Source organism: Pan paniscus, chromosome 20, assembly GCF_029289425.2.
Source record: "Pan paniscus chromosome 20, NHGRI_mPanPan1-v2.0_pri, whole genome shotgun sequence".
Taxonomy (NCBI): domain Eukaryota; kingdom Metazoa; phylum Chordata; class Mammalia; order Primates; family Hominidae; genus Pan; species Pan paniscus.
Genome location: NC_073269.2, coordinates 12511865 through 12642791, shown reverse-complemented (window position 1 = coordinate 12642791; position 130927 = coordinate 12511865). Strand labels below are relative to the sequence as shown.

The window sequence follows — 130927 nt, the reverse complement described above, 5'->3', positions numbered from 1 at the left end:
CCATGTGCTTTTCGCAGCCTTCCTGTGTTGGATGAAAGAGAATAAGAATTCAGCTGACAGGAGGCCTCTATCCTGTCCCTCCACCCCACCCTCCACCTCAATCCCCTCCCATCTTCCCCAGACCTACCTCACCTACTAGGACCTGAGGCAGCTCCTTAGCAGAGACCCCTGGGGTTTAGCAGACTCTGGGGGTCAGGGGTTCCTGTCCCCAAACTTCGCAAGACAGCCCTGAAGTCACAAGTGCTTTCTTTTGAGTGGCATTGGCAATTGGCATGTAACGATGGCAGTAGAATCTGAATCTCGGATCCCAGGCAGGGTTCACATTTCCAAACCTTTTTGATTTCCCCTGACCTCTAATGGCTGGATCCTATTTTTCTACAACCTTTCAGTGACATCGTTCAGGTTTCTTTCTTGGCCATTTAAAAAAACAAAATTTTTTTTCTCACTTGTAAGTCACCGCCAGTACCTAAGTTAGGCTAACGGAGACTTTGACAGGACTGGATTTTTCTTCCACCAGAAGAGAAGGCTTTTCCGTTGGTTTGGGGCCACCTCTTTGACCATGACCATGTGATGTTCCGTTTACAGTGACTTGCTTTGGGGGAGGGGAGGCTCTCTTAACCGATTCCCATGTTGTACAGTAGATGGTTAGACCTTTTGTATATTAGTGTGTTTTAAGTTATTGATTTGTTTTATATAAAATAATTTATTTTTCAGGTGCCATTTTTCATTTTAACTTTGTTTTTACATGGGTTTGTTTTCAATAAAGTCTGACACTGGTGTCCAAAAGTCAACAATAAAATGAATCCCATTGTGTTCTTTTGAAGATGCCTATGTAACTTTTAAGCTTTTTAAATTATTTTCAGAAAAAAAAAAAAGAAAAGCCCTTATCAGTTTTCCATCAGCCCATTGCCTTTTTATTTTTTTTTTAATCCTTGTGAATAAATGTTCTTTAGTGTTTTAGGAGGAAAAAGCAAACCTAGATTTTGATAACCCAGAAGACTTCAGATTAATAAAGAAGCTTTGAAAGAAGACCATTTTTCAAAATTTTAGTGAAGTGTGAATATTTTTTGTCAATGGCTTTCTCAAAGAGAATGAAACTTTTGCACCATTTTCAGAGTTTTTATAGAGATGCCAAATTGATATATTTACATGTAATGGAAACATGAAAAAGTTTTATTAAACAATTGTTCATAGCTGTGTAGACATTTTAATTCAGTTTCCAAAGCTCTCAAAAAAGCGTATTTTTGAAGTACGGAGTGATACGGTTTGGGGCGTGGCTTACAGTTCCAACGACTCAATTGTCCGGATACTCAGTTCTTTCTACAGGTATCAGGTTCGTGTTAAACGCTGTATGTTAACTATGACTGGAATTCTGTGATATTTTGGTAATAAATGAAGTGGGATCATTGCGATGTGCTGGTGTAGGGGTGATGGTGTATGACTTGTGAGCAGCCCACAGCCCAGTAATAGAGTGCCAGGGGATGGAGACCTCTTCCCTCCGAGGTAAGCCTGTGCCAGGTCCCGGGAGCCCACGAGGGGACACCCAGTTCGGGTGTGCCCTGTGCTGGCTGACCCACGGCCCTTCAGCTCCCACCCAGATGCCCCTCTTCTCCAGGTTCACAGGTCAGTGGGCCCACCGAGTGGCCCCTGGGTATGGCCCCCCTCCATCTGCTTCCCACACCAGTGCTCCCCCAACAGTGACCCGGGGATCCTGCCTCTTCCCTCGTCTGTATGTGGAACCATAGTCACTTCCGAGCCCTGGGGCCATCCTGAGCGTCCCCTCCGTGAGACTGATCTCCTTTGGGATGGGAATGGTTAGGGGTCTCAAGGTCAGAGAGTCCAGGTTCAAATCCTGGCTCTGACACCACTCCCCAGTGTGCCACCCAGGGGAAAGTCCCTGGCTCTCTGCGTCTCCACTCTACCCTCTGTGAAATGGGTCCACGCTGCCCACCCCCTCCAGATCCTCAGGAAAATGAGATCAAGTAGGGATGGTGACAGTTGCTACCAAGAATCAGCCAAGGACTGGATGGTCACGCTCAGCACCCAGAGAGCTGAGCTAACATGGGCCCGCAGCCCGGTCTCTCGGAAAGCATTTACGGAGCCCATTTTCAAGTTGCTAGTTTCTCTATTGCTTGTGTGTCTTGTGGGTCTGTGTTCATCATCTTCTCTTCCAGACGTGACTAAATGATCCCTCAGCTTCCAGGAAAAACCCATGTTGTCTGACACCACCTGGGGCCAGAGGGCCAGGGCTGTGCTCCAGCCAGAGCCCTGACAGCGCTCGGGGCCATCCCTCAGGTGTTCAGACCCCAGGGGCCGACAGCTGGGGCTCCTGCGGCCTCTGGGCAGCTCCACTGGCTCAGGCTAATGGATCTCCTGACCGCCCCACCTGTGAACCCAGGAGAAAGGGTCCGGGCGTCTGCGCCTCCCAAACTTAAGAATGCATCTGCCTCCCATGGGGGAGCATCATTTCAAAGCAGATTCGGCTTCTGCAGGTCCGGTGTGGGCCTGGGAATCTGCATTTCTTTCTTTTTTTTTTTTTAAGACAGAGTCTCGCTCTGTTGCCCAGGCTGGAGTGCACTGCCGCGATCTCAGCTCACTACAACCTCCGCCTTCTGGGCTCAAGCAATTCTGCTTCAGCCACCCGAGCAACTGGGATTACAGGCCCACGCCACCTGGCTAATTTTTGTATTTTTAGTAGAGACGGGGTTTCACCATGTTGGCCAGGCTGGCCTCAAACTCCTGACCTCAGGTGATCTGCCCTCCTCAGCCTCCCAAAGTGCTGGGAGTACAGGTGTGAGCCACGGCGCCTGGCCTGAGAACCTGTATTTCTCCCTGGTGACGCCAGTGTCAGACTCACCGTGAGAAGGAAGAAGTTTAGAAGAGTCCCCTGTGTGGGACGAACCTTAATGAAACCTGACAGCCCCCATCTCCACCTCTGCTCCAGGGATGGCTTCCATCCCTGCCTCACCCCAGAATTCAGAGCCCAAGAGGCCCAGCGAGGCGCCTGTGCATGGCAGGCGACAGTTGCGTTCCACCAGACCTCTCCAGACCCCTGCCTCTATGGGGGCTAGTTTCATTGCTCCCTTCAAGGTCAAGGGTCTGAGGCATGCATCCTTTTGTCCTTGGGTTTTGCGTGTGTGTGTTTCAACCTCAGTAATTTCTTAGCACAATTTAAAAGGATTTCTGGAAGAGAAGGAGAAACAGATGCCTGCGTTGTCTGGAGAACCACGGTTTGTGTTTAGTCATACGAGAGCCAAGCTGTGACATGAGAGTGTTTTTATCGGGGTTGGGGAGAGCGCAGCGAATCTCACCCTCTGCTGTCCCTGATCCTCTGCCACAACAACTTCAGGAAGCCTTTTTTTTTTTTTTTTTTTTTTTGAGATGGAGTCTTGCCCTGTCGCCCAGGCTGGACTTCAGTGGCGCGATCTCGACTCACTGCAACCTCCACCTCCCCAGTTCAAGCAATTCTCCTGCCTCAGCCTCCCGAGTAGCTGGGATTACAGGCGCACACCACCACGCCTGGCTAATTGTTTGTATTTTTAGTAGAGATGGGGTTCACCATGTTGGCCAGGCTGGTCCCGAACTCCTGATCTCAGGTGATTGTCCCACCTCGGCCTCCCAAAGTGCTGGGATCACAGGTGTGAGCCACCCACCTCGCCTGGCCAGGAAACCATCTTGACGTCCCACAGCAGCCCTGTGGACAAGGGAGCGTTGGTCCCAGGTTAAGGGCTTAAACATGTTCTACTCCACCCAGAAGGGCCCACCCACTGGGCAGCAGGGAGAACAGACTGGGCACGCCTGCCCCACACAGTAGGGGTGCTGAATGCCGGGACGCTCTGGGCAGCAGGGGCACGGCCCTTAAGGGAGTGGCGTTGGAACAGGAAGGACGCAATAGTGAATGTTAGCTTTTTGTGTTACACAGTACTTTACCATTCATGCACCTATTTCACAGATGACACAGCAGAACTTGGCGGATTGGAAAACACACGCTGTGCTGGTGATTATTTTCTTAGTTTGGCGTAGAGCATCCTGGCTTTCGGCCGCCCCCTTAGTTTTGTGCCTCTGAACTATCTGTTTCAGGGTTTAGACATGGATGGGAAGTTGAGGGTGGGCAGGAGGCTGAGTACTGCCTGCATGACCTGCAGGGGTAGACAGGGCTCAGGGGCTCAGGATCAGACACCAGGGGGCCTGGACACCCCCCATGCTCTCACCACAGGCCTTGCGGCCACCCCCAACCAAGCAAGGAAATCCACCCCCCTGAGCTCCTCCAAGGAGAAGAGACGGCTCCCGATCCCCGCCTCACCCCAGAATTCAGAGCCCGAGAGGCCCAGCCCCGAGCCAGGGCCCTGTGTGTTGTGGGGGACGTTCGAGTTCCACCAGTCCCCTCTGGACCCCCGCCTCTGGGGGGGGGGGGCTATTTCCATTGCTCCCTTCAAGGTCAAGGGTCTGAGGCATGCATCCTTTTGTCCTTGGGTTTTGCGTGTGTGTGTTTCAACCTCAGTAATTTCTTAGCACAATTTAAAAGGATTTCTGGAAGAGAAGGAGAAACAGATGCCTGCGTTGTCCGGAGAACCACGGTTTGTGTTTAGTAATAGCCGAGTTCTGACATGAGAGTGTTTTCGCTGGGGGGCAAGGGGCAGGGAGAGCGCGGGTTCCCTCCCACCTCAGGGGGCGAGGGGCGGGGAGAGCGCGGTTTCCCTCCCACCTCAGTGTCCTCAGAGCCTGAGGAGTTCTCAGCAACCTGTCCTGAGAACTGGTATGAGGAGGGAGGATCGCCTGAGTTCAGGAGTTCAAAACCAGCCTGGGCAACATCATGAGAGCCTATCTCTACAAAAAATGTAAAAATGAGGCCGGGCACAATGGTTCACACCTGTAATCCCAGCACTTTGGGAGGCTGAGGTGGGCAGATCACCCGAGGTCAGGAGTTCGAGACCAGCCTGCCCAACATGGTGAAACCCCGTCTCTACTAAAAATACAAAAATTAGCTGGGCGTGGTGGTGTGTGCCTGTAGTCCCAGCTACTTGGGAGGCTGAGGCAGGAGAATCGCTTAAACCTGGGAAGTGGAGGGTGCAGTGAGCCCAGATCATGTCACTGCACTCCAGCCTGGGTGACAGAGCAAGACGCTATTAAAAAATTAAAAAAAAAAAAAAAAAAAAAAGAAAGCCGGGCACAGTGGCTCACGCCTGTAATCCCAGCACTTTGGGAGGCTGAGATGGGCAGATCACCTGAGGTCAGGAGTTGAGGCCAGCCTGGCCAACATAGTGAAACCCCGTCTCTACTAAAAATACAAAAATTAGCCGAGCGTGGTGGCGGGCGCCTGAAACCCCAGCTACCTGGGAGGCTGAGGCAGGAGAATCACTTGAACTCGGGAGGCAGAGGTTGCAGTGAGTCGAGTTCACGCCATTGCATTCCAGCCTGGGCAACAAGAACGAGACTCTCTCTCAAAGAAAAAAAAAAAAAAGGCCGGGAGTGGTGACATGCACCTGTATTCCCAGCTACTTGGGAGGCTGAGGTAACAGGATCACTTGAGCCCAGGAGTTCAAGGCTGCAATGAGCTAGAAAAGAAAAAAAAGAGAGGAAAGGAAAAATGTGCAGGGCCTGTTGGTCGAAGATGACTAAGAATTTCAAAATTGTTACTGGGCGTGGTGGCTCATGCCTGTAATCCAAGCACTTTGGGAGGCCAAGGCAGGTGGATCATGAGGTCAGGAGTTCAAGACCAGCCTGACCAACATGGTGAAACCTGGTCTCTACTAAAAATACAAAGATTTAGCTGGGCGTGGTGGTGTGCGCCTGTAATCCCAGCTACTTGGGAGGCTGGTGGCATGCGCCTGTAATCCCAGTACTCGAGAGGCTGAGGCAGGAGAATCACTTGAACCTGAGAGGCAGAGGTTGCAGTGAGCCAAGATCGCACCACTGCACTCCAGCCTGGGTGACAGAGCAAAATTCCGTCTCAAAAAAAAAAAAAAAAAAGAGAAAAAGAATTTCAAAATGGCAAAAGAAAGCATTAACCCAAGCCAGGGGCCCTTGAGCACCTGCCAACCTCCCCTGCACTCCCTCCGCCTCCAGGGCAGCCTCCTCCCCCCAGGGTCCCTCCTGGTAGCTGCTGAAGGCCCTGGCTGGGGAAGTCTCTCCCAAATACCTGATGCAATTGAGTCTCCGCTCAGAATTTTTCAGTTCATCTTAGGACTTCTTGTAGACCGTGGCCTTTCACCTTCATTGCAAGGATGGCATTTTGTCTGTTTGGTTTTCTTACGGTGAGGGATGGTGGGGGAAGAGGAAGAGGAGGACAGGGAGGAGGGGGAGGAGAGGAAGGAGGGGAGGGGGAGGAGAGAAGGAGGAGGAGAGGAAGGAGGGGAGGGGGAGGAGAGAAGGAGGAGGAGGGGGAAGCAGGAGAGGGAGGAGGGGGATGAGAGGAAGGAGGGGGAGGAGGAGAGGAGGGGGAGGGGGAGGAGGAGGGGGAAGGAGGAGAGGGAGGAGGGGGATGAGAGGAAGGGGGGGAGGAGGGGGAGGAGGAGGAAGGAGGAGAGGGAGGGGGAGGAGGAGGAAGGAGGAGAGGGAGGAAGAGGAGGAGAAGGAGGAGGAGGAGAGGAGGGGGAGGAGGAGGAGGAGAGGAGGGGGAGGAGGAGAGGAGGGGGAAGGAGGTGAGGGAGGAAGAATAGGAGAGAGAGGAGGAGGAGAGGGAGGAAGGGGAGGAGGAGAGAGAGAAGGGGGAGGAGGAGAAGGAGAGGGAGGAGGAGGTGGAGGAGGAGAGGTAGGAGGAATGGAATGGCAGCCGGCCGAGGGCCCGTGGAGTGAGTGGGGCATGGGTAAGGAGAGGAAATTGCAGCTGAGAGAGCCAGCGCATGGAGGGAGGAGAGGAAGCAGGCCTGGGCCAGGCCACTGAATCAGGCTCCTTTCCAGTTGATGGAACCCAGGATAAGAGACTGGGGGAAGGGTGCACCTAGGAAGGGGCAGTTGACAAGGGGAGGTATGACAGGACAGGCCCCAGTGCCAGTTTCTATCAAGTCAAGCCTCATGGAGACAGGCCTGCGGGTCCTCAGCGAAAGCCACGGATCCCCCAACCCACAGCCCATGGCCGGCCACTGGCCAGCGTCAAAGAGCTGGGGATGTCGAGACCGTGGAAATAGCCTGTAATGGACCTGGGACCTCTCAGGAGAGATGCCCGAACTGCCCCGGTAGGGCCAAGGGCCTCCGGAAAGTCGGGAATCCAGGCAGGAGGAAATGATGCCTTGGCCACAGCCAGTTTTGAATTTTTTTAGAGACAGTGTCTCACACTGTGTCACCCAGGCTAGAGTGGACATCATCATAGCTCACTGCAGCCTTGACTTCCCGGGCTCAAGCGATCCTCCTACCTCAGCCTCCTGAGTACATGGGACTACAGGTATATGCCACCACACCCTGCTATTTATTTTATTTTATTATATTATTGTATTTTATTTTAATTGTTTTTTTTTTTCTTTTTTTGACACGCAGTCTCACTCTGTTGCCCAGGCTGGAATACAGTGTCACAAACTCGGCTCACTGCAACCTCCGCCACCTGGGTTCAAGCAATTCTCTGCCTCAGCCTCCTGAGGAGCTGGGACTACAGGCACCCACCACCACGCCCAGCTAATTTTTGTATTTTTAGTAGAGACGGGGTTTCACCATCTTGGCCAGGCTGGTCTTGAACTCCTGACCTCGTGATCCACCTGCCTCGGCCTCCCAAAGTGCTGGGATTACAGGCGTGAGTCACCGTGCCGGGCTTCTATTTTAATTTTTGAGACAGGGTCTCCCTCTGTCGCCTAGGCTGGAGTGCGGTGGTGCAATCACAGCTCACTGTAGCCTCGAACGCCTGGGCTCAATCACTCCTCCCACTTCAGCTTCCTGAGTAGCTGGGACCACAGGCATGTGCCACCATGCCCAGGTGACAGATTATCTTTCACATGCTAGCTGCGTGGCCCTGGGCATCCCCCTTCCTCTCTGGAAGCCTTGGGTGCTGCATCGCTTTGGTATAAGAGAGCTAATGATAGCCCCTGCCTCCCAGGCTTACCGGGTTGGTGTTAAATAAGATACGGCCTCCGATGGCCAGGAACACACTTTGGCACAGAGGAGACAGGCACTAGTGCCAGCAGCTATAATTATACCTCGAGAAGGAGAACCGGAGATGGAGGAGTCCGCTGGGTAGAAGGTACAGAAGTGGAAAGGAAGCCAGACAGAAGGCAGACAGATGGCAAAGGCCTGCACGCAACAGCCAATGCGAGTGGGTGGGGGCTGGGAGCCAGAGGGAAGAGGCTGAGGGGCACCTGCATTGGTTTGCTCAGCCTGCAGGTAACAGAGCACCCAGACCGCGTGGCTTAAGTAGTAGAAATGCATTGCCTCACAGTCCTGGAGGCTGGAAGTTTGAGATCAAGGTGACAGCAGGGTCTCTTTCTTCTGAGGCCTCTCTCCTTGGCTTGCAGATGGCCGTCTTCTCGTGTCTTCCCACAGTCATCCCTCTGTGTGTATCTGTGTCCTAATCTCCACTTCCTTTTTTGCAGAGGGGACAAAGTCTCACTCTGTCACCCAAGCTGGAGTGCAGTGGCGTGATCTTGGCTCACTGCAACCTACATATCCCAGGTTCAAGTGATTCTCCTGCCTCAGCCTCCAGAATAGCTGGGACTACAGGCGTCCACCACCACGCCCGGCTAATTTTTGTACTTTTAGTAGAGATGGGGTTTCACTATGTTGGCCAGGCTGGTCTTGTACTCCTGACCTTGTGATCCGCCCACCTCAGCCTCCCAAAGTGCTGGGATTACAAGTTTGAGCCACCGCACCCGGCTGATCTCTGCTTCGTTTGTTCATTTGTTTGTTTTGTTTGTTTTTGAGATGGAGTTTTCCTCTTGTTACCCAGGCTGGAGTGCAATGGCACGATCTCAGCTCACTGCAACCTCCGCCTCCTGGGTTCAAGCAATTCTCCTGCCTCAGCCTCCTGAGTAGCTGGGATTACAGGCGTGAGCCACCACGCCCAGCTAATTTTGTATTTTTAGTAGAGACAGGGTTTCTCCGTGTTGCTCAGGCTGGTCTCGAACTCCCAACCTCAGTGATACACCCGCCTCAGCCTCCCAAAGTGCTGGGATTGCAGACGTGAGCCACCGCACCCGGCCCAATCTCTGCTTCTTATAAGGACACCGGTTTTGCTGGATTAGGGCTCATACCCTAATAACCTCATTGTAATGTATTTATTTATTTATTTATACTTTTATTTTACTTATTTATTTTTATTTGAGACAGAGTCTCACTCTGTTACCCAGGCTGGAGTGCAGTGGTGCGATCTTGGCTCACTGCAAGCTCCGCCTCCCGGGTTCATGCCATTCTGCTGCCTCAGCCTCCCGAGTAGCTGGGACTACAGGTGCCCGCCACTACGCCCAGCTAATTTTTTGTGTTTTTAGTAGAGACGGGGTTTCACCGTGTTAGCCACGATGGTCTTGATCTCCTGACCTCGTGATCCACCCGCCTCAGCCTCCCAAAGTGCTGGGATTACAGGCGTGAGCCACTGTGCCTGGCCTCTATTTTTGTTTTTTGAGACGGAGTCTCTCTCTGTTGCTGAGGCTGAAGTGCAGTGGTGCGATCTAAGCTTACTGCAACCTCCGCTTTCCAGGTTCAAGTGATTCTCCTGACTCAGCCTCCTGAGTAGCTGGGACTACGGACACCCGCCACCACACCCGGCTAATTTTTGTATTTTTAGTAGAGACACGTTTTAACCATGTTGGCCAGGCTGGCCTTGAACTCCTAACGTCAAGCGATCCACCCACCTTAGCCTCCCAAAGTGCTGGGATTACAGGTGAGAGCCACCACACCCGGCCCCATTGTACTTTAGTTACCTGGAGTGCAATGGTGCAGTCATTGCAGCCTCTCACTCCTGGGCTCAAGCAATCCTCCCACCTCAGCCTCCTGAGTAGCTGGGACCAACAGGCACTCTCTACCACACCTGGCTAATTTTTTTGTGTTTTTTTTTTTGTAGAGACGGAGTTTCACCGTGTTGCCCAGGCTATTCTCGAACTCCTGGATTCAAGCAATCCTCCCAAAGTACTGGGATTACGGGTGTGAGCCACCGTGCCCTGCCTATTTTTAATTTTAGTCGGTACGTAGTAGGTGTATATACTTATGGTCTACAGGACATATGTTGATACAGGCATACGATCCATAATAATCACATCACAGTAGCCGGGCACAGTTGCTCAGGCCTGTAATCCCAGCACTTTGAGAGGCCGAGGTGGGTGGATCACCCGAGGTCAGGAGTTCAAGACCAGCCTGACCAACATGGGGAAACCCCATCTCTACTAAAAATACAAAAATTAGCCAGGTGTGGTGGTGGTTGCCTATAATCCCAGTTACTCGGGAGGCTGAGGCAGGAGAATCGCTGGAACCCGGGAGAAGGAGGTTGCAGTAAGCCGAGATCGCGCCACTGCACTCCAGCCTGGGCAACAGAATGAGGCTCCGTGTCAACGACAACAAAAACAAAAATTTTGCTAAGAGAGTAGATCTCACATTAAGTGTGCTTTGGTTTTTTGTTTTTGTTTAAGACAGGGGTCTCCATCCTCTGGGCCATAGACTGGTACCTGTCTGTGGCCTGTTAGGAACTGGGCCGCAGAGCAGGAGGTGAGCAGGCAGGCAGCAAAGCTTCATCTGTATTTACAGCCGCTCCCCATCACTGGAGACTCCTGTAAGATCAGCAGCGGCATTAGATTCTCATAGGAGTGCAAACTGTTAGGAATAACGCTTAAAATTTTAAGGAAATTGAACACTTGAACGAAGCATTTTTAGCAAAGTAATTTATTTTTGTGCAGGGGGGTGTTTTTTTGGCCAGTTGTTATGAGTATACTTGAACAAAGGGGCACGAGAGCCTTTATTTTTGATGCAAGTTTTGTTTTTGTACCCTTTTTTATTGGCTGGGGTCGGGTTGTATAATTTAAACTAATTTTGGTTGGCTAAACATTTGATCTTTTTTTTTTATTTTTATCTGAGACGGAGTCTTGCTCTGCCGCCCAGGCTGGAGTGCAGTGGCGCAATCTTGGCTCACTGCAAGCTCCGCCTCCCGGGTTCACGCCATTCTCCTGCCTCAGCCTCCCGAGTAGCTGGGACCACAGGCGCCTGCCACCACGCCTGGCTAATTTTTGTATTTTTAGTAGAGACGGGGTTTCACCGTGTTAGCCAGGATGGTCTTGATCTCCTGACCTCGTGATCCGCCCGCCTCGGCCTCCCAAAGTGCTGGGATTACAGGCGTGAGCCACCGTGCCTAGCCAATATTTTTAAAATTTTTTCGAGATGGAGTCTCACTCTGTCACCCAGGCTGGAGAGCAGTGGCAGGATCCTGGGTCACTGCAACCTCCACCTCCTGGGCTCAAGTGATTCTTCTGCCTCAGCCTCCTGAGTGGCTGGGTTACAGACGTGCGCCACCATGCCCGGCTAATTTTTGTTTTTGTTTTTTTGTTTTGTTTTGTTTTGTTTGTAGAGACGCAGTTTCACCATGTTGGCTAGACTGGTCTCGAACTCCTGACCACAGATGATCTGCCCACCTCGGCCTCCCAAAGTGCAGAGATTACAGGTGTGAGCCACCGCGCCCAGCCCCGTATACTATTCTTGCAATTTTTTTTTGTAGCTTTGAAATTTTGCAAAATAAAAAGTTGGGGAAAACAAAGCACTCTCGCTCCTTCCCATATGTTCTTCCAGCTGCCATCATTTCACCTTCTGTGCACAGTGAATATTCCTGGGAAGAGTCTGTGTTCTGTGTCCCAGTATTCTCAACCACTGCTGTGCTGGTGAAATGTTTAATAACTGGCTCACCAGAGAAACAAACCAACCAAAGAGCTCCTGACTTGGAATGTCTGCCAATTCCTGTGGTGTAAATACTCCCACCACTTGTGGCTGATCTGCTTGTAGGTGATTTCAAGCTACAAAGATGGCATCATCAAACAGAACTGGTACACAATGCAGTGACTCACATAATATAGTATTTCCAGCACGCAGACATCATATATGTAAATAACCCCAAGATAAGCCAGGTGCAGTGGCTCATGCCTGTAACCCCAGCACTTTGGGAGGCCGAGGTGGGAGGATCGAGTGAGCCCAGGGGTTTGAGACCAGCCTAGGCAACATAGCAAGACTCTGTCTCTACAAAAAGATTATTTATTTATTTATTTGAGACAGAGTCTCGCTCTGTCACTCAGGCTAGAATGCAGTGGTGCAATCTTGGCTTACTGCAACCTCTGCCTCCCAGGTTCAAGCAATTCTCCTGCCTCAGCCTCCCTCCTGAGTAGCTGGGATTACAGGCATGCACCACCACATCTGGCTAGTTTTTGTATTTTTAATAGAGACGGGGTTTCACCATATTGGCTGGGCTGGTCTCAAACTCCTGGCCTAAAGTGATCCACCCACCTCGGCCTCCCAAAGTGCTGGGATTATAGGTGTGAGCCACTGCACCCAGCCTGTCTCTACAAAAAATTTTAAAAAGTAGCCAGGCTCTTTGGCTTGTGCTGGTCATCCCAGCACTTTGGGAGGTCAAGGTGGGAGGATCGCTTGAGCCCAGGAGTTCGAGATCAGCCCGTGCAACGTAGAGAGACCCTGTCTCTACAAAAAAATACAAAAATCAGCTGGGCGTGATGGTGCATGTCTGTAGTCCCAGCTACTCGGGAGGCTGAGGTGGGAGGATCACTTGAGCCTGGAAGTTTGAGGCTACAGTGAGCCGTGCTGGTGCCACTGCACTCCTACCTGGGCGATAGAGTGAGACTGTCTCAAAACAAAAACAAAAACCCTCAAGAGCACAGATAGTAGTAACATGTAGCAGCATAATTAGGAAGTGATGAATTTTGCATATTTATTACTTTTGTTCTAATATAATATATTGGATCTTAAGTTTATACAATTAATTGTTTACACATCGGCCATGTTTAACAAGAGGCTTTGAATTCTTGAAGATGTGCCGGCTGGCTCTTGCGAGTCAGTGCAAGCTGGCCCCAGCATGCCTCTGTAAAACCATCTCCACTCACTGAAATCTGGCTCCCAGGCCCACCACTCACCTAAAACCCCTCTTGCTTATCTCACCAATGACCTCCATATTGCAAAATGCAATGGCGGTGGCTACATTTCTGTCCTTGCCTTGCCTGAACTGTGCAGCACTCGCCTCTGCTGTTTCCATCTGCCTTCTCCAAGTTCCTCCAGATTGTCTTCCTTTTTTTTTTTTTTTTTTGATGGAGTCTTGCTCTGTCGCCCAGGCTGGAGTGCAGTGGTGCGATCTCAGCTCACTGTAACCTCCACCTCCCGGGTCCAAGCGATTCTCCTGCCTCAGCTTCCCAAGTAGTTGGGACTACAGGCACATGCCACCACGCCCGGCTAATTTTTTGTATTTTTAGTAGAGATGGGGGTTCACCATGTTAGCCAGGATGGTCTTGATCCCCTGACCTCATGATTTGCCCATCTCGGCCTCCCACAGTGCTGGGCGCAGTGGCACACGCCTGTAATCCCAGCACTTTGGGAGGCCAAGGCAGGTGGATCACGAGGTCAGGACTCGAGACTAGCACGGCCAAGATGGTGAAACCCCGTCTCTACTAAAAATACAAAAATTATCCGGGCATGGTGGCGGGCGCCTGTAGCCCCAGCTACTCGGGAGGCTGAGGCAGGAGAATGCCATGAACCCGGGAGGTGGAGCTTGCAGTGAGCCGAGATCACGCCACTGCACTCCAGCCTGGGTGACAGAGTGAGACTCAGTCTCAAAACAACGACAACAACAAAAAATTGTTTTTCAGAGATGGAGGTCTCGAGGGGGCATGGTGGCTCATGCCTGTAATCCCAGCATTTTGGGAGGCTGAGGTGGGAGGATCACCTGAGGTTCAGGAGTTCGAGACCAGCCTGACCAATATGGAGAAACCCCGTCTCTACTAAAAACACAAAATTAGCTGGGCGTGGTGGCACATGCCTGTAATCCCAGCTACTTGGGAGGCTGAGGCAGGAGAATCACTTGAACCTGGGAAGCAGAGGCTGCGGTGAGCCAAGATCGCACCATTGCACTCCAGCCTGCGCAACAAGAGTAAAACTCCATCTCAAAAAAAAAAAGGCCGGGTGTGGTGGCTCACGCCTGTAATCCCAGCACTTTGGGAGGCCGAGGCAAGCGGATCACGAGGTCAGGAAATCGAGTCCATCCTGGCTAACATGGTGAAACCCTGTCTCTACTAAAAATACAAAAAATTAGCTGGGTGTGGTGGCGGGCACGTGTAGTCCCAGCTACTCGGGAGGCTAAGGCAGGAGAATGGTGTGAACCTGGGAGGCGGAGCTTGCAGTGAGCCAAGATCGTGCCACTGCACTCCAGCCTGGGCGACAGAGTGAGACTCTGTCTCAAAACAACAAAAAAAGAGATGGAGGTCTCATGCTGTCACCCAGGGTGGAGTGCAGTGGGTGATCATAGCTCACTGCAGCCTCTAACTAATGGGCTTAAGAGATCCTCCCACCTCAGCCTCCTAAGTAGCTGGAATTCCAGGCGAGAGACACCATGCTTGGCTTATTTTTTTATTTTTGTAGAGATGGGGTCTCGTTATGTTGCCCAGACTGGTCTGTAACTCCTGGGCTCAAATGATGCTCCTGCCTCAGGCTCCTGAGTTGCTGGGATAATAGGACTGAGCCACGGATCCTGGCTTAAAGGAGTCTTCTATCTCCACTTTATCTTTGGGTCTTTGACATGCTTATATGACACACTGCCTCTGAGTGTCCAATGCTGTAGTTTTCTTTCTTTCCTTTCTCTCTCTCTTTCTTTCTTCTTCTTCTTTTTTTTTTTTTTTTTTTGACACAAGGTCTCTCTCTGTTGCCGAGGTAGTGTAGTGTAGTGTAGTGTAGTGTAGTGTAGTGTAGTGGCACGATCACGGCTCACTACAGCCTTAACTTCCCGGGCCTCAACGATCCTCCCATCTCAGCCTCCTGAGTAGCTGGGACTACAAGCACGTGCTACCATGCCAAGCTAATGTTTTGTATTTGTTGTAAAGAAGAGGTCTTCACTATGTTGCCCAGGCTGGTCTCAAACTCTTGGGCTGGAGAGATCCTTCCGCCTCAGTGTCCCAAAGTGCTGGGATTATAGGCATGAGCCACCGCGCCCGGCCAAACTCCGTACTTTCAACCACAACTAAGAATCCGTATTTCTAGCCCAGACCTTATTCTCAGCAACACACCTGTGTACACCAACCGCTTAACTAGTTTGCTCCTCTTGGCATCAAGACATCTCGAACAAAGCCAGAGTGGAAGCCCTCATCTCTTACCCCACCTCGAGGGGGAGCTCCTGAGATGGAGAACACAAGTCTATCCAGCGCAGAAGCCAGGAATGCATGCTCTCCGGGGCCAAGCTGCCTCCCTTTGAAATAATAAGTCCCATAAACTCATATCACAGGTTAATAATGCAAAAAGACCGGGTGCGGTAGCTCACGCCTGTAATCCCAGTGACTCAGAGGCTGAGGCAGGAGGATCGCTTGAGCTTGGGAATTGGAGGCTGCAGTGAGCTAGATTACGACACTGCACTCTAGCCTGGGTGACAGAGCAAGCCTCTGGCTCTTAAAAAAAAAAAGGATCCAATAAGACAAACAGCAACAGCAACATACATTAGCTCTCCCAGGGGACCAACCCTCCTCCTCATACCCGGATTGCATGGCCATGTTAAAATACCGCCACTTGGTGGCGGCATTCTTCGAATGGAAAATAGCATCTGGGGTGCTGAAATGACAAAGGCCTGGGCTTCTTCAGCTCAGAGTGTCAATTCACACTGAATCGAAGTAGGACTGGACCACAGTCAGCCCGCTCTCAGCTTCCTCTTCTTATTCGGGGTCAAAACCAACAGGCGTCTTCCCAAAGCGCCGCACAAGAGTGGGCTCCTTTGCTTTCTCGGAGCGACTCACGTGCTGGTCTCTCAGCCATTGTCAATCAATCAGTCATTGCAGGGACAGCCATAGGCAATTACTCTGGAGCTGGTCCGCCGGTCAATCAGAATCCAATCGAATCCGTCCTTGTGGTCGGTGGATCCACGTGCCTGTACCACCTGCCACCAGCGCCCGGCGTGTTCTGTAGCCGAATCACCGCAGGTGGCGGAATCCACGCCCCTGGGCTCCGCCCCCTCTTAGTCGCGCCCAATCACAGATCTGACCCTCCCAGGAGTGCCCTCCCCCGGGCCACATCCAGTCACGGGCCCCGTCCTTCCAAAACACTGCCCTATCAGAGGTCAAGCTCTCTAGGAATTCCCTACCCTTTTAATGCCCCGCCCTATGACGGACCCAATCGGAGGGCTCTCCCTCCCCGAAACCCCGCTCCTGGACCGGCTTTTCTCAGGCTTGCGCGGCTCTAGGCCGAAGCGGCGGATGACGCAACCGGGCCGCGCCGCGAGAAGGTCACACGATTCTCCAACATGGCGGCGGCGGCCCTGCGGAGTGGCTGGTGCCGCTGTCCACGGGTGAGCGGCGGTGCGGCGCTGGCAGGGCGAGCTTAGGGGTCTTCTGGGCCTTCGGCCACCAAGGCTTTCTTCTCAGACCCTTGGCCTTCGCGACCCTTGCTTGGGCTCCGTAGAAAGCTTGGGGTTAGATCTTTGGGTAGCAGAGGCCAGGACAGGGGGCACAGAGCTTGGCCTGAGGGCGGGGACCGAGCTTACCGGGCAGGGGGCGGCGATGCGCGGAGCCTGGGAGGGAGCTGATCACCCTTCGCCCTCTGATCAGACTCCACGTATACAGGAGAGTGAATGGTAGCCGGGGCGGCGGCGTCCCGTGGAAAAAAGTAGAGGGGAAGGCAAAAAAACGTGAAATTCACAGCTCGCGGTTAAATGCCAAGTTCTCTACCGAGAGCATTTCTTGTCTCGTTTCTTCTAACGTTCATTGTGGATGTGCGAGAGGTGGTTCGCGCCCTGGCAGGCTCTTGGGTCCACAGGGCAGTGGCAGTCAAGACGTGTAAGGCGCACTCAGAAAGTAGTACTTCATATTGCTCGTGCTCTTCGTTTTTTCTTTTTTCTTTTCTTTTCTTTTTTTTTTTTTTTGAGACAGAGTTTCGCTCTTGTCGCCCAGTCTGGAGTGCAATGGCGCGATCTCGGCTCACTGCAACTTCTGCCTCCTTCTGCCTCCGGGTTCAAGCGATTCTCCTGCCTCAGCCTCAGGTGGATCACCTGAGGTCAGGAGTTCGAGATCCACTGGCCAACATGGTGAAATCCCATCTCTACTAAAACCCCATCTGTACTAAAAATACAAAAAAATTAGCCGGGCATAGTGGCGCGCTCCTGTAATCCCAACTACTTGGGAGGCTGAGGCAGGAGAATCACTTGAACCCGGCAGGTGGAGGTTGTAGTGAGCCGAGATCCTGCCACTTTACTCTAGCCTGGGCGACAGAGGGAGACTCCGTCTCAAAAAAAAAAAAAAAAAGTTATCCTCAAGTAAATACAGGAGATAGTAGGCACCTGTGTAAGTTTGGGATGTTGCATAGAGTTCTCAGAGGTAGGAGGCAGAGAACAGAGAGAAAAACGGCCCAGGAAATGTGGAAATGGTGGAGAAGTTGTACCTGGTCTTTTGACATCAACACGCCAGGTTCTGTGCTGGGTGACAGGGTGCCGAGTTGAACAGGACCTGCACAGAGCTTTTTTTTTTTTTCCCCCAATTTTTTATGGAGGCAGGGTCTAGCTATGTTGCCCAGGCTGGTCTCAAACTCCTGAGCTCAAACGATCCTTCCGCCTCAGCCTCCCAAAGTATCGGGATTACAGGCATGAGCCACCAACCAGCTCAGTACCTGCACAGAACTTAAGGCAAGATCTCGGCTCACTGCACCCTCCACCTCCCGGGTTTAAGCAATACTCCTGCCTCAGCCTCCCGAGTAGCTGGGACTACATGTGTGTGCCACCACGCCCGGCTAATTTTTGTATTTTTGGTAGAGACGGGATTTCACCATGTTGGCCAGGCTGATCTCGAACTCCTGACCGGGTGATCCTCCCACCTCAGCCTCCCAACGTGTTGGGATTACAGGCGTGAGCCACCGCGCCCAGCCAGCAAGTGCCTTTTACATGAGATCAGCCCAGTCTTTGCCCAGAGCGACTCCCCTAAATTACTCTGTTTATAGCCCAACCCTTGAGGGGGACATTGTAGGTTTATTCCAGAGTTGTCCCTGGGGCAACACATTATCGATGTTTGTGTCTGAAAAATCCAGTTCTCTCATCTTTGGAGGCTGGCAGAAATGGGGTGGGCTCGCAAGAGAAGACTGCTTGCCACTAGCATAGAAGCTTAGAGTGCCTACTTTCAGACTAAGGGATTAAATTGTATATTTAGCCTTCTTCCCCCCATGGGTTGGCATTTCCTGGGACCTGTCCGTTTTCCCCCAGTTTCAGGGGCACGAGGATAGATGTAGGCCCTGGAGGTACAGACACAGCATTTTCTCTTTCCACCAGCTTCTACTTGCTTCTCAGACTTTGGGAAGATTACAGAGTGCCTGGCATGCATCAGGCATAAGATACAAATTGGCCAGTGAGGCCAGGCGCAGTGGCTCATGCCTGTAATCCCAGCACTTTGGAAAACCGGGGGAGGGGTGGATCACCTGAGGTCAGGAGTTCGAGACCAGCCTGGCCAACATGGCAAAACCCCTTCTCTCCTAAAAATACAAATATTAGCCGGATGTGATGGCGCATACCTGTAATTCCAGCTACTCGGGAGACTGAGGCAGGAGAATCGCTTGAACCCAGGAGGCAGAGGTTGCAGGGAGCTGAGATCGCAGCACTGCACTCCAGCCTGAGACTCCGTCTCAAAAAAAAAAAAAATGGCCAGTGAGTTGCAGGTGACCCTGCTGTTTTGTGTGCGGTCTGCTTACTTCTCAGTCAACCTCTTGTTAGAATGGATCTTTCTCTTCTCTCCCCCCAATTAGAGATGCCTCGGCAGTGGAATCCAATTTCTTTCCAGCCACAACCTACCGCATGGGTCGACCTATCAGATGCGCCGGCCGGGCGGAGAGCTGCCACTGGTGAGTGACTCAGGATGCTCGGGCCAGCAGACACAGGGGAGGCCCGAAAATTCAGATCCCATTGGCAGGAGGGAGGGGTGGGGCTGTAGAGGTGGCTCGTACCATCTCGGTGGTGGGCCTTCTGTGTCCGGGGCTTTCAGAATGACAGATCCCAGTGTGCCTGGCCTTCTCGGTCCCAGAAACACTTGACCTGCCTCTTGCTTGATGTCGTAAGGGGATAAGGTGCTGTCAGAATAGCCCTTTATGTTGGCTCTAATGCTTGGAAGAGACCCCTGTATTGAACTGAATTCTACTTCCCTGTGACCTCTGCCCGTGGGTACCTCACCAAGCATAGCTATTTCCTTTTCTAGAAGATAGTCCTTTGATCATTGGTACAGAGTCACCTTGTCACAACCAGACCTCAGTTTCTCCTGGTCATTCCTCTTCAACTGTGCTTCTGTTGGTGTCTCAGCATCGTGAGGACAGAAGCCCAAAACCTGACTCCCTTCTCCAGACCTGTACATTCGGGCAGCGCGTACATTCTGTCTCCCTCTCTCTTTGCGCCCAGAGCCTCAGCTCAGCTGCCTCCTTGCAGGCAGCTACCTACCTCTCCAGTCCTGTCCTGGGGCCATCATGGGTGTGGGACAGGACCTGTGACTCTTTCCCTTTCTTGTCTAGTCCCCTGCCACACACTCACTCCCATGGTTTGTAGCCCAAGAGTCTCTGGTAGGGCTGCGATAAGGTTGTGTGATCCTGGATGATTTTACTTAGAACCTGGGTTTCCCCTGGAGAAAGGCTGGCCAGGGTGGCATCTGAATGGGACTGCAGCCTGCTGACAGGAGGCCTGGCCACCTGTCCTGGGGAGCAGCACTGGGCTTTTTTTTTTTTTTTTTAAGATAGGGTCTCACTCTGTGGCCCAGGCTGGGGTGCAGTGGCACTATCACGGCTCACTGCAGCCTTGAACTCCTGGGCTTAAGCGATCCTCCCACCTCAGCCTTCTGAGTAGCTGGGACCACAGGTGTGTGACTCCACGGGGCCTGAGCACCAGGCTGGATGCAGCTTTCTCTTGTAGCCTGACAGGAGCCAGGGAGGGGGATCCCACCTGGAGCTGGTATACCCAACACAGCTGTGGAAAAGTTGACCACAGGCGGCCCCTTCCGCCTGATTGGATTATTGTATGATCATTCATTAAACTGTTTCTCTGTTGTTTTTTTGAAACAGAGTCTCACTCTGTCGCCCAGGCTGGAGTGCAGGGGCGAGATACCGCTCACTGCAACCTCCACCTCCCAAGTTCAAGCAGTTCTCCTGCCTCTGCCTCAGTAGCTGGGACTACAGGCACGCACCACCACACCTGGCTAATTTTTGTATTTTTAGTAGAGACAAGGTTTCACCATGTTGGCCAGGCTTGTCTCGGACTCCTGGCCTCAAGTGATCCGCCCACCTCGGTCTCCCAAAGTGCTAGGATTACAGATATGAGCCACTGTGCCCAGCCTGCTTTTTTTTTTTTTTTTTTTTTTTTTGAGATGGAGTCTCATTCCATCACCCAGGCTGGAGTGCAGTGGCACGATCTTGGCTCACTGCAACCTCCGGCTCCTGGGTTCAAGTGATTCTCCTGCCTCAGCCTCCTGAGTAGCTGGCATTACAGGCACCCACAACCACGCCCAGCTAATTTTTGTATTTTTAGTAGAGACGGGGTTTCACTATGTTGGTCAGGCTGGTCTGGAACTCCTGACCTCAAGTGATCCACCCACCTTGGCCTCCCAAAGTGCTGAGATTACAGGCAGGAGCCACCACGCCCGGCCTTGTTTTGCTTTCACAAGGCTTTATCTTTTGAGCAGTTTTAGGTTTACAGAAAAATCCAACAGAATGTCCAAAGAGTTGCCATGCCCCTCCTCTCCCATCTGGCACACAGTTTTCTATTCTTCACGTCCTGCATTAGTGTGGAGCATCTGTTACAATTGACAGGATGTTGATACATTATTATTAATAAATGCATGGTTTACCTTCCGGTTCCCTTTTGGTGGTGTACATTCTCTGTGATTACAGTATCATAAGAGTAGTTTCACTGCCCTAACATTTTTCTGTGTTCCCCCTACTCATCTCACCCTCTTCCTACCAACCCCTGGCAACCACTGATCTTTTACTGTCCCCTTAGTTTTGCCTTTTCCAGAATGTTCTATAGTTGGAATCCGACAGTATGTAGCCTTTTCAGATTGGCTTCTTTCACTTAGTACAATATACATTTAAGGTTCCTCTGTGTCTTTTCACAGCTTGAGAGCATATTTCTTGTTTGTTTTTTAAATTATTTTATTTTATTTTATTTGAGATGGAGTCTCGCTCTGTCACCCAGACTGGAGTGCTGTGGCATAATCTTGGCTCACTGCAGCCTCTTCCTCCTGGGTTCAAGCAATTCTTGTGCCTCAGCCTTCTGAGGAGCTGGGACTAAAGGCACACACCACCATGCCCAGCTAACTTTTGCATTTTTAGTAGAGATGAGGTTTCACCATTTTGGCCAGGCTGGTCTCGAACTCCTGACCTCAGGTGATCTGCCCGCCTCAGCCTCCCAAAGTACTGGGATTACAGGCGTGAACCACCGCGCCCGGCCTGTTTTTTAAATAGGGTGCTGTGTTGCCCAGGTTGGTCTTAAAACTCATGACCTCAAGCAATCCTCCCTCCTCAGCCTCCTAAAGTGGCTGAGAGCTCATTTTTTTTTCAGCACTGAATAATATTCTGTTGTCTGGATATACCACACTTTTATCACCTGCTGTTTCTTTGTTTTTTATTATTATTATAAAAGAGATAGCTAATCATCATTAAATGTATATCAACAGAAAAGAGAACATTTAAAAAAATCCCTGAGTCCCTCTGTGGGGCATTTCATTCTATGTTCTACTATGTTCTTTAAATTTTTTTTCTTGTACATTCTTTCTAGTCCAAATCATATTCTTCTGGAAACAGAAAAGGCTTTTTGTCCGGCTTGCTAGATAATGTCAAACAAGAATTAGCCAAAAACAAAGAAATGAAAGAAAGTATAAAAAAATTCCGTGATGAGGCCAGAAGGCTAGAAGAATCAGATGTGCTCCAGGAGGCCAGAAGGAAATACGTGAGTTTCTTTGCTGCTTTTTTTTCCCCCACCCAGGCTGGAGTGTAGTGGTGCGATCTTGGCTCACTGCAACCTCCACCTCCCAGGTTCAAGTGATTCCCCTGCCTCAGCCTCCCGAGTAGCTGGGCTTACAGGCACGCGCCACCACGCCCAGCTAATTTTTGTATTTTTAGTAGCGAAGAGGTTTCACCATGTTGGCCAGGCTGGTCTCGAACTCCTGATCTCAAGTGATCTGCCCGCCTCAGCCTTCCAAAGTGCTGGGATTACAGGCGTGAGCCACCGCATTGGGCCCCTTTGCTTCCTACCTTTCTTGGTTGACATGTTTGTTTCCAGGGCCAGGGTTTCTCCAGGCCAGGGAGAGCCAGAGGAGCTCAGGGCTGGACGGTTGGGGGCAGGGTGTCTCGTGAGGAAGTGAGGTCACTGCTCTGATGCACTAATGGGAGGGAGCCAGGGGACAGGTGCGGGTCTCCAGGCCTCTGGGTTCTGCCATGAGACCATGCAGCGTTCTGTGCAGCTTGAAGCATGGTCCGAGACCAGCAGCAGTGGCTGCTCCTGGGAGTGGATGAGCAATGCAGAGGCTCACACCCTCCCAAACTGCCAGGCCAGCGCCCGCATCTTCACAGGCCCCCAGGCAACGCATGCACACCAGCTATGGGATGCAGCGCTCCTGAGAGCTCCCAGCTGTAGCCCTCTGAGTGGAGCCTGGTGGAAACTGGGTGATGGTGCTGGTATTTTATTTTATTTTATTTTATTTTATTTTATTTTATTTTATTTTATTTTATTTTATGAGATGGAGTCTTGCTCTGTCATCCAGGCTGGAGTGCAGTGGGGTGACCTTGGCTCACTGCAACCTCCAGCTCCTGATTCTCCTGCCTCAGCCTCCTGGATAGCTGGGATTACAGGCGCCCGCCACCACACCCAGATGATTTGTTGTTGTTGTTGTTGTTGTGTTTTGAAGCAGAGTCTTACTCCATTGCCCAGGCTGGAGTGCAGTGGTACGATTTTGGCTCAACACAACCTCTGCCTCCTAGGCTCAAGCGATTCTCCTGCCTCAGCCTCCCGAGTAGCTGGGATTACAGACACACACCACTACTGCCCAGCTAATTTTTGTATTTTTAGTAAAGACAGGGTTTCACCATGTTGGCCAGGCTGGCCTTGAACTCCTGACCTCAAATGATCCACCTGCCTTGGCCTTCCAAAGTGCTGAGATTACAGGCGTGAGCCAGTGCGCCCAGCCCTATATATCTTTTTATAGAGACGGGGTTTCACCATGTTGGTCAGGCTGGTCTCAAACTCCTGGCCTCAAGTGATCTGCCCGTCTCAGCTTCCCAAAGTGCTGGGATTACAGGTGTGAGCCACTGCTCCCAGCCTGTCATTATTAATTGTCACTTCTCTTCTTAAGCAGCTGCCAAGCCCTGGCTTCTGGGAATGGCTCTGCATTCCTTTATTTGTAAGGGCCCTGCGAGGCAGTTACAGTGTCCCCATTTTACCAATGAGCAGCTGAGCCTCAGAGATGCAGGCACCTGCCACGGGTCCCTTGGATTTTGGTTTGGTTTGGTTTCATTTGTGTTTTTTTGTTTGTTTGTTTTTTGTTTTTCTCTTTTGAGATGGAGTCTTGCTCTGTCAGCCAGGCCGGAGTGCAATGGTGCGATCTCGGCTCACTGCAACCTCCGCCTCCCTGGGTTCAAGCGATTCTCCTGCCTCAGCCTTCCAAATAGCTGGAATTATAGGCGCCCACCACCACGCCAGGCTAATTTTTGTATTTTTAGTGGAGACGGGGTTTCATCACTTTGGCCAGGCTGGTGTTAAACTCCTGACCTCAGGTGATCCATCCGCCTTGGCCTCCCAGAGTGCTGGGATTACAGGCATGAGCCACCGTGCCCAGCCTAGTTTGGTTTTTTGAGACAGGGTCTTGCTCTGTCACCCTGGCTGGAGTGCAGTGGTGTGATCACAGCTCACTGCAGTTTTGACCTTCCCATGTTCAGGTGATTCTCCCACCTCAGCCTCCTGAGTAGCTGTGACTAAAGGCATGGGATACCATGCCTGGCTAATTTTTTTATATTTCTAGAGACAGGGTCTCGCCATGTTGCCTGTGCTGGTCTCGAACTCTCTGGGCTCAAGCGATCCTCCCATCTCAGCTTCCCAAAGAGCTGGGACTACAGCTCACATGCCCAGCCCCTCTTTATCATTAATGCAGGGGTCATCTGAAGACACAGCAGGCTGAGTTTGGCGTGGGATGGATGGAGCGGGAGACATAAGACCAAGCTATGGTGGCTGGAGGCTGGATGAGGGGCACAGTGATGACAGGCAAGGCCACTCCTACTACCCGGTGAAAGGTGAAGGCTGGGCCTCCTGTTCTCAGGAGGTAGCTGCCAAGCGGGGACCCGAGTCTGCTGGCCTTCTGAGCAGGGAGCTCACCGCTGCTGAGAACCTCAATCCAAGCCATGTGGGCAGCCGGGGGCCCTGGAGGCAGCGCATGCTGGCAGGTGCGGGGAGGGAGGGGCTGCGGAGAAGATGCTTCTTGGACCTTTGGCTGTAAGAGAAATGTCACTGCCGTGTCAGAACATACAGACTTAAAGACACAATGGTTGGCCAGGCACAGTGGCTCACACCTATAATCCCAGCACTTTGGGAGGCCGAGGCGGGTGGATCACTTGAGGTCAGAAGTTTGAGACCAGCCTGGCCAACGTGGTAAAACCCTGTCTCTACTGAAAATACAAAAATTAGCCAGGCATGGTGGTGGGCCCTGTAGTCCCAGCTACTTGGGAGGCTGGGGCAGGAAAATCGCTTGAACCTGGGAGGAGGAAGTTGCAGTGAGCCGAGAGCGTGCCACTGCACTCCAGCCTGGGCAACGGAGACATTGTCTCAAAAAACAAACAAAAAAAAAGGACACAACGCTCTTTACCTAGAAAACCATCGAGTCAGAAACCGTGCGGACGAGCGAGGTGCTACGGAAGAAGCTTGGGGAGCTGACGGGCACCGTGAAGGAGGTAACAGTTCCACGCCCGCCTGGAGCCGCTGGGGCCATCAAAGTCCCCTGGCCGCTGGAGGCTGGAGGAAGAGTCGGCTCCTGGGTGGGGGTGGCTTGGCAGCAGTGGGTGGCATGGCGTGCTGCCACCCTCGGGAAGGTTTCAGGAGTTCCCGGCACATGCAGGGTGAGGTCAGACTGGCAATCTTGCATGACCGTTGACCCAGGGAGTCGGCAGCAGTAAGTGCTGCTAGCCAGGACTCGAGGAGAACATGAAAATGTTTTTCCTGCCTAAAAATAGGAGGGGAGGGGCCGCTTCCACCCCCTCCCGAGGGTAGAGGCGGGAGGCAGGATTCCTGGGGTGCTGCGGCTCTCCTCGGTTGTCTGTTCTGTCCAGCTTTGCGCAGCATGGGGCGCCCTCACCGCCGTTCTTTCCCCGGGGTCCCCTCCTTGGGAATCCTTGCTGCCAGGCAGTTCCCGGGTCTCCAGAGGACTCCTGCCCATTTTGGAAAGGGGCCAGCAGACCCAGCGTCTCACCCAGAGCCCAGGGCCAGCATCCCGGAAGCCGTGGCGGTGTGCTCGTGGCTCTGGGGGTGCCGGTGTGCTCGTGGCTCTGGGGGTGCCGCGTACCACAGGAGCACAGAAGGCCTCTGCCGGCCTCGGGGAACCAGATCCGCCCTTCTCTCCGGCAGGAATTCATTCCTCCTGCCCCGCCCCCCGGCCGCCGGGGCCGGTGCCAACGCCCCCTCTCTGTGTCTGTCTCAGTAGAGCCTTCACGAAGTCAGTAAAAGTGATCTCGGCCGGAAAATCAAGGAGGGCGTGGAGGAAGCAGCCAAGACGGCCAAGCAGTCGGCCGAGTCGGTATCCAAAGGCGGGGAGAAGCTGGGCAGGACAGCGGCCTTCAGAGCCCTCTCCCAGGTGAGCCCAGTCCTGGGCTAGGGCGTGCAGCCTGGGGCGGCCGAACCCAGACACCCACCCCAGCCCCGCTGTGCCTCCCTCGCAGGGGGTGGAGTCCGTGAAGAAGGAAATTGACGACAGCGTCCTGGGACAGACCGGGCCCTACCGGAGGCCCCAGCGACTCCGGAAGAGAACGGAGTTTGCGGGAGATACGTTCAAGGAGGAGAAAGTGTTTGAGCCAAACGAGTAGGTACCAGCCCGTGGCCCTCGCTGCCCCCATTTTGGGCAGCTTTCACTGCTGTCTATTTCGGGAGCCCACCAATGGTTCCCTCCTGAGTCCGTTTCTTGAGTTTGCCTTCTGCCCAAGGTTCCCGGCTCCCTCGAATTTGAGGGTGAGAGGTGAGGGCGGGGTCCTCAGAGCTCCTAGGTTTGAGGTCTCAGCTGCCTGCTGTCCTCTGCTGCCCCCTGCCTGCAGCCGCAGGAGGGCACAGGGTGGCCCCGGCGCCGCCGCTCACCCCAGGGCCCACCCTCTTCCCCAGGGAGGCCCTGGGGGTCGTGCTGCACAAGGACTCCAAGTGGTACCAGCAGTGGAAGGACTTCAAGGAGAACAACATGGTGTTTAACCGTGAGTGAAGGTGTCTTGGAGGGCAGGTGACTGTGTCCCGGGCAGTTGGTAGACCGCAAGGTGATCCCCATGCATTGGGCACAAGACAGCCCCGTTTTGCAGAGGAGGAGATCGGGGTCAGAGTGGGCCGGTCGCTTCTTTGCGGTCACATGATGGTGCGGCTGTAGATTCTGCCGCCAGAAGCCAGGTGCTCCCTCATAAGCACAGTCAGGGCCCCGAAACGAGCCGCAGGCCCCTGTCCCTTGTCCTGTGAGGACTGCTAGAGGCCTGTGTTTCCTTTGTAGTGAAAGCAACAGCCAGCGGGGTGGCAGCCCATAACTTATACAGCCCCATTAGGGCCGCAGCTGAGGGGCCTCTGCGCCTGGCCAGGTAGGTGGGCAGGCAGTGGTCCCCAAGCACAGATGAGGATGCAGGTCCACAGCCGTCCCCTCCCTGACCCCACCTGTGTCAGGGTGGATCCCGCAGGGGTCACAGGGAGCCCCTGGAAGCTGTGAGGGAGCGTTGTGTTTCTGGAAGGGGCCCCTTCTCCAGCACCTGCCCCATCTTCCACAGGGTTCTTCGAGATGAAGATGAAGTATGACGAAAGCGACAACGCGTTCATCCGGGCATCCCGGGCCCTTACGGACAAGGTCACTGACTTGCTGGGTGAGTGAGTCATCCCTGGACCTCGCCAGGCTGGTGGTGGGGCGGGGTCCCCGGCCTTCCCCCCGAACTCCCGGCTGTGCTCCCTGCAGGGGGCCTGTTCTCCAAGACAGAGATGTCAGAGGTGCTCACGGAGATCCTCCGGGTGGACCCGGCCTTTGACAAGGACCGGTTTCTGAAACAGTGCGAGAACGACATCATCCCCAATGTCCTGGAGGTGGGTGCCACACCCCCAGGACCCCTCCCAGGCGGCAGGTCCTGGCTCCACCACCTCCCCCGCCCCAGCCGGCACCCTGGGTGCTGCCAGGGAACTCTGCTGCCAAGGCTGTTTTCTGAGGAGGCTGGTTGCACACGGGCTCCTGCCCGGCTGCAGCTGCCCCATGAGCTGTGCCCGAAGCCCTTCCTGGGCCTTACCGGCACCTCTGGTACCTCCAGGTGCTGTTTCCCTCACTCCTCCTGCCTGAGGCTCTTGTTCCTTTGAGGTTGCTGGGAGCAGCTGCTGGAGGCTAGGGATTGTCTCAGGTGCCTGGAGCCCCTCACCCCTTGGGAGAAGTGGGCATCTGTCTTCAGACATCAGAGCTGGCCCGAGGCCACGTCTGACCCAGAGCTGCAGCCGAGGGGGTTCCCTCACGGTGCTGTCCCTGGCAACCAGACCCTCGTTGGGCTTATAGATGAGGGTATCTTGCTCAAGGTCATGCTGCAGCCTGCCCCCTACAAGCCTCTCCCTGAGGTTGGTGGCCTCTTGTCTTCCCTGCTGCCTCTGCCTCTCTGCAGCCCCCAGGATGCAGGAGGAGCCTGGACACCTTCAGCCCAGTCGGGCCAGGCCTCTGGAAGGCCCTTCATGGGACTCTCCATCCTTGGCCCCGCTGGCCTCCGCCCAACGTCCTCTTCCTCCTCCAGTTTCCCGTATCCTTCCCGCCACTTCGGGCAGGGCTAGGAGGTGGTGCGGATGGGCGCCATGCCCCAAAACAGCAGCCTGAGCACCGCAGTGCCTTCCGGGATGGGTGATGGGTGCCAAGTGTTCTGGCCACCCGCCCCCTGCCGCTCACAGCTTTCACCACCAGCATCCGGCTCCTTCCCGCTCTTCTCCCCGCTCCAGGCACCTCCCTCCCCCTCATCGGATCCGGCCCAGGCTCCAGGATCCTGTGGAAGCAGCTCCCAGCCCAGGCATGCCCCCTGCAGCCCACCCCTCCCTCTCGCTGCCCCCAGCAGTTAGGAGGCAGCCGGTCCCATGGTGGGCCTTGCAGTCCGAAATGTGGTCCCCTGGGGGGACAGAGGACATGGGCTCACTGCGGGAGCCGGAGTTGGGTCCTCATCTCCCTGGCTTGGATTCCTGACCAGGCTGAAAGCTGGGTCCCCAGCCACCTTTCTCTTCCTCCACCAGGTTCCAGGGGGGTCCCCCTGTGGGGTGCCTCCTGGGTGGTCGCCCGCAGGCTGCCCTCCGCCTGTGCCCAGGCCAGAGCCAGGCACTGACACCAGCAGGGACGGGCCTGGGGAGGGACACCCAGTGCCACAGCTCCACCCGCGCCCCACAGGTGGCAGCCGGGGGTGTCTGAGGAAACTCCCCACCCCGCACCACTGGAGAATGTTCCCAGGACCTCGCCTGCTGCCTGAAAAGCCCACTCTCGTTCTGGTGCTTATTTTCCCTTCCTTTTTAGGCCATGATTTCTGGAGAGCTTGACATTCTCAAAGACTGGTGCTATGAAGCTGTGAGTACTTCCTTTCTTTTTCTTTTCTTTTTTTTTAAGGCCTAAAAAATCACCATGGAGAAGTTCCACTTCGGTGGCTCCGTTGGGGTAGCTCCCAACAGTCAGGACCTGGGCTCCTGGTGGGGGAATCCTCATGTCTCACCCTCCGAGAGCCTGACATCCCCCCCTGCCCCTTTCCATTCCTCAGCATGTGACACATCTGGGCTCTCAGGCTGGACACCGGGTCACCCGCCAGTCCTTTGCTCCCAGACTGTAAACTTTGTTAGGGAGAATCCTTCTCTGGGCTGGTATCTAAGAGATGGCTGGTTGGGGGTGTCCCCTGGGCCCGTGAGAGATCACAAAGCTGCCAATTTTACTGGGCCTTGTTTTTCCTTCCAATCTTAAAATAATTTTGGTTAGGTCTGGGCACGGTGGCCTATGCCTTCAATCCCAGCAGCCCAAGGCGGGAGATTGCTTGAGCCCAGGCATTCAAGACTAGCCTGGGAAACATAGCAAGATCCCGTCTCTACAAAAAAATTTAAAATGAGCCAAGTGGCAGGGTGCGGTGGCTCATGCCTGTAATCCCAGCACTTTGGGATGCCAAGGCAGGCGATTGCCCGAGCTCAAGAGTTCGAGACCAGCCTGGGCAACATGGTGAAACCCCATCTCTACTAAAATAAAAAGTTAGCCAGGCATGCTGGTGCATGTCTGTAATCCCAGCTACTGGGGAGGCTGAGGCAGTAGAATTGCTTAAATCCGGGAGGCGGAGGTTACAATGAGCTGAGGTCGCGCCACTGCACTTCAGCCTGGGCAACAGAGCAAGATTCTGTCTCCAAAAAAAAAAAAAAAAAAAATGAGCCAAGCGTGGAGGCAGGCACCTGTTATCGCAGCTATTAGGGAGGCTGAGGTGGGAGGATCACTTGAGCTCAGGAGGTCAAGGCTGCAGTGAGTCATCGCACCACAGCACTCCAGCCTGGGTGACAGATCAAGACACTGTCACTAAGGAAATAATAGGTCGGGCACGGTGGCTCATGCTTGTAATCCCAGCACTTTGGGAGGCTGAGGTGGGCATATCACCTGAGGTCAGGAGTTCGAGACCAGTCTGGCCAACATGGTGAAACCCCGTCTCTACTAAAAATACAAAAATTAGCCAGGCCTGGTGGTGGGCGCCTGTAATCCCAGCTACTCGGGAGGCTGAGGCAGGAGAATCGCTTGAACCCAGGAGGCAGAGGTTGCAGTGAGCCAAGATTGCACCACTGCACTCCAGCCTGGCAACAGAGCGAGACTGTCTTAAAAAAAAAGAAATAATAATTTAGGGAAGGAGAGTCCCAGGAGAGGTGATTGCAGCCATGAAGTAAAATGTGTCTGGGGGCCGACTGCCCTATTTCAGGTGGCTGCAGTGGCCTGGGGTGCAGGCTGGGGCCGGGGATCAGGGAGAGTGTGGGTCTCCCACATGACGGGGGGCGCTGGGAGTCAAGTGGGGTTTGAAGGTGTCACCCACCCCACTTCCCAGGCCAGAGCAGAGTCCCTGTGCTCACCTCCCACGGGTCGTGAGAATGAAGTGTGATCACAGAAACCAGGGCAGTGCTGGCCCCGGGCCAGAGGGAACCCACAGAGGTAACCCTGGTAACCAAACAGCCCCTGGAAGAGTTGGGGGAGCTTTCATCGGTGACCCGGGGCTGCCACCTATGGGGCACGGATGGGGTTGCGGCACTGGGTGCCCCTCCCCAGGCCCTGGGAGCCTCTAGCTGTCCTCATGACATGATCCTGAAACATAGATCCAAACAAAACATCGATAGTCTTCCCACGCCAGGAAGGAGCTGTGTCCTGATGAGGCCTCAACTGCTTCTCAGAGTCAAGGCTTGGGGTTCGGGGGCCACCAGCAGCACCGCGTACCTGGGGTCTGGTCTAGCTGTCTGCCCCATCCCCGGCAGCCTCCCTGTCCCTGCCCGAGTCCATCCCTGTGGGGCTCCCAGCTCTCATCTTCTCAGGCCACCTCATCTCACCCTATTCGCTCCCCGACCTGTGTGTTTCTTTCCCCCGGCTTCTTCGTATTAAGCGATCCAGAATCGTTCTTGGCTAATTCTATTCTGCACCCAGCTCATAAACAACTTGGAAAAAGCAGAGGAGAAGATGTCAGATTTTCTTTTTAAATACTCCCCTGCATGGTGACTAATCCAGCAGGCATTTATGAGTTTCGATGTGGATTTTTTTTTTTTTTTTTGGTTTTTTGTTTTGTTTTTACCTTGGGACCATTACGCCACAGCTGACTCGCTTTGCCAGGGAGCTGCTGGTGCCCTGGAAACACAGCTGAAGTTCCAGCCACGTCCACAGAAGTGTTTTTAAAATGTCACCTTTAAGAAACCGAACAAGTAGGATTGGCTCTGTTTTTTTTTTTCTCTCCCCTCCGCGGATCAGTCATTTCCATAAAAAGTAGATGCTATCAGAACATCTTTTCTCTCATGGTTTCATGCCAAGCCCAGAGAAACCTCCAGCGAAAACGTGTCTCGGGGGCTGCTTCCTGTGCCTGGCACAGGCGCAGGGGGTTGAGGGTGACACTGGGGGCTGGTCAGTGACAGAGGCAGCCTCAGGCTGAGGACAGATCCTAGAAGAGGCGTTTGATCTCAGGCCAAGATTCAGAGTGCGGTGAATATGGAAGTATTAAAGATCAGCCAAGGGGCCGCCAGCTTAGCCCTGGGAGTAGATTTGGGATTTTGTTCCAAGAGAATCACCCACTTTGCTGATTAATCCTGTTTTCATTGGGTCATCTGGATAGAGTGTTGTTCCCAGGAGAGGGAAGCGTGTGATCTGGGCCAGTAAGTGGGTGGCACCTGCCTCCCCACTTGGACCTGGGCTCTTGGCCTCTGCCATTGCTGGCTGGCGGCAGGGCACCTGGGTGCCAGGGTGTGTGGGCAGCAGCTCTGTGTGGCGTGGTGCCCGCCCTGGGTGGCATCACGCAGGCGTGTCGGCCTCTCATTGCAGACTTACAGCCAGCTGGCCCACCCCATCCAGCAGGCCAAGGCACTGGGTCTCCAGTTCCATTCTCGCATCCTAGATATTGACAACGTCGACGTAAGCACCTCGCAGTGGGGGCCCGGGCCACCATCAGGGGTGGGAACTATGGCCCAGACAAGGCCCAGGAGGTGGCCTTGCCAGGGGCTGGGGGCCATGGGCTGATCCAAGAGGTCTTGGGCTTGTCCAAGGGGAGGGTCTCGAGGGAGGCCTGGTCCTGGCCTGAGAGGCAAGGCCCACGGGGAGGGACCGGTGCTGGGCCTGGTGCTGGAGCCTTTTCCCAGCAGGGCCTAGGCGCAGGGGTTTCACCTCCAGGGGAGCAGCCGGGCTGTCCTCTGAGGCACATCCCCCCTCTCGGCCCCTCTGCAGCTGGCCATGGGCAAGATGATGGAGCAGGGGCCGGTGCTGATCATCACCTTCCAGGCACAGCTGGTGATGGTGGTCAGGAACCCCAAAGGCGAGGTGGTGGAGGGCGACCCGGTGAGTGAGGGAGTGGGATGGGGCAGGCACATGACACCGCCTGTCCCCAAGATCTGTGTGTGGCCACCTGGCAGAGACCCCAGCTCAGAGCCCTGAAGCTCTGGGACTGGGTGGGGATGTGGAGAAACCTCTGGGCCAGAGTTTGGGGTTGAGGGAGGTCGGAGACCAGCAGACCTGTCTGTTTTTACCAAGGCTGAGTGGTTCCTGAGTCTAGGCAATTGTGCTGGCCTCTGCTCCCAGCCCCTGGGGAAGTTGCCGGTGGCTCCTGCCCCACAGAGCCTGGCCCCCCCCAGAGCTGCCTGGGTCACCTCAACCCTCTCAACAGTGCCCTTCCCAACCCACCCTGCAGGACAAGGTGCTGCGGATGCTGTACGTGTGGGCGCTCTGCCGAGACCAGGACGAGCTCAACCCCTACGTGGCCTGGCGGCTCCTGGACATCTCGGCCTCCAGCACCGAGCAGATTCTCTGAGTGTGGTGCCGGAGCCAGGGAGCCCCGGCCTGGGTCATCAGGCACAGAGGCACCGCAACACCACCTGCGGCAACTCCAGACCTCTGGGAACAAGACTGCGGGCTCTGTCCCCAGCTCTGCCAGGACGGCTGCAAGACCAGCTGGCCCGGGAGGGGACAACGGGCTGTTGTGGGTGCGCGGCAGCTGGAGACACTCCCCCCAGGGCCAACCCCTGCCCTGTTGCTCTGCCCTGCAGGGGTCCCGGCGCCTGGTCACCTGGGGTGCACACAGGTCACACAGTGCCAAGAGGCCCCAGGGCCCAGGGACTCCCCCCACAGCAGGGTGGGACCCGGGACCCGCGGCTCAGTGACCCGCTAGCCACGTCAGCCAAGCCACTTTAGGTCCATTTTTTTATTTTAACAGTGCTCTTCCATCTTGTGCATAAGCCTGAGATTTGGAAAGAATAAAACACCGAATTGCAGAAGAGCAGCTACGGAGTCTGAAGTGTGTTCTCTGGCGCGGGAGTGGCCGAGGCGATGGTGGGGGTGGGAGCGGGCGGCTGCTCTGGGAGGCGGTCAAGGTCGAGTGAGGAACTGCAGCCGCAGTGGGTGGACGCCTTGCCCAGGGCTGGACCCTGAGTTGGAAGACGAGGCCAGTGACAGACAAAACTAGGGGGACTTACTCATCCCAGTGACCTGCCTGAGCTCTCTGAGAATTGAGGTCCCCAGGGCCGGGGGAGCTTGAGTGCCCATATGAGTGTTTTAGGGACACTGAGGTCCCCCCACAAACAGTCTCGAGTGGGGTCTATCGCGGAGGAGAATGCAGGCACAGGGCAGGCTGGGGGGCCCGAAGTGCCAGGGGAGGTGGGAGTGGCAGCTGCCCACTCCCCGGCGAGGTCGTGGGTGCTCGCGGGTCCTCGGGGCTGGGGTTCCGTCCTCCCGCAGGCCCGGGCGGGGTCGCTGGCTCGCGCGCCGCTCCCTGCGCAGCCTCCGCCCCCTGCAGCCCCGCCCCCCGCGGCGGCCCCGCCCCCGTCGCCATAGGAACAGCCGCGGCGGCCCGGCTCGCGCGCTGGTTGCCTGCCTCGGTCTCCGCCGCTCCAGGGGCGGGTGGGGTGGGCTGAGCCGGAGCCCGGGCCGCCGCCGCCGCCGCCGGGGAGAGGCCGAACGCGGAGCCGGCGCGGGTCCCGGAGAGAGCGCGGCCGCCGGGCGGTCGGTCCCCGTCCGGGTCGAAGCCAGGGTGAGGGGCGCGCCGGGGCGGGGGCGGTGGGGGAGGGGGTCCCAGGCCGCCGAGAACAAAGGGAGCGGGGGCAGGGGCCGTGGGGACCGTCCCCACGCCGCGCGCCCGGGCCGCGGCCGCGCTTTCGCACCTGTTGTGTGCGGCCCAGGCCGGGCGCGGCTCCGTTTCCCGGCTCTCAGCGCCCCCACCTGCGCGCACGGCCAGAGTTGGGTCCCCGCGTGGTGGTGGCGGCGATCCGGCGGGCCGGGCATGGGCGTAGCCCGGGGACCGAGGCGCGGGCGGGGGATGGGGTCGGGCACGTTAAGGGGGGCGGCGGCGGCGGCGGCAGGAGGGGGCGAAGCGGAGGAGGCGCGGGAGGGAGGGCGCAGCCTCATCCCCGGCGCCCGGGGCGGGTCCCCTCCTCCGCAGGGCGCGCGGCGATGTGAGCCATGAGCGCGACGTGGACGCTGTCGCCGGAGCCCCTGCCGCCGTCGACGGGGCCCCCGGTGGGCGCGGGCCTGGACGCGGAGCAGCGCACGGTGTTCGCCTTCGTGCTCTGCCTGCTCGTGGTGCTGGTGCTGTTGATGGTGCGCTGCGTGCGCATCCTGCTCGACCCCTACAGCCGCATGCCCGCCTCGTCCTGGACCGACCACAAGGAGGCGCTCGAGCGCGGGCAGTTCGACTACGCGTTGGTGTGAGGGGCGCGGCGCCCCCTAGCCGGCCCTGCGCGGGGTCTCAGAGGGCCGGCCCGGCGGGGGGCGCCGCGGGGCCAGGACTGCGCTCAGGATCCCACCCCGGAGCCCCCAGCCCGGGGGAGAGGGGGAGGGAGTTGGGAGAAGCCCAGCCCCTCCCCCTCGAGACCCCTCCCATGTCCCTTCCTGGCCTGGCCGGAGCCCCACCTCGTGCCTTTATCCGCCCCGTCCCTTCCTCTCTGCGCATCTCACCCGCCCGGCTGGCCCCCACCCCCGACTCTGAATCCCGGGCGGGAGGAGGACCCCCGCACCGCCCCCTCCCCAGCGTGTAAGTGGCTCTGCTATTGTGCGTCCCTGTAAGTGGGGACCCCCTTGTCCCGCCTCCCTCCCCTGTTGTCTGGCCGTCGTCAACCCCACCTTGACTGAGTGTTGAGCCCGTCCTTGGGCTCTGGCCCTGCGGGGCAGGCTCTCCCGGGCCCACGGGGCGGACGCTGCATACCAATTTGCCCTGCACCGCCTGTCCCGGAGACGGAGCCCGAAGGCCTGCCATGGCGGCTGTGTCGAGGATGCGTGGCGCCTGCCGTGGCGGGACAGCGTGGGCAGGCTCATTTCTGCCCCCAACCCGGGCCCCAGGACAGGTCAGCGCGCCCTGCCCCGGTGCCCACCGCTGCCCCCCATCCGCCCTCCTGCCACTTGCCCCTGACCCCCCTGCCATGCCTCCCGCAGCCCTCCCATGCCGTTCCACTCCTCCCTGCCTCTGAGCCGAACATGATAATAAAAGCTATTATTGAGCGCTTACTGCATGCCAAGCAGCGTGCTGAGTTGGCACCTCCTGTTTATAGCCTATCTCCTCTTCGGGATCGTGAGAATGAGCCAGGCCCTGTTAGCATCCCTATTCTACAGGCCAGGAGACCGAGGGCCAGGCAGCTCCAGTGACTGACTTGCCCACAGTCACATGGCTAGAGTCTGGTAGGGCTGGAAGTGGAACCCAGGTCTGGCTTTTGCATGTTTTTAAAGCTTCCCAGGGCTGCAAAGACACCAAGATCACAAGCACCTTTCACCAGCTTTGGGGGGGGGGGCGCTGATGTGTAACCCCCAGCTGCCTCCCCTCCACACACAATTCTGTTGATCTGGGGAGGCGCTGGGGGTGGTGAGAGAGACTCAGCCCTGTGGGGAACTGGGAGGCGCACCCTCTGCCAGCCCTGGAGGGAGGCTCCGACGACCGACCGTACCTGCAGCCTAAGCCTCCTCCCCCTGCCCACCACCATTGGCATCGTTTGTGGGTCTGGTGCGGTGGGGCGGTGACCACGGACGGAGTGGGCTGGCTGTGCTCCAAGGCCCTCCCAAGAGATGTGCACCCCAGGGGAGCCGTGTGCAGTGTGTGGGGGGAGGAATGAGCGTTTCTATAAAAGGCAGGCTGGGTGAATGCACAGGCTCCGAGAACGGAGAATTTACCGACTTGGATTACTAGCTGGGCGTGGGACGCGGTGCCGTGGGAGGACATCTGCTTCCCTCTCTCGGACCCGACTCTCAGTCCACACCCACAGGGCAGGTGAAGCTGCTGGAGGGGGCCTCAAGCGGGGGCCCAGCACCCCCAGGGGTTTGAGGTCAGCCCTGACTCCAGCACCCCTCCCTCCCCGCCTTCTAGGGATCCTTGAGGTCCCAAAGCCACCCCAGGGGACACACTCCACTCCCACTAGCCTCCTGCCACTCGGGGCAGCCCACCCCTATCTTCCTCTAACCGCCCAGCCTGGGGCTCAACTCCTTCCACCGGGTCACCCCCACTCTCTGCTGCCTTCTCCCCTCCACCTGTGCGATGTGATTTTGCCCTACTCTGAAACCCATCCCTGACGCCTGTCCCCAAGGTGCCCTGCCGGCTCTCCCCATCCACGCTTGTCAGCTTCACAGTCACCAAGGGGCTCCTCACCCCAGGCCTCATCAGACCAGTCAGGTGGCAGCTCTCCTCCCTGGCACACACCCCCAGCCCTGTGACCCCCGAGCTCTGACACTTCAGGGCCCCCACTTCCATCTTTAAGTCACAGGCGAAAGAGAATGATAACTTTATTCATGGTCACAGAATACCCCCGGGAAGGGGAAGGACCTGGCAGCAGGGAGTAACCACGACTGGTCAGTTGAAGAAGGTGAGGATGCTGGCCCCGAGGTGTACAGGAACGGGGAAAATGTGCGAGGGCCTTTACGGTGGGCAGTGCCAGCTATGGCCCCCCAGCAGACAACAAGGCACCGTGGGACTAGGGAACTGGGGGAGGCCAGCCCTGTCCGCCTGTCCTTGACATCAGGAGGCTTGTGAGTGGAGTCCTGCAACCCCCACCCAAACCCTGTACAACGGGGGTTCCATTTCTGAGACCCCCAAAGTATGGGGCATCTTAGAGGCCCGCCCCACAGCTGAGCATCATCTCAAGGACCTTCCCCCATGACGGGATCCTCAGAAAGAGCCAGGGCCAGCCAAGCAGAACCGAGGGGCAGGGCGGGGGGCCTGGTGTGGCCTCCTGCCCGCCATGCCCCTCACCTGGCAGGGGTAGCTGCCCGACCCAGAAGCTCCAGGGGCACCAGGAACGGGTTCAGGGGACAGATCCCAGCTGCTTGCCAAGGCGATTTCAGTTCGCTGTGCTCGGCCTTCTCGGTGGCTGGGGGGGTCTCCTCTGGTGCCTTGGAGCCAGCCCCATCCCCTTCTGCCGCAGGCCCCAGGCTCCCTCCAGCGGGAATGGGCTGGGGGGCTGCCAGGCGTAGGTATGTCTCCGTCATATGCTCAACCAGGGCTGTGCAGGGCAGGAGTGGCAGCTCCTCTGGAAGTGACATGAGCAGGTCGAGGACCACAGCGGACTCTAGTGATGGATAGAGGAGAGGGGTAAGGGGACACCCCTGCCTGCCGCCAGGGACCCCTGATCCCTCTGCTCCTGCCCCCTCCCTCACCCTTCTCACCAGCTGCTGAGAGCTCGGGGCTGCGGCCACTTCGGGACACAGAGGACAAGTACTTGTAGATCTTCTCAAAGTCCACAGCAAAGTCTTCTTCAGTGGAGGGACCAGCCGACGACTCAGAAGGTTTCTCAGGGGCAGGGTCAGGAGTCTTGGGTGCGGAGCTAGGTGCAGCAGGGGCAGAGCTAGGTATTTCAGGGGCGGGGTCTTCCTGTCCTCCAGGGGCGCTCAGGAGCAAAGGCTTTCCACGGGCCTGCGTGGGCTTGGGGGGCTTGGAGTGCAGGAGGGTGACCGGTTCCGTGGCCGCGATGGTGAGCACCTGGCAGGCAGAACAATCAGGGAGGAAGGGGAGCTGGGAAGTCTCCTCACCGTCTACACATTCCCCCATCCTCCCTGCCACCCTAAGATGCTCCTCAGACAAGAGATGGCCTCAGAGCCAGGAACACTGAGGCTCGAGGTGTCCAGTGACTGACGGAGTCCACAGAGCTGGCAAAAGGGCCCAGGACCCAGGTTCACATGGTTCGGCCCATGTGACCCTGTCCTCTGGGACACCCTGACCTGCCTGGGGGAATGGCGGTACCTGCGAGAAGGCCACTGCCAGGGCTTCTTCCAGTGGCCCTGTTATCTTCTCAGCCAGATCCGTCCAGACCTGAGTGAAGCCAGAGATACAGGGTCAGCCCAGGGATCAGCCTACAAGGGCCCCCCAAGCCCTGCTCCTCCTGGGGATCCCCTAATCAGGTTATCCCCCGCAACTCCCACCTACCCACCAGGGACCTGCCCTGGACAGCCTCACCCTGTTCATCTGCCTCACCTCGATGGGGGCTGGGGGCTGTGCCTCCCGGCGCCTTGGTCCCTGAAGGCCACCCGGATGCACTTTCTGAATGGCCTCCCGGGCTACGCGGCCCTTGAGCTGCTGGAGGAAGACCCGGATCTAGAAAGGAAAGAGGCGGCGGAATGAGGCTTCTATGAGCTCAGGGCTGCAGCAGAGAAGCCAAAGCCCAATCCCTTGTATGCTCTGGGCCCCGCTACTGCGCCTTAGTCTCCTGCTGGCCCGGTGTTAGGAGTCCCAGTGACTGCCAAGGCTCCTACCCCACCCAGAGCGTGACCAGCTACCTAAGGAAGTTGTAAGGCCCAGGCCAGTTCCGGCTCCTTCACGCAGCCAGGGCCCAACCCTATGCTGACTACTACCCCGTTCAACTCCCTTCTTCGTCCCCTCTTCTCTATTCCCTCTCACTTCAAGTTCGTATCCTGTCCAACGGCATGCGTTGCTTTTCGCCCGGACTCGGCAGCATCTTACTCCCAGTTCATTCCGCCCGTTTAGCCCTCGCCCCACCCACGCATTACCCCGAGGCTCGCCCCGCCTTTAAAGCTTGCCCTCATCCCGCCCACGCCCCTCCCACGCCTTACTCCCAAAAGGGCCCCGCCCTTAAGTCTTGCTATTAACCCGCCCACGCCCCGCCCCCAGGCTCGTCCTGCCCCTCAAACTCACCCACCCACTCTCCAAACCTCAGCGGCACGCACGCCCCGCCCCGGCATCGCCCCGCCCCTCCGCTTCACTTATGCCCCGCCCACATCTAGCTCCCAAGCTCGCCCCGCCCCTAGGTCTTCTCTTCCCGTCCACGCCCCGCCCCTCACCCCGCCCAGGCTCACCCACTAACGCCCCGCCACTCAGCCCCCACGCCACGCCCCCGCTGGCTTACATTCCTGGCCCCGCCCACTCTCCGCCCCACCCCAGCCCCGCCTCCAGCCTGGCTCCGGTCCCGAGAACCGCATCTCACCTCAGCCTCGCTCCGGCCCCGCAGCTCCCGGGCCAGCTCGGCGGCGTCCGGCTCCGGCTGGCCCTGCCGCGCCTGCAGGAGTCGCACTAGCTGCCGCTTCTCGCGAGCGCTCCAGGTCGCGGGACCGGTCACCTCGCCCAGATAGCGCGCCGGGGCCGCTCGCCGCCTGGGAGGTGGCTTCATGCCGCTCAGAAAGAGGCAGGCGCTGTAAGGTCGCGTCTCCGATGGGCGGAGCTACGGGGGCCGCCGAGGTCAGAAAACACCGCGCGGAGGCGGACGCGCGTGGGGGCGTGGCTTCGCTTTTGGAGGCCCGGGGAACCGCCCCAATGGAAGTGAAGGGGAGATCGGCACCGGAACTGGGCGGGGCGAAGGAGACCCTCAGCCTGCACTTTATCTCATTCATGAAGTGGAGACGACACCTTGGATCCCATGCCCTCCCTCTGTTGCTGGACTAACTCATGAAGCTACTACTGTGTGCTTTGCTTCTCGCAGAGGGGTGGGTTCTGGCCGAAAGGTCAAGTCCGAAGATCCAGTCGGTCAAGAGCCTGGGCTCTGGGGTCAGACAGGCCTGGGGACTTTGAGCAAGTGATTTAGCCTTGCCGAGCCTCAGTTTCCTCCTCTGTAGACTGGGGCTGATAGTCCCACTCTTGTCTGTGTAAGGTGGAGTGGAGCTCGGGCAGGAGGGATTTAAGGAGCTCTAGACTAGACTGACAATCTAAGAGGAGGGCGAAGTCCAGACCAGGACGGAACTGGAGCAGAAGCAGAAGGTCGAAGCGGAGCTAGGGCAGGGTCCGGGCGGGGGTAATGGAGAGCGGAGAAGGCCTGGCTTGAGAAAGATCGCAGGAGGCAGATGGGCAGGTGTCCGGGTAAGGAGAGGAGGGAGGGGGAGGGTTTATTTTAAACTTACGCTTGTGGGGTTGGGTGCCGCTTTTTTTTTTTTAAGACAGATTTTTGCTCTTGTTGCCCAGGCTGCAGTGCAATGGCTCACTGCAACCTCCGCCTCCTGGGTTCAAGCGATTCTCCTGCCTCAGCCTCCCCAGCAGCTGGGATTATAAGCACGCGCCACTACGCCCTGCTAATTCTTTTTTTGTTACTTTTTTTAGTAGGGACAGGGTTTCACCATGTCGGCCACGCTGGTCTGGAACTCCTGACCTCAAGTGATCCACCCACCTCGGCCTCCCAATGTGCTGGGATTACAGGCGGGAGCCACCGCGCCCGGCCGGGTGTCGCTTTCTGTTTGAGACAAAACGCCCTACAGTCTCCCATGGCCTGGGAGTGCACACGGGTATATGGGCATATGGGCCCCGTCCCCAGGCTCCACCCCTCTAAGTCACGATTTCTCAGGAATACCCCCCAAGTCCTGCTCCCAGCTTTCTCCCCAAGCCTCCCCACCTATCCCCCACCCCGCACGTTGCGCGCTCACTGACTGCACCAGAACTTAGCCGGTCAGTCCAGAGGTTTATTTTGAGCACAGGTGGGAGGGACAGGGGGAGGAGAGAAGCGCAGGGGTCGTGGCCCCATCAGGTCCGAGGTCCAGGGAGGCGGGTCCGGTCCTCTTGGTCCTGGTCCCGAATTGGTAGCTGGGTGTATCTCCCGACCACGTTGGGGGCGCACCATCCCTGGGAGGGGTGGCTGAGGCTCAGCGAGGGAGGGGACGCTACGCGGGCCACCTCCCTTCCCAGCAGACCACTAGCCTCTTCCATCGGTCTGCATGCCGGGGTGAGAGTGGGAGCCGGGTCTGAATGCTGAGTTCTCCTCGCCTAATGCCTCTCCTCACCTAATGCCCCTGGCTCGACCCAAAGCCCGCGCCTGCCGCGGGTGACCCACTGCCTGAGTTCGAATCCAAGCTCCACCCAGTATTGTGACTTTTGACAAGTTACTTAATTCAGAGAATGCCTCATCATTCTCGTCTCTAAAATGGGGATTATAATAGTGTCCGCCTGGAGGTTAAGGGGATTAAGCTAGTTCATAGGCGTAAAACATTTACAACAGTGCCTGGAGGCTGGGCGCAGTGGCTCACGCCTGTAATCTCAGCACTTTGGGAGACCGAAGCGGTAGGATCACCTGAGGTCGGGTGTGCGAGACCAGCCTGACCAACATGGAGAAACCCCGTCTCTACTAAAAATACAAAATCAGCCGGGTATGGTGGCGCATGCCTGTAATCCCAGCTACTCAGGAGGCTGAGGCAGGAGAATCGCTTGAACCCGGGAGGCAGAGGTTGCGGTGAGCCGAGATCGCGCCGAGCCGAGATCGCGCCATTGCACTCCTGCCTGGGCAACAAGAGCGAAACTCCGTCTCAAAAAACAAAACAAAACAAAACAAAAAAAACCCACAATGCCTGGCACGAACTAAGCGCTAGGAAGCGTCACTGTCAGATCTCCTACCTCACCCAGCTCCCTCCACCTCCATACCTACCTTCCTCACTGGGACCTCCTGGGCTGGGGACCGCTGGGCGAGGCTCTCGCGGGCGGGCCAGGGGCGTGGGGCGCTGTAAGGGAGAGGCGAGCTGCAGAAGGGCTGCTGCGCGCCACGCCAGGCTAAGGGCGGCCCCTGGGGGCTGCTGCGGGCATCGCGGAGGCAGGCCTAGCTAGGGTTGATCAGGCCCCGCAGGCGGGATCGCGGCCGCCCCGGGTCCCGACGCGCGGGATTAGACTGGGGGCCCGGCTTGGCGGAGGTCGTCGGTACCTGAGTGCGCACAGACGAGGCCCAGCCCGGCGGCCAGCGCGGCGCCCAGCACGAAGGCTGCCAACACCAGCGCCACCACCGGCGCGGGTTCCAGGGCCGCGGGGGCCGGCGCGGGAGGCTCAGGGCGCACGGCGCGGCCGGGGACACTCTTGGGCGGCCCTGTGGGAAGTGCCACGCTGAGACTGGGTCCAGCTCCCAGGCGTCCTTCCCACCCGCTCTGCCGCCCCACGGCCCCATGCGGAGGAGGACTGCGTGCTCACTGGGGGGCGGCCGCGGCACGGTGACCACGATAGGCTGCGTCAGCGTGTGCAGGTGGGGGCCGTCAGCAGCCAGGCCCTCGGCGCTGCCACTGCCAGTGTCGGCGCACGCCTCGTCCTGAGGCAGACACTGGGGGAGAGGAAGGTGGGGAAGAGACGGGGACATCAGGGCACCGGGATCGTGGCTCTGGTCCCCAGGGCCCCCAAGAGAGACCTGAGTCCAGCTCTCCACCACAGCCAAGATGGGACCCCTGGAAATCCGGCCCCTTAGGGTGCCCTGAGCCCAGCCCCTACGCATACAAGTGGCTAGCCGCCCAGCCCCTAAGGACCCCAAATCCCAGCCCCACAAGATCGCATGGTCCGTGTCTCCCAGCACCTAGCATGTGAGGCCCAGCACCAGGTTCCCAGAAATGTGTCCCCTTAGTGGCCTTCTGCATCCAACCCCCAGCCCTGAAGGATTCCAGAGCTGTCCATGGGGGAACCCAGTGTCCACACTGTCCCCAAAGAAACTCTGTCGGCAGAGATGGACCCTTGCGCCCCACCTCCCCCAACCCCCAGATCCTCAGACCCCGAGAGTATCCTCTTTCCACTGCCAGAGTCGCTCGTGCCCAGCCCCCGAAGGGCCCCGGCGCCCGGATTCCAGGCTCTGCGCCCGCGCACCCGCGATGGCGGCGGCGGCGTCAGAGGCGCAGGCGCCCGGCGGACTCCCCGGAGGCGGCGGCAGCGGCTCAGCTGGCAGTGCAGGAACTGCACCGAGGCGTTGAAGACCGGGCGCAGGCGGAAGCTGAAACGCGCGGGGCGGGTGGCACCCGGGCTCGGCGGCGGCGGTGGCGGGAAGGCGACAGAGGTGTCGGCGGGGCAGCCCTCACGCAGCAGAGCCAGGGCGGGCCCCGGGGCCGGGCGTGAGGACGGCGTCACTGAGCAGCGGTGCAGGGCCAGGCCCCAGCGCGGGGAGGGACGGGCCAAGGCCGCCTGGGGGACGGAGGCGCCATCAGGGATCGCCCGTCCCCACCGGCCCCCATCCGCCCCTGGTGTCCCCGGGGTCCCCACCTGCACGAACACGCGGCTGTCGGCCGGGACCTCAAGCGGCCCCGCGCGGCGAGGAAAGACGTCCTCTGTGTCGGACAGCTTCAGGCTGAAGAGGGGTCTGCGCAGCCAGGGGCCGGGCGCCGCGGGGAACGGGGGAGCTGGCGGGGCGGGGAAGGGCGGCCCAAAGGAGAGAAAACGCGCGCTGCCCTTTAGGCCTCCGGGAAAAGTGACCCGACCACCTCGCCCCCGCCTCCGCCTTTGGAAAAGGGATGCGGTTGCGGCGGCCGATTCACCCATGATGGGCTCCGCGCCACGTTCCCCCCTGACGGTGATGTGCCCCCTGGCGACCCCTGGGACCCGCACAGCCCAGCAACTGAGCCGGTTGCAGAGCCATGCGCCCCTAGAGAAGCCTCCGAAGCTGGCGAAGGCCTCCCTGGGGCGGAAGAGAAGCGGTGAGGAGCACCCGATGGTGGGGTCCGGCTGGGTGAAGTCAGAGCTCCCCCACCTTCCCCAGGGCTGCTCTTGGGGACGCAGCAGGACCGGCGGCTCCCCTTTCCAAGGGGAGATAGGTGCTGTCACCAACGAGGAAGGGAAGTGAAGAGGATACCCTCCCAAGAGGCTCTCCTGGGCACAGCCAAAGCCCAGCCAGGCCACCAAGATCTGAGACGCTTCCACTTGTCCAGGCTGAGGCAGCCGTGGGATCCCCTCCCCTCTCCGTGCCCCTAAACACACGCTGATGTCTGCCTTCAGGAGGTGCTGAGCGGGGTCCTGGTAAAACGGCTAATCTCCAAATACGAAAGATTGCCTGCACATCCATTTTTCTTGTTTTCTGAGACAGGGTCTTCCTCTGTCGCCCAGGCTGGAGTGCAGTGGTGCGAATACAGCTCACTGCAGCCTCCACCTTCTGGGCTCCAGCCATCCTCCTGCTTCAGCCTCTCGAGTAGCTATGACCACAGCCACTCGCCACCACGGCCATACGGGGTCTATGTTGCCCAGGCTGGTCTGGAACTCCTGGCTTCAAGCGATCCTCTCACCTCAGCCTAAGTGCTGGGATTACAGGCATGAGCCCCCTTGTCCATCCCCACACCACACCCACTTCTGAAGAGCACCTGGGTAGACTGGCCCCCTCCCACAACTCTGGCCCTCTCCGTGGCTGCAGGGAGCTTTGCCGAAGTGGGGATGTGAGCCACCCTTGGGATGGGGGACCGAGACCCCACCCCACTCCCCTGCCCTGTCCCCACCCCCGTGAGGACCACCACCAAAGGTCTAGTTGAAAGAGAGTGACATCGGTGGGGCGCGGTGGCTCACACCTGTAATCCCAGCACTTTGAGAGGTTCGAGGCGGGCGGATCGCCTGAGGTCAGGAGTTCGAGACCAGCCTGGCCAACATGGGGAAACGCTGTCTCTACTAAAAATACAACAATTAGCCAGGCGTGGTGGTGCGTGCCTGTAGTCCCAGCTACTTAGGAGGCTGAGGCAGGAGAATCGCTTGAACCCGGGAGGCGGAGGTTGCGGTGAGCGGAGATTGCGCCACTGCACTCCAGCCTGCGTGGCAGAGCAAGACTCCATCTCAAAAAAAATAAAGAGGGTGACACAGGGATAGAAGCATGACAGACCCGTCACCTCCCTGCCCATACATACCAGGTGGCCCGCTGGGTAAGGTGGTGATCCCTGGGAGCAGGGCCAGCAGCAGCACGGTGCCCAGCATGCTGGACCAGCTGAGGTCGGAGTGTTTGGGGCCAGAGCAGACACCAGCTGGGCTGCACCCAGGTCCCGCACGTGGGCAGGCGGCCCTGTCCTTGGCAAGGAGGGAGGCAGGGAGCGGGGGTGGCAGACTGAGGGGCTGACACCAGAGCCAATGCCCAAGGCCTGAGGGGATTAAGGGATCCTCTGCTGCCCGACCTGTGACCAATGGGGGCAGGGGGTCCCTTACACCAGCTGCTTGATACCCATCGGCAAGTCACTACAAACACCTCCCGTCTAGCTCCCAAACCTGCCTCAGTCTCCCCTCAATGCAGAGACCTCCCCCCGCAACCACCCCCTTCCCATCTCGCCCTGCCAGGCCCATGACACACCACAGACTCGGTGGAAGAAAAGGAAGGGGTTTATTCTCAAGCGTCTAAGGGTTTACAAACGAGGGCATTTTGTTTTAAAAAGGGGCAGGGCGACACTGGCGGCCTGAGGAGGGGTCCATTGGCTGGTGGGCTGGCCCGAGCCACCCTCAGGCCCCTGCCCACCCGGTCCGCCCTCTGCCTGGTCCAGAGGGATGGCTGGTGACGAGGGGGGAGGTCTTGGGAGAGGCTGGGAGGCAGGAGAGACTCCCCCAGGGCTCCCCACTTAACACTGAAGGGGGTGGGGCTGGGCGGACACACACTCATAAAACAGAAAATAAAGTTAAATAAAAATAAAACCAGGCAGCCCGGCCTCGGGCCTGTGCTGGCCCTGGGACCAGCCATGCAACCTTCCGGCAATCGCAGAGGCCCCCATGGCTGGATGCAGGGGAGGAAAGGGCCAGGCCTGTTGGCACCCCCACCCGGCAGACCCCTGGCCCCTGACAAAGGGGCCAAGGGGCAAGAGAAGGTGGCTTTCCTCCCTGGGGGCAGAGAGTAGATGACATCTATGACTTTTTAAACATGCGGCGTTTTGTGAATATCATGATAATAACAAGAGTCAACAGGCTAAGTGAGAGGAGAGGGATGCTACGCCTACGCTGCCCCCACCACGGCCAGCCGGCTTCTGTGCCTTTGGTGTTGGTTTTTCTTTGTGATTTTACGGGGTTTTGTGTTTTTTTTTCTTGTTTTTTGTTTTGTTATTTTTTCTTGTCCACTTGATTTGCATGCAACACCCACAAAAAGGAAACACACCCCCTCCTGCTCTGGCCACCCCAGCAGGCTCCGGGGGGCACCTGGCCTGGGTCCCCGGTGCACTCACCCAGTCCTTCCCAGTCCTGGACCTCAACGTGGACTGGGCCAGGTGTGGGTGAGTGGAGGGACGGCCGGGGGCACGATGGGAGTGACCGCCTCGCACCCCCACCCTCAGCCCGGCCCCCACCCCTGCTGGAGCTTGTCACACGTCCTCAAACCCCCACATCCACTCCCTCTGCCCTCCATCCCTGACTCCCTCCGGACCCCTCCCTTGGCCCTGCTCCGTCACCGATTCCCTCCGGTCACCTGCTCTGCACCATGCCCCAAGACCACCTTCCCTGAAGGCCATCCTGTGCGGCCAGGGCCCCGCAGACCCCTCCGCATCCCCTGAGGTCTTCAACTCACCCCAAGCTGTGGCCCCCGGAGACCCCAGAGCAGCGGCCCCAGCCCAGCTCCCCAGTGCCCGAGGGCGGTTGGGGCCCCACCACAAGCAGCTAATCGTGACTTTGGTAAAAGTTTCTGAAGGTACCGACAACCCCACGAGAACAAGCTCTCCTCCGCCCCCACCCCAAACACCCCACCAAGTACAATAAAATACAATAAACTCCAAAAAGGACCCCCTGAGATCAAAGAGAGAGAGAGAGAGAGAGAGAGCGCGAGCGCGCAGCCCCGTCCAGCCGCAGTGGCAATGCCCACACTGCCTGGCTGGGGGCCACTGACTCATTGCGCCATGGGAGACCTATGCAGACCCAGGGGACCCATCAGGAGGTGGCTGGGCCCAGGCTCAGGCCAGAAGAGAGAGAGAGGCAGGGAGGGTGACGGGAGAGCTAGACAAGGACAGAGAGGTAGAGCAGGGGACAGAGAGCGACGGAAGAGGAACGGGCGCGTGGGAGTGGCGAAGGACACAGCACGCTGGGAGCGTGCATGGTGGCTGCGGGACTCCGGGGCTCTCTCCTGGCCCCTGGGGGCCGCCCCGGCCCAGAGGCTGCGGCTGAATGAACAGCGACTCTGCTCGCGGCCTGCTGTCTTCCGTTCACAGTGTCTGTCGGGGGACGCACACGGCCGGCTGACCCCGGGGTGGGAAGGGCAGGTGCTTGGTAGGCCCGGGGCGGGGGGGGGTGGGTGGGCACCCCCCACTCTCTGTCCTCAGCCCTAGGTGGCCGTCCAGGTCCCAGGTCTCCCCTGGCAGGCAGCTGGGTGGCCAAGTGGGGAGGGGGGCCTGTGGCCATGCCCCTGGCCCCCTGTGGGGCTGGCCGCCGCCAAGCAGCTACCTGAAGAAGGGCAGGTGGGGCTGGCTCAGGACGCCGCTAGTCCGCGGTGACTCAGTCTTCGCCATGACATCCTTGAACCAGGACGCCACGTCCACCTCCAGCGTCTCGTAGCGCTTGATGAAGCTGTGTTCCTGTGGGCCCGAGGGGGTGGGGCTTAGGAGGAGACGGTCTTCCCTCCTGGCCTCGCGCCTCCGCAGGGACAGGACGGGGACTGGGAGGGCTCAGGTACTCACAAGTAGCTTATTATACTTTGGTCTCTTCCTGTGATCTTTAGTAAGGCTAGAGCAAGAGAAGGGAAGACAGATGTGAGAACGAGGGAGGAGGGGATGCCGGCCCCACCCCTGTGCTCAGGCCCTCCCCAAGGGGCCAGGGGTCCCCAAGATGTGTGTGGGGGAAGGAGCTGTGGATGTCCTCAGGACCCCGGCTGACAGCGGGGAGCAACTGTGAGTCCCGGAGCCTCCTGGCCTAGGGCCAGGTGGCAAGGGCCTGGCTTGGGGGGCCAGAGCTGGCTGAGGTCCCTCAGAAAGGTGGGTGGGGCTCCCCTGAGAGAATCGAACATGGCCCTCCCGAACTTGTAGCTGTGCTTGTTGCAGAAGCGTGCTCACAATCTCCAATAGCCACCATGCCAAATGCCACAGGGCTGGCTGTCCCCTCAGGCTAGGTCCAAACCCAGCTCATGGCTCCCCGGGCACCAGCTCCAGCTCCTGTCGCAGCCGCCAGCCACGAGCCCGCCCACAGTCGCATCTGCCCATCCCAGGGTGCGGCCTCCATTCCCCTCCTGCCGTTGCCTCCCCAGCTGCCCAGAGCAGTGGGCTGTCCCTGACCTCCCAAGTGGAGGGAGGTTCTCACCAGTCTTTGACGAAGGACTGGAAGTCCCCCGAGAAGCCCATGTGTCCGGGCAGAAGCGGGGGCTCTTCCTGTAGGACTTTGGTGAGGACCTCAAAGTCCGTCTTGCAGTTCTTGTAGGGAAACTGTCCTGTTGCCAGCTCCACCTGGGAGGGAGACGGGCAGGGCTGGACCGGCCGGGACAGGTTTATGTTCTCCTCCCTGCGAGTCCCCCAGAAGCCCTCACTCCTGGCTGGAGAACAGGGGAGGACCCCAACTCACCAACGAGATGCCCAGGCTCCATACGTCGGCCCGGATGTCATAGTCCGGCTTGGTGGGGTCTGGGGGGTCAATGCGCTCGGGCTGCAGGGGGAGGAGGGGAAGATGTATCTCCAAGGCTGGGGCCGGCCTCCCAGCCCCCACCCCCTCCCCCGCTGGGGGGCCCCCACTCACTGCCATGTAGGCGGCACAGCCGGCGCTCCGCGTCTTGGCTTTGGAGTCCACCAGGCGGCCGCTGATGCCGAAGTCGCAGAGCTTGATCTGGCCCCGCTCGTCCAGCAGGATGTTGGAGGGCTTGACGTCACGGTGGATGACACCGTGCTTCTCCTTCAGGTAGTACAGCGCCTTCACAATCTGCAGGCACGCAGAGGGGGGTGCATGTGGCAGGGGGCACAGACCCAAGGCCACCTGCCCGGTGCACGCTCCACCTGGCCACTCACCGCCTCTGTCATCTTGCCCAGTGCACACCCCGCCTGGTCACTCACCGCCTCTGTCATCTTGCCCAGTGCACGCCCCGCCTGGTCACTCACCGCCACTGTCATCTTGCCCAGAATGCGCTCGGGAATGGGGCCCTGCATCCGCTTCTTGAGCTTTTCAGCGCAGGTGCCCATGAGCTCCATGGCGATGAAGACGTCTGTCTGCAGGGAGAGGGGGCACCCGGGGGAGCTGTGTCTTCTGGCCCACCCCCCAAAGGCTCTGCTCCCTAGGAAGGGGCAGGGGTGAGGGAGGAGGAGACGCTGCAGGGCGCGGCCAGGGACTCACGTTGGTGATGAACGTCCCAAAGCACTGCACGATGTAGGGGCAGTCGTGGCTCTTGAGCACCACATCCAGGTCCATGAGGATGCGCTTGTTCTCCTCCTTGTTCCCCGAGCGCCGCATTTGCTGCACAGGCAGGGACAGGAGGGAGCCTTAGCACCGGCCTGGGGTGTGGGGCGCAGCCGGGGTAGCCGCCAAGGCTCACCTTAACGGCAATGACGTGGCCGGTCTTCCGGAAGCGCATCTTCCAAACCTGGCCGCAGGTGCCGCTGCCCATCTCGCCCAAGTTCTCCAGGTCGTTGATTTCTGCCTGGTAGCGCTGGGAGGAGAGGGAGGGTTGGAGGGTCCCTGGGGCCTCTGCCACCGCCCCCTGCCCCCCACTGGCGCCCCCAGGATGGGTCCAGCCTGGCTGGGCCTCCTCCCTCTCCCCGCCACAGTGAAGGTGGTACCTGGCCCCCGATGGTCAGGTAGCCCGTCTGCTTCATGATCTCCTGCAGCTTCTGGTCAATCTCAATGCTGGGGACATGGAGCAGGTGCCGGTGGAGGTGGGTCCTGACCTTAGGTTGGCCACCCCAGCCCCCCATACCGGGGTTCCCACCGGTTTAACCACCCTCCTCCCAGGGCTGGCACGGTGGCCCCTCAATGCTGCTTCCCACCCAACCCTGCTGGGCCCCTGGCTCACCTCTCCATGCTGCGGGGTGTGAACAGGGTTGACGGGAGCCCCAGCATGTGGCGGGGCCGGGCGGGGGGCGTGGGGTGCTGCGGGGAGCTCTCTGAGGATGGCGAGCGGCTGCCCCCATCGTTGGCCAGCGGGAGCTGCAGGGCTAGGGGGGTGAGAACCAGTGGCAGGGAGGGGGGTCAGCGCCCAGCTGGTGCCAGCTCCACATCTGGCACTCCAGGGAGGGGTCGGGACCCTCACCTTCCCCTCCTGGGTTTCCCGAGCTAGGCTGGCACAGCCCCCTGCCCTGCTGGGCTGGAGGAGCTGGGGTCTCCCTCCCCCCCCAAACTGTTCTCAGGGTCCCTTGTCTCATCCCCTGACCTGGAAAGAGATGGAGGAGGCTAGCAGGGGAGAGGGAGCCCCAAGTCTACGCTGACAGAGAAACGAGATGGGGACCTGAGGCGTCCCTCGGCCAGGGGGCCTCCCTGACAGGTGTGTGCACTTCCTCCCACTTCTGCCCAGGAAGCAGGCCCAGGGCCACAGCACCCACAGGATGGATAGGCGAGGGCGGAGTGCCTGCCAGGACTGGCCCAGGCTGTGGCTCTGCTGGTAGCACTGAAGTTGGCTCCCAGACAAGAGCGAGCAGGGCCACGCTGGGGAGGCAGCGGGCACGAGACCCAGGCTTCAGGCTGCCTTGCCCTATCTTCTGTTCCGGGGTCAGGGAGGGCCCCCCTCAGGCCAGTGGGCTGACATGAGGGCCTCCCGGCCTGGCCTGCAGAGCTGGGGCCCATGGGGGCAGGACAGGACCTCAGGGGGCCTGCATCCTCTGGGAGGAGAGCTCGGGGGCACAGCTCCTGCAGGGGCTGGCGGGACCAGGTGGGGCCAATGCTGGGCCAGGCGGGGGTTGGCTCATCCAGCAGCCTGCATGCGGGCAGCTCGGGCATGCTACAGCGGGTGGGCAGGCGGCGGGCAGGCAGCAGGCACCCTGGGGTGGGCAGGCGGCATTAGGGGTGGGAGGGCAGGAGACAGACAGACAGACAGGAGCCAAGACTAGGGCCCAGGTGCCCAGAGGAGGCGCTGCAGAGACAGGCCAGAGAGGGGCCTGGGACAGGAGGGCAGCTTCCCGGAGGAGCTAGGGTCTCCCTGGCTGGGCTGGCAACAGGGTGCAGGAACAGAGGCTGGGATGCTAACGTGGCCTCCAGAGGAGCCAATCCTGACACCTCACATCCTAGCGGCCCTGACATCGGCTACACACACCTACCAAGGTGCCCCTCCCACAGGAGCTGGGGCCTGCCGCTCTCCAAAGCCCTCAGCAGACAAGCCCCTCTCCCCCTCTCTTCCTCCTGCCTCGTCCACCTTTTCTCCCCACAGTTCTGCAGGCTCCTGGTGACTGGTGCCCAGAGACTAATACGAACAGACAAACCCGCTCCATGCTGGCAGCTAAACCCCGTCCCTCCCCTGTGTGCCCGGGACCCTGATCTCAGCCAGTAGGAGGGGCAGGAAGACACCTCAGTCCCAATGCAGGAGGCCCAGCATTGCCCCTATCTGGTCCTGCCAGCCCCTGCAGGAGCTGTGCCCCCTAGCTCCCCTCCTGGAGGACCAGGCAGGAGCAGGGGAAGGGCTCTGGGGACCTTGGGACACAGCCAGGCCCAGCGTTCATGACTGGCCTAGAGGCCTCACCTCCCGTGCCCCTCCCGCTGTCCTGGCCACTGCCGCCTCTGCAGCACCACGTCACCTCCCACTGTTTTTTTTTTTTTTTGAGATAGGTTCTCGCTCTGTCACCCAGGCTGGAGTGCAGTGGCGTGATCTCAACTCACTGCAACATCCCCCTCCCAGCTTCAAGTGATTCTCCTGCCTCAGCCTCCTGAGTAGCTGGGATTATAGGTACACGCCACCACACCCAGCTAATTTTTGTCTTTTGAGTAGAGATGGGGTCTCGCTATGTTGGCCAGGCTTCTCCCTCTGCTTCTTCAGGTCCCTGCGCCTCTGCTCTGTCCATGGCCCGAGCCACAGCCCCAATCCCCTTCTGGCTCCCGAGGGCCTGTGATCCCCCCAACCCAGCCCCCAACCCCTGTGCACCTGGCATCTCTTGAGACACTGCCTAGTTCCCGCCCTCAGAGAGTATCCGAGTCCCGCTCACACCCTGCACTCAGCGGTTGAGGACCACAGCCCTCGAGGAGTCCTGTGGGCCCCCTCCCTGACAGAGCCCACCAGGCCTTCCGAGGGTGGCCCCGGAGCCTGGGGAGGAGGCTGCCGGACCACAGACTGGAGCATGGGGGGATGGAAGGGAGGGCTCAGGTAGGCACTGGGGGAAGGAGGTACACAAAGGCCCTGAGAACAGAGGCCACAGAGGTGGTGATGGCCACATGGCAGCTCAGGAGGGTGGAGTGAGCGCAAGAGAGTGAGGATGAGAAAGAGAATGGATGAGAGAGAGTGAGAGGCTGGAGGGCACGTGTCTGCCGACAGGAGCCACAGGTGCGCCGGCTGCCATGTCAACATGCACGCACACGCTGTGCAAGTGCACGCACGCACAACACACACCCGGGGCATGCCGTGGACCCAACACCCATGCAGCCGGGACAGAGTCCCCCTTGCCCTCGGACACACATACTCACAACCACTCACAGGGCCAGGCACCCCATCTACTCTCTCTCCCAACACAGGCGTGGGGCACAGCCTGCATACCCAACACAGGCTGGCACTGCGCTCAGAGCCCTGGCGGCCCTGTCTTCTCTCCCCCCAACTCCTTCAAGACGCTTTTTAAATTTTTTTTTTTTTTTTTGAGACGGAGTCTTGCTCTGTTACCCAGGCTGGAATGCAGTGGCGCGACGTCAGCTCACTGCAACCTCCACCTAATCTTTTATGTTTTTTTTTTTTTTTGAGATGGAGTTTTGCTCTTGTTGCCCAGGCTGAAGTGCAATGGTGCGATCTCAGCTCACTGCAATCTCCGCCTCCCGGGTTCAAGCGGTTCTCCTGCCTCAGCCTCCTGGGTAGCTAAGATTACAGCCTCCCGAGTAGCTGGGATTACAGGTATGTGCCACCATGCCTGGCTAATTTTGTATTTTTAGTGGAGACGGGGTTTCTCTATGTTGGTCAGGCTGGTCTCGAACTCCCGACCTCAGGTGAGCCACCCGCCTCGGTCTCCCAAAGTGCTGGAATTACAGGCGTGAGTCACTGTGCCTGGCCTAATCTCTAGTATTTTTAATGCAGACAGGGTTTCACCATGTTGGCCAGGCTGGTCTCGAACTCCTGACCTCAAGTGATCCGCCCTCCTTGGCCTCCCAAAGTACTGAAATTACAGGCATGAGCCACTGCGCCTGGCCCAGTTTTTAAATTTTTGAGACAGGATCTCGCTGTCACCCAGGCTGGGGTGCAGTGGTGTGATCATGGCTCCCTGTAGCCTCAACCTCCCCGAGTGTTGGGATTACAGGTGTGAGCCACCGTGCCTGGCCTCCCCAGAGGCTTTGTTCAATTCCCACTGTCTCCAGAGGTTCCCCCAGGCTGGCCCCCTGCAGGGCCGCTCACCCAGCTAGAATGTTCTCTCTGGTGGGAATGTGCTCCTTGTCCAGTGGGACCCCCTATTGCAGCCCCCTGCTACAGAGGAGAGGGGCTCCGTCTGTTCTATTCACTGCTGTGTCCCTGGCGCCCAGGGCTGGTATGGAACCCGGGGGTTGCTATGTGTTCACCTAGTTGTTGAGAGAGATCCATAGGCACAGGCCACCCACCCACCAAGCCCAACTTTCTCGTTCTCTCAGTTACACACACACGGGCGTGCACCCCCCCCCACCCCCGGAGGCCACAGACTCCCATTCAGTGGGGGAGCCCACCTCCTCCTCCAGGGAGTCCAAAGTGGAGCTGGGAGGAAGGGAGGGGGAGGAGGAGGGAGGACACAGAGGAGGCCGGGCTGGGCTGACCGCTGCTTGAGTGGAGTGAGAGAGAAAGTGAGAGTGAGGGGAAGGGACATGGGGACACACACAGAGCATGGGGGCTGGGGGACGCCATTCTGCGGCCGGGGCAGCGGTTAGGTCAATGGTGCAGATGTCCAAGCAGCGATGATAAAAAGGCTGGTACCTGCTCGTTGGGACGGGGCAGGAGCAGGGCTTAGAGTGATCACAATAACTGGATGGGGAAAAGGAAGAAAAAAACAACACCACGATAAATCACAACAGAAACGACCGATTCGTCCAAAAGAAAAGAAATCAAATCATAAACGAGGAGGAGGGGGAGGCACCGAACTGCAGAGATGGCTAGGAACCGACAGAGATGGGGAGGGCGGGGAGGATGGGATGGAGCTGACACAGACAGAGACGCCTGGAGGGGACTCCTCGGGGGCCTGCCTGCCACCGGCCTCCTAGCTCTGCATGGGAACGGCCACCCCTGAAGGCACCCGGGATCCTGGACTCAACCCTGTCTCATCCACTCAGGGGCCAGGGAGGGCGGCCCCCAGGGGCTAGCAGGGACTCGTGTCTTGGCTGGGCTTCTTGTCCCAGGCAGTGCCCTGCACCAGAATCCCCACCTCCATGATTTCTCTGGACCCCCAAGAGACTCCCCAAGGAGGAACCCACGCTGACTCAGGTCAGGAGAGGGAGGGACAGGAGGGTGTCAGGCTGTGAAGGTCAGGCTGGGTGACCAGGGAATGGGTGGGGTGCCCAGATACAGGGGGTACCTTTCTCGCCTGCCATAATGACTCCATAGAGAGAACTAAATAAACTATGAAGGTCACATCAGAGGAGACAAGAGAGAATTTTACTGGGTCAAGAAAGACACAAAAAGGATCATGGGTCAGGGGTGGTGTTCACAGGGTTTGAAAATCTAATTCCCTCCAGCCCAGAGGATTTAGAGACCAGGCTCTTGGGGAAAAAGCCGGGAGACTAGATATGGTCAGTGTTCCCAGGCCAGGTGTGTGTGGAGTGAGAGGTACTGATCTAGGATGACAAGGTGTCAGGGAGGTAGGTACCGAGATGGTGGGACTGATCAGAAAGCAGGTGGAGGTATGCTGGGGCGCGGGGGTAGCAGGCCTAGAGTCACACTGGCCTCAGGTGTCCCCAGGTCAGGTGGGTGTCGGTGTGAAGGGAAGGGGAGCCATCACTTGAACACAGGTGACAAAGTCACCAGGCTGGCTGGGGGTCGATGTGCATTTCTGGAGGTCAGACACCACACGCTCACCAAGATGGTGGCAGTGAAACTGGTCACAGGGATTTGAGGGGCCTGGTGTATGTGGGAGGGGGTCTGCTGAGCCCAATGCCATGGTCACTGTCGCCAAGAGGGGGAGAAGGGACCCCCCTCCCGTCCCCCCACCTCAGACACGGTCACAGGGAGAGCGAGAGGGAGAATCCTCGGGTCAGAAGAGATGGGGAGGGGCTCTATGTGGTCAAGTAACCTCAGGTGTCCCCGAGCCAGGCGTGCGCGTGTGCGTAGATCGTCGCTGCACGGGGCTGACGAGCCCCCAGGCCGGGGGAGGGGGGCGCCAGACAGTCCCTGAGATGACGAGAGTGGTAGCATCAGGTCAACAGGGACGTGTCTGTGTTTTCGGGGCGACCTGGATGTGGTCACTGTCGCGTGGAGTCGGGGAAGCCCGACCCAGAGGATCACGGCGATGGGGGCGGGTCATCAGCTGGGGGCCTCGCCTGAGTCCGGGAACTGGGCTCCCAGGCCCTGAGGGTGCGAACCCCCCGGAGCTCGCCGGCTCCACGCCCCCCGGGTCACCGTGACCCTCGCCCCGCGAGCCCGCAGCGGGGGGGGGGCGGAGAGGAGCGCGAGCGCCCCGGAAGCGGGGGCGGGGCCTTGTGGCGGGGGCGGGGCCTCCCGCGGCGCGCGCCCCGCCCCGCCCGCCCGCCCCCTCCCCCACGCCGCCGTGCTTACTGGGCCTGGGCCGCTGGGGGCTGATATCCAGGTTGAGGTCGATCCTCCGCCGGGCCTCCCGGTTCTCCTGCTTCAGCTTTGCTTCCAGGCGGGACAGCTTCTGCTCCAGGGAGGACGCCGCCATCTTCCCCGCCGCCACCGCCGCCGCGCACCGCCCGGCCGCCCGTCAGTCCGGCAGACAAACACCGCACTGCGCCTGCGCCCGGATGACCCCGTCGAGCCGCCGTCTCGCCCCGCACCGCGCATGCCCGCGGCGCGCACCCGCCCTTCTCCGCGTGCGAACCTCCGCGCGTGCGTGCTTCGGCTCAGCCCGAAGGATGACGCCACCTAGAGCTCGAGGCAGGCAACGTGCAACCCCCGCCTTCGTCGCCACCACCACCGTAGTGCGCATGCGCCAATTCCCGATCGCTCCTGAGAGAGGCGCTGCGAGGAAACACCATTCTTCTGAGGACGGTGGGCGGGGAAAGCGGCGCGCATGCTTAGCGAGGCGAAGCCGTGTTCGCGCGCGTGGCTTTTGCGCATGCGCATTCCTGGAACCTCGTTCCCAAAGCGGCAGTAGATCCCTGGTCTCCACGGCGGTGCAGCCTCAGCCTCCTCGCTTTTCACGGTCGGCTTGGGCGTCCCTTCGGAATGCCTTCCTCACTGATGGTGCTTTATTAGGATTCCTCTTGTGCTTAATTACCTCCTAGCCTCCTGCTGGCAGCGGGGTGCCGCCTCCTCACCGTAATTAGGCTCCGTCGAGAGCCCTTTCCCTTCTTGCCAGCCCCAGCAGGCTCAGAGTTGGCCGAAGCCAGGGGGGAGGGGACGGCCATGGGAACCCAGCGGTGTGACCCCTGCCCTCGGCGACGGGGCCAAGGTCAAGGCCAGAGTTGTTGGCCAGACCCACATAGAACCTCAAGACGCCCCGCTTATCTCGCACCCGGAACGTGAGCCCAGTGCCTGGACGTGGAGAATTCCTATCTGAGGAGGGGCCCTGGGGTTAGGTGCCAGTGCTTGGGCCCCCGGCAGCCTAAACCACTCCTTTAAGTGGTCCGACGGGTGCTGGGGAAATGTCCCATCTGGAACCCAGGGATCCCCCCAAGAGCGGCTTCCCTCTGCTCTTAGATGCGAGAAGGAAGTTCTGATTTTGCGGACACCTGGGAGGTGGCCAGGGCCAGGCACTCTGCCAAGTGCCCTTCCAGCTTCTGGTCCAACGAGGGAACACTTTGGGATGAGAGTTACCGGCTTGTCGGAACTCCTCTGGTGACGACTTGTGGATGGAGCATACACAAGTGTAGAGTTATAGCTGAGGTCTTTACCTTTCCGTCTTCCAGGCAGCCTTCTGTGCCTCTGCTCTGAGAACATGAGACTCATCCTTGATTCTGGCACACGGGTGTTACTTGGTCACATGAAATAAAAGGTTACGGGCATGGTGGTTCACGCCTGTAATCCCAGCACTTTGGGAGGCCAAGGCGGATGGATCACGAAGTCAGGAGAGGACCAGCCTGGCCAAGATGGTGAAACCCCGTGTCTACTAGAAATACGAAAATTAGCCGGGCATGGTGGCAGGCGCCTGTAATTCCAGCTACTTGGGAGGCTGAGGCAGAGAATTGCTTGAACCCAGGAGGCGGAGGTTGCAGTGAGCCAAGATTGCGCCACTGCACTCCAGCCTGGGTGACAGAGCCAGACTCCGTCTCAAAAAAAAAAAAAAAGAAAGAAAAACAGGGTCTTGTTCTGTTGCTCAGGCTGGAGTGGAGTGGTGTGATCACAGCTCACTGCAGCCTCAACCTCCTGGGTCCTGGGCTCAAGCAATCCTCCTGCCTCTGCTTGCCTAGTAGCTGGGACCTCAGGCACACATCAGCACACCTGGCCAACTTCTTTTTGTATGTTTTTGTAGAGATGAGATCTCACTATGTTGCCCAGTTGGTCTCAAGCTCTTGAGCTCAAGCGATCCTCCCACCTGAGCCTCTCAAAGCGCTGGGATTACAAGCATGAGCCACTATGTCTGGCCCTAATGGACGGTGTTAGACAATGACAGGAGTGCACATAAGAGATCAAAACTAGAACTTGCATAATTAGTATTATTTATTAAGCACCCAGAGAACAGTCAAGACCAAAGTCCCTGCTTGTCCTTGGAAAAATGTCACCTCTATAGCAGGTGTCCTAACCCTGGAGTCCACCCACCTTAGGAAGTCCTTGAATAGCTCTCTGGGGGAAATCTATCAGCTGCCTGAAGAGCTTTGTGTGTATTTGTACACCAGCATTTTCCTGAGGAAGGAGGTGCCTGGCTTCATCAGTTTCTCAAAGGGTCTAGGACCTCAAAAGGGATCAGAATCTAGATATTTGGATACCCTATTTTTTTTTTTTTTGGCAGAGGTGGGGTCTCGCTATGTTACCCAGGCTGATCTCGAACTCCTGAGCTCAGCCATCCTCCTGCATTGGCCTCTCAAACAGCTGGGATTATAGTCATGAGCCACAGCGCCCGGCCCTGATACCTTTACATCAGCATTTCCCAACATACCGTCTCAGGGCCACTTACCTGCACCAGAACTACCTGGAATATTTAGGAACAGACTCCTGGCCCCCAACCAAACCTCCTGAGTCAGTGTTTCAGGGGAGGGGACTGGGATATTTTGTTTTGCACCGACTCCCTAGGTGATTTTGATGCTTAGCCAAATGAGAACCATTGTTCGGAGCTAACATATAACACAGCAAACAACTGTGTCTGTGTCCTCTCCTTGGGAGAGAACCCCAGAAGTAAGTTGCTTTGTTGCATGGGGAGGGGGAGTGTTGGAAATCCCACTGGGATGTGTCGTTTCCCCCATATGTGGCACTAATTGAGCTGGAATATCCAGGGAGAGGCAGCAGTTCTAGGGATGGGAGCAAGGCCAGCCAGCCTGCCAGAGACACAGGTGTGGTTTTGGTCGGAGAATGCCATGACTGAGTTAATCCCTCCATACCAGGTTCCACCCCAGCTCCACAACATCCTGTCTGTCTCCCCAGACAAACCAGCCCAGATCCTCCTGGGCCCCAGAAAGATGACACAGCTGCCCCCCCCCCCCGATCTCCTGGCCTGTACCCACTTGGCTTCCTGTCTTGGAAGACAATGGTTGAGATTCCAGGGCAGAAGCATTTTTAAGGCTCTACCTAAAATGGCCCCACCCCAGCTTCATTCCTCCTCCATCTTGTCCCGCACTTCTGCCGGCAGACCCTGGTAAAGCGTGTCTTCCACCAGGAGCCCCGCCTTCTTGAGCCCCCCACAGTTGCCAAGTTCTTCTGGCAGCGCCTCTAAGCGGTTGCCTTTGAGCTCCAGGCGGCTGAGGGCCCTGAGGGCACCCACGTGGGGCGAGAGCTGGCTCAGCTGGTTGTCGCCCAGAAGCAACGTCCGCAGCTTGCGGCAGAAGAAGAGCTCTTCGGGCAGGGCCTCCAGGGCATTGTAGGAGAGGGCCAGGTGCTGTAGGTTCTGCAGGAGGCCCACCTCGGGTGGCAGGGAGTGTAGCCCGTTGTGGGACACATCCAGCAGACGGAGGCCTGAGCACAGACCGAGCTGGGAGGGCAGGGTCTCCAGCTTGTTGTAGCTCAGGTAGAGCTGCTCCAGGCTCCTGAGCTTCCGCACGTGCTCAGGGACGTAGGCGATCTGGTTGTGCCACAGTCTGAGCGTGACCAGCTTCCGGCAGTGCTGGAAGCTGAGGATTTCCTCGATGGAGCGCAGGTGGTTGTCCTTGAGGTCAAGTTCCTGCAGCGCACCCAGGCTGAACACTGCATGGGGGATGCGCTCCAGCCCGCAGGCCACCAGCTCCAGCTCCCGCAATGCCGTCAGCTTCTTGAGGCTGTTCAGGGCAACCAGACGGGCCCCATCGTTGTGCAGGCTGAGCCTCTGCAGGTGGCCGGCAACGTCGGTCACACTGGCTGGCACCTTCCCGGCGTTGCTCCGGAGGGACAACACCTTGAGCTGCTTCAGCTCCCGGAGGCTCTCCAGGGTGGCCGCCCGAGCTAGCTCCTGGGGGAAAAGCCCCTCCAGGTGCAGCTCCTCCAAGCCCCGCAGCCCAAACACCCAAAGCGGCACCTCGCGGAGCTCCTCGCATTTGACGCGCATCACCTTCAGGTGGTCCCGCAGGAAGACCTGCAAGGAGAAGGGTAGCCTGGCGGGCGAGTGGAGCAAGCTGAGCTCCTGCAAGTGCACCAGCTGCGACAGCCCCGGGGGGAAGGTGATATCGCAGATGGCCTCCAGCCGGAGTGACTCCACCTCACTGAGCTCAAAGACGGTGTCTGGCAGACCCGGCAGCATGCAGAGGGCCAGCTCCAGCCGGCCCGCGGCATTGCGCTGCAGCTTCTGTCGAAGCTTCTCGGGCGTCCACTCGTGGTTGAGATTGAGCTGCTTTAGACGGCTTTCGCTGACCTCAGACAGGAAGACGGCGAAGCGCTTGGAGTAGAGGGAGTCGTACTGATCGATGAGGTGCAGCATGAAGGCGAAGTCATTCTTGACGTCAGGAATGTCCCCCATGCCAGTCTCCTCCCGCACGGAACGGAAGGAGTACTCCTTGAGGGGCCGGTGGAAGAGCCAGTAGAGCGTGTAGATGCAGGTAAGTCCGTAGATGCACACAAAGGAGATGTAACAGAAGGCCAGCTTGGAGAAGAGGTGGGCCTTGGTGTGGTTGCAGCAGAAGCTGGCGTAGCCCGTGACCTCTGACGTCTCCACCCTACAGGCCACCAGGAAACTGATCTTCTCCACATAGACCAGGTTGTAGACCAGGATGGCCAGGAACTTACACACTTTCAGCACCGTCTGTCGGATGTACATGGTGTACAGGATGTCGCCCTCTTCCACGTGCATGCGGAACTTCTTCACCTTCTCAAACAGGGCTTTGGCTTGCTCACCCTCCTTCTTGTCCAACAGGGTGACAACTGGAGGCTCGGTCACCACCTTCTCCGGTTCCGCCAGCACTTTCTCCTTCTCACCCTCCCCTGCCTTCCCCGGCCCGGTCCCTGCCGTGGCCACTGTGGTGGCCGCGGCCCGTCCGGTGGCTGCTGGGCCCTTCTGGTTCTCCCCGGAGACCTCGGATAGGGCCCTGGTGGTCCATGGAGAGTCAAAACACTTGCCCAGGATGGAGATGAAGTGTTCAATCTTGGAGCTGGTGCCAGGGAACTTGAACCAGAAACTGGTGCAGACCATGAAGATGAGTGTGTGAATGACCACGAGGTAAGGGAAGTACTTGGCATACCAGTGCAGGGCCGTCTCATAGCACAGCTGGTTAATAAAGCTGTATTGCTGCAGGTCCAAATTGTTCTTAAGGCCTTTAACCTCCTGCAGGGCCCCAATCTGCTCAGGGATCCCCCGAGGCAGCAATTGCTGGCACGGGGCCTCTGATAAGTTCTCCTGGAGCTCATGATTGGGTAGACAGATGATCTTGTCCTGTGTCACCTGAGGAGCAAAAGAGAATGAGGGCTGTACTCCTAGCACTTTGGGAGGCCAAGGCGAGTGGATCACTTGAGGTCAGGAGTTCAAGACCAGCCTGGCCAATGTGGTGAAACCCTGTCTCTACTAAAAATACAAAATTAGCCGGGCATGGTGGTGGGCACCTGTAAGCCCAGCTACTCGGGAGGCTGAGGCAGGAGAATCGCTTGAACCCGGAAGATGGAGGGTGCAGTGAGCTGAGATCGCGCCATTGTACTCCAGCCTGGGTGACAGAGTGAGCCTCTGTCTCAAAAATAAATTAATTTAAAAAAGAGAGAAAATGAGGGGGATGGGGAAAAAGCAGGCTGAAAGTGGGAGACCCCCGCACCCCCCATCTCTGACTGTTGCCAGCCAGCTGTGATTTTGGAAGAGTTTTGCTAAACCTCTAAGCACTGTTTTTTTTGTTTTTGTTTTTGTTTTTTGAGACAAGAGTCTCGCTCTGTCAGGCTGCGTGCAGTGGTGCAATCTTGGCTCACTGCAACCTTCTCCTCCTGGTTCAAGCAATTCTCCTGCCTCAGCCTGCTGAGTAGCCGGGGCTACAAGCACGCACTACCATGCCTAGCTAATTTTTGTATTTTTAGTAGAGATGGGGTTTCACCGTGTTGGCCAGGCTGCTCTCGAACTCCTGGCCTCAAGTGATCCCCTGCCTCAGCCTCCCAAAGTGCTGGGATTACAGGAATGAGCCACCACAACTGACAAAGCACTGGTCTTTGTCTGAGAAAAGGAGTTGGGTTGAATCGTGTCGCCACAAAAGATGTTGAAGTCCCAACTCCAAATCCTTAGAATGTGGTATTATTTGAGCTGCGTCAGGCGGCTCCTGTTTGGTAATAGGGTCTTTGCAGAGGTAGTCAAGTTAAGACAAAGCCAGTAGGGTGGGCCCAGTATGACTGCGCCTTAGAGAAAGGGGAAACATAGACACAGAGACAGACACAAAGACAGAAGATGACGTGAGGATACAGGGAGAGGCTGGGTGCGGTGGCTCAGGCTTGTAATCCCAGTGATTTGGGAGGCAGTGGGAGGGGGGGCCACACGGGGGTGGTAGAGGAGGATTGCTTGAGGCCAGGAGTACAAGGTTACAGTGAGCTATGATTGCGCCACTGCACTCCAGCCTAGGTGACAGAGCTTGCTTAAAAAAAAAAAAAACTGTCTCGGCCAGGCGCAGTGGCTCATGCCTGTAATCCCAGCACTTTGGGAGACAGAGGCAGGCTGATCCTGATCACGAGGTCAGGAGTTCAAGACCAGCCTGGCCAACATACTGAAACCACGTCTCTACTAAAAATACAAAAAAATATTAGCCGGGCGTGGTGGCGCACGCCTGTAATCCCAGCTACTTGGGAGGCTAAGCCAGGAGAATTGTTTGAACCCGGGAGGCGGAGGTTGCAGTGAGCCGAGATCGCACCACTGCATGCCAGCCTGGGCGACAGAGGGAGACTCTGTCTAAAAAAAAAAAAAAGAAAAAGAAAAATACTGGGAGAATGTCATCTACAAGCCAAGGAACTCTTGGAGCTGCAAAAATCTAGGAGGGAGGCTTGGAAGATTCTCCCTCACTGACAACTGACGCCTTGATCTCAGACTTCTGGCCTCCAGAACCAGACCCAGAAGAGGAAACATTTCTGGTTATTTAAGCCACTCAATCCCTGCTACTCTGTTACAACCGAAGTAACAAACTCATATAGCAATTGCAGTCCTTTCCAGATTCTAGGGATAAAATTGAGCATTGTGAAAATATGGGGCCGGGCACAGTGGCTCACACCTGTAATCCCAGCACTTTGGGAGGCCGAGGTGGGAGGATGGCTTGAGGCCAGGAGTCCGAGACCAGCCTGGGCAACATAGCAAGACCCCTGTGTCAACAAGAAATTTTAAAATTAGCTGGACGTGGTGGTGTGTGCCTGTAATCCCAGCTACTCTGGAGGCTGAGGTGGGAAGATCGCTTGAGCCCAGGAGTTCAAGGCTGCAGTGAGCTGTGATCATGCTACTGCACTCCAACCTGAATGACAGAATGAGACCGTGTTTCTTTATTTTAATTTTCAATTATTTTATTTTATTTTTTTAAGATGGAGTCTCGTTCTGTCACCCAGGCTGGAGTGCAGTGGCATGATCTCGGCTCACTGCAACCTCTACCTCCCAAGTTCAAGCAATTTTCCTGCCTCAGCCTTCCAAGTAGCTGGGATTACAGGTGTCCACCACCATGCCTGGCTAATATTTGTGTCTTTAGTAAGGACGGGTTTTCACCGTGTTGGCCAGGCTGGTCTCAAACTTCTGGCCTTAAGTGATACTCCCACCTTGGCCTCCCAAAGTGCTGGGATTACAGGTGTGAGCCACCATGCCCGGCCCCTGTCTGTTTTTAGCCAAAAAAAAAAAAAAAAAGAAAGAAAGAAAGGGTCAGGTGCAGTGCCTCACGCCTGTAATCCCAACACTTTGGGAGGCCCAGGCAGCCAGGTCACTTGAGGTCAGGAGTTCGAGACCAGCCTGGCTAACATGGTGAAACCCCATCTCTACTAAAAAACTACCAAAATTAGCCAGTCGTGGTGGTGAGCGCCTGTAATCCCAGCTACTCAGGAGGCTGAGGCAGGAGAACCGCTTGTACCCGGGAGGCAGATGTTGCAGGGAGCTGAGATCATGCCACTGTACTCTAGCCTGGGTGACAGAGTGAGACTCCGTCTCAAAAAAGAAAAAAAGATATGGAATGGCATAGCAATGTGGGTACTCCGGTGCTTCTGGCTATGGAGGTAAGGAAGATAAGGGGTCTGGATTGGCCTTTGAGTGGGGCTCTGTCTTCAGTTTCCTCTCTTTCTTGGGTGATGAGAAGGCTTCCCGACTTCCCCAGACACCTGCCCCGCCCCTCTGGTCATGCCCCCTTGCCAAGGGAGGGCCTCACCTGGAGGGTGCAGCCAAAGACCCCAATCATGAGCATGGCCACGGTGAGGTACTCGGCCAGCACGTCCCACCAGGGTTTGAGCACCTTGAACGCAGGCTGCTGTTCCGTGAACTGCTTGAACTCGGCCACTGGGATCATGCTGCCTGTGGGACAGGACGAGATGGGGGGTGTAGAGAGAGACCCTCAGGATGGGAGGCTCTGCAGGGGGTCCTCCGAGGAGCCGGACACAGGCAGGCCTGTGACCCTCCCTGCCCAAACTTGTCCAAACCACCGAAGTGTGTGCCCCCACTTCCCTCTTAGCCTGGCCTCAGTCACCCTCCATGCAGACGTCACCACCTGCCCAGAACCAAGCGGCCACTGTTCCCTTCTGGGCACCCCTGCACTTGATCTGACTTGTCTGACCTCGAAGAGCACATGAGGGATAGTCCACAGGGCCGCCGCCCTCCAGCCTCCTCGGGTGGCCCCCTCCCCAAAACCAGGCATCCCTCTCCCACCCCTGACACCAAGGCCTGAAAACATCTGCCTCGATGCTCCCTGACCGCAGACACTCAGCGTCTGGGCCAGCTCCAGCTCCCACCGCCACCAGGTCTGAAAGCGTTCCAAGGCTCAGGACTTCCGGGGTGTAGGCCCCTCCACCCCCTCCAGGGGCACTCTGGGCACCACCTCCAACCTCCAACCGGAAAAGCCGGCTGGAGCCTGGCTCTGGTTACCAGGGCCCCAGGGGCAGGGACTGCCAAGCTGAAGGCTAGTCAGCCCTGGGGGTAGGAGGTGACCAGGACACCTGAGTTTCTAAAGGGGCTACAGCCCAGAATCACAGGCAGAAACCAGAGACCTGGGCTCTGAGAGGGGGCAATGGGGTGTCCGGATGTCCGAGGAGGAAGGAGGATTTACAAATGGAAAGTTGTCAGGTGACATCTGCGACCAGGCTAGGGCTGTGCTGTCAGGCTCCTGGCCAGCCCACTCTGTCTGTTCCCAGGGTCTCCTTTTAGACCAAGCTATCATTATTGCAGATACAGACAGGCCAGCCACAAATCACACTGGGGCGTGGGGCACGAGCTGAGATGTCACTCTCCCAGGCAGGTACCTACTTCCCCAGAGGCTGGAGGTGGAACAAGGAAGGTGGGGAACCTTAGACCAGCTCACTTCTGCCAACATCCAAGTTCCCCCAGTCCTGGGAGCCTCCTGTCCTTGTCCAGATAGATAATCTGTAACTGGGGCTGGGCGCGGTGGCTCATGCCTGTAATCCCAGCACTATGGGAAGCTGAGGCAGGTGGATCACTTAAGGTTAGGAGTTCGAGACCAGTGTGGCCAACATGGTGAAACCCAGAGTCTACTAAAAATACACAAAAAATTAACCAGGTGTGGTGACGCACACCTGTAATCCTAGCTACTCTGGAGGCTGAGGTGGGAGGGTCTTGATCCGGGGAGGCAGAGGTGGCAGTGAACTGAGACCGCGCCACTGCACTCCAGCCTGGGTGACAGAGTGAGACTCCATCTCAAACAAACAAAACAAAAGACAAAGATAATCTGTAACGGGACAGGAGTTGGGCCAGGAAGGAGGGCATCTGCCCATCAGGGAGTTATCTCTGGCTCCCCGTCCATCTCCCCAGGAAGAATCTAGGGAAACCCTGGTCCCCTGACCCACGACTCAGCCAACGGTTCTGACACGTCTGAGCCTCCCTTTTCAGTTTGTGTCCCCCCCATATTTTGGGGTGACTCCTGGGTTAAAACAAGGTAGGATACAGGCTCCACCCACCAAGCTAAAGGCCAAGCAGTCCCGAAAGACCACATCCTTTTACCCCCTCAGAGGCCCCCACTTCAGTCTGGGGAATCAGATAGGCAGGCAAGGGTGTGGGTACAGCCTGCCCACACGGGGACTCACCATGCAAGTGTAAAATGTCATAGGTTGGGCCAGGCGCAGTGGCTCACGTCTGTAATCCCAGCACTTTGGGAGGCCGAGGCAGGCGGATCACAAGGTCAGGAGTTCGAAACCAGCCTGGCCAGCATGGTGAAACCCCGTCTCTTCTAAAAATACAAAAATTAGCCGGGCATGGTGGCATGAACCTGTAGTCCCAGCTAGGCAGGAGAATCGCTTGAACCTGGGAGGCGGAGGTTGTGGTGAGCTGAGATTGTGCCACTGCAATCTAGCCTGGGAGACGGAGCGAGACTCTGTCTCGGGGAAAAAAAAAAAAAAAAAGTCATGGGTTCCCTGACTCAGGCAGTGACTCACCCAGACCCAGATCCATGCAAGGGGGTGCCCAGAGCACAGGGTCCTTCGCACTATGGCCTGGCCCTCATGCTCATTCACACTCCCTGCCCTAAGCAAAAAGCCAAGTATACTTTGGGAGGCCGAGGTGGGCAGATCACTTGAGGTTAGGAGTTCGAGACCAGCCTGGCCAACATGGTGAAACTCCGTCTCTATTAAAAATACAAAAATTAGCCAGGTGCAGTTGGCTCACGCCTGTAATCCCAGCACTTTGGGAGGCCGAGGCAGGCAAATCACAAGGTCAGGAGTTAGAGACCAGCCTGGCCAACGTGGTGAAACCCCGTCTCTACTAAAAATACAAAAAATTAGCTGGGCGTGGTGGCAGGTGCCTGTAATCCCAGCTACTAGGGAGGCTGAGGCAGGAGGATCGCTTGAACCTGGGAGGCAGAGGTTGCAGTGAGCTGAGATTGCGCCACTGCACTCTAGCCCAGACAACAGTGCGAGACTCTGTCTCAAAACTAAACTAAAATAAAAATAAAAATACAAAACAGCCAGTCATGGTGGAGGGTGCCTGTAGTCCCGGTTACTCGGGAGGCTGAGGCACGAAAACCCCTTGAACCCGGGAGGCGGAGGTTGCAGTCAGCCAAGATTGCACCACTGCATTCCAGCCTGGGCAACAGAGCAAGACCCTGTCTCTAAAAAAGAGAAGAGAAGAGAAAAGAAACCCGACTACAAATATCCCAGTCTGCCTGGGTCACCAGTATCTAATCTGGTAGAAACATACCAGGACAGCTCAACTGTCCCCAGGGGATGAATATGTACATTGCACCCACCAAAATGGATGCTTGGGGTCATTTTGGGTCATGCATATTTGTGCACGAGGGTATAAAGTCCAAGTACACACACTGAGCTTCAGAGGGACCCAGCATTAGGGACCCTCACGTCCTGTTTTGGTTCCAGCCATCCATTGAGTCCTCGAAGGATCCTGCAGGGACACTGCTCAGTTGCTTTACCTAAGAACGCTGACCCCAGGCTGGGTGCAGTGGCTCAGGCCTGTAATTCCAGCACTTTGGGAGGCTGAGGCAGGAGGATTGCTTGAGCCCAGGAGTTTGAGCAGGCAGGACAACATAGTCAGACCCCATTTCTACAAAAAAATCTAAAAATTTGGGCCGGGTGTGGTGGCTCACGCCTGTAATCCCAGCACTTTGGGAGGCCGAGGCGGGCGGATCACGAGGTCAGGAGATTGAGACCATCCTGGCTAATGCAGCGAAACCCCGTCTCTACTAAAAATACAAAAAATTAGCCGTTCATAGTGGCAGACGCCTGTAGTCCCAGCTACTTGGGAGGCTGAGGCAGGAGAATGGCGTGAACCTGGGAGGCAGAGCCTGCAGTGAGCCAAGATTGCACAACTGTACTCCAGCCTGGGCGACAGAGCGAGACTCCGTCTCAAAAAAAAAAAAAAAAAAAATCTAAAATCTTGCCAGGTGTGGTGGTGCATGCCTGTAGTCCCAGCTACTTGGAAGACTGAGGTGGGAGGATTGCTTGAACCCAGGAGTTAGAGGCTGCAGTGAGCCATGAACCAGCCTGGGCAAGACCCTATCTCAAACACAGCAAGCAAAACACTACTGACTGGGGCTGGGCGCGGTGGCTCTCGCCTGTAATCCCAGCACTTTGGGAGGCCAAGGTAGGTGGATAATTTGAGGTCAGGAGTTCCAGACCAGCCTGGCCAACATGGTGAAACCCCGTCTCTACTAAAAATACAAAAACAATTAGCCAGGCGTGGTGGTGGATGCCTGTAATCCCAGCTACTCGGGAGAGTGAGGCAGGAGAATTGCTTAAACTCGGGAGACAGAAGCTGCAGTGAGCCAAGATCTCGCCACTGCACTCCAGCCTGGGCGACAGAGTGAGACTCTGTCTCAAAAAAACAAAACAAAACAAAAACTCCTGACTCTGGGGGCTGCAGAAGAAATCACACAAAACACACACACACACACACACCCGAGCAGGGACCAACTTCCTCTCCTTGCCACCCTGGTGTAAGCTCCACCAATAGCCATCCCAGGTGCACAATCGCAGACAAGAAGGCAGCAACACTCAGGGGACCGGGGGGCAGCCACAGGGGCTATCATTATCTGTCTCCATGACTCAAACTTGATCCTCACAAACCTGCCATTAAATTTCCACAGACATAAAATAGGCCCCCACTTTGTCTGAGCAGGGCTGGTGGGAAGGTCCAGGAACAGGGGCTCAAAGAATTGGGGCAGAGCCAGGGAAAATACAACGATGGGACGTATACGCTCAGCTTCCTCCACCAGACACTGAATGCCTCATTTTATCCCAACCCAGGCAGCGTGGTTGTCGGAGACTTTGCTTTCCAGACTCAGGGGAGAGAAATAACTTGCTCAAGCTTCTACAGTTCCAAGTGGCATTCGAAGCCTGACCCATTCAACCTCCAGGTCCTGCCTGTAGGATTGTAACTGCTCTGTTCCCTCTTGGGAGACAGCCTCTAATTAAAATGCAGCATCTTGCCGGGCATGGTGGCTCACGCCTGTAATCCCAACACTTTGGGAGGCCAAGGTAGGCAGATCATTTGAGGTCAGGAGTTTGAGACCAGGCTAGCCCAACATGGTAAAACCCCATGTCTACTAAAAATACAAAATTAGCTGGAGTGGTGGTGGGCACCTATAATCCCAGCTAATGGGGAAGCTGAAGCAGGAGAATCTCTTTTTTTTTTTTGAGAGAGTCTCACTCTGTCGCCCAGGCTGGAGTGCAGTGGTGTGATCTCGGCTCACTGCAAGCTCCGCCTCCCGGGTTCACACCATTCTCCTGCTTCAGCCTCCCGAGTAGCTGGGACTACAGGCGCCCACCACCTCGCCCGGCTAATTTTTTGTATTTTTAGTAGAGACGGGGTTTCACTGTATTAGCCAGGATGGTCTCGATCTCCTGATCTCATGATCTGCCTGCCTCGGCCTCCCAAAGAGCTGGGATTACAGGCGTGCGCCACCGTGCCCGGCTGAAGCAGGAGAATCTCTTGAACCCAGGAGGTGGAAGTTGCAGTGAGCTGTGATTGCGCCACTGCACTCCAGCCTGGGCAACAGAGCAAGACTCTATCTCAAAAAACAAACAACAACAAAAAAACCACAGCATCTTTGCCAAAAGCACCTAAGAGCTGTGTTGCATTGTGGCAGGCCAGGCTGGAAGGCTTTCCAGCCTGAGACCATGTGGCTCCCACCAGCCCTGGCTCCATCCACCCATGCCTCACCCCTCCTCCCTCCCAGGTCCTCCTCAAGCCGCTTGCCTCCAAAAAATGTGGTGATGAGTTCCTGCTGGGGGAAGGGTGGGAGAGTGAGACCCTCCACACCCACAGCCCATGCTAAGAGGCAGGGAAGAAGCAAGAAACATCCAGCAGTTTTCAGCCCTAAGAGGGGTTTTGTAGAAAACAAGGCCCAACCTTTTTTTTTTTTAGACATAGAGTCCTGACGGACACAGTGGATCACGCCTGTAATCCCAGCACTTTGAGAGGTTGAGGCAGGTGGATCACGAGGTCAAGAGATCAAGACCATCCTGGCCAACATGATGAAACCCCATCTCTAAAAATACAAAGATTAGCTGGGTATGGTGCCGCATGCTTATAGTCCCAGCTACTCAGGAGGCTGAGGCAGGAGAATCGCTTGAACCTGGGAGGTGGAGGTTGCCGTGAGCCAAGATCGTGCCACTGCGCTCCGGCCTGGCAACAGAGCAAGACTCTATCTTGAAAAAAAAAAAAGAGAGAGAGAGAGAGAGATAGAGTCTTGCTCTGTCACCCAGGCTGGAGTTCAGTGGCACGATCATAGCTCATAGTAGTCTCGAACTCCTGGGCTCAAGTGATCCTCCTGCCTCAGCCTCCCCAGTAGCTGGGACCACAGGTGCGTGCTACCATGCCCAGCCAACTTTTAGATTTTTTGTAGAGATGGAGTCTCGCTATGTTGCCCAGGCTGGAGTGCAGTGGCCCAATCTCAACTCACTGCAACCTCCACCTCTTGGGTCCGAGCAATACTCAAGCCTCAGCCTCCCCAGTAGCTGGGACTACAGGGACACGCCACTAATTTTTGTATTTTTAGTAGAGATGGGGTTTCACCATGTTAGCCAGGCTGGTCTCAAACACCTGACCTCAGGTGACCTGCCCACCTCGGCCTCCCAAAGTGCTGGGATTATAGACGTAAGCCACGGTGTCCGGCTGAGCCTCAAACATTTATGCAAGGGAGAAACTGAGGGTCTAGGGTGGGGGAGGGTGGCATCTTTGTAGCCCGTCCTGGGTCAGGCCCCATGCCTGCGGATTCCCAGCCGAGTGGTTTTGCAAGCCGCCTCTGCCAGCAGACTTGAAGATCTGGGACGTGTATAAGTTCAAGAGCACCAGAGGTCAGGCTTGGTTGAACCCACCCCAAGTGGTAGGTTGTGGGGCTGTGAGAGTCTCCCGGGGATGAGTTGTCAATGTCTTACCAGATGCCAAGGGGAGGGGAAAGTGGTTGAGACCCCCAAAGTCAAGTTTATCTTCAGCCTGTTTATCTTCACTCTGAGACTTGGCCGCGTCTGCCTGGCTCCCAGGACGGGCACCTCGTGGGCCAGGTTTCCCTTTGCACCAGCCGGCACCCCCACCCCAGCTCCTGGTGTGTCGGGACGGCCTGCCCCGGCCACAGGGCCAGCGCACCTGGAGCGGCTCTGCCCCTTGTCCAGACCCGGGGACTCCCAGCCCGACCCCCACCCTGCCACCTCGTGGGTTATCCAGAGGCAAAGAGCCACCTACTCACCGTTCCGGGAGGGACGCTGGGCCCAACTCCTGGGTCTCTGGGAGCAGAGCTGCCGCGACTCCCGCAGAGTTCCCGGGCGGGCCGCGAGGGTGAGTCAGGGCAGGCGGGGACAGGAGACCCGGAGCCGCCCCGCCCCGCCCCCGGACGACTCGGCCCCGCCTCGCCGCAGGCGCGCCCAGGTCGACCCTACTCCAGGCGCCGCGCGATCAGCAGGGTTGGGGAAAGACAGCCGTCCTAGGCTGCTTTGCCCTGGTGGGCTCGGGGCTGGCGGGAGATGCAGGGGTCTTAGAACTTTGCAACTTTGCAGTCTGGCTGGACCCTGGCAGCTGGGGAAACTGAGGGAGCTGGGGACCCTGAACTCCCAAAGCCATTCTACGGCCACCTTTCTGGGAACCAGGTCTTACGGACCCTGTCGAGAAAATGTGGAGGCCGGGCTCTGTGACTCACGCCTGTAATCCCAACACTTTGGGAGGCCGAGGCAGGAGGATACCTTGGGCCCAGGAGTTTGAAACCAGCCTGAGCAATATAGTGGGACCACATCTCTACAAAAAATTTTAAAACCTACAAAAACAAAATTTTAAAAATTAGCCAGGTGTGGTGGTGTGTGCCTGTAGTCCCAGCTACTCTGGAGGCCGAGGTGGAAGGATCACCTGAATCTGGGAAGTTGAGAGGCTGCAGCGAGCTACGATCATGCCACTGCACTCCAGCCTGGGCCACCAAGAAGGACCCTGTCTCCAAAAGAAAAAAAAGAAAAAGAAAAAGTGCAGAAGGGCTTCTTCTAACCCCGCAAGGCCCAGTCACCTGGCCTTAAAGCCCAGCCAAGGCACAGGTGACTGCAGTTTTCAGGTGCTGGGAGTGGAGTTGCGGGAGGACAGGACAGGGGAGGGGACGGCTTCTCCCTTCAAGCTCTGGCCACGGGCGGGAACTGGGCTGAACCAACGCAAGTTGAGTAGAGTGGGGATGCCCTCCTGTCTGTCCCTGCCCAACACTGTGGTCTGCCCTCCAGGTGGGGAGTGGGGCACAAGCAGCTCCGAAGTCCTGGGGGGCCCAGCTTCTCTGCCTCCCCACCCCCACCCTGGCCGCCCCACTTGGGAGGCCTGAACTGGGTCTTAGATGAGCAAATCTGTGGAGGTGGACCTTGATCTGTTCTCTGTCTGAAAAACCTTGGAGGCCGGGCGCAGTGGCTCACGCCTGTAATCCCAGCTCTTTGGGAGGCTGAGGCGGGTGGATCACGAGGTCAGGAGATCGAGACCATCGTGGCTAACACAGTGAAACACAGTCTCTACTAAAAATACAAAAAATTAGCGGGGCGTGGTGGCGGGCGCCTGTAGTCCCAGCTACTCAGGAGGCTGAGGCAGGAAAATGGCGTGAACCCGGGAGGCAGAGCTTGCAGTGAGCCGAGATTGCGCCACTGCACTCTGGCCTGGGCGAAGAGTGAGACTCCATCTCAAAAAAAAAAAAAAAAAAAGATAAAAAAAGAAAAGAAAAGAAAAACCTTGGATGTATCTATGGCCATACCATCCTAAAAGCATCTGATCCTCGTCTCACCTCGGAAGCTAAGCAGTGTCGGACCTGGTTAGTACTTGGATGGGAGACCACCTAGGAATACCGGGTTCTGTAGGCTTGGGCTGGGCACGGTGGCTTACACCTGTAATCTAGCACTTTCGGAGGCTGAGGAGGGTGAATCACCTGAGGTCAGGCGTTTGAGACCAGCCTGGCCAACATGGTGAAACCCTGTCTCTACTAAAAATACAAAAATTAGCTAGGTGTGGTGGCTTGTGCTACTTGGGAGGCTGAGACAAGAGAATCGCTTGAGCCTGGGAGGTGGAGGTTACAGTGAACTGAGATTGCACCACCGCACTCCAGCCTGGGCGACAGAACAGGACTCCATCTCAAAACAAAACAAAACAAAACCATCCATGGAAATGTTCCTACCTGGACTTAGGGTGGGAGAGGGAGAGTTCTCCCTGACAGGGTAAAAGAAGCCTTGACTTGGCCGGGCACGGTGGCTCATGCCTAGAATCTCAGCACTTTGGGAGGCCAACTTGTGTGATTCACCTGAGGTCAGGAGTTCGAGACCAGCCTGGCCAACATGGTGAAGCCCCATCTCTACTAAAAATGCAAAACATTAGCTGGGTGTGGTGGCACAAGCCTGTAATCCCAGCTACTTGGGAGGCTGAGGCAGGAGAATCGCTTGAACCCAGGAGGCGGATGTTGCCGTGAGCCGAGATCGTGCCACTGCCCTCCAGCCTGGGCAACAAGAGCAAAACTCCGTCTCAAAAGAAAAAAGAAAAAAAAAAAGCCCTGACACTGACCAGGTCTGGGCCTGAGACTGGAAACCTCTAGGGTTGGAAACTTGTAAGTCAGGGACCTTCTGGGGACCGCCACAGGGAGTCCAAAGACAAAACTTCCTTTTGGATTTAGTAGAGATTTAAGAGCACCTGTTGTCTGTCGGCACCTGCAGCTTCCTTGCAGGACAAGACCAGCAAGGCTCTCTGCTCTTTGAGAGCTTCTGTCCTAGTGGGTGGGAGAGATACACTAAGTAAACTAATAAAGGGGACCAGGTGGGGTGGCTCACGCCTTAAATCCCAGCAGTTTAGGAGGCTGACCAAGGTGGGTGGATCGCTTGAGCCCAGGAGTCTGAGATCAGCCTGAGCAACATAGTGAGATCCCATCTCACAAAAAATAAATAAAAATGATAGAAGAATTAGTCAGGCGCTGTGGCACGCACCTGTAATCCCAGCTACTCGGGAGGCTGAGGGAGGAGAATCGATTGAACCCAGGAGGCGGAGGTTGTGGTGAGCCGAGATTGCACCACTGCACTCCAGCCTGGGCAACAGAGCGAGACTCTGTCTCAAAAATAAATAAATAAGTAAATAAAAATAAGCTGGGTGTGATGGTGTGCACCTGTGGTCCCAGCTACTTGAGAGGCTGAGACAGGAGGATCACTTGAGCCTGGGAGTTGGAGGCTACAGTGAGCCATGATTGCACCACTGCACTCCAGCCTGGGTGGCAGCTCAGAACCTGGCTTTTAAAAACAAAACAAAACAAAACAAAAGACAAACGAAAGAACAAGGTAATGCCAGTTTGTGACAAATGTTGTATATATAACAAAGCAAGGTGAAGCGGTAGCAAGGGACAAGGGGTTCCTTGAAGACCGCTTTGAGGAAGGGACCTGTGAGAAAGGTTGTCTCTCCTTTGGAGTGACTCTTCCTGTCTTCCTTCCTTCCTTCCTTTCTTCTTTCTTTCATGGAGTTTTGCCGTTGTTGCCCAGGCCGGAGTGCAATGGCGTGATCGCTGCTCACCGCAACCTCCGCCTCTGGGGTTCAAGCAATTCCCAGCCTCAGCCTCCCGAGTAGCTGGGATTACAGGCATGCGCCACCACTCGGCTAATTTTGTATTTTTGGTAGAGAGTTTCTCCACGTTGGTCAGGCTGGTCTCGAACTCCTGACCTCAGGTGATCTGCCTGTCTCGGCCTCCCAAAGTGCTGGGATTACAGGCGTGAGCCATCGCACCTGGCCTTCTTTTTCTTTCTTTATTTTTTTGAGATGGAGTCCTTGCCCAGGCTGCAGTGCAATGGCACGATCTGGGCTCACTGCAACCTTCGCCTCCTGGGTTCAAGCAATTTTCCTAACTCAGCCTCCAGAGTGGCTGGGATTACAGGCGCCTACCACTGTGCCTGGCTAATTTTTGTATTTTTAGTAGAGACGGGGTTTTGCCATGCTGGCCAGGCTGGTATTGAACTCCTGCCTCAGCCTCCCAAAGTGTTGTGATTATAGGTGTGAGTCACTGCACTAGGCCTTCGCCTTCGCCTTCTCCTCCTCCCCCTCCCCCTCCCCCCTCCTCCCCTCCCCATCTTCCTCCTCCCTCTCCTCCCCCCTCCTCCCCTCCCCCTCCCCATCTTCCTCCTCCCTCTCCTCCCCCTCCCCCTCCCATCTTCCTCCTCCCCCTCCTCCCCCTCCCCCTCCTCCTCCCTCTCCTCCTCCTTGCCTTCCTTCTCCTCCCCCTCCTCCTCCCCCTCCTCTCTCCTTCCTTCCTTCCTTTCTTTCTTTTCTTTCTTTCCTTTCCTTTCTCTTTGCCCCTCCTCCTCCTCCCTCTTTCCCCTCCTTCTCCTCCTCCACTTCCTGTTCTCCTCCTCCTTCTTCTCCTTCTCCTTTCCTCCTCCTCCTTCTTCATTCTTCTTTTTTTTCTCCCTCTGTTGCCCAGGCTGGCATGCAGTGGCATGATCCTAGCTCCCTGCAGCCTTGAACTCCTGGGCTCAGGTGATCCTCCTGCCTCACCCTCCCTCCCAAGTAGCTAGGTCCACAGGCACGCACCACCACATCTGCTGAATTATTTCTTTATTTGTTTTATTTTTTTGTAGAGACAGAGTCTTCCTATGTTGCCCAGGCTGGTCTGAAACTCCTGGGCCCAAGCAGATCCTACCGTCTTGGCCTCCCAAAATGCTGGGATTACAGGCATGAGGCACCATGCCTGGCCTACTTCCTGTCTTCTGAGAGGTTTCTTGGGATCTGTGCCCTGGGGATGTTTGCAACCACATGCTGAAATAAGCTTTTTTTTTTTTTTTTTTTTTTTTTTGAGAGATGGAGTCTCGCTCTGTCTCCCAGGCTGGAGTGCAGTGGTGCAATCTCAGCTCACTGCAACCTCACTGGGTTCAAGTGAGTCTCCCAGCCTGCTGAGTAGCTGGGATTACAGGCACGTGCCATCACACCTGGCTAATTTTTGTATTTTTAGTAGAGATGGGGTTTTGCCATGTTGGCTGGGCTGGTCTCAAACTCCTGACCTCAGGTGATCTGCCTGCCTCGGCCTCCCAAAGTGCTGGGATTACAGGTGTGAGCCACCGCGCCCAGCCTAGCATCTTTTTTATTTTATTTGTTGAGACAGAGTCTCACTCTGTTGCCCAGGCTGGAGTGCAGTGGTGTTAGCGCACTGCAACCTCCGCCTCCCGGGTTCAAGCCATTCTCCTGCCTCAGCCTCCTGAGTAGCTGGGATTACAGAGTCGAGGAAATTGAAGTATTTCTCCACCAGCTCCTGTCTGTCCCTGCCTAAGGGTTGCTCCAGAGAAGGGAGGTGGAGAGGTGTTAACTCTCTGGCACTTCTGAGTTCCCTGCCCACAGGGACTGTGAGTGCTCAGGGATATAGACAGGGTGGTATGGTACCTGCTGTAGATATAGATTTACCTGCCGCAGGTATAGATGCACCTGCTGCAGGTATAGTTACACCTGCCACAGGTATAGATGCTGAGTGGGATGGCTGAGTCATAGCACACCAATACTCAATCCTTTCCAATTATTTATCAGAAAGGCTGCCCACTTTACATTCCCATTGCTACTGTGTGAGTCTTTCCACATGATAATATCTAGCTTAAAAAAAATATGGGCCAGTCACGGTGGCTCATGCGTGTAATCCCAGCACTTTGGGAGGCTGAGGCAGGAGGATCGCTTGAGCCCAGGGGTTTGAGACCAGCCTGGGCAACAGTGAGACCTGAGACCCCGTCTCTACAAAAAAAAAAAAAAAAAAAAAAAAAAAAAAAAAATAGCCAGGCACAGTGGCGCATGCCTGTGGTTCCAGCTATCTGGGAGACTGAGGTGGGAGAAATGCTGAAGCCCAGGAAGTTGAGGCTACAGTGAGCTACTATTGCACCACTGTACTCCATCCTGAGCAACAGAGTGAGGCATCGTCTCTAAGAAAGAAGATATATTTTTTCAATTGGCTTTAAAGGTTTCTCCTGAAATTAAAAGGAAAAAAGAAAAAAATTTAAATTTCGGTCCAATATAATATAAAATTGACCAGTTTAATTTTTTTTTTTAATTTTGGAGATGAGGTCTTGCTCTGTCACCCAGACTGGAGTGCAATGGTTTCATCATAGCTCACTGTAGCCTCGAACCCTTGAGCTCAGGTGATCCTCCCCACTTCAGCCTCCCAAGTAGCTGGGACTACAGGTGTGTGCCACTGCACCCAGCTATTTTTTAGATTTTTTTTTTTTGTAGAGACGGGGTCTCGATATATTGCCCAGGCTGGTCCTGAACTTCTGGTCTCAGGTGATCCTCTGGCCTTAGCCTCCCAAAGTGCTGGGATTACAGGCGTGAGCCACTGTGCCCAGCCATTGTAACCATTTCTAAGTGTGCACCTCCGTGGCATTAAGCATATTCACATGGTTGTACAACCATCACCAACATCCATGTCCCGAACTTTCTCATCTTCTCAAATTGAAACTCTGTCCCCATGAAACACTAACTCCCCACCTCCTTCCCATGGCCCCTGGCACCCACCATTCTACTTTCTGTCTCCCATGAATCTGACTCCTCTAGGGACCTCCTACAAGTGGAATCACACAGGATTTGTCCTTTTGTGTCTGGCTTATTCCCCTGAGCATGATGTCCTCATGGTTCATCGATGTCACAGCATGCATCAGAATTTTCTGCCTTTTCAGGGCTGCATAATATTCCATTGCATGGATGAACCACATTTTATCTATTTCCCCCTCTGCTGGTGGACACTTGGGGGTTGCTTCCACCTTTTGGTTCTTGTGAATACTACTGCTATGAACACGAGTGTACAAATATTTCTTTCTTTTCTTTCTTTCTTTTTTTTTTTTGAGATGGAATCTCACTCTGTCGCCCTGGCTGGAGTGCAGTGGTATGATCTCGGCTCATTGCAACCTCCGCCTCCCGAGTTCAAGTGATTCTCCTGCCTCAGCCTCCCAAGTAGCTGGGATTACAGGCATGCACCACCATGCCTAGCTAATTTTTCTATTTTTAGTAGAGACGGGGTTTTGTCATGTTGGCCAGGCTTGTCTTGAACTCCTGAGCTCAAGTGATCTGCCTGCCTCAGCCTCCCTAAGTGCTGGGATTACAAGCATGAGCTACTGCATTGGGTTTAGCTGTACCAGTTTACATTCCCATCAACAGGACACCTGTGTTCCAATTTCTCCACATTGCCCCTCAGTACTTGTTATTTACTATCCAGCTTCTAAGATTTTGGAATGTGAGTTAGCTATTACTTTGTAACAAATTACCCAAAAATTTACTAGCTTTAAAAAAGTATGTATTGGCTGGGCTGCAGTGGCTCACGCCTGTAATCCCAGCACTTTGGGAGGTCAAGGTGGGTGGATCACTTGAGGCCAGGAGTTCAAGACCAGCCTGGCCAACATGGCGAAACCCTGTCTCTACTAAAAATACAAAATTAGGGGCTGGGCGCGGTGGCTCACGCCTGTAATACCAACACTTTGGGAGGCTGAGGCGGGTGGATTACATGAGGTCAGGAGTTCAAGACCAGCCTGGCCAACAGGGTGAAAACTTGTCTCTACTAAAAATACAAAAAATTAGCTGGGCATGGTGGTGGGCACCTGTAATCCCAGCTACTCAGGAGGCTGAGGCAGGAGAATCACTTGAACCCAGGAGGTGGAGGTTGCAGTGAGCTGAGATCAAACCACTGCACTCCAGCCTGGGCAACAGAGCAGGACTCCATCCAAACAAACAAACGAACAAACAAAACCAGCAAAAAACAAAACAAAACAGCCCCTCACTGTTTAAAATATATATATAGCTGGGCGCGGTGGCTCACGCCTGTAATCCCAGCACTTTGGGAGGCCGAGGTGGGTGGGTCACAAGGTCAGGAGATCGAGACCATCCTGGCTAAAACGGTGAAACCCCATCTCTACTAAAAATACAAAAAATTAGCCGGGCATGGTGGCGGGCGCCTGTAGTCCCAGCTACTCGGGAGGCTGAGGCAGGAGAATGGCGTGAACCTGGGAAGCAGCTTGCAGTGAGCCGAGATCGCACCACTGCACTCCAGACTGGGTGATAGACCGAGACTCAGTCTCAAAAAAAAAAAATATATATATATATTTATATATATATTATATTTATATATAATATATTTATATATTTTTATATTTATATATAATATATTTATATATACATTTATAGACATATATATATATATGGAGTGGGGGTGGCCGAGGGGGAAGAGTGTGTGTCTGCGGGAGAAAGAGGAGAATCGCCCAAGCGGCCTCGGAAGCCCCAGGGAGTGGAGGCTCCCGCCGTGGAGCCATGTGGTGTATGTGTGGTAACACCACGTCTACGCCCCTCTCACTGATGCTGCCGCCGTGTCTGGAGCTGAGCGGGAAACAGCCGCAGTTAGTTTTTTATATGGACTTGGAGACACAGGGCACAGCTGGGCTGACGCCCTCTCCACCGTCCGGCTCCCTCACGTCAAGTCCATCTGTCCCCATGCGCCTAGGATCCCTGTGACTCTCAACATGAAGATGGTGACACCCTCCTGATTTGACCTGATGGGGCTGAGTCCAGATGCCCCAGAGGACGAGGCTGGCATCAAGAAGGCAGCAGAGAACATCCAGGCCTTGATTGAGCATGAAATGAAGAACGGGATCCCTGCCAATCGAATCGTCCTGGGAGGCTTTTCACAGGGCGGTGCCCTGTCCCTCTACACGGCCCTCACCTGCCCCCACCCACTGGCTGGTATCGTAGCATTGAGCTGCTGGCTGCCTCTGCACCGGGCCTTCCCCCAGGCAGCTAAAGGCAGTGGCAAGGGCCTGACCATCCTCCAGTGCCGTGGGGAGCTGGACCCCATGGTGCCCATACGGTTTGGGACCCTGACGGCTGTTGTCACACCTGCCAGGGTCCAGTTCAAGATATACTCGGGTGTCATGCACAGCTGCTGTCCTCAGGAGATGGCAGCTGTGAAGGAATTTCTTGAGAAGTTGCTGCCTTCTGTCTAACTAGTCGCTGGCCCCAGTGCGGTGCCCCAGCTCATGGGGGACTCAGCAAGCAAGCGTGGCACCATCTTGGATCTGAGCCAGTCGAGCCCCTGTCCCCACCCTTCCTGGCCTGTCCTTTTCCCACGGGCCTCTGGGGCAGGTGGCAAGGCCTGGCCAGGCCTTCCTTCCTGGCCTCAGCCACCTGGCTCTGTCTGCAGCAGGGGCAGGCTGCTTTCTTATCCCATTTCCCTGGAGGCAGGCCCCCCTGGCAGCAGTATTGGAGGGGCTACAGGAAGCTAGAGAAAGGGGCCCAGCTGCTGACCCACTCACTCAGGACCTCACTCACTAGCCCCGCTTTGGGCCCCCTCCTGTGACCTCAGGGTTTGGCCCATGGGGCCCTTCCAGGCCCCTGCTCTAACTGATTCTGCCCAGATAATCGTGTGTCTCCTGCCTCCTCTCAGCTACTTCTCAGTCATGAAGGTGGCCATGGCCCTGAGGTCCCCTTGCTGCTGTGGGCTCCCTGTCCCTGGGCAGGAGTGCTGGTGAGGAGGTGGAGCCTTTTGAGGGGGGCCTTCCCTCAGCTGTTTCCCCAAACTGGGGGGCTGGGCCCTGCCTCCCCATTACCCTCCTTCCCTGCAGGCCTGGAGCCTGTAGGGCTGGACTGAGGTTCAGGTCTCCCCCAGGCTGTCTCACTCCGACTTTGTCCCCACTCTAGAGCAGGGAAGGGGTGGGGGAGGAGTTGTGTCTCATCTTCTGTCTCCATGTGGTTTTTGGGTGCTTTTCTTGTTGTGTCCTGGATTCTGATAAAATTAAAGAAATTGCTTACTCAAAAAAAAAAAAAAAAATATATATATATATATATATATATATATATGTCCAGGTGCAGTGGCTCACGCCTGTAATCCCAGCACTTTGGGAGGCCGAGGTGGGTGGATCACCTGAAGTCAGGAGTTCGAGACCATCCTGACCAACATGGAGAATCCCCATCTCTACTAAAAATATAAAATTAGCCGGGCATGGTGGCGCATGCCTGTAATCCCAGCTACTCGGGAGGCTGAGGCAGGAGAATCGCTTGAACCTGGGAGGCAGAGGTTGCGGTGAGCTGATATCGCACCATTGCACTCCAGCCTGGGCAACAAGAGTGAAACTCCACCTCAAAAATAAATAAATTAATTAAAAATTAGGGCCAAGATCATGGCATTGCACTCCAGCCTGGGTGACAGAGACTCTGTCTCAAAAAAAAATATATATATATGTGTATGTATATGTATATACGTATATATACGTATATATGTATATATGTGTATATATGTATATATATGTATATGCGTATATATACACACACACACACACACACACATACATATATATTTGTGATTTATTTATTTTTCTTTTAGAGATGGGGTCTCCTTATATTTCCCTAGCTGGCCTCAAACTCCTGGGCTCAAGGGGACCCTCCTGTCTTAGCCTCCCCAGTAGCTGGGACTACAGTCGCCTGGCCCTCACCTGAGAGTCACATGCCTAAGAGTGGCTATGCTGGGCAGTTCATTCAATGTCCCTCCCCCACCTGTTCCAAGCAGCTACTGATGTGCTGTCTGTCACTACAGATTAGTCGCATTTTCTGGAATGTTCTATAAATGGAATCATACAGTGCGTGCTTTTTGTAGCTTCTTTTGTTCGGCGTGCTTTTGAGATTAGTCCCTGTTTTGAGAGTAGCAGTAGTCTGTTCCTTTCTGTTGCCAAGTTTCATTCCATTGTAGGGGACACTTTGATTCATGTTACTCATCCCTCTTGTTGATGGAGGTTTCGGGAGTGTTTTTATAAGAGGGCAGAGTCCAGATCCCAATTAATTACAGGGTGGGTTTTGTGTACCCTGGAGGAACCCTTGCATCATAGTCAGAAGGCAGGAGAGGCTGAGTGAGGTGGCTCCTGCCTGTAATCCCAGCAGTTTGGGAGGCTGAGGTGGGAGAATCACTTGAGCCCAGGAGTTCAAGACCAGCCTGGGTAACAGCGAGACTCTGTTTCTACAAAAAATTTAAAAATTAGCCTGATATGGTGGGGTAGGCTTTAGTCCCAGCTACTTGTTTTTTTGTTGTTTTTGTTTTTGTTTGTTTTTTTGAGACGGAGTCTTGCTCTGTCGCCCAGGCTGGAATGCAATGGCGTGATCTCGGCTCACTGCACCCTCTGCCTCCCAGGTTCAAGCGATTCTCCTACCTCAGCCTCCCGAGTAGTTGGGATTACAGGTGCATGGCCACCATGCCCGGCTAATTTGTGTATTTTTAGTAGAGATGGGGCTTCACCATGTTGGCCACGCTGGTCTCGAACTCCTGACCTCAAGTGATCTGGGTTTTGTTTTTTATTTTTATTTTGTATTATTTTGAGATGGAGTCTCTCTGTCACCCAGGCTGGAGTGCAGTGGCATGATCTCGGCTCACTGCAACTTCCGCCTCTTGGGTTCAAGCGATTCTCGCGCATCAGCCTTCCAAGTAGCTGGGACTATAGGCACCACACCCAGCTAATTTTTTGTATTTTTAGTAGAGACAGAGTTTCACCCTGTTAGCTAGGCTGGTCTCGAACTCTTGTCTTCAAATTATCCACCCGCCTCCGCTGATAGTCCCAGCTACTTGGGAGGCTGAGGTGGGAGGATCACTGGAGCCTGGGAGGTCGAGGCTGCAGTGAGCTGTGAAGCCGTGACGACCGTGCCACTGCACTTCAGCCTGGGTGACAGAGTGAGATCCTGTCTCAAAAATAAATAAATAGGAGGGCAGGGATCTGTGTAGGTGGATGTGATTTGGAAGGAGGCACTGGGTGTGGGTGGGTAGACAGGGAACCAGGCTGGTGTCATGCCACAAGGGGTTCACACGGGTGATCATTGCTAGACTGAGGGAGAAGATAAGGCCTAGGATGATCCAATCTGGAGGTCAAAGCATGGCATTCAGCTCTGCCATTTTTCTCTGCCTTCCATTTCTGCAACCTCAAATGGGCGCAACGTCCCTACCCCCCAACCCCAGTTCACCCGATGCCAAGTTGCATTATCTGTTTCCTGTGCATGGAGGCCCCCTGATTTCCAGGAGGAGTGAACTGTGCATATGAGCTTGCGATGGGGTTGGCAGTGGGGCACAGGGCGCTGGTTTCCTGGAATGGGGTAAAAAGTGGCTGTAAGTCTGGAGGGATGCGACATCCAGGCGGAAAGCTCTTGGAGGCCGTATGAGGAGGGGACTTGGCCGACAGAGGTGACAAGGCCAGACTCTTTTTTTGTGTATGTGTGACAGAGTCTTGCACTGTCGCCCAGGCTGGAATAAGGTGGCACGATTTCGGCTCACTGCAAGCTCTGCCTCCCGGGTTCACGCCATTCTCAGCCATACTCAGGCCATACTCAGCCTCCCGAGTAGCTGGGACTACAGGCGCCCGCCACCACACCCGTTTAATTTTTTGTATTTTTAGTAGAGACGGGGTTTCACCGTGTTAGCCAGGATGATCTCGATCTCCTGACCTTGTGATCCGCCCACCTCGGCCTCCCAAAGTACTGGGATTACAGGCCTGAGCCACCATGCCTGGCCCAGACTCTTCTTATAAGGAGAGGGAGCTGAGGAATGGCCATTTCCACCCTCAGGCTCCCACCCTCTTCATGCCGCAGTCCTGGAGCACAGCTCTCCACCAAGGCCCCTGCCCTGGCTGAAGTCAGCAACAGGACACCTCCCACTCGCTCCGGCTGGGCTGGGACCCTTGTAAAGGATCTTCTGCGTCCTTCATGAACTTGCGTTTTTGTTTTTTTGTTTGTTTTTGTTTTTGAGACAGAGTCTCACTCTGTTGCCCAGGCTGGAGTGCAGTGGCGCAATCTCGGCTCACTGTAACCTCCGCCTCCCGGGTTCAAGCGATTCTCCTGCCTCAGCCTCCCGAGTAGCTGGGATTACAGGTGCTCGCCAGCATGCCCGGCTAATTTTTGTATTTTTTGGTAGAGACAGGGTTTCGCCATGTTGGCCAGACTGGTCTCGAACTCCTGAGCTCAAGTGATCCGCCCGCCTCAGCCTCCCAAAGCAGTGGGATTACAGGTGTGAGCCACCGCGCCCGGCCTTATGCACTTGTTTTGACACCTGCTAGGTCGACAGAACCTTGTCCCCCGGAAGCCCAGCTCTGCCAGGAAGCCTGGGCTGACTTGACATCCCGTTAGCTGGGAGGGTGTGGAGGGTGTGGAGGGTGGGCGTGCTCTACCCTGCAGACGGCTGGGTCACCTCTCACAGAATATACTGTGTCTTCTGTCGCTCTCCCTCCTATTCCTTTCTTTCTCTTCCCCAAAATCTGGGGTCTACCTTGCATCCTGAAATTCCCAGGGCAGCATTCTCTTAGCAGTCCCTCGACCCCCCAACCAGATAAGGGGTTTCCTGGCGTCTGGGGAACACCTTCGGGTGTGGGGCGGAGGGCGGCTGCCCCCCAGAGACCCTGGGCGGCCTAGCTTTCGCAGACGCGAAGGACTGGATAGTGCCAGGGCCACCGAGCGGCCGGATTGGTGTGTGGGCCAGAGGCGCGGTGGTCCCGCCTCCTGGTTGCCAGGGCCCAGCCTATCCGCGTCCAGGCGGTCCTTGGTGCCAGGTGGTTGTGGTGGGGGTCGGGGCAGGTGTATGTGTTGGGGAAGACAGTGGAGGACCCCAGGGATTTGCTCCCCCAGTCCCAACCGTTGACTCTCTGGGTTCCTCAGGCGCAGCTGGGGAAACAGGCTTCCCCCGGACCGCAGAGAAGCCACCCCTCTCTCCAAAGCGCGCTTCTCCCCCATCCCCCTCGGCGCGCTTCCGCCGGCCGCGCTCCCGGGTCCGGATCGAGCGCGCGCCCCCGGCTCTCCCGCCCGCGGCCGAGGGGCGGGACCGGCTCGGCTCCCCCGGCGCCGCAGCCCGCAGCCCCCTCCCCTCGCCTCCTCGCCGCTGGCGGCCACCGCGTCGCTCCGGCCCGGGCCCCACCCCAGGCGACTCTGCGAGGAGCGGCCGGAGGCCGGAGGCGGAGGTGAGCGCGACGCGAGCAGGTGGAGAGGCTGGGCGCGGGCCAGGCCCGGCTGGGGGAGGGGTCGGGCCCGGGACGCGGCTCTTTGTCTCCTGGAGCCCGTTCGCGGGCAGCGGGGCCGCTCTGCCTCCCGGCAGGTGCAGGCATCCCTCGGGGAGGCCAGGGGAGGCCGATGGGGGCTGGCGGGGAGACCCGGGCGTGCGCTCCGGGTCTGGAGGGATGCGACATCCTGAGCCCGTGGCAGTCCCCTGCCCTCGAGGCTGGCGGTCTGAGTCCCTGAAGGGGCAAGGGGCAGGGGCGTGGAGATCTGTCCTGAATTGGAGCCGAGGCGGGGGCGGCGGTGGGCTGGGGCGGGCAGGGCCTCTTCGCTTTAGGGAAAAGCGGTGGGGGGTGGGACTTGGGGACAGCGAGGAGCAGTGGGGCTGGCGAGTGGGTGTAGGTGCGTGGGAGCCGAGCGGATGGAAGCCGAGGCCGAGGTTTGAGTGTCCATGGGTGGCGATGCTGCGAAAGGGCAGTGAGGTAGCAGAGTCCAGATCTCTGGAGGCGGCGTAGCTGTCCAGAACCTGGGATGCGGACCGGTTTGTCTCTTCAGGTGCAAGATGGACAAGAAGAGAGATAAGGCGAAGGCAGGGGCCGCCGCGCGGACGCCGGCTGCTCGCGCTCCTGGACTTCTGACCCCCAGGCCCCCAGGCTCTCCTCGACCCCCTCCCCCAGTAACTCCCGCAGCCCTCCGAGTTCTGGGAGCTGCGGGAGCAGTGGGGCGAAAGCCTCTGGCAGAGCGAGCGGGGGGCATCGGCGGGGCCACTATTCCCGAGTCTGCTCCCCGAGCGGGACCAACGCGGAGTGCTGGGACAAGTTCCCGAAACCCTGGTACCCCAGCCTCCTTCCTCAGCTCCGCCCCCATCTTCCCTCCCCCTTCCAATACCTGTCCAGTCTCACCTCCACTGCCACCTCTCCGGGGCACCTGTGACTCGGCCTTCTCCCCGCAGCCTCCAGGCCCCCAGCCTCTGGGAGAGGGGAGAGAGCTCCTCCTGCCAAGAACACCAGCCCAGGCGCTGTTTCTAGCCCAGGGCGTGCCAGCGGGACCACCAGGTAACCTGCTCCCTCTCCCCCAGTCTCCTAAGCCAGGGTTAGCCTCACAGAGTCTGGAACCTTTTATTTTACACGAGTTGGGGCGCGGGAGCACTTGCAGGTCACTGGGCACAAATTGGGTGAAAGCCATTATTGGTCCTCAGAGAGGGCACATGCCCATTTCACAGATGGGAAAATAGAGACTTGGGAAGCCAAACAAAGACCTAGGCCTGAGCGTGGCCCCTTCTGTCTCCAGGCCAGGCCCTCTTGGCCAGAAGGGACTCCGGATCTCAGCGGAGGAAACTGTGGCCAGAGGAAAAGCTACAGAGGCTCCCAAAAGGAGTGCCCTCAGCGCTGGGGCACGGAAAGGTACGTGACCTGGAGAAGAGTGGGGTTCCTGGGCAGCGAGGGGAGCCGCCTCAGAGGTATCGGTGACCCTTGGCCTTCTACTTTTTCTCCAGACACTTCCGGGCCTACCCCAGGAACCCCGTCCCCGGCCATGGCCCGTCGGTCCCGGGCTGCGGGCACCGAGGTGGGGCTCCCCCGGCCAGCTCCGAGTGCCCGGCCACGGCCCTCGACAGAGGGCCCCCGGAAATCAGTGAGCAGCGCCTCGGAGCACAGTACCACCGAGCCAAGCCCGGCTGCCAGGAGGCGGCCCAGCGCCGGTGGGGGTCTCCAGCGGCCGACCTCGCGCTCCCTGAGCTCCAGCGCCACCCCTCTCTCCTCCCCAGCCCGTTCTGGGCCCTCAGCCCGCGGAACACCCAGGGCTCCTGCGCATCCCTCGCAGCCCAAGCCGAAAGGACTGCAGGCTCTGCGACCCCCTCAGGTCACACCCCCAAGGAAGGACGCAGCCCCAGCACTAGGCCCGCTTTCTTCCTCTCCTTTGGCCACACCCTCTCCATCGGGTACCAAGGCAAGATCCGTACCGCCTCCCGACAACGCAGCCACTCCCCTGCCAGCCACGCTCCCTCCCTCTCCACCGGTAACGCCCCCTCCGCCAGCCGCTCTCCAAAGTCAGGCCCCGCCCACCCTGCCGGCCACGCCCCACTCGTCGAGCCTTACCTGTCAGTTGGCCACGCCCCTTCCTCTAGCCCCTCCTTCTCCCTCTGCTCCACCCTCTCTGCAGACCCTCCCCTCTCCACCAGCCACGCCCCCCTCACAAGCTCCACCCACACAGCTGATTATGTCCTTTCCAGAAGCAGGCGTCTCTTCCCTGGCCACAGCCGCTTTTGTGGCTTCAGTCTCTCCATCAGTTTCATCTCCTCTGCAGAGTATGCCCCCCACCCAAGCTAATCCAGCGTTGCCCTCTCTTCCGACTCTCCTCTCTCCCTTGGCCACACCTCCTCTGTCAGCCATGTCTCCTCTACAAGGCCCTGTTTCTCCGGCAACATCTCTGGGGAATCCGGCTTTTCCCCTGGCCGCACTCCCTCAGCCAGGCCTTTCTGCTCTGACCACGCCCCCTCCGCAGGCCAGTCCTTCCCCGTCTCCGCCCTCTCTCCAGGCCATGCCCCACACTCTGGCCACTCTTCCTCTGCAGGACTCTCCTCTTCTGGCCACATTCCCTTTGCAGGCCTCTCCCTCTCCTTTGACCACAGTCTCTCTGCAGGATCCTCCTCTAGTTTCTCCCTCTCTTTTGGCCTCACCGCCTCTGCAGGCTCCGCCCCACCCACAGGCCCCACCTTCTATGACTACGCCCCCTATGCAGGCCCTGCCCTCTCTCCAGACCATTTCCCCAATACAGGTCCCACATTCTCTGACCTTACCGTCTCTGCAGGCACCTCCCTCTCCTCTGGCTTTGTCCTCTCTGCAGGCCACAACTTCTTTGGGCTCACCCACTCTGCAGGCCACACATTCTTTCCTGACAATGTCCCCTAGGCAAACCCAAGCTTCTTTGACCTCACCTTCTCGGCCGGCCTCTACTCCCCCTGATTCACCCACTCTGCAGGCCTCTCTTTCCCTTCCTGCCTCACCCCCTCTGCAGACTTCTCTCTCTCCTGCTGTCTCACCCCTAAACTCAACCCTGACCATACACCCTCTGCAGGCGCTATCTTCTCTGGCCTCCCACTCTCCTCAGGCACCTCTCTCTTCCCTGATCATGCCCCCTCTGGAGACCCAATCTTCCCTAGCCCCGCCCTCTCTGCAGACACCTCCTGCTCCCCTGACCACACCCCCTCTGGAGAACCTACCTTCTCTAGCCCCGCCTCCTCTGCAGACAGCTTCTGCTCCCCTGACCACATCCCCTCTGGAGAACCTACCTTCTCTAGCCCCACCTCCTCTGCAGACAGCTTCTGCTTCCCTGACCACACCCCATCTGGAGACTCCACCTTGCCCAGCCCCACGCCCTCTGCAAGCACCACCTTCGCCATTGACCACGCCCCCTCCGGAGACGCCCTCTTCCATAGCCACGCCTCCTCCACAGGCCCCACCTGCTCTGGCCTCACCCCCTTTGCAGGGCCTGCCCTCTCCCCCTCTGTCTCCTTTGGCCACGCCCCCTCCACAGGCCCCACCTGCCCTGGCCTTGCCTCCTCTGCAGGCCCCTCCCTCTCCCCCTGCCTCACCCCCTCTGTCTCCTTTGGCCACACCCTCTCCACAGGCCCCAAATGCTCTGGCAGTGCACCTTCTGCAGGCCCCTTTCTCTCCCCCTGCCTCACCCCAAGTGTCTCCTTCGGCCACGCCCCTTTCACAGGCCCCACCCTCTCTAGCCGCACCTCCTTTGCAGGTCCCACCCTCTCCCCCTGCCTCTCCCCCAATGTCTCCTTCAGCCACGCCCCCTCCACAGGCCCCACCCCCTCTCGCTGCGCCTCCTCTGCAGGTCCCACCCTCTCCCCCTGCCTCTCCCCCAATGTCTCCTTCGGCCACGCCCCCTCCACGGGTCCCACCCCTTCTTGCCGCTCCTCCTCTGCAGGTCCTGCCCTCTCCCCCTGCCTCACTCCCAATGTCTCCTTTGGCCAAGCCCCCTCCACGGGTCTCACCCCTTCTTGCCGCTCCTCCTCTGCAGGCCCTTCCCTCTCCGCCTGCCTCACTCCCTGGGCAGGCCCCTTTCTCACCCTCTGCCTCACCCCCAATGTCTCCTTTGGCCACACCTCCTCCACAGGCCCCACCTGTTCTGGCAGCGCCCCTTCTGCAGGTCCCTCCCTCTCCCCCTGCCTCACCCACCCTGCAGGCCCCACGCCGCCCCCCGACCCCGGGTCCGGATACCTCCGTCTCGGGCCCACGGCTGACCCTGGCGTTGGCCCCCGGCCCGCCGCCGCCGCCCTCGCGCAGCCCGTCCAGCACGCTGAGCGGCCCGGACCTGGCCGGCCACAGCAGCAGCGCCACGAGCACGCCAGAGGAGCTGCGTGGCTACGACAGCGGGCCCGAGGGCGGCGCCGCAGCCTCCCCGCCCCCCGACGCAGAGCTCGCCGCTTGCCACCCGGCTGCCTGGAGTCGAGGCCCCGCTCCGCCGCTGGCTTTCCGCGGAGCCCCAGGTAAGGGGCACCCCAGACCCGGCCTGGCTGTGGGCGGGGTCGGAGGCGAGGCTTCGCAGCTCAGGGGCGGGACAGCTGGGTCCGGGGCGGAGCTTAGACAAGGAGGCGGGACCTTGAGGCAGGGGCGGGGCTTATCACCCCCACGGCCCACCTGGCGTCTCTCCCCGCAGGTGCGCCCCTGCCGTGGCCTCCCGCAACCGGACCGGGCTCTGCTGACAGTCTGTGCACCATCTACGAGACTGAAGGGCCCGAGACGGCGACCCCCGCCCCAGGCGCACTGGATCCGGGGCCCAGTCCCGGCACGAGCGGTGGGAAGGTGGTGGCTGGGGCCGGGGCGGGGGCGTCCTCGCGGAGCCCGAAGCAGGCGCGCCTGGGCGAGCTGCCACTGGGGGCGCTGCAGGCGAGCGTCGTGCAGCACCTGCTGAGCCGGACGCTGCTGCTGGCGGCTGCCGAGGGTGCCGCGGGCGGCAGCGGCGGGGGCCCAGGAGGTGCGGAGGGTGGTGGCGTCACGGGGGGCGCCCGGGCTGCACTCAGCGACGCCGAACTCGGCCGCTGGGCCGAACTACTGTCTCCCCTGGACGAGTCCCGTGCCAGCATCACCTCGGTCACCAGCTTCTCTCCGGACGACGTGGCCTCCCCGCAGGGTGACTGGACCGTGGTGGAGGTGGAGACCTTCCACTGAGCCAGACCACAGCCCCGCCTGCTACACCCCACCCCTGCCTTAGGATCCGCCCCTCCGGGTACGCCGTTTGTTTTAGACCCCGCCTCCACTGCCCTGGAGCCCCGCTGGGTGGATTAGTCTTAGCTCCCTAGAGCCTGAGCCTTTGGCCTCGGAGGCTCGGGACCTACCCACAGCTTTGACCTAGGCCCGCCCCTCGAGCTCCGCCCCTTTGGCCTAGGACACGCCCCGTTTCCCCGAGTCCCGCCCCGTGTGCAGTGTATTGCCCACCCCGCACAGCCTGAGTTTGCAATAAAACTGGGACACTGGGACTTGCACACCTTCACTGTCACAGAGAGGACTGGGGCTGGGGGCCTCCAGCAGGCTGAGCGGCGCGGGGGCCAGGCCAGATAAGGCCTTGCTGGCGGCTGTGCGCGAACCGGTTGGAGCTCTGGATAAAGTGCGGTTTTCCTCTTCTAGGAGAGAAGGGGCAGGCCAGGTGGGGCTAGGGCGGGGCCATGCCGAGTCCCGGCCATCTGGTGCCGCGCACCCAGCCACGTGTGTGAACTTGGGCTTCTTGGTATCCGACTTCTGGTGGAAACGTTCGGCGCAGGAGGGGCCTGGCAGGGGCTGTGCGCCCGAGTGGATGAGTCAGTGCGTGGCCGAGGTGAAGGAGCGACTGGAACGCTTTTCTATTCTATTCTAATTCTTTTTTTTTTTTTTTTTTTTGACGGAGTCTCGCTCTGTCGCCAGGCTGGAGTGCAATGGCGCGATCTCGGCTCACTGCAACCTTCACCTCCCGGGTTCAAGCGATTCTCCTGCCTCAGCCTCCCAAGTAGTTGGGACTACAGGCACATGCCACCACGCCCAGCTAATTTTTGTATTTTTAGTAGAGACAGGGTTTCACCATGTTGGCCAGGGTGGTCTGGATCTCTTGACCTCGTAATCTGCCCCCCTTGGCCTCCCAAAGTGCTGGGATTACAGGCATAAGCCACCGGGCCTGGCCTGTTTTTTAAATTATTTTGAGACAGAATTTTGCTCTCTGCACAGGCTGGAGTGCAATAGTGCTATCTCGGCTCACTGCAACCTCTGCCTCCCGGGTTCAAGCAGTTCTCCTGCCTCAGTCTTTCGAGTAGCTGGGATTACAGGTGCGCGCCACCACACCCGGCTAATTTTTGTATTTTTCGTAGAGACACGGTTTCACCATGTTGGCCAGGCTAGTCTTGAACTCCTGACCTCAGGTGATCTGCCCTTAGCCTCCCAAAGTGCTGGGATTACAGGCGTGAGCCACCGCGCCTGGCCTGACACACTTTTCAAACTCGATGCGAGGAACTAGCACTCCTGGGGAACAGGTGGGAAGATTGGAGGGCACTGAGGCAAGGATGGGGGACCCCTTCCCATGGCCCTTCGGCTGGTGCAGGGTCCCGGGCCAACTGCCCCGGTAGGGGATTGCAGGAAGAAGTGGCCTCTCCCAGGGCTAGGTGGGAGATGGGGGAGTCCTCACACTGCACCCTGTCTCCAAAGTGCCACCCTTAAAGTGCCACTTGGTGCATCCCACCCCCATGGCATCCTTGCCCTGTCCCCTTCCTCAGGCGTCCTTATCAGATTCCCAAACATCTTCACAGGCCCCCTCCAATCAGAGTTTCCTGCCCTTCCTCCCCCAACGAACCCTAACCCTAACCCCCAGCTCTGGAGCCTTTCAAACCCTAGCCAGTCTCTCCCTGTTCCCAGTGCCCCTGCAGAGAGCTCCCCTGCTAGGCCTTTCCTCCCCCGGGTCTCCTGCATGGCACCAAGAATGATGGTGACATCCCCAAGTGGGTAAGAAGACAGAGTAGGATCTGGCCTTGGGCCCTCAGCCCTGCCTCTGCCCCTGGACCCAGTACCCTTACACCATCCTGTGACCAGGTTCCTGTCAGTCACAGACCAGCAAGTCCTGCCTGTCCCCATCCCAGACAAGGCACCTCCTAGCCTGGGGTCTGAGGAGAAATGGGCTCTGGCCTGGAGGGGCACTGCCACCTGCAACCCTGGGAGGTGGAGGAGGAGGACGCCAGCACAGTCCTTCGGTCAGAGTTTTGTGGCAAACCATAGAGGTGTCCTCTCAAGCTGGGCCCTGGTGGGGTTGGGGACCTGGGTGTCTTTGTTTCCAGACTCTGGGACAAGCCCAAGGCCGACTCCTGACATGCTGGGGAGCTGGGGCTCAAGGCCAGCTGCTGGGAAGGACAGGGCAGAACCTCAGACAATTCCTCTGCGGTCCTGCCCCGTCCTGGGCAGCCAGCGGGGGTGGAATTACCATGGAAGCAGGAGGCACGGACAGTGACTGTGAGGGTCCCCAGGGTTACATCTGCACCGTGTGTGGCCAGGAGAGCTGTGGCATGTGATACGACAGTACATGGGACTTGGCTGTCTCAGTACACAAGCAGTGTCATGTCCTTTGCTTGGCTGTCAGGCATGGGGGTAGGGAGCACTTTGTGGACCCACACTGGGTGCAGAGGGCAGGTCCTGGCTGGCATCTGCCTGAACCCAATTATGTTTCCGCCTCTGGGGGCTGTGCGCCATGTCTGACGCCTGTAATCCCAGCACTTTGGGAGGCCGAGGAGGGCAGATCACCTGAGGTCAGGAGTTTGAGACCAGCCTGGCCAATATGGTGAAAACCAGTCTCTACTTAAAAAAAAAAATACAAAAATTGGGCCGGGCGCAGTGGCTCATGCTTGTAATCCCAGCACTTTGGGAGGCGGGTGGATCACCTGAGGTCAGGGGTTCGAAACTATCCTGGCCAAAATGGTGAAACCCCATCTTTACTAAAAATAATACAAAATTAGCCAGGTGTGGTGGCGCATGTCTGTAATCCCAGCTACTTGGGAGGCTGAAGCAGGAGAATTGCTTGAACCTGGGAGGCAGAGGTTGCAGTGAGCCAAAATCACACCATTGCACTCCAGCCTGGGCAACAAGAGTGAAACTCCGTCTAAAAAAAAAAAATTAGCCAGATGTGGTGGCGGGCGCCGGTAGTCCCAGCTACTCAGGAGGCTGAGGCAGGAGAATCACTTGAAACCGGCAGGCAGAGGTTGCAGTTAGCCGAGATCGTGCCACTGCACTCCAGCCTGGGTGACAGAGTGAGACTCCCTCTCAAAAAACAAAACGAAACAAATTAGCCAGGCACGGTCGTAGGTGCCTACAGTTTCAGCTACTCTCGAGGCTGAGGCAGGGGAATCACTGGAACCCAGGAGATGGACGTTTCAGTGAGTCGACTGCCTTGAGTTCCTCTAGGAAGCTTTGCTTTGCCACTCCTGGCTCTGTCCTCCACCCCGCCACCCACCGCCACCCAGCAGCTGGGACTCTGCCTCAGCTCTGTGGGGAACCCCACAAAGGACTCTTTCTGCCCCCTACTCACTGTCCTCCCTGCACTGGCCCCCTCACAGACTCTGTGGTCCATCTGATGGGGCTCTCTTACCTAAGCCCTCCATGGGCTCCCAATGGCCCCCAGTTCAAAGCCCAAACTCCCTCTCCTGACGTAAGCAGTCCCTTCTTGATCTGACCACGCCCAGGCTTTCCTGTTCCTCCTTCCTAGGTATGGTGTGCCTCCTGTTGGTCTGATCTTTATGCTTTTACCCCTGGAAGAGGCCCTGACACCACCTCCCCCAGGAAGCCTTCCCTGATCTCCCTGCACATTTGTCTATTGAGCACCTACCACATTAGTGCAGGCTTCCCCCTGCCCAGTGCCTGTCTCCTCTGCTCCACTGGAGACCCCCTCAGAGCCAGGCACAGGGCAGAGTACCCCACATTACCCCTGGAGGCGTGAGCAGAATGAATGCAACCAGGTCCTGTGCTTCCTGAAGCCCAGCGATTCGGCATGCCTCTCTCCTTCAGGGGAGGCCCAAGTTGATTCACCCGGTGGGAAATCATGCCCTGCCCCCAAACTGAATGCCCTTCTATCCTCTCCCACCCCCATTCTATGAGACTGTGGGGAGCTCCTGAGGGCAAGGACAGCCCCGCCTTCCCTCAGCACGGTTTTTGGTCCCTGGGCTGGGCACCCACCGCTGCTTGTGATTCTCCTCCCAGCCCGCAGGCCAGTCCGTGACTGTGTAAATACACTTTATTTTCCATCTTTCCCGCCTGGGCGACATGTGGAGTGAACAGGCAGTGTGCAAAATGGTGGCGGGCAGTGTAGGGGGCGTGTGGAGAGCCCCGTGGGTGCCTGCCCTGGTCCCCAGGCTTCGTAACACTGAAAAGTGGGCAGCTAGGAAGCGGGGACGGAGCAGGGGTCCCCACCCAGGAAGCGCCAGGGAGATTGCTTGTGACGCTACTCTACTGGAGGCTCCGGGAGCACCGAGGGGGGCAGCCCCCAGGGTCATGAGGCCCGGGGGGCCGGGGGAAGGGAGGAAGGGGCCTGGGGGGCATCGTTGGATTTTGGCACCGTTCTCAGCTCTGATTCAGCAGAGACAACGGGACCACCAGGAGGAAGTGAGGGGAGGCCGCTCGCTGGGAAGCTCCTGCCTGGGGGCCTGGCTCTGGCTGAGGGTGGGGCTGGAAACACAGGAAGAAAGGGAAGTAGATGGAGACCGAGGACCCCCATAGAGATACCCCTCCATCACTGGCCAGGATAGGGGGCGCGAGTGTCTCCCAGAGAAAGATGTGGGGCACTGGGGAGAGGGGTCTCTTCACTTCCTGGAAGCTGCTCTGGCCCCAGAGAAGCAGGGAGGCTTCCCGTTAGCCACTCAGTCCCCAGGCGCCCCGCACATAGTAGGGGGACTTTGGTTTCCGCTGCAGGGGCCACGGTGCCTGCGCCAGGCAGGAGAGGCCGGCCTGGCCATCTGTCCCCAGCGGCCTGACTCCCCTAGAGATGGCCAGGGGCTAGTCAAGGGTCACTTCATCCCGAGGAGTGTTGTGGGGTGCTGATGTCCAGCCCAGAGCTGGCGCTCTCCTTCCTCAGGCCTCAGCTACCTCCTGAGCGCTTCCCAGCAATGTCGCCCCTGTCCCAGAAGGAAGCCTGCTAGGAGGTGGGAGCTGCCTGCTCATTCAGTGCTGGGACCTCTGGGTCGTCTGTCCCCTGCCCTCTGCCCTCCTGTTAAGAGAGCAGTCAGCCCCTCCAGGCACCCCTGGAACGCCAGAGGGCCCGGAGGGGTACAGACCAAGATGGGTAAACACTGCTGGGGAGAGAGAGCCTGCCCCGGGGTCTTGAGGAGCCCAGGTCGGACCCTACCCTCTGCGCTGCCTCGCCGGGCCTCGCTTTAGGGGTGGCCGAGCCACAGAGAGCGCGTAGTTTGTCAAGTGCGGCAGGTGGGGAGCAGAACGCGGACTGCCCGGGCGCCCCCCGCGGCTGCGGCCTCCTGACTCCGGGCGCGCTGGGCACGGCCTCAGTTGTCCAGACCCTGGCTGTAGGGCGCGGCCAGCTCATCGGCGTCGCTGTCTGAGCTGCCCTCGCTGTCCTTGGCCGGCCGCTCCAGACGGCGGAAGAAGCGCGCATCGCGCGGGGACAGAGGGTACAATGCGTCCTGCAGGGCAGCGCCCACGCCTACGCCAAGTAGCTCCTCGTCCGACGACGGCAGCGAGTCCTCGTCCAAGTGCCGCGCCAGGCTCAGCCCGTCGAAAGCCAGCGGGTCCTCGAAGGGCGGCGGGCCCTTCAGCAGCCGCACCTGGGGCGGGGGACCGGCGCTGCAGGCGTGGACCGGCCTTCTGCCCCGCCCTCCCAGCCGCATCCTCCGCAAGGCACCGGCGCTCGGCTCGTCCCAGGCCGACGAAACCCAGGCCTGTCCCCGGCATCCCCGCGCCGGCTCACCTCGGCCTTCAGCTCCTCGATCTGGTCCTTGAGCTCGCGGATGTACTGCGATGAGTCCGAGTGGTTCAGCTGGCCCTGGATGCGGCCTTCCTCCCTCTGCGGGGTGCGCCAGGTCACGCGGGGCCAGTGCCATGCTGGGCCTGGGGTCCGGCCGCGCTCCTGCCCCGGGCCCTGCCCCCGCCCCCGCCCCCGCCCCCCAACCCCGGCCCCGCCGCTCACCTGGATCTCCAGCTCGGCAATGCGCTGCCGCATCTCGGCCACCGCAGCCATGCTGTCCGCCTCCCGCAGTCGCACAGCCATCACCTCCTCCTTGCTCTGGGGTCGGGGGATTGGGGGGAAAGGAGGGCGGGTCAGGGGACGCGGCGCTTCAGGGGGCGGGACCGCGGGCAGGGGCGAATGAGGAGGCGGGGCCGCGGGCGGAGGCGGGTCAAGAGGCAGGACCGCGCGCAGGGGCGGGACCGCGGGCAAGGGAGGTGCGGGCGGGGGCGGGTCAGGAGGCGTGGCCGCGGGCGGGGGCGGATCAGGAGGCGGGACCGCGGGGGGGTGGTCAGGAGGCGGGGTCGCGGGCAGGAGCAGGTCAGGAGGCGGGGCCGCGGGCGGGGGCGGGAGGACCGCGGGCAGGACGCCGGCAGAGGCGGATTGGGGGCGGGGCCTCATGTAGGGGCGCGTCCGGGGGCGGTGCCACGGGCAGGGCGGGGCCGCGGGGGTCTGCACCTTGCACTCGGCCTCGGCCTGCTTGCGGCGGCTTTCGCTGAGCTGCGTCTGCAGCCCCTTGTTCTGTGCAGCCAGGTACTGCAGCTTCTCCTGCAGCGCCGCGCGCTCCGCCTCCACGCGGTTCAGAAGGTTGCGGTGGATGTGGTCCTGGGATAGGGAGGAAGGGAGGACGGAGGACGGCGGCGGTCAGGGCCTAACTCAGGGGCTGGCCACGGACACCACGCCCCTTCCCCAACGAGCAGGCCCCCCGAGTCCACCTGCGTCTCAAGTTCCACCACGCGCTGCCGCAGCTCGCGGCCCTCGGCCAGGGCCTGGGCCTCGCGCAGACGCACGCTCATCAGCTCGTCCTGCAGCTCGCCCACGACCAGCTTCCGTGGGGACTCCTTCCAGCGGCCGCCGCGGGCCAGATGGGCCTGGGGGGTGAAGCCGAGAGGCCGGCGGTCAGCCTCCGCCCAAGAACCCCGAGGGGACGGCCCTAGGGGGCGCTCTGCCCGCCGGCGCCCACCCGGCCCTCACCTGCCAGGTGTCCGAGAGCTCCTGCAGCTGCAGTTTAAGCTCTCGCGTCGAGGCGACCGCCTGGCCCTCCCGCACCTTGAGCGCCTTCAGCTCCTCCTGCAGCTGCGCCACATTGTTCTCGTCGGGCAGCGAGCTGTTCCTCTGCGGGGAGAGTGGGGTCAGGGCCTGGGGGAGCAGCGCAGCCGCATGGCCCTTCCTGCAGGACAAACGCCCCCAGCCACGTTTCCTCCTGAGCTCCGCCTTGGGCGGCTCAGATGGGGGAGGGCGACCCCCTTGACAAGGCCCACGGGGAGCGGACTCGCCTGTGGAACCCGGTTGGAGCTCCTCAGCTATAAAATGGGTGTAGTAACAGCACCTACTCTCACAGGGTGTCCTAGGGCAACCCCCATAAACGCCGCGCTGCACACACTGACTCCCTGAGGTCTGAGATCCATCCCCTCAGGGACATGATCAGGTGGAGGACCTGCCCCAGCAGAAACACCCTGTCTGCCCTCTGGCCCCCAGGCCAGGCCACACCAGGCCAGGCAGTCCCTCTCCCTGGGAACAGGCTGAGTGCCAGCCTTGGCCCTGTCCTGGTGTCCCAGGGCTCATTGATGGAGGATTTGTGCTCCAGGACCCAAATCCAGCTTTCTGGATGAGGTCCGCACTGACCCGTGTTTGGGTCTAGGGCTGGGACAGATCTAGCAGCATGTCCTGGAGGCACACTTCCCTATGAAGTGGAGGGAGGCGGGAGCGGAGCCCAGCTCTTGGCTGGTGATGAGGGCCTGGAAGCAGATGGCCTCTCAGTCCTCCATTTGGGAGGACTCCCAAAATAGTGCAGGCTCGAGGGGGTGGGGAATGGCTCCTGCTGAATGTGTGAATGGGTCCCTGGGTGCTTTCCTTCCTCTGGGAGCTCCGTGGGAGAGTGGAGTCGATGCCAAGTCAGAGAGCAGTTGGGGAGGAACCCAGAAGCCCTGGGATGGTGTCTGCATGGGAATGTGTAGGGAGGCAGGCACAATGGGCCTGGGCCTTCCTTTCTCTCCTTCCTGTCCCCCTCCCCCATCCCCCTCTCTCCCCCCTTCCTTCCTGGAACCCAGTACTGGGGGAAACACACACAGGTGGGATGCGGGTATCCAGGAAGCTCATAGAAGCTGCCACGCTGCTGGAGTTTGCCTCATACAGGAGCGTGGGCATGCCCCGCGTGGGGTTGTGCTGTGTGTGTGCATATGTATGGTTGTGTGTGCATGGGGGTGGGGGATTCTGACCTGGGGTCACTCCCAAAGCTTATCCAGGACCCCTCCTGTGCCCCAGGGTCCCCCCAACACCTGCCCGTCTGCCTCCCCATTGCACCTTTTCCATGTCGAGAACCTTGTCCTGCATCTCCCGAAGGGCCCCCAGTGTCTCCGTCTCCCGTAGCCTCGACTGCTCCAGCTCGGTCTCCAGGTGGGACACGAAGTCTTCTGTGAGGCGGGGGTTCTCCTGGGGGAGGCAGAGAGCTGCGTGGGGCCCCAGGCCATGGCTGGGGGATGGGCAGCCTGCATGCCTGCTGGCTTCTCCCCTCCTCCCCAGAGCCCTTCAGCAGGGAGAGGGGCCCAGGCTTGGGGTGTCCTGGGCTGGATCCCCTGATGCTCAGGGCCTAGAGGTCCTGGCATCCATGCAACTGGCCCGGTCCAGCTTCCTTCCTGGAAAGGCTGCACAGAGGGGACATTCTGAAAGGGGACTTGCCTTGGCCTTCGGATGCCCCGCGGGACCCCAGTGACTGGTTTTCTGGGATCACTGGTGAGGGTGGGAGATGGGTTCTTGCTGGGTGGTCACCGTTCCAGCCACATGGTGGGCGAGGCGGGGGGTGGGGGAGAGGCCTGGGGCTGTGCACCTGTCTCTCCACCTCTCTCCTCTGCATCCCACCCTCCATTTCAAATCAGGGAAGGATGAAGAAAGAGTTTGTGGGTATCACCCTCTTGCTCCATGCCCTGGCTTCTCAGAAGTTCCCCAGTGGGGGCCCCTGGAGTGATGGACACTGCCACCTGGACCTGAAAAAGGATACCTGGTCCCTGGGGTGGGAGCCGGGCTCCCTCTCACGGACCTTGTGGCCTGGCAGGGCAGTTCTCTGGGGGACTGCCTCAGCCCTCCCAGCCACCACCCTCTTCCTGTGGGTCTCTGAGATCCACGTGTGACGGTGGCTCTGCCTCAGCCCAGACGGCCTCCAGGCCCCATGTGGCTCCTCTGGGCCACCTCATATTGCCGGCAGTGGCCTCCCTTTGGGCCTGAGGAGGTGGCCTTGGGCCTCCCCGATCTCTGCATCCCCCCAAGGTTGGAGCTCAGGGGTGGCTGGTGGAGTCTCTCTAACGAGCCTGAAAGGCGGCCTCATGCAGTGGGTGGGATGAGCCCAGCCTCAGTTTCCCTAATGTCCACGCTGCCTCAGAGCAAGGTGGGATAAGAGTGCTCACAGACTCTGAGGGCCACAACGCCAGCATCATACGGATGTGGTTCATGGGGAAAAGTGAGAAACAGTGAAGCTCTCCTTCTCCCTAGGAGCAGTGGATCACCTAGAATCCCCGGGTCAAGGCTTGAGCCACAGTCTCTGGGCCTGGGGGCGGAGGGGGCACCTCTGTATTGGATGGCTCTTCTTTCTCAAGCACTCCATGGTTTCTCCAACCTACACCCCACTGCCAGGCCCTGCTGGTTCAGGCCAGGATGGCAGAGGGACCTACAGCGTCACTCCCTGCCCCTCCAGGGCATGTGTCCCTGTGGCCTGCAGGGCTTAGGGCTGCAGCCACTGGTGGTCCCTGCGATCAGGAAGGCCAACTGCTGAATGCAGCTGCAGTTAAGTTTTTTTGTTTTTTTTTTGAGATGGAGTCTTGCTCTGTCACCCAGGCTGGAGTGTGGTGGTGCCATCTTGGCTCACTGCAACCTCCACCTCCCGGGTTCAAGTGATTCTCCCGCCTCAGCCTCCTGAGTAGCTGGGACTACAGGTGCGCACCACCATACCCAGCTTATTTTTGTATTTTTATTAGAGATGGGGCTTCATCATGTTGGCCAGGCTGGTCTCGAACTCCTAACCTCAGGTGATCCACCTGCCTCAGCCTCCCAAAGTGCTGAGATTAAGGCGTGAGCCACTGCACCAGGTCGCAGTTAAGTTCTAAAAGCTTTCAGGAGAAGCAAATCTTGGGGTGGGGCCCCAGCTCATGGGCCTGCCCATCATGGGACCCAAAGTTCATGGCCCTCAAGACACTCAGGGTGCCCCCTCAGCCCCACCCTGCTGGCTCAGAGCTCCTCAAACAGTCCCGGGATGCCCTGCTCCCATTCTCCATGGCTGGCCCCCCAGGGACACCGAACAATCCTTCAGACCCTGGGGAGAGGCAAGAGCCTCCGTAAGGAGTCACAGCCCTGTCTGCTGCCTGTGACACAGAGGAAACCCTGCAGGGACAGCCCGGTCTTCAGAGGCCTCCGTGCTGAGGCTGGGGGTTGGGAAGTCAGATACTGCAGACACACTATGAGGTGGCAAGAAATGGATATCAGGATGTCTCAGAATGTGGAGCTGCTGGGGGAGAATCTGCGCTTGTCTCTGGGTTCCCCTTACCCCAGAAAGGAACAGGAGGGCCAGGCGCTGAGGCGGGGCAGATATGAGCCCTGAAAGAAAACCGTTGGGCGAGGGCGGGGGCGCGGGGCATGGCCCCGCCCAGCAGCCCTGCACACCCGCCCCTACCTGCTGCTCTTGTAGCTGCCGGATGGTGCTCTGTGCCTTCTGCAGGTCCTCGGCCGCCGAGCTGCACTGCTGCCGCACCACCGCCAGCTCCCGCTTGATGACGTAGTTCTCCTCCGCCTCCTGCGCCCGTGTCACTTGCCCCTGAGAACAGCGAGGACAGGGGGCAGGGGGAGGCCGTGACCCTCGGCTCCCACCCAAGGCCCTGCCTCCCACCACAGGGGGAGGCCCAGAGAGTGGAGGTGGGGGGAAGTGAGGTGGGGGCCTCCCGTACTCAGAGCCTGGGATGAGCGTCCCACTGGGCCTGGGGACGTGGGTGGGTGACAGGCAGGAATAGGACACCTGGAGGAGCCCGGGAGGAACAGAGCTAGCCCTGGGCTTGGAAAGCTCCATCTCCTTCCCCACTCTGGCTCTCAGTCTCTGCCCCAGTTGGGATCCTTATCCAGGGGCACAGCGAGGCCACCTGTGCCTATTCATGCCAGACTCTGCCGGTGAGGGTGAGGATCTGGGGACAGCCGAGGCCCCGGCAGGACAGGGCTGGGCTCCCAGGGGCATTCACCTCTCCCAGCAGCATCTTCTCTAGTCCTGGGCTCTGGGGCCTCCACCTGCCTGGAGCTAAGACCCCTTTTTCCCCACCTCATCTTTGTCCCCTACCCAACTTGGGCCCCCCATTCCAGGCTCAAAGCCACCAGGTGGCGGGTGGCAGCTTCCAGATAAAGCCATTCAAGATGAGGTGGCAGCAGGAGCAGGTGAGCTAGAGAAGGTGGTAGCAGGCATTGCAGGTAGGAGCAGAGAGCAGCAGCGTGAGGGCCGGGCGTGTGTGTGCGCGTGTGTGTGTGCATGTGTTGTGCATGTGTTCTGTGTGTGTGTGACCGCAGCACTGCACACACCAGGGCCTTATGTGAATATGGTTTTAGGTTCCCCAGCCCTCCTGGGTCCCCACCCTGTGTCGCCCGGAGGAAGCTTTCTGTACATGCATGTGGACATTCACACCCAAACGCACTCACAGCCCCTCCACACACACCCTTCTCCCCACTTCACATGCCCCGCCCCCCCGGGAAGCCTCTGTGTCCCCCAGAAGCGGTCCCCAGCTGCTCCATGCATGGCGCCAGGCCTGCCCGCAGAATGGCAGGGAAGAGGCGGTTACTGGCTGTCATGTGCAGGGTGCAGGGAAGGGGCCAGGAAGGAATCCGGAGAGGGGATAAAAAGCTACAGTACCTGGATTAACCTATCAGCCAGAGCAGCGCTCTCCTACCCGGCGAAGGGGGTTCCCAGCGACAGGGGGAGGAGGCAGAGCGGAAGGCGCGGGGACAGGAGAGGGGAGACAGACAAGAACCACTTGTCACTAACGCAGTGGACTATCTCTAGAAGCGGGGGAGAGAGGAGGGAAGACCAGAGAACCAGCAGGAGAGGACCCGGAGGAAGACCAAAGCTAGAGCCAGCTCCGTCCTGGAGAGGGGTTCTGTGTGAGCGGGGAGGTCGGGGGTGCCCGCGGCTGTGGGGGAGGCCGCAGGGCTGGGAAACCCACTGTCCCACCCTCCAGGGTCAGCCGGGCCGCTGCTGGCTGGAAAAACTGTGGGGGGCAGGGGAACTTTCGGCTTCATGCGGACCTCCTGGGGAGTGGGAGAGGAGGGGTGCATTGTAATTTTAAGGCAGAACAAGGCTTTGGGGTGAGGGCAACCAAATCCGGCTGCCGACCCACTTCCTGTGGCCAGTGGAGGGTCAAGTGAGGACGAGTGAGGAGCAGGAATTGGGGGCTCCCGGGGCTGGGGCTCAGTGAGCCCCCGATTCCACCCCCATCTTTAGCATGTTGGGGAGCAGAGTCCGGGCTGTGGCTCCCCACCATGGCGCCACGCTTCTCCTCCACTGGGTTTCCTTTCCTTTCTTTTGAGGGCAAGACTTCCAAATTACAGGGTGGGGTGGCTTGTGGCCCAATTACGGGGCTCGTCCATCAAAGTGGCAGTTCTCCCTCCTCCTCACCCCTCCCCATCTGTGCAGCCGGGGAGGGCGCAGAACACAAATGGATTCCCGTGGCTGCAGGCCACTGGGTTGTAACTCGCCCCCACTCCAGGATTAATCACCATACGAGTCGCCCCCAGTTGCAGGGCACTCCAAATCGGGTTCAGGTCGGGTCCTGGGGCAGGAAGGTAGGGCTGCTTAGTCCTCCAGAGAGGAGAGGACTTGGAGGAGTCCACCCCAGGTTAGCGGCCATGCCCCGCATGGTGGGTCACACCCCATGGCGACCATGTCCTCACGGTGGCCACGCCCCTCACCTTCTCTAGGGTTTCAATCCGCTGTTTCAGGAGCCGGTTCTCCGTCCGAAGTCTCTATGGGGGTGGGAGGAGATCACGTCATAGCCCGCCCCCCACTCCTGTCTACATGCACCCCTCATTTACCCACTGCCGGGGTCAGTCCCCTTAGGGCCAGGCCACTTTTCCGGGCAGGGCACAGCCAGCATCTTACGTTCTGGGTCAGCGATTTCAGAAAACAGGGCCAATTCCTGTTCAGACTGGCTTGATTACAAAAAAATAAAAAGTTTTAAAACAAACCTGGGTTCAGTAAAAATAACGTCAGTGCCTTCGTGGCTGTGTGTGTGTTTGGGGGCCAGTCAGTACCCACGCCCCCTCAGAAGACTCCATCCCACACGTGGGTCAGTCTGCCCAGGGTTGTGGGGGAATCAGTGGGGGAAGCAGCTGTCGAGCAGCCACCACCCACCCCTCGCTGCTTTGCCCCAAGCACCCGGGTTCAATTCCGGGGAGAGGCTCCTCTTTGAATCTGGGTCCAGCGTGCTTATCACGCATCCTTTCTTGACAACTACATTCCCATGACCTGCTGAGAGCAACCTGTCCCCAGTGGTTTTCTCTGTTCCCTGGCTGGGGTTTCGAAGACGTCTCCCTTGCTCCTGCCTTCCATTCTGTGCTGATGGATTTTGGCTAGATATTTGCGGTTTTAGGCCAGGTGTAGTGGCTCACGCCTGTAATCCCAGCACTTTGGGAGGCCGAGGCAGGCAGATCACCTGAGGTCAGGAGTTCGAGACCAGCCTCTACTAAAAACACAAAGATTAGCCAGGCGTGGTGGTGCATGCCTGTAATCCCAGCTACAGGGGAGGCTGAGGCAGGAGAATCACTTGAACCCGGGAGCAGGGGTTGCAGTAAGCCGAGATCACCTCACTGCACTGCAGCCTGGGTGACAGAGCAAGACTCCATCTCCAAAAAAAAAGAAAAAGATATTTGCACTTTAGGTTCCCCCAGGACACTCTGGGGAGCAGGTGAGGTTTGCAAACGAGTTGAATCTCGACTGTACCTGCGCCCCCTTGCTTGATACTAAGGTGGTACAGAAATTGTTTGGATTGGCAGGTGAGTGAGGGTCCTGCCACACTGCAGGTCACACAGAATATTTCCTGGGTTTCTTCTGGGGATAAAAGGTGATGGAAACACCTAGAACATTCCCAGGAAGCAAATGCAGTCAGACAGAACCGCAGACTTGACAGTCATTGATGCATGTCATGTGGGGAAACTGAGTCAGAGTGGGGCAGGGCATTGCCCTAGTCCCTCAGTTCAGCTGGGTCAGAGCTATTTCAGGTCTCTGGTCCTCATAGCAATGTGGAGCCCTGATCCCTGGCCCCTGGGTTTCCCTATCATCTCTCTGGCTTCAACCCATCACAGCACCAAGCACAGCCATCCTTGCAGGAGCTGGGCACACCTTTTGTATTTATTTCTATATTTTTGTAAAGACGGGGTATTGCTATGTTGCCCAGACTGGTCTCCAACTCCTGGCCTCAAGCCACCCTCCCACCTCAGCCTCCCAAAGTGTTGGGATTACAGGTGTGAGCCACTGTGCCGCTGGAGCTGGAATTGAATCCTTGTCTGTTGGACTCCAGTGTTAGCCACTGTGCGGCTCTGCCCCTGAAGAGCATGGAGCCAGGCTGTGTTGGGTTTGTGTCTGTGTCCCTTCCTGTCACTGGGGCGCCCTCAGTCTCAGCTGTGACTTTGGCACACAGCAGGTGCTCAATAAATGTTTTTTTTTCTTTTCTTTTCTTTTTTTTTTTGAGACACAGTCTCACTCTGTCGCCCAGGCTGGAGTGCAACGGTACAATCTTGGCTCACTGTAACCTCTGCCTCCCGGGTTCAAGTGATTTTCCTGCCTCAGCCTCCCGAGTAGCCGGGATTACAGGTGTGTGCCACCACACCCAGCTAATTTTTGTATTTTTAATAGAGATGGGGTTTCACTGCATTAGCCAGGCTGGTCTCAAACTCCTGACCTCAAGTGATCCACCTGCCTCCGCCTCCCAAAGTGCTGGGATTACATGCATGAGCCATCGCGCCCGGCAATAAATGCTTGTTGAGTAAATAACTAAAATCACGTGTAAAGGGAAGAATGCGCAAGGAAGGAGAGAGAAGCTTTGCACACTCAGGAAACCCCCTGACCTGGCAGGGCTGGCGGGCCAGTTACCCCAGGAACCAGGGGCCCCGGGTGAGTGCCCACACCCTGCCCTACACACCCTGGTGTCTGGGCCCTGCGTGCTCCATCTTTCCCCAGAGGGCGGTCCCCTTGCGGGGTCCTCCACTGCAACCTTCTTGAAATTCCTCCAGCCCCCAAGGCACGCTGCTGCCCTGGGCCTTTAGCCCTCGACACCCTGGGCCCGGAGCCTCTGCCCAGGTCAGCCTTGCCCACCGCGTGCACATCCTTGTCCAGAGCATTTAGAGTCCGCACTCTAGTTCAGTGGTTTATTGATTGCTTCCCCATGACGCTGGGCGGCCCAGCGGGGCAGGGACCTTGACTGTCTTGGTTACTGCGGCGTCAGGCGGGGGAGGCGCTCACAGCTGGCCTAACAGGTGAGGGACGGCGCAGGTGGGCAGAGGCCTGTCCGCCAAGGACGGCCGGGTCCGCCTGTGCGCTGGGAAGGCCCGCCCCCTAGCGGCCGATCTTTAGAGTACGGAGGGCAGCCCCCAAAGGCCTCCCATCCCTGTCCCCGCCCCGGGGCCCCTGGACTCACTTTGATCTCGATCTGCTCCTCCATCTCCTTGCTCTTCATGGCTGCGTACTCCTTCTCCAGCCTGCAGATCGGGAGGGCCCCGTGGTTACTGTCATGCCCTCGGGGGTCCCCCCTTCCTACCAGTACCCTGGTTGCCCAGCAGGCACCGACCTCTTCATCTTCTTGGGGTTGTACTTGACCTGGTAGGCTTTGAGGACCAGCTTGTCCGGGCAGCTGTCGAACTGGTGGGGGATCACTCTCTGGAAGTACTGTGGGGACACAGCCGGTCACCAGGTCACCAACATGCAGGCCCTGACCACCGGGGGCCGCCCGAGCCCTGTTGCCCTGGAGGGGGGCAGGAACGGGTCTGCCCGGGGTGTCGCCATGTCCTCAACGCCGTGTCCTCAGTGTTTGTGGAGCAACGGAAAGACTGAGCGTGAGGGGAGGGAATGGGGGACTGCCTGCAGCCAAAGCCTTAGTTTCCAGAAGAAAAGCTGGCAGATGCTGGATGTGGTGGCTCATGCATATAATCCCAATGATTTAAAGGCCTGAGGTGGGAGAAATAAATAGCTTGAGCCCAGGAGTTTGAGACCAGTGTGGGCAACATAGTGAGACCCCATTTCTGAAAAAAAAAAAGTAGCCGGACATGGTGATGTGCACCTCTGGTTCCAGCTACTCAGGAGGCTGAGGCGGGAGGATCGCTTCAGCCCAGGAGGTGGAGGCTGCGGTGAGCTAGGACTGCACCACTGTACTCCAGCCTGGGCCACAGAGCAACTCCGACTTAAAAAAAAAAGGAAAAAGGAAAAAGAAAAAAAGAAAAGCAGGCCAAGGAGGCTCTCCTGGGAGTGAAGGCTGAGGGTCGGGGGTCTGACACAGGGGACCTTCGTGGGGGAAGGAGGATGGGTATGCCGGGGGCCTCGGGCCTGTGCAAAGGGTTAAGGTAAGCCCAGGGGGGACACAGCTCCTGCACCCGGCCCAGCTGGCCCCCTCTGGTAGCTGTGGACAATGCCTGCCCGTGTTCACGGACACAACCGTGGCCTTTGTGCATTCTTCCCTGAAGCACCAGCTGGAGGACGTGGGGAGGGGGCAGGGGCCCGCACAGCAGAGAAGTGGCGGTGGGAGGCAGGCTGGCCAGCAGCAGGGCCTCCAGGCAGGCCGGGCTGGGGCGGGGCAAAGCGTGAGGTTGCCTAGACCCCCAAACTCCCTCCTGTGCCCTCACCAGGCTGGGCGGCAGGGTGGGGATGCCCTCATGGTCAGCCAGAGTCATGATCTGCCATCAGGCTTTGGGGCATCTGCGGGGTTGGGGGCAGGAGGTGGGCAGTGGGGCTCCCAGAGCTCAGCCTGGGCCTCCTGTCTCCCTGCGGCCAGGCTGCTGGCCCCTGACTGTGTCTGGCAGAGCCTAGGGGGTCTTCTGGTCCCTTAGGGAGACCTCAGGGGAACAGAGTGGATGGGAACAGATCAGGGATGTCAGGCACACCACCTTCCACCCTCGAAGCCGGGCCCTCTCTGTCACTTGTGAGGGCATCCTGTGACTCGAAGCCCCTGACTGGGGGCAGCCCCGCTGGCCCTGGCCCTCCCGGCCCACCTGGGACATCCCCTCCATGTCCAGCTGCATCAGCTCCGCCTGGTTCACCTGCAGCAGGGCGAGGCCCACTCGGAACACGATCTCCAGCCCCTGCAAAGGCGGCAAAGGCAGTGGGAGATGGAGGGCAGGGAGGCTTCTGTTCCAGCCACCCCCAAGGGGCTCTCTTCCCTCCCCAGGCACCGTCGGTCCTCACCTCATACATGAAGATGTCAAAGACCCGGGTGGCGACGGGGAGTGGGAAGGTGGTCAGGAACAGTGTGAGGAACCAGGACGAGGCGTACATGGATGTGTGGAAGCTTTGGGAACGGAAGTGGGTGTTGAGGTCTGGGAGCTGCTCCTGCAGGGGTAGGAGGCCGGGTGGGCACAGTGAGGGGGACGCCCTCCCACCAGGGGGTGCTGGGCCTCAGTGTCCCCGCCTCCAGGGAGCCTTCCTGGACCTGCGCTGGGCAGCCTGAGGCTCCCTTCCTGGTGCTCCCTCAGCACTCTGTCTGAGGGAGGCCGAAGCACCCCAGAGCTTTGAGTAGCACGGGGTGGGGGCCAGGCAGGGATGGCAAGATCTGTAGCCGCCTGTGTTGGGGGCCCACCCTGGGTAGGTGATGCGCCCGTGGCAGCTCATGGGGTCCTCACGACAGCCTGAGAGGGTGTGTCTGAGGCTGGGGGAGTTGGGTCACTCCCCACAGACACCCTGAGACCCAGAGGTGGAGCATGGGCAGGTGGCAGCCTCTGGCCCTGGGGGGACCCCCCCCCACCTTGTTATGTGAACTGCCAGCCACTGTACCTCCCTTAGACCCCAGCATAAAGCTTTGTGCAAGCTGTATTGGATTGGCCTGAACTCTAGACAGCCAGAAAGTGGCAGATGGCTGGGGAAACTGAGGCCGGAGAAGGCATTAGGATCCCGGGCTTCCTCCCAGCGCCAGGGGCTCTCTGCGCCCTGAGTTTGCAAGCTTGGCTGTGGGAGGGCTCTGCTACCCAGCCTGGGGTGGGGTGGTGCCTTCTCTGCAGCCCAGGCCTCCTGCTTGTGGCACTACCAGGCCCCCTTAGGCTACAGCACCGTCCATGATCCAGGCCCAGGGAGTGGGGCTGTCACATCCAGGGATGACTGCACAGCCCCACCTGCCATGGCAGCTGAGGCAGGCCGGTGTTTGTGTGTGTGTCTGTGTGTGTGTGTATGCATGCGGGTGTGTGTATGTTCGCAAACGGCCTTGGCGGCTCTGCCTGCCAGCCAGGAGCAGGCCCTGCGGGGGCTGCTATTTATAAACAGACGTCTGCGGCTCTCCGGTAATCAGGCAGGCAGACAACACTCCCTCCTTCCACCACACTCTGGAGCAGACAGGGAGGTGGCTGTGGCTGTGTCCGATGTGAGCCTGCCCCACCCCTCTGCCTCAGCAGCCCTGGGAGCCCCCCTTCAGTGGTGGCTCTCCTGTCCCTCCAAGCATCCTTCAGGGCAGTGCTGCATGGGAAGAGGAGTGCCTTTTGGAGTTGGAACGTCCAGGTGTGATTTCACAGGCTTGGAATTTTCAGTCCAAGAGATGCCCGGGTATGGTCTAGGGTGCCAGCCCTGCCCTCCTGCGGTCCTGCTCCCTTGGGGCCCTGCCCACCTGTGGCCCTGCCCTCCTGCAGCCCTGCTCTCCTGCGGCCCTGGCCACCTGTGGCCCTGCTCACCTGCAGCATGTACTCAAACTGATAGATGCAGAGCCCGAGCTCGGCCATGCTGGGTTTGAAGAGCTCCCGCAGCCGGTACTCCTGCATCAGCCGCACGAACACACAGAAGGCCTCCTCCTCAGGCATCTAGGGGGGACGGGCAGGTGGGGGGGCTCAGGGCAGCGGGGAGGGGCGTCTCGCTGCTCATCAGGGCCCTGGGGTACAGGGGCCCATGTCCATGTCGGTACCTGGCTCCCTAGACTCTCATGACACACTGTTGGTCCCTGTGTCCTCACAAGCTGTTTTACTGATGGAAGACCTGAGGCTGAGGTCACCTGCCAAGGGCCACTCGGCAGGAAAAAGGGGAGCTGGACCTGAACCCAGGGCTGGCCACTGCCAGCATCCCCCTGGTTAGGACACCTCCTGTCTCAGCTGCGTCCTCTCTCTCTGTCCTAAGCCCCCCGGTTTCTCTGGAGGAGACCCCCAAGCCCCATAAACACCACGCTGGATGGCTTAAGTCCCCAGCCTGAGGTTCCTGTCCAACCCTGAGATGTGGCAGAGAGAGACAGCCTATCCCTCCAAACCCTGTCTCTGTCCTGGATGGTACAGCGGACAGGACCCAACCAGACAGGTGCCACTCACTGGGCCTTGGCCTGGCGATTGGCAGAGGTCACGGGTGTGGATGGAGAGGGAGGATCTACCCCTAGCAAGACGCTGAGTGGAGGACACGCCACTTCTGTCCATCTCTTGGGGGCCGAGCCCAGGGTGGGCTGTTGTCTGGCAGGAGCCCAGCCACCCCCCAGCCACCTACCTGCATGAGGAGCAGGCCCACGATGAAGGCGCTTCCCTGGCAGTAGCCCACCTCCCGGTCTACCAGCGAGTATGCCTAGAAGGGAACAAGTCCTGAGAGCAGGTCCTGCTGTCCAGCACAGCCGGTGAACTGGGGAACTGCTCCTTCCTTTGGGGCCGAGGGAGCGGGGAGCCCTGGGCCTCACCTTCATGACGTTGAAGAGGACCTCCTGGCCCAGGCTGTCCTGGCCCTTGAAGAACTCGTGTTCCGGGTAGGTGCGGGCGATGTCCCTGCGGATCAGCTTCTCGCACGGCGAGGACATCTTGAGCAGCTCGGAGTACTGGTTCTTGACGGGCATGTCCGTGGCGCTGCACAGAAGCTGCCACACGATGGCCCGGAAGTGGTGGGGGATGCCCTTGCGGATCAGCTCCTGGCCACGGGAGCGGGAAGCCGGGGCTGGACTCGGTCCCAGCGCAGCCTCCCCGTGGCCACCCAGCCCAGCTCCTCAGGCGTGGCTCATCCAGGCCTCAAGCATGGCACAGAACTCATGGTCCCCAATCCTTTTTTTACCCCCTTTTTTCAGAGACAGGGTCTCCCTCTGTCACCCAGGCTGGAGTGCAGTGCTGAGATCATAGCTCCCTGCAGCCTTGAACTCCTGGGCTCCAGCGATCCTCCTGCCTCAGCTTCCTGAGTAGCTGGGACTACAGTTGTGCACCACCACGCCTGGCTAATTTTTAAACTTTTTTTTTTTTTTGAGATGGAGTCTCGCTCTGTTGCCCACGCCGGAGTGCAGTGGCGTGATCTTGGCTCACTGCTACCTCTTGCCTCCCAGGTTCAAGTGATTCTCCTGCCTCAGCCTCCCAAGTAGCTGGGATTACAGGTGCACGCCACCACGCCCAGCTAATTTTTGTATTTTTAGTAGAGTCGGAGTTTTGCCATGTTGGCCAGGCTGGCCTTGAACTCCTGATCTTAGGTGATCTGCCTGCCTCGACCTTCCAAAGTACTGGGATTACAGGCGTGAGCCACTGCGCCCGGCCTACCTGGCTAATTTTTAAACTTTTTATAGAGTCGGAGTCTCATTACGTTGCCCAGGCTGGCCTCGAACTCCTGGCCTCAAGCGATCCTCCCACCTTGGCCACCCAAAGTGCTGAGATTCCAGGCGTGAGCCACCACACCCCCATCCTTCATGGGCATTACAGGGCAGCAAGCACATGGGCACTCGAGGGTGCAGGGCCTGTCCAGCACCACCCTGACTCACTCTCTCCTGTCCCTGTGCTCTGGCAGGACACCCTGAAAGTGCCTGCACATCTCCACTGCTGCCGCTGTGCCCAGGCTGGGGCCCCGCAGACCCTGGTGCTGCCTGGTGGCTGAGTGACTGCACCACCTGCCCGCGCCGTCGGCCCAGCCCCACCTGCCTGGCCGCCCCCCACCTTGAGCAGCTTCTCCTTCCTGCGCCGCCACTCCTCCCACTCGTTGGCGATCCGGCCCCACAGGATCCACGTGTCCTCCTCCAGGTGGCTCAGGTTGGAGGAGGCCGAGGAGCTGGACACTAGCGAGGAGCCACTGTTCCGCCGCGAGCCATTCATGGAGCGCATGGACTTGGAGTCGGCCTCTAGGAGCCTGGGCAGGAAGGGCCGGCAGAGGGGAACCAGTGACTCCCTGGGGACAGGGATCCTTGGCAAACCCAGCCCATCCTCCCAGGGGTCTCAGAGGACACCAGGGATTAGGTCCCTCTTGTTCTTTTTTTTTTTCTTTCTTTTTTGAGATGGAGTCTTGCTCTGTTGCCTAGGCTGGAGTGCAGTGGTGTGATCTCAGCTCACTGCAACTTCTGCCTCCTGGTTCAAGCAATTCTCCTGCTTCAGCCTCCCGAGTAGCTGGGATTACAGGTGCATGCCACCACACCCGGCTAACTTTATATTTGTAGTAGATATGGGGTTTCACCATGTTGGTCTGGCTGGTCTCAAACTCCTGACCTCAGGTGATCCACCTGCCTCAGCCTCCTAAACTGCTGGGATTATAGGCGTGAGACACTGCCCTCAGCGCCCCCTTTTTTTTGACGGAGTTTTGCTCTTGTTGCCCAGACTGGAGTGCAGTGGCATGATCTTGGCTCACTGCAGCGTCCGCCTCCCGGGTTCAAGCGATTCTCCTGCCTCAGGCTCCCAAGTAGCTGAGATTACAGGCACCCCCACCACGCCCAGCTAATTTTTGTGTTTTTAGTAGAGACAGGATTTCACCATGTTGGCCAGGCTGGTCTCAAACGCCTGACCTCAAGTGATCCGTCTGCCTCGGCCTCCTAAAGTGTTCGGTGGTGTGAGCCACCACGTCCAGCCTAAAACCTGCATTTTAAATGGGGGTGGGGTCAGAGGAAGAAAGCAGGAAGGCCCGAATCAACTCTTCCTCCAGTCCTGGCTCCATTAACCGCGGCGGATTCACAGATTCACTTGACCTCTCAAACCTTCGGTCTCATCTGAACAGGGTGGGGACACATATATTCAGCCAGGGTTGGGAGGATGAAAGGAGGTGTCCCTCATCCAGCATCTGGAGGTGGCCGTCACATTGCACACACTGGGCCTGGCTCTGAATGTGAGGGCACCTGGGAACTCCTGTGGGGGCCCAGACTGCACCCCAAGATTTCACCCCATCCCCCAGCCCCCAACTCACCGGTTCTGCTCTTCGAGCTTGGCCAGCAGCTCCAGCTCATCGGGGCTGAGGTTCTCGGAGTCAGAGGTCGGGGAGCAGGTGGGGGCCGACAGGGCCTCCTGGGATGAGGAGTCGGGGCTCAGAGTGGGGCTCGCCATGGTGGGTGGGCTTGTTAGCCGTGAGCGGGGTTGGTTCACAGCTCTGTCTGGGGGCCAGAGACATGCGTGGTCGGCATTGGGTGGGTGCCCACTCCATCCTGCCTGCCCACCCTCGGGACATTTCCTCACCCTGGGCTTCCTGTCTGTGGTCCACCCCCGTCTGTGCACCCCTCATCCCCATGCACCCCAGCCCAGCTGACAGCCATGCTGCCCCTTCTGTTCGAGACCCTGGCGATTGGGATCCCTGCCTGTGTCATCAGGCCGGATGTCTGGATGGAGATGGGAGGACTGTTGCCAGGATGTGAGCCGTCCTGCTGTCCCTGGGCGTGAAGGCCAAGGCTCAACTCGACACCCCTGAGGCTGGAGCAGGGCCCGGAGCAGAGGCTCCCTGTCACTCGGGGCTCCATGGACCCTGCTGGGACCTCGGGGTGCAGGAGCCCCCTGCTTTGCTGGCCCTTCCTAATAGCTTTGTCCCCGTCCCCGCCACGGCCTGCCCTGGGAGCCCCATATCAGTGTCTGACTTTCCCCATCTCATCAACCAAAGTGGGCTGCTGGCACGGCCAAGAGCAATTACTCTCGACTGTTAATTGTCTGGCGCTGCCAATGGCCAGAAGAGTCGCCTCCCCTTGGGTCGAGAAGCCAGGGACGTGGCAGAGTGCTGGGAATCTGTGCCCTGGCAGACACAGAGCCAGAGCTGTGGGCTCCGATCCGTATCCAGATCTTGGCCTGCCACGTGCCAGGTGAGTCCCAGGCACATCTGTCCTATCTTTTTGCCGTGTCATCTGGCCCGACCCTTCTGGGGGCTTCAAGGACACTGGCCTCTCGCCTTCTGCCAGCCTGGTGGAGGCAGATCAACGCCATGTCAAAAACAAAGGTACTGGGCTCAAATGGATCTGCGTCTGAAGCATGGCTCCCCTCAACCAGCTGTGTGACCTTGGGCCAGTCACTTGGTGTCTCTGAGCCTCCGTACACTGAGATCATACAGGACCTAGCCTCAAGGGTGGCTGTGGAAACTGAGCACATGACTGCACATAACGTGGTCAGAACAGAGCCTGACACTCAGTGATGGCCCCACGGACATCGGCTATCACTGTCCATCCTGGAGCCAGGGCTCCTGGGTTCTGCTGTGGCCTGTGTGGGGACTGATGGCCAGGGGACCCCTAGCAGGGGGCCCTAGAGGAAAGGGACGGCTATGGGAGTGGAGGCAGTGGCTGGGGATGGTGTTCCTTCATGCTTCTTCCTGGTGAGCCCAGGCTCACCTCCAGCGTCTGAGAAGATGGGGATACCTAGGGTCCTGATGGCAGGAAGGAAACCCTGCCTCTGCCTCCTTATTTGCACGGCTCCTCATGCCCGCCCACTGCCCGGCACGCTCTGTAGCAGGAGTCTGCCGTGTGCCACTTGACCCCACCTGACCTGGCTGACAGCTCCACCTACAGAGAGGGCCTCACTGGGTCCTTGGAGTGGGGATATCTGGATCCCCAGGCAGCAGGGGGACATTGGCGGGACCATAGCAGACCACTCTATACCTGCCTGACTACCGTTGGGTCACTGGGCACCTTCCCACAGCCCAAACTCAGCCCCCAACCAACCCCTGAGGGCCTACAGGTTGGATGGACTTGACCCTGGCCACCCCAGTCCTCCTGGAATGGGGTTGGGGGAGGTGCGCCATTCTTTTTTCACTGTATGGGGACCCAGAACCCTCTTTCTCCAGGCCTCTGTGGCTCCCCAAGGCTACTGGTTCTACCTTGGGCCCTCAAGCGTTCCCCTAGTCTGCCGGGTGCTGAGGGTTTTGGATTTTGGGGAGCGGAAGGAACTCTCATTGCCAAGTGGGCCGGGGCCACCTGCCCTAAAGACCAAGCTGCTGGGCACCACCTAATCAGGAGTTAATCATTCCCGAGGCAGGGACAGTGGGGGCCACTTTGGGGCCTCCCACAGAGTCAAAGTCTGCCCGGACAGAGACGGGGGCTGTGGACAAGAAGTGCTGATCAGAAGGACCTCTCTGGGCAGGGAGGGGCTGGGAGGGTAGCTTCAGAGCTGGGAGAATGGGGAGGAGGTGGTGGAGGTGAGGCTGGAGCCTCGGAACCACAGGTGGAGTTGGGGAGCAGTAAGAGCTTCAGAACCGAAGAAACCCAAGCTCAGGGCATCAGCCCCACCCAATCTCTGCCCGAGCCTCGGTTTCTTTTCTTTCTTTCTTTTTTTTTTTTTTTTGAGACGGAGTCTCGCTCTGTTGCCCAGGCTGGAGTGCAATGGCGTGATCTTGGCTCACTGCAACCTCTACCTCCCGGGTTCACGCGATTCTCCTGCTTGATTACAGGTGCGTGCCACCACGCCCAGCTAATTTTTGTATTTTTAGTAGAGACGGGGTTTCACCATGTTGGTCAGGCTGGTCTCGAACTCCTGACCTCGTAATCCATCTGCCTCGGCCTCCCAAAGTGCTGGGATTACAGATGTGAGCCACCGCGCCCAGCCGAGCCTCAGTTTCTGATTTTAAAAATCCCCCAAACCCGGGAGCCGTCCACCAGCAGAGGTTGTACAGCTATTTATCACGAATGTGTGTGTATTTCATACAGGAAGTGAAATGTATTAAATACACAGGGCTGAAACTTGCAGTCTGAGAGGCAGGAACCTTCTGATCCCACCGGAAATTTCTCTCCACTCATCCCCAGACTCTCTCAGTGGAAACCATCCTCCTGAAGCATGTGTGCACGCACAACACACATGCACTCTCACACACACTCTTCACAGCCACCCCACTCCCTCACGCATGTACACACATTCACACCCACCCCACTCACATACAAACTCTCACACATACACATGCAAACACTTGGATACACACACCCATGCCTATTCTCACACACACACTCATACACCTATACACACATGCACACACTCGACACACACCCTCATGCCTATTCACACACACCTATACACACACACTTGACACACACCCATGCCTATTCTCACACACACTCACATACCTATACACACATGCACACACTCGACACACCCATGCCTATTCTCTCACACACACTCATACACCTATACACATGCACACACTTGACACACCCATGCCTATTCTCACACACAAACACCTATACACACACACTCGACACACCCATGCCTATTCTCACACTCACACACCTATACACACACATGCACACACTCAACACACCCATGCCTATTCTCACTCACACACCTATATACACACATGCACACTCAACACACCCATGCCTATTCTCACACTCACACACATGCACACATGACACACACACCCATGCCTATTCTCACACACACCTATACACACATGCACACACTCGACACACACACCCATGCCTAATTCTCACACACACCCCTATACACACACATGCACATACTCAACACACACACCCATGCCTATTCGCTCACACACCTATACACACACATGCACATGACACACACCCATGCCTATTCTCACACACACACACCTATACACACACATGCACATACTCGACACACAGCCATGCCTATTCTCTCACACACACGCTCACACACCTATACACACATGCACACACTCAACACACACGTGCTCATCCATAGTCACACGTTTACACATATGCACACATTCGGATACACGCACACCTGGTACCTTCACACACACATGCACACACTCAATACACACATACCCATGCACATTCACACATACACATGGACACACTCAGATACACACACACCTATATACCTTCACACACACATGCACACACTCGATATACACATGCTTATGCATATTTGTGCGTGCACACACTCATATACACACACACCCAGTACCTTCACACACACGCACACAATACACACATACTCGTGCACATCCACACACTTGATACACAATTTGCACACACATCCATGCACACACTTGATACATAAACACCCACACACATTCACACATTTTCACACATGCACACACTTGATACACACCCATGCACATTCACACACAGTTGATACATGCACACACACAATTCACACACATACACACACTTGATACACCCCAATTCACACAGACATGCACACACTTGATACACACACTTTCACACATCCCCACACACATGCACACACTTGATACACACATTCACACATTCTCAGACATGCACACACATGCACACTTGATACACACACTCACACATTCTCACAGACATGCACACACATGCACGCACTTGATACACACATTCACACGTCCCCACACACATGCACACACTTGATACACATTCACACACACATGCACACACTTGATACATACATTCATACATTCTCACACACGCACACACTGGATACATACCCATGCACATTCATACACATGTACACATGCACACACTTGATGCACACACACCTATGCATATTCACACACTCACACATATACATGCACACACAACACACACACCCATGCACATTCACACACACAGTACACACCTCATACACATGCACATGACATACATTCACACACTCAGGCATACACACATACTCTTTCACACTTCTCAACACAAAACATACCCATTGACACACACTCTTGCACCCACACTCAGGCACACACACATTCATTCCCACCCATCTACACACACGCGCTCATACACTTCCTGCACCGAGCAGCGCTCACCCCCTGGGAACAGAGCAGGTTTGGGGTGGAGGTGGGCTGCTGTCCTGATTCTGTGGGCGACCCTGCACCCCTCCCACTGTGCCATGACCCTCGCTGGCTCAATCACTCCTTCCTGGTGCTGACTGAGGGCCACCTGAGGGCCGGCCACTGTCTAGGCAGGAGACATGGTAGGGAGCGAGGCAGGGGAGGCCCCATCTCCATCTCCCTATGCTGGATGGGCACAGGCCTTGGCAACCCACCCACTGGCCTCTGGGTCTGGGGTCCCAGCCTCTCCGTGTCCTTAATTTCAATGCTTCACCCTCAACTGCTCCTCAACCATCTGAAGGGGGGTCCTGGACCCTGCCCCTGCCAGCACCCACTCAAGCCACACCTCCACAGGGCCACCTACAGCTTAGGAAGCTGAGCCAGGCCAGAGCACTGGAAAGGGGCTGTGTTTGGGGGTTGTGGGGGGCGTGGGGACGGAAAGTGCCGGAATGCTGGTCATCTTCGACTTCCGTTTCGCTTTCCCTCTCGGGGGCACTGCCGCGCACGCTTCCTCCTTCCCTAAGCCCCCTCCCACCTGGCTGATGAGGACTGGGCTCCTGGCTTCCTTCCTGCCTCTCTGGCCGGGACTTCTCATTCTCCCACGTGGCATCTCTTCCTCCCTGGGTCCCTCCTTGGTCTTGATCTTGATGCCCTTGGGGATCTCATTCTTGGGGCTTAAATGACCAAATGTATGTCACCAGCTTTTCCTTTCTCTCAAGAACTGGCCAAAGTTGCCCAAGTTGCCAGAACAGCTCCATCAGCCCCCAGCCCACCCACCATTCCATGTTCTGTGTTTCCCCCGCAGAGGCAGGAATCACCTGTGCCCTCTTGGAGTGTCCGGGGCAGAGACCAAGAAACAATCACCCAGACTCTCCTTCACAGATTGAGATAAACGCTTGCAGTAAACAATACGGTAGGATGGAGAACAGTCAGGCGGTTCCTCAAAGACTTAAACACACTGTCACCACGCCACCTGGCAAATCCACTCCTAGGGCTCAACGCAAGAGAACGGCAAACATCTGTTCACAGCAGCATTGTTCACAACAGCCAAAAAGCAGAAACAATCCACATGTCCATCAACGGGTGAATGGATCAACAAAACATGGTCCACCCAGACAGTGGAATATTACTTAGCCATGAAAAGGGGTGAAGCACCGAGACAGGCCACAGCATGGATGAACCTTGAAAACAAGGTGCTCAGTGAGAGACGCCAGACACCAAAGGCCACACACTGTGTGACTCCCTTTACACGGAATGTCCAGAATAGGCAATCCATAGAGACAGAAAATGGATTTGTGGTCACCAGGGGCCAGGGGGAGGGAGGAATGGGGAGAAACTGCTTATGGGTATAGGTTTCTTTTTGGGGTGATAGAAATGTTCCAGAATTAGATAGTGGTGATGGTTGCACAACACAGTTGGAATAAATGCCACCAAACTGTAAGCTTTAATGGGGTGATGCTTTTTTTTTGCGATGGAGTTTTGCTCTTGTTGCCCAGGCTGGAGTGCAATGGCATGATCTTGGCTCATCGCAACCTCCACCTCCCGGGTTCAAGCGATTCTCCTGCCTCAGCCTCCCGAGTAGCTGGGATTATAGGCATGTGCCGCCATGCCCGGCTAATTTTGTATTTTTAGTAGAGACAGGGTTTCGCCATGTTGGCCAGGCTCGTCTTGAACTCCTGACCTCAAGTGATTCACTCGTCTGGGCCTCTCAAAGTGCTGGGATTACAGGCGTGAGCCACTGCCCGTGGCCTAGGTTTGCATTTTAGAAAGACCCTTCTGGCCCCTCATGCGGAGATGCTCTTCAAATTCAATGCTTTCCTGACAGAAGCAGGCCCCTTGTCCTACTGTGGGTGCATCTATCTGGGTCCCCGGTGCCACCTGCCACCTCCACCCACCCACTCTGGCCAGGCCTGGGTGTTCCCCTCCTCCCTTCTCATGTTCTAGAGCTCAGCCAAGTCTACCACCCACACCCCACACCTCACTCCCAACTGGCCTCTGCTCTCCAGGCTGGAAGCTGCTGTTTTTGTTGTTGTTGTTGTTGTTGTTGTTGCTTTTAGAGACAAGGTCTTGCTCTGTTTCCCAGGCTGGAGTGCAGTGGTGCAAGATCCTGGCCTCAAGTGATCCTCCCACCTCAGCCTCCTGAGTATCTGGGACCACAGATATTCGCCACCATGCCTTGCCAATTTTTCTATTTTTTTGTAGACATGGGGTCTCACTATGTTGCCCAGGCTGCTCTTGAACTCCTGGCTTCAAGTGATGCTCCTGCCTCAGCCTCCCAGAGTGCTGGGATCACAGGTGTGAGCCACCGTGCCCCACCAAAGCTGCTGTCTTGATGGCGCCTGCCACGTCCATTGAACTTTCTGTCCTTTCTGATGCTCTGTCCATGGGGCCACCAGAACCATACAGAACTGCAGCTCTCGCCACGTCATTGCCTGCCTAAGACCCTTTAGCAGCTCCCAATGGTGAGATGGAGCCCAGATGTCTTTGCAAGACGTGCATGCCCTTCCCAGCCTCGCCTCTTTCTGCATCCCTGCTTGGCACACTCAGCCCTCCAGGCACATGGGTCTCCTGGTGTCTGCCAGTGTCTGTGCATACTCTGTTCCCTCTGACTGGAAGGGCATTCTCCAAGACCCGGTTTGGATTTTTTTTTTTTTAGATGGATGGAGTCTTGCTCTGTCGCCCAGGCTGGAGTGCAGTGGCGCGATCTCGGCTCACTGCAAGCTCCACCTCCTGGGTTCATGCCATTCTCCTGCCTCAGCCTCCTGAGTAGCTGGGACTACAGGCACCCACCGCCACGCCTGGCTAATTTTTTGTATTTTTTAGTAGAGATGGGGTTTCACTGTGTTACCCAGGATGGTCTTGATCTCCTGACCTTGTGATCTGCCCGCATTGGCCTCCCAAAGTTCTGAGATTACAGGCGTGAGCCACCATGCCTGGCCAAGGATTTTTTTTTTTTCTTTTTAGAGACAGGGTTTTGCTCTGTCTCCCAGGCTGGAGTGCACTGGTATGATCATAGCTCACTGTTCACTGCAGACTTGACCTCCTGGGTTCAAGTAATCTTCCCGCCTCGGCTCCTCAAAGTGCTGGGACTGTGCCTGGCCGGTTTGGCCATTCTTTCTGTGAAACCTTCTCTGTCAACCTCCCTTCTTCCAGCATCCTGGCTCGCTTTTCCCCCTCTCTCTCCCTGAAAACGTCCACCCCTCTGCCTACACCCAAGCCCAATGCACATTCTATGGCAATTATTTCTATACCTGCCTGCCTGCCTGCCCTATGGGTCATGGACGATTTGAGGACAAGAGCTTCTCTTCTTAATTCTCTATTCCAAGCCCCTAATGCACTATCTGGCATTCAGTACATGCTCAACAAACGTTTGTTGAATAAATGAAGATGAAACTTTCCATGTCGCTTAGGCAGGTGATCAAGGTCAACATCAACAGCGATAAGTCACGTGGCTAACACGTACCCTTGATAGGATGGGACAGGAAGGACCCTTCACCCCTGTGGTCTTCCTCCCCAAGACCCCAGTCTAACCATGAGAAACACCAGAGAGGCTGGGCATGGTGGCTGACACCTGTAATCCCAGCACTTTGGGAGGCCAAGGCCGGCGGATCACTTGAGGTCAGGAGTATGAGACCAGCCTGGCCAACATGATGAAACCCTGTCTCTACTAAAGATACAAAAAAATTTGCTGGGCGTAGTGGCACATGCCTGTAATCTGAGCTACTCAGGAGGCTGAGGCAGGGGAATGGCTTGAACCCAGGAGGCGGAAGTTGCAGTGAGCCGAGATTGCACGACTGCACTCCAGCCTGGGTGACAGAGCGAGACTCCGTCTCAAAAAAAAAACAAAAAAACAAAAAACCAAAAAAAAAAACCCAAAAAAACCACACCAGACAGATCAGTATTAGAGGACATTCTACACAACACCTACTCCACCTTCCTCAAAACCGTCAAGGTTGGCTGGGCATGGGGGCTCACACCTGTAATCCCAGCACTTCGGGAGGCTGAGGCAGGCAGATCGCCTGAGGTCAGGGGTTCGAGACCAGCCTAACCAACATGGAGAAACCCTGTCTCTACTAAAAATACAAAATTAGCCGGGCGTGGTGGCACATGCCTGCAATCCCAGCTACTTGGGAGGCTGAGGCAGGAGAATCGCTTGAACCCAGGAGGCAGAGGTTGTGGTGAGCCGAGACTGCACCACAATTGCACTCCACCCTGGGCAACAAGAGCGAAACTCCATCTCAACAAACAAAAAACAAAAAACAAACCAAAACAAACAAACAAAAACGTCAAGGTCACGAAAAGCAAGGAAAGTCTGAGAAACTGTCACAGCCCAGAGGAGGTTAGGGAGACATGACGACTAAATGTCATGTGGGATCCTGGGATGGAAAAAGGTTACTGGGAAAAAACAAAGGAAATCTGAATGAAAGTGGACTTTAGTTAATAATAATATATCAATACTGGCCCATTAACTACAACAAATGTATCATATGAATGGAAGACATTAACTATAGAGGAGACTGGGTATGGGGCATATGGAAACTCTGTATCGTCTTCTCAATTGTTCCATACATCTCAAAGTGTTCTACAAAATAGTCTTATTTTATTTATTTTTTATGTTTTGAGAAGGAGTTTCACTCCTGTTGCCCAGGCTGGAGTGCAGTGGTGTGATCTCGGCTCACTGCAACCTCCACCTCCCAGGTTCAAGTGATTCTCCTGCCTCAGCCTCCCAAGTAGCTGGGATTACAGGTGCGCACCACCACGCTCGGCTAATTTCTGTATTTTTAGTAGAGATGGGGTTTCACCATGTTGGCCAGGCTGGTTTTGAACTCCTGACCTCAGGTGATCCGCCCGCCTCAGCCTCCCAAAGTGCTGGGATTACAGGCGTGAGCCACCACAACTGGCCATTTTATTTTATTTTTGAGACAGGGGTCTCACTCTGCTGCCCAGGCTGGTCTTGAACTCCTGGCCACAGGGGATCCTCCTGCCTCAGCCCAAGTCTATTTTAAAAATAATAATAAAGGCTGGGTGCGGTGGCTCATGTCTGTAATCCCAGCACTTTGGGAGGCTGAGGGGGGGCAGATCACTTGAGGTCAGGAGTTCGAGACCAGCCTGGCCAACATGGTGAAACCCTGTCTCTATTAAAAATACACACACACACACAAAATTAGCTAGGTGTAGTGGCGCATGGCTATAATCCCAGCTACTCCTGAGGCTGAACCCAGGAGGCAGAGGTTGCGGTGAGCTGAAATTACGCCACTGCACTCCAGCCTGGATGACAGAGTGAGAGACTCCATCTAAAAAAAAAATGAAAAAAATAAAAATAGAAATTTCTGTACAGTGTAAGCAGAAAAGCCAACGACAGCTTTAACACACAAGTGCCATATGGCACAGAGAGTCCCTTGACTAGGCTGAGGAGGAAGAAGGATTTGAACTTGGATTTCTGACTGTATAGCCTTTGCCCTAAATCCACCCGCTGTGCTGCAGCTCTGTCTGTATTCTTTTACTTTGGGAATGATACACGTATGTGAAACCCCAAGTGCAGGGGTTACTCAGTGAAAACAGTCATTATTTTTCAATGGCGAGAGAGGGCGAGCACATATGATGCATCTTTCAGTCTGTGGCATTTTCAGAGACAGCAATGAAGACCCCGAGTTTCCTTTCCATGTTGTTTCCCTTCCTCCCCTACCCCCCATTTCCTTCTTTTTTTCTTTTCTGAGACAGAGTCTTGCTCTGTAGCCCAGGCTGGATGCAGTTGCACGATCTTGGCTCACTGCAACCTCCGCCTCCTGGGTTCAAGCACTTCTCCTGCCTCAGCCTCCCGAGTAGCTGGGATTACAGGTGCGCGCCACCATACCTGGCTAATTTTTGTATTTTTAGTAGAGACAGGGTTTCGCCATGTTGGCCAGGTTGGTCTTGAACTCCTAACCTCAGGTGATCCTCCCGCCTCGGCCTCGCAAAGTACCGAGATCACAGGCGTGAGCCACCACGCCCGGCCCTACCCCCCATTTCTGATTCCTCCACGTCTAATGATTACCAGGGACACAGACTCATTTCGGAATCTAAAGCCCAAGATGCCACGTGACCCCGATTTGTCTAGCCTGACAGACGGCTGCTGTCTTGGCTGGCTCTGACCTCTGGGGAAATGGCCCAACCTAGCACCTTAGGTCCTCTTGTCCTTGGCAAGGGGTGGGCAGACAACTGACAGGTGAGCTGCCCCTTGGATAACAAGAACAGCGGCTTGAATTCAGAGGTCCCTGCCTGATCTCTTCTTGCGCCCAGTCTAGCTGCTCCTCCACATGGTTCTGGAAGTTTCCATATCCCTGGCCTTGGAATGTAGGTTGTTATCCCAGATCTCTTGGCTCCAGGTGAGAACTTCAGAGCTTGCAGCCTGGGTTCAAATCATTCTTCTACCTCTTTCTTTTCTTTTTATTCTTTTTTCTTTGAAACCGAGTCTACCTCTGTCACCCAGGCTGGAGTGCAGTGGCACGATCTTGGCTCACTGCAGCCTCTGCCTCCTGGGTTCAAGCAATTCTCCTGCCTCAGCCTCCTGAGTAGCTGGGATTACAGATGCCCGCCACTATACCTGGCTAATTTTTGTATTTTTAGTAGAGACGGGGTTTCACTGTGTTAACCAAGCTGGTCTCGAACTCCTGACCTCAGGTGATGTACCCGCCTCAGTCTCCCAAAGTACTGGGATTATAGGTGTGAGCCACCGCTCCTGGCCTCCTCTACCACTTTCTATCTTTGTGACCTTGGGTATGATGTATTTTGCCTCAAATTTTTTTGTTTATTTTTATTTTTATTTTTAGAGACAGGGTCTTGTTTTGTCACCCAGGCTGCAGTATAGTGGTACAATCATAGCCAACTGCAGCCTCCAACTCCTGAGCTCAAGTGATTCTCCTGCCTCAGCCTCCCAAGTAGCTGGGACTACAGACACTTGCCACTATGTCCAGCTAATTTTGTTATTATTATTATTATTATTATTGCAGAGAGAGAGTCTCACTATGTTGCCCAGGTTGGTCTCAAACTCCTGGCCTCAAGTTATCTCCCTGACTCGGCCTCTCAAAGTGCTGGGATTATAGGCGTGAGCCACTGCACCTGGCCTGCCTCAGTTTCATTATCTGAAAACAGGGCTAATGACAGTATCTACCCCACAGTTTTTGTTGGAAGGAATCAATGAGCTTAAACCTGTCATGTGCTTAGGACAAGCCTGACCTGTGATATTTATTCCCTTCTGGATGAAAAGTTCTACTAGGGCAGGGGCTGGGGCTGTCTAGCCCACTATTGGATCTTCAGAGTCTAGTAGGCATCCCATATTTGTGGGATAAATAAACTTCCCTTCTTCAACAGGCCCTCCCTTTCTGTGGTGATCCTGTTTAAAGATTAAACACAGTAAAACTAGAATAATCTTTATTGATAACAATAGCAGCAACAGCAGCACACACCTTTGGCTAAAATCTGAGAAGTGAACCATTCTGACCTGCAGAATCCTTTCTGACCTAAAAAAAAATTTTCTTTCTTGTCATCTGACTAGATTACTTTCGGCTATTATAATAGGTTCCCTTCTGGCAAATCCCTCATTTTTCTTTTTTTAAAAATTTTTAAAATTTGTATTTATTTCTTTGAGATGGAGTCTCGCTCTGTTGCCCAGGCTGGCATGCAGTGGTGCGTTCTTGGCTCACTGCAAGCTCTGCCTCCCAGGTTCAAGTGAGCTGGGGCTATAGGTGTGCACCACCCTACCCGGCTAATTTTTTTGTATTTTTAATAGAGACGGGGTTTCACCATGTTGGCCAGGCTGGTCTCGAACTCCTGACCTCAGGTGATCCACCCGCCTCGGCCTCCCAAAGTGCTGGGATTACAGGCGTGAGCCACCGTGCCGGGCCTCAGATTTCAATCAAACACTTTCACAAGCATATCGTGGCATGCTGAGAAATGAATGAAAGTGCAGGTGAGTCATGCCAATGAGGCCTTCCAAATCTCCCTCAAAAGGGTAAGTCTCTTCCCTAACCCTGATGAATTGAGTTAGTTCTCCCTGACCCTGATGAGCTGAGTTAGTTCTCCTAAACTCACCTCCTTCCTTCTATTGCCCGGGCTGCTAGCATGTGTGTGCTGCAGTCTTCCCTGGGAAGGGCGGCTTTGCTGCCTTTCCAAGTTCTCCCAACTAGGGATCCCCTTTGCTGGGGAGCCCCCCACCATGTGTGCCAAGTGTACAGATGGCACTGGGGACACAAGGGCTTGTAGTAAGACGCCTATCAAAGGAAGTACAGGGACACACCTCCCTGAGCACACCATGCTTGCTCCTGCCTCTTGGGCATGTGTCCAAGCACTTCTGCTGCCTGGAACACCCTTCCCTGCCACGCCTGCCTGTGACCTGGTCCATACGTCATCCCTACTGTGCCTTCCCCAACACCCCAGGGATGCATCAGGCTTTTTTCCGGGCTCCCATTGCAGCCTGCTGTACATAATTCTGTCTCATGCTCCCCGCAGCAGGCCTCAGGCCAGGATGGCAAGGGCGCGTGCTGCAATCCTGGTTCCTCCGAGTTTTGGGGAGGATTAAATGAGATAATATGTCAATGGTGCTTGGCATGGTGCTGAGCACGTGGCGGGGGCCGCCGCATGCCAGTGAGAGGACTTTAGACACAGAGCAGGGACCACACTGTACACATCTTACATTCCTTCACACCCCAACATCTGACTCCAGGCCCAGGGCTTCCCTGTAACAACTGGCATCTCTATTCTGCAAGAGGAAATTGAAATATACATTCCTCCTCATCCGCCTGCCCCTCTCAAAGCTCAAACAAAGATGCAGCTCCACGAGCCCAATCTCGGGTAAAACTGCGTTCGTATCACTGACAAGTCCTCCTCGTGGTTTCCTATTGAGTTCACAGTCATCCCGGGAAGCCTTCATACCCCACTGTCTCTGCACAAAATTCCACCCTGGGGAGGCTGTAGAGTTTAGTTTCCTGTGCGTGAGAGATACCACGTGACCTTCAGGAGTCTTTTCCTCCACGCCTTCCTTCAGCAAGTGGACAGAACAAACCTCTTCCTACCCGGTGTCAGAGGTCTATGTGGGGCATCAGAGATCTATGTGGGGCCTCAGCATGGCTATCCGACAGCCCCTCATGCCCACCCTGTTCCCCGTGGTCCTCCTGGGAAGACCCTGTGTATAACCACAAGTCCTGCAACAGACCATCTCTCATCTCCATTCTTCCAGCTCTGATTCGAGCTGGCTCCCTGCAATACAGCTCAGCCCTAGGAAGATGGCCACTTTCCAATGAAGTGTCAACTAAGACCCCCGCAGGGACCTGGGTGGCCAGTGATTCACAGGAGCCCATAGGACTCCCCTCCGAGACCTTACTGTCCCCTTCCACACGGCACTGGGGGAACACACAGGGCCACACCCTAGCCTCCCTGCTGTTCCAAGTTCTTTTCTAAAAATTTAGCCGCTCTCCCTGCACCCCAGTTTCCGATGGGGAAGTTGAGGTACTGAGCCGCAATGAGCTTTTTCCTGGATGGTTCACAATCCGCTAGTGAATATCCACAAGGAAGCCTGGGCCTTTTATCTCAGGGTTTCCGAGCACAGTTATGTTGTCAGAAGGACCCCAGACGCACAGTGCCCAGGCTGCGTGGGACTGGACTGGCCCGGCTCCTCGCCCCCTGCAGTCCTGGCCACAGTGTCGCGCCAGCATCTCCTCTCCTGTCTCGTCTCATCCCTGTGCCAGGGCCAAGCCACCTGCGATCCCTTCCAAACCACCCTCCGCTGACCACAGAAGCCCAGAGGAACCTACAGGTTGGACCCTGAGGCCAGAGCTGGGAGTGGGGAGGGCGGCGGGATGGATGGGAAGAGCCACATAAGACGGAAAGACACAGGGACACGGGTCCTCTAGCTCAATCACATCCCGGCCGAGGGGGAATAAAACGAAGCAGACAACTCATTCATGTTCCACTCGAGCCTCTTCAGCACATTTTTCCCTTCTGAAAATATTCCTTAACAAAGAGCTGCCTGCTTCTGGCAGGCCCCGACCCAGGTCTCAAATGCCAAGATAGAAGGAAGCTGTTTTGTTTTGGCCAAACACACTAGTTGTGGGTGAAAGAACTCACTCGGCTGTCAGGGGCCAGCTCTGAGGAGCAACCTGGACCGCCCTGCTGGCTCTGGCATTTGAGGCCAGTAGGCGTGATGGGGTCAGGAGGCTGGGGGCAGACTTCAGGACAGAAGCCAGGAGCTGTGAATCCTCTCCCTTCCCGCCAGGGGGTGGCATAAATCAGGGGGCGGGCAGTGGTTCCTTCGGGACACTAGTGTAGGAGAGAAAGTGAGCGTCCTTCCCTTTGAAAGGGCACAGCAGGGAAGGATGGATAACTTGGCAGAGGCCTGGGGCAGGTTCCCACAGGGGCAGGTGCTGGGGGATTCTGGGGCCCTGTCACCCTCCAGGGCTCCAGTGTGGGCGCTAGTTTGGTGGAGGGGCAAGTTGGCTTCCTGGGGTGTGGCAGGCACCTCATGGTCTCTGGAGTCTCTGCTTGAGCTGGGGGAGCTGTCGGGGACTCTGGGAGGGCCTGGACAGGTGGGATCTGAGGAGGGGTGCAGAAGTGTTGAGTGGGTGGGGGCAGGGGCAGATATGCCTGGGGGCTGTGTTGGAGCTCTTAAGTTTTTCTGTGTGTGCTGGGGGATCTAAGTGACCGTGTGTGTGTGTGTGTGTGTGTGTGTGTGTGTGTGTGTGTTTGGGGTTTTCAGAAAGATGGGTGGCTCTGGATGGGGAGTGGGGTGGTTCAGAATATCCAACGGGAGGTCTTGAGCATGGGTGGATTTTTCAGGATCCAGGAGCCAGGATCCAGATGGGGCAGGATCAGTGGAGCTACCACAGTGTGCGGGTGGACGCCGGGGAGTGGTGTTTAGGGGTGCCCTTGGGCATGTGGCAGCTGGGGTGGGAGATGGGCTAGCAGGCTGAGCTGAGGGCTGTGGGCAGGGGTAGGAAATCCGACTTACAGAGGCCAGAGAGGGGTCCTGTGGGGTCAGCATGGGGGGCGGGTAGGGCCCTGAGGCTGGTCTCCTTGGGGAGAGGTGGGGGCAGTTCTGGGCCCAAGATAGGAGGACGTGAACTGAGGGGGTGCGGGGAGTGGGTGGCAAGTGTTGTCCAGAAGGGAGGGGTCCTGAGAGATCAGGGCAGAAGGTGGACGGGGGTTCTTGGGCTTGGGGGGCGCTTCTGAGGGGCTGATCGGCGGAGTGGGGGGATGGGGAGCCCTGAGGGGGTTCCCGGAGAGGAGTCCTGAGGGTCACTGCAAAGGGTGGACGGGGGTCCTGGGCCTGCGGGGTCCTCACGGGGAGGGGACGGAGTGGGGGAGGGGGATCCTGCAGGAGCTCCCGGGGAGGGGTCCGGAGGGATCGGCAACGAGGGTGGGCAGGGGCCAGGGTCCCCCGAGGGTCCCGGGCTGGGGATGCCGAGGCTCCCAGCGCGGGTTCCGGGGCACGACGGCCCGAGTTGCGGTCCTGCCGGTTCCCCGCGGGCCGCATCACGGAGCCGCCGGCCTGAGCAGGCGCCCGGGAGGCCCGGCCCGCGCCGCCCTACCTGCGCCGAGCGCGCCGCCATCGCCGTGCCGAGCCTCGCCGCCCCGGGCTGAGCCGCCGGATCCCAGCCGCGCCGTTCGCCCCGCAGCCCCGGCCCGGCCCCCTCAGCCGCCCCCCGGGACCGCGGCCGCCGCCGGCTCCGCCGCTGCCATTTCACCCGCTGACAGGAGCCGCTGCCCCGCCCCCGAGGCCCCATCCGCCAATTCACCACCCCCAGGCGCCCTGGCTCCGCCCACCAGCCAGGAGTGACGGGGTGTCTGACCAATCCGTGGCCATTCCGTGAGGCGGGCCCTGGCTACGTTCAGAAGGTTGCCGCCTCTGAGGAGAGAGCGAATTGAAATGAGGGAAGCGATGAAGGACAGGTAGTTTTGCGTATCGGAATGAGGAATCCTATTGATCAACACCTGATAAGACCAATAGCAAGGAAAGTGGGGGTGTGTCCGTGAGGAAAGGCTGCGGCCCTGAGGAACACCAGGCAGACGCGGCCAAGCGTTTGGCACTAAGCCCCGCCCAGAGCCGGGCTTTCTGCCCAATAACGAGACGCCCCGAGACGTCCATTATTATCTGCCCCTCAAACCTGGGCCCTGGCAACTGCCGGGGGCGCCATAAAGAAGATTGACACCTAGGGAACCAATGCTACTGAAGAAGGGCGGGAAAGTGACACTCTCTGACCAATGGGTATGTGAGATTGGTGGGAGCATTGGCGTCCTGGGCGGTGGGGCTTGAGGCCTGGGTTGAATGAAATGGGGGTGGGGCTAAGAGGAGGGCGTGGCCTAGGCAAGAGATGGGGCGGGGTCAAGCAAGGGAGGGGCTCGGGGGTTGGCTCTGAGAAGGGGCGTGGCCAGAAATCCTGAAGACTAAGTGGGGACGTGATGGCACCGTGTCGTCTAGGAGCCCAGTTCTGTGCTGGGGACGGGGCGGTTGATATTGGGGGCGGTCCCATAAAAGATTCAGGCCCGTCCCCTGTCTTACTCCAGGCCAGGTTAAGTGTGTTCTCTAAAGCTCACAGCGCCGCGTGTTCCTCCATCAAAGCTCGGTTCGCGCCGTGATCGTGGGGAGGGATAGGCCCTCCCATTCCCCATCCTCCCAGGCTGATAGATCCTCGGGGAGTCGGGATGCAGGGCCTAGGTCGGGTCTCTTCCAGGTCCCCAGCATGGAAACTGCTTATAAACATTTGATGAATGAATGAATGAAAATGGGCCCGTGACTCTTTTAACAGAGAAGGGAGAGGTGGAGAATCCTTCAAGCTAGAGAGGAATTCGTAGGGACAGTTACTGACAGCGGGCAGGACTGAGCAAAATGGACTTATTTCCTCCCCAAGATGTAGGGATGGGCCCTGGAGGGGGTGGGGCAGGGAAGGACCTTGTCATAGCAGAGAAGGTGACGTCATAAGTGTGTTTTTATTTATTTATTTTTCAGAGGCAGGGTCTCGCTCTGTGTCCCAGTTTGCAGTGCAGTGATGCGAACATAGCTGAATGCAGCCTCGAACTCTTGGACTCCAGTGATCCTCCCGCCTCAACCTCCCCAGTAGCTGGGACTACAGGTGCGTGCACACCATGCCCGGCTAAGTTTTTTGGTAGAGGCTGGGGTCTTGCTATGTTGCTCAGGCTAGTCGGAAACTCCTGGTGCCAGGTTCTCCCACTTCAGCCTCCCAAAGTGCTGGGATTACAGGCATGAGCCACCTCGCCCAGCTAGACGTCCTAAGTTCAGAATGGGGAAGGGAAGGCTGGACCCAGGGAGGGGCATGTCAGGACTTCCTAAGATCTGAGAGCTCAACCTTCTCTGTAGTAGGAGACTCTGTATGGCCTTGCAAGCAGTGACTGACATCCACGTATGGTCCCGGCCTCTGTCCAGCTCTTTCTGCCTCTCCCTCCCTCTTCCTGTCTATTTTGCATCTGCCAACGTTCTGGAACTGTTAATAAACCTCCCCAGGGTCCGGGCGCGGTGGCTCACGCCTGTAATCCCAGCACTTTGGGAGGCCGAGGCGGGCAGGTCACGAGGTCAAGAGATCCAGACCATCCTGGCCAACATGGTGAAACCCCGTCTCTACTAAAAATACAAAAATTAGCTGGGCATGGAGGCGGGTGCCTGTAGTCCCAGCTACTTGGGAGGCTG

General features: G+C 57.5%; 8 protein-coding genes and 2 pseudogenes across 23 annotated transcripts; 5 read left to right on the top strand and 5 right to left on the bottom strand.

Annotated features, from left to right (window-relative positions):
* The first annotated feature begins 16266 nt into the window (after positions 1-16266).
* TIMM44 (translocase of inner mitochondrial membrane 44) lies at positions 16267-33297 on the top strand. The gene is made up of 13 exons (XM_003809989.5): positions 16267-16435; positions 18871-18966; positions 21878-22048; positions 24958-25038; positions 25785-25934; positions 26020-26159; positions 26453-26538; positions 27091-27183; positions 27273-27397; positions 28839-28889; positions 31851-31940; positions 32250-32360; positions 32710-33297. The coding sequence occupies exons 1-13, from the start codon at positions 16391-16393 to the stop codon at positions 32827-32829; spliced, it is 1359 nt and encodes a 452-aa protein (XP_003810037.4). The 5' UTR covers positions 16267-16390; the 3' UTR covers positions 32830-33297.
* Positions 33298-33869: 572 nt separating this feature from the next.
* On the top strand, positions 33870-35518 carry CTXN1 (cortexin 1). Its single transcript, XM_034945286.4, has 2 exons — positions 33870-34044; positions 34453-35518. Exon 2 carries the CDS (start codon positions 34473-34475, stop codon positions 34719-34721), a length of 249 nt encoding a protein of 82 aa, XP_034801177.1. The 5' UTR covers positions 33870-34044; positions 34453-34472; the 3' UTR covers positions 34722-35518.
* A 1241-nt stretch (positions 35519-36759) lies between these two features.
* On the bottom strand, positions 36760-39610 carry SNAPC2 (small nuclear RNA activating complex polypeptide 2). Its single transcript, XM_003809992.7, has 5 exons — positions 39428-39610; positions 38461-38580; positions 38230-38298; positions 37656-37968; positions 36760-37558 (listed from the first exon to the last, which is right to left on the bottom strand). Exons 1-5 carry the CDS (start codon positions 39608-39610, stop codon positions 37239-37241), a joined length of 1005 nt encoding a protein of 334 aa, XP_003810040.4. The 3' UTR covers positions 36760-37238.
* Positions 39527-45343, bottom strand: TGFBR3L (transforming growth factor beta receptor 3 like). Of its 9 annotated transcripts, XR_008622083.2 has the most exons (7): positions 43420-45320; positions 43030-43341; positions 42373-42499; positions 42113-42271; positions 41843-41915; positions 41584-41697; positions 41025-41046 (listed from the first exon to the last, which is right to left on the bottom strand). XR_008622083.2 is itself a non-coding variant. In XM_055103587.2 (6 exons), the coding sequence occupies exons 1-5, from the start codon at positions 43693-43695 to the stop codon at positions 41848-41850; spliced, it is 942 nt and encodes a 313-aa protein (XP_054959562.1). In that variant the 5' UTR covers positions 43696-45321; the 3' UTR covers positions 39527-39661; positions 41843-41847. The 9 variants fall into 9 exon arrangements, 8 of the variants coding, with proteins under 8 accessions (XP_054959562.1, XP_063455886.1, XP_034801174.1 ...); XM_055103587.2 differs by lacking the exons at positions 41025-41046; positions 41584-41697 and adding an exon at positions 39527-39661 and having other exon boundaries at positions 43420-45321; XM_063599816.1 differs by having other exon boundaries at positions 40866-41046; positions 42113-42499; positions 43420-45321.
* Positions 45344-45483: 140 nt separating this feature from the next.
* On the bottom strand, positions 45484-56153 carry MAP2K7 (mitogen-activated protein kinase kinase 7). 4 transcript variants are annotated; one of them, XM_034945277.3, is made up of 12 exons: positions 55913-56153; positions 54122-54169; positions 50075-50216; positions 49842-49908; positions 49598-49711; positions 49399-49518; positions 49167-49274; positions 48811-48990; positions 48640-48720; positions 48382-48524; positions 47766-47811; positions 45484-47663 (listed from the first exon to the last, which is right to left on the bottom strand). In XM_034945277.3, exons 1-12 carry the CDS (start codon positions 56034-56036, stop codon positions 47529-47531), a joined length of 1308 nt encoding a protein of 435 aa, XP_034801168.1. In that variant the 5' UTR covers positions 56037-56153; the 3' UTR covers positions 45484-47528. The 4 variants fall into 4 exon arrangements, with proteins under 4 accessions (XP_034801168.1, XP_034801167.1, XP_034801170.1 ...); XM_034945276.3 differs by having other exon boundaries at positions 48382-48545; positions 55913-56130; XM_034945279.3 differs by lacking the exon at positions 54122-54169 and having other exon boundaries at positions 55913-56132.
* A 1805-nt stretch (positions 56154-57958) lies between these two features.
* On the bottom strand, positions 57959-75033 carry LRRC8E (leucine rich repeat containing 8 VRAC subunit E). The gene is made up of 3 exons (XM_003809986.5): positions 71218-75033; positions 64225-64367; positions 57959-61313 (listed from the first exon to the last, which is right to left on the bottom strand). Exons 2-3 carry the CDS (start codon positions 64360-64362, stop codon positions 59061-59063), a joined length of 2391 nt encoding a protein of 796 aa, XP_003810034.1. The 5' UTR covers positions 64363-64367; positions 71218-75033; the 3' UTR covers positions 57959-59060.
* LOC117977124 (5S ribosomal RNA) lies at positions 72722-72841 on the top strand (annotated as a pseudogene).
* Positions 75034-79280: 4247 nt separating the features above from the next.
* On the top strand, positions 79281-81081 carry LOC100977755 (acyl-protein thioesterase 2-like; annotated as a pseudogene).
* A 3451-nt stretch (positions 81082-84532) lies between these two features.
* Positions 84533-90465, top strand: PRR36 (proline rich 36). Of its 2 annotated transcripts, none has more exons than XM_034944328.3 (6): positions 84533-84934; positions 85524-85801; positions 85921-86023; positions 86259-86371; positions 86464-89469; positions 89640-90465. In XM_034944328.3, exons 2-6 carry the CDS (start codon positions 85531-85533, stop codon positions 90149-90151), a joined length of 4005 nt encoding a protein of 1334 aa, XP_034800219.3. In that variant the 5' UTR covers positions 84533-84934; positions 85524-85530; the 3' UTR covers positions 90152-90465. The 2 variants fall into 2 exon arrangements, with proteins under 2 accessions (XP_034800219.3, XP_034800220.3); XM_034944329.3 differs by lacking the exon at positions 84533-84934 and adding an exon at positions 84962-85068.
* Positions 90466-94199: 3734 nt separating this feature from the next.
* On the bottom strand, positions 94200-128979 carry EVI5L (ecotropic viral integration site 5 like). 4 transcript variants are annotated; one of them, XM_055103586.2, is made up of 20 exons: positions 128814-128979; positions 112465-112562; positions 111234-111423; positions 110009-110233; positions 109825-109899; positions 109035-109160; positions 107566-107709; positions 107373-107462; positions 105959-106056; positions 105809-105869; positions 103086-103139; positions 102031-102063; positions 100816-100956; positions 98460-98588; positions 97131-97271; positions 96872-97027; positions 96615-96761; positions 96120-96215; positions 95901-95996; positions 94200-95757 (listed from the first exon to the last, which is right to left on the bottom strand). In XM_055103586.2, exons 1-20 carry the CDS (start codon positions 128832-128834, stop codon positions 95479-95481), a joined length of 2400 nt encoding a protein of 799 aa, XP_054959561.1. In that variant the 5' UTR covers positions 128835-128979; the 3' UTR covers positions 94200-95478. The 4 variants fall into 4 exon arrangements, with proteins under 4 accessions (XP_054959561.1, XP_034802730.1, XP_034802732.1 ...); XM_034946839.2 differs by having other exon boundaries at positions 112465-112648; positions 128814-128949; XM_034946841.2 differs by having other exon boundaries at positions 112465-112644; positions 128814-128943.
* Positions 128980-130927: the final 1948 nt, after the last annotated feature.

What these genes read in the sequence shown, in the direction of transcription:
- TIMM44 (XM_003809989.5), top strand. Translation starts at nt 16,391, where the DNA reads ATGGCGGCGGCGGCCCTGCGGAGTGGCTGGTGCCGCTGTCCACGG. An exon ending in TGACGGGCACCGTGAAGGAG is followed by an intron (nt 25,039 to 25,784) that starts GTAACAGTTCCA and finishes CTGTCTCAGTAG; the next exon opens with AGCCTTCACGAAGTCAGTAA. An exon ending in AAGACTGGTGCTATGAAGCT is followed by an intron (nt 28,890 to 31,850) that starts GTGAGTACTTCC and finishes CTCTCATTGCAG; the next exon opens with ACTTACAGCCAGCTGGCCCA.
- CTXN1 (XM_034945286.4), top strand. Translation starts at nt 34,473, where the DNA reads ATGAGCGCGACGTGGACGCTGTCGCCGGAGCCCCTGCCGCCGTCGACG.
- SNAPC2 (XM_003809992.7), bottom strand. Translation starts at nt 39,610, where the DNA reads ATGAAGCCACCTCCCAGGCGGCGAGCGGCCCCGGCGCGCTATCTGGGC. An exon ending in GGGGCCGGAGCGAGGCTGAG is followed by an intron (nt 38,581 to 39,427) that starts GTGAGATGCGGT and finishes TTTCCTTTCTAG; the next exon opens with ATCCGGGTCTTCCTCCAGCA. An exon ending in AGCCCCCAGCCCCCATCGAG is followed by an intron (nt 38,299 to 38,460) that starts GTGAGGCAGATG and finishes GGCTTCACTCAG; the next exon opens with GTCTGGACGGATCTGGCTGA.
- TGFBR3L (XM_063599816.1), bottom strand. Translation starts at nt 43,695, where the DNA reads ATGGGTGAATCGGCCGCCGCAACCGCATCCCTTTTCCAAAGGCGGAGG. An exon ending in CGCCGCCGCCGCCATCGCGG is followed by an intron (nt 42,500 to 43,029) that starts GTGCGCGGGCGC and finishes CCTCTCCCCCAG; the next exon opens with TGTCTGCCTCAGGACGAGGC. An exon ending in CCTCGTCTGTGCGCACTCAG is followed by an intron (nt 41,916 to 42,112) that starts GTACCGACGACC and finishes TCTCCCTTACAG; the next exon opens with CGCCCCACGCCCCTGGCCCG.
- MAP2K7 (XM_034945276.3), bottom strand. Translation starts at nt 56,036, where the DNA reads ATGGCGGCGTCCTCCCTGGAGCAGAAGCTGTCCCGCCTGGAAGCAAAG. An exon ending in TGCCCCGTCCCAACGAGCAG is followed by an intron (nt 50,217 to 54,121) that starts GTACCAGCCTTT and finishes TCACCCCCCTAG; the next exon opens with CCCTGCAGCTCCCGCTGGCC. An exon ending in GCCACGTCATTGCCGTTAAG is followed by an intron (nt 49,519 to 49,597) that starts GTGAGCCTTGGC and finishes CTGCCTGTGCAG; the next exon opens with CAAATGCGGCGCTCGGGGAA.
- LRRC8E (XM_003809986.5), bottom strand. Translation starts at nt 64,362, where the DNA reads ATGATCCCAGTGGCCGAGTTCAAGCAGTTCACGGAACAGCAGCCTGCG. An exon ending in TCTTTGGCTGCACCCTCCAG is followed by an intron (nt 61,314 to 64,224) that starts GTGAGGCCCTCC and finishes TTTGCTCCTCAG; the next exon opens with GTGACACAGGACAAGATCAT.
- PRR36 (XM_034944328.3), top strand. Translation starts at nt 85,531, where the DNA reads ATGGACAAGAAGAGAGATAAGGCGAAGGCAGGGGCCGCCGCGCGGACG. An exon ending in GACAAGTTCCCGAAACCCTG is followed by an intron (nt 85,802 to 85,920) that starts GTACCCCAGCCT and finishes TTCTCCCCGCAG; the next exon opens with CCTCCAGGCCCCCAGCCTCT. An exon ending in CGTGCCAGCGGGACCACCAG is followed by an intron (nt 86,024 to 86,258) that starts GTAACCTGCTCC and finishes TTCTGTCTCCAG; the next exon opens with GCCAGGCCCTCTTGGCCAGA.
- EVI5L (XM_034946839.2), bottom strand. Translation starts at nt 112,601, where the DNA reads ATGGCGAGCCCCACTCTGAGCCCCGACTCCTCATCCCAGGAGGCCCTG. An exon ending in GGAAGGAGAAGCTGCTCAAG is followed by an intron (nt 110,234 to 111,233) that starts GTGGGGGGCGGC and finishes TCCCGTGGCCAG; the next exon opens with GAGCTGATCCGCAAGGGCAT. An exon ending in GGCAGCTACAAGAGCAGCAG is followed by an intron (nt 98,589 to 100,815) that starts GTAGGGGCGGGT and finishes TGCCTCCCCCAG; the next exon opens with GAGAACCCCCGCCTCACAGA.